General features: G+C 33.9%; 3 protein-coding genes and 1 long non-coding RNA gene across 4 annotated transcripts; 2 read left to right on the top strand and 2 right to left on the bottom strand.

Annotated features, from left to right (window-relative positions):
• The first annotated feature begins 57,979 nt into the window (after positions 1-57,979).
• On the top strand, positions 57,980-61,129 carry LOC129004650 (uncharacterized). The gene is made up of 4 exons (XR_008491744.1): positions 57,980-58,431; positions 59,100-59,359; positions 60,088-60,143; positions 60,893-61,129. It is a non-coding gene; the product is annotated as an uncharacterized LOC129004650 (long non-coding RNA).
• A 1,858-nt stretch (positions 61,130-62,987) lies between these two features.
• LOC129004649 (cyclin-D1-binding protein 1 homolog) lies at positions 62,988-89,584 on the bottom strand. Its single transcript, XM_054433201.1, has 9 exons — positions 89,335-89,584; positions 85,966-86,028; positions 83,465-83,622; positions 82,068-82,168; positions 80,367-80,514; positions 78,697-78,783; positions 76,023-76,196; positions 73,923-74,116; positions 62,988-63,317 (listed from the first exon to the last, which is right to left on the bottom strand). Exons 1-9 carry the CDS (start codon positions 89,399-89,401, stop codon positions 63,305-63,307), a joined length of 1,005 nt encoding a protein of 334 aa, XP_054289176.1. The 5' UTR covers positions 89,402-89,584; the 3' UTR covers positions 62,988-63,304.
• Positions 89,585-92,221: 2,637 nt separating this feature from the next.
• On the top strand, positions 92,222-127,145 carry LOC129004646 (uncharacterized). Its single transcript, XM_054433198.1, has 10 exons — positions 92,222-92,377; positions 92,987-93,256; positions 104,984-105,103; positions 108,287-108,451; positions 112,884-113,046; positions 114,674-114,792; positions 115,808-115,980; positions 116,424-116,576; positions 117,218-117,386; positions 123,985-127,145. Exons 2-10 carry the CDS (start codon positions 93,004-93,006, stop codon positions 124,188-124,190), a joined length of 1,521 nt encoding a protein of 506 aa, XP_054289173.1. The 5' UTR covers positions 92,222-92,377; positions 92,987-93,003; the 3' UTR covers positions 124,191-127,145.
• Positions 127,146-130,384: 3,239 nt separating this feature from the next.
• On the bottom strand, positions 130,385-138,834 carry LOC129004654 (2-oxoglutarate and iron-dependent oxygenase JMJD4-like). Its single transcript, XM_054433205.1, has 5 exons — positions 138,180-138,834; positions 134,610-134,758; positions 134,284-134,432; positions 132,930-133,197; positions 130,385-131,086 (listed from the first exon to the last, which is right to left on the bottom strand). Exons 1-5 carry the CDS (start codon positions 138,460-138,462, stop codon positions 130,664-130,666), a joined length of 1,272 nt encoding a protein of 423 aa, XP_054289180.1. The 5' UTR covers positions 138,463-138,834; the 3' UTR covers positions 130,385-130,663.
• Between the last annotated feature and the right edge of the window lie 5,345 nt (positions 138,835-144,179).

Here is a 144,179-nt window from a genome sequence, read left to right as displayed (position 1 = left end):
GAAATTACTTAAAATATTAATGAGTAACCTGTAATGTGTATGAGCCTAGGAATGGAACTAATTTATTTGAAACGCTACGTGAGACTGTACATCAAATTGCTCCCAGCCGGGTAGCCGAGTAGGTATATATATCACGTGCTAACCTGAAGGTTGCTGATTCCATTCCGAGCGGGAGAGATTATACACGTAGGTGCCATTTATCAGTGGGCTATCAAGCATTAGACTATCGATCAATTATTATGCTCTCACTCGAAATGGTAAAGTTTCAATTTACAAAGCTAGGGTTTAGACCTTTCTCCAAACAAAAAAAACCTAATTATTGGTGTAGAAACTCGCTAAATCACCATAAATATTATGAACATCACTATAAATTTACTACTTTTGTATAATTTTGCTATGATTGTCAGTAACTAAATTTGTATTTGTAATGCAATATTTGCGAAATAAAATGTGTAACGGTCAAAATATTGCAATGATAAATTTTAGTTTTGTGACGCCATGATGGATTACTTAAGTAAATAAACATAATCTCCTTCCATAGGCTCTCACAGCAGTTGTATTTCGCAGCCAGACGTTTCGCCCGAAGTGTCATCCTCAGCGGCTAGATATTTGGCAAAGCGTAATATGGAATTCTTTAGTTCAGCGATTTTTCACCTCTTAAACAAAAGTTATTTAAGCTGAAAAAGCTCTTTTACGGATACATTTATTGAATAGCATGGAAATAAAATATTTATGAATCTTTTGAATCAAATGGTCTAGACTATCTTATTTTATATGATTTCTATAAAGAATTGAGTATTTAAAAATGCAAAGTCGTTAAATGAAACTGTTTACATTTGTGTAGCCTTTTCTTATTACATTTATCTATTTATATGTCTATTAGCCTAGCATCTATTTCATAGATAACATTTTATGTTAATTGAAAATGTTAAGCATATAAACTAAACATAAATTTACCATATTATAAAGTAAACTAATCACTTATTTACTGGTCAAACTTCAGTTTTGTTTACTGGAAGAACGTTACATGTTTATTGACATTTATGTATATGCTAAATAGGTGTATACTGTCGCCTAACTTTTATAGTTTTTCTGTGTTAGCGCATTCTCTTATAGGGAAGTAGTTAGTATTCTTATAAAGTTAAAGATAACGGGAATTTTTAAGTCCTGTGTTATTCTTATGATTAAACTGTTGTAGTTTACTTGTTTAGTAATATATTTTTTAATTTTTTAATTCCAACTTAGCTATTAACGTTTGGTAAAAAAGCCCCTTTTTACCTTCCCCGTAGCAGCAAACCTAAACACTCGTTAAATGAAATGTTATTTAAATTGGGAATAAAAGTGTCTTGTTTAAAGAAATATTTTAGTAAAAAAAACAGACAAATTAAAGTTCACTCAGTACGTAGGTTTGCTGAGGCGGGGGTATTTTCATTACAATTTTTTACTGTTTATTTATCAAATTGTGATATTTCCTATCAAATTACTGTCAAAAATGTGATATCTAAATTAAAAAAAAAAAACTTCCTTTAAATAATGACTTGTGTACTTTTCCAGGGTTAAAATAAACGATTAACACAAAGATACAGGATATCGTAACTATAACGACAATGTTTTACAAAGTTCTGAGAATACAAGGATACAAGGAGTCCACGTGTACGCTGTCTTTTACCAGCTATTAAACAGCGTTAACAGCATTGTGACAACACTCTTTGCCTCTCTGGTATTGCAAGAAATATTTATAAAAAGATACACCAGTAACAAAACAGTAAACAAAGTTAAGGTGTTCCGTTATTGTTTTGTTTTATATTTATAATGTAATTTATTTTCGTTATAAGTAATAGAATAATAGAATTTAACCAGTACAACAAAAGTTTAACTAAAACATTTTGGTTAATCTGTCATTAAATACAAATATTGATCGTCATATATTCAATGAAGCAGGGCAATAAGTTATAAAAAGGTTAAATTCTAAATGACTACTTTCATTTACTCGAATAATTCAGAAATCACAATCAAATATATTTTTTAATGAGGCACTCAGCTATAGAAAAGGCATCATCAATTTTGCGGAAGCTGACAAAAGCAAGAAGTAATCAGCACAGTAAAAGGCCTCACGATGAGGCCTCGACAGGGTATTAAATATGAAAGAGGATTGAAATGGTTGTTTTCTTGATTTAGGCCACTGTTCAAGAATAGGCGTTTTTATGTGCTGTACTTAAATAAATCATAAAACAGTATATAATATACTAGGTTTACAATGCAGTTGTCTGCTTGCAATATTAAGCTGAACAAGCATATTAATCCAATACTTTTCATAGTCGGAATGTATTCTTGCAGTATCATAAATCAATGCTAAATCGATTTCACTTAAATTAGATTTCTTGTTACAATATATTCTAGATATTATATTCTCTACGGTATTTATATAACATTTATACCATTTTATTGATGTGCACAAAATAACTAGTGTGATTTCGTATTTTGCTCTGAAATTAAATCGTTAAAATAAATTACTCTTTATTAAATTGTAAATTCATGCTACACAAATTTTTAAAAATACTTGACTTGTAAAAATGATTACTTGAAACCAAAAGCATTTATAGTTAAAAAGTAATTAGAAGTACACCTAAAAATTCAAAGTGGATGCTAACTTGTGACTGTCCACATAATATCCTGTAAAATGGTACATCAGTTTATACGTCAAGTTTGATGGGGGGGGGGGTGTAAAAGCTAAAAAAATGTATAGTCTTGTTTTTATGTAATAGGTTGAAATATATGTTGTTTAGATCAAAAATGGTATTTACGAAATTAATATACGTCAACTTTAAATTAGAGCTGTTCTCTTCGATGCCTTGCTAAATTGATGACTTACAAGTTTCAAACTGGTAAAATTGGTCATTTTTCAAAAATTGTAAGAATCCAAAAACATATTTTTTACTATTGAAACTATTTGTTGTAGGATATACAGGATATATATTTCTTTAAAATCACCTAATTCTTTAGGATGTGAAAAAGAAAAACTCAGTTTAGGCTTTGTTTCATTAAAAATAGCACCAAATAAAAACGAACGAGGCCTGACCTCCTGGCTAGCGTGTCATTCCCATCGAGCACATAATTTTCCTTTAAGGACATATCACCAACATACACCGGCCACTAAACATCACAATCATCTTTCAAAACTAAACTATTGGGATCGGAGAATCCACCTACTGTTAGATTTGGAGGTGAGTACTTTAACCACTTGGCTACAAAAACAATAAACTATATAAATTTGATTTATATATATTTATATTGCATTTTTGAAATTCATATAACAAATGTGTTTATGAAAATCCGTTTGATAAAATCTCTATTATTATTACGTTAGTGGACCGTAATAGTTTCACGTTACAACATTTCCGTATAAACTAAAGAGCTTGTTACACATTTCTATCTACGTTAATGGTTAAATTCAATTATCAATCAACATTCTGAATTTGCGTTACTTCATGCAAGATATACGTGTTTGGAATAAAGAACCTCCCGAATATCAGTTGGTCATAATACACATCTCTCTTATTCCAGTGTAGAGTTGGTTAAATGCATTTCAGCTTTAGTTTTTATTTGCCCGCTTCTAAATTTTTTTCAGGTAAGAGTTTTAAATTACATATTTTACTAAATATAGTATTTTTAGTGTGATAAAACATGTTCATCGTCATGAACAATGTCTATGTTCATCGATTCAACTTTGTATTAGTTCAACATTAACTCAAAACCATAGTTAGGCAGTAACGTAGGCCTACACAAGTATTAAAAAATAAAAATAAGTTATTATAATGTGTGTTGCACCCGTTGCACCTTAACACATCCTACATATTAATAGGCAAGCATGTTTCTTGAAAACCATTTACCTGGCTTCAAGCCTCTTTGACAATATCACTACAGTACTACAATTACTCATGTTGTAGACCTGAGCTCTCGATTAGTTTAAGTTAGTTCATTAAAATTTTTTCCAATAAAATATTTTTAAATTAGAGTTGGAGGATGGAGTCTAAGACCGGGACAGTTTTGTTACTATAGTTATCGTATTTGCTGAACGTCCAAAGGCTAGACAGATTGTAAACGTTCCACGCACGGGCGCTTAGTCTATGTGGACGGGCAAATGCAAGGTAAAAGAGGCCGCCAACCTCTTAAAAAAAAAAAAAAAAAAAAAAAAAAAAATAGTAAAGTAGAGTAAAAAGTGAGTTATTACATATTGGAGACCACGTTTGAAGTGCGAGATTTATCGAGCACTTTAAATGGTCGAGATTTTAATGTATAGATTCACTTTCACTCTTGTTTTGAACGTTAGTTTTCGCTACACTGCAAAGACTAATTAGTTTCTGAATTAAAACAGACATTGGATATTTCTTTATTACAGTTAGGAACATAAAAAATCCCCGCATTTTTAGGTTATGCTTTCCATTTAAAGTTAATATTTACTTTGATTATATTAACTTTGGTTACTTTGGCCTACAGTTTTGGTTGTTTGAAATTTAAACAGTTGCCAAAACAATGACAAATGTTTGTTTGTTTACGTCGGCATAATCCAAAAAGATAGTGCATTACTTTAGCATTCTTTTTCCATAGTAAACAATTTAATGTTGCATTTTCCCAGGTGATAAACATGTAACGAAAACAGGCCATTTCACAGTAGTGTAGCGAAAACTGATCATTTCACAGCAGTGTAGCGAAAATATAATTGTTATTAAAGAGCAACAGCTGGTATACATTGTCTGTTGTCGTTAATCCAACTCCAACAACTACTTACAACAACACTGCTGATCTAGTAGCCATACTTCAAGTCTGGACCAAAGTAATGGTGAATTTGCATTGGCAAACGTTTCATTACATTAGCTTGTTGAAAATAAATTTCACTATCAATCGTCCGATCCTATAATAATCTGCATCTATTTTATTTTATGGATTTTAGCAGTAGATCAACTGCAGTTTCCAGATGAATTTCCTAAAAGCCTTGAATGAAGGGGACAGCAGACGCAAGACAAGAAAAGGTATAACCAATGAAACTTGAATGAAAGTCAAAAGACTATAAAAATAGTTTTAAGTTAAAAGGTTGTAAAGAGCTGAGTTAATGTCAGCCATTATTAGTTCCTAAATGAATACTGTCTACCGTCGCTATCTGTATTTCTAATACTAACAAGATACCTGTTGCCTGTCTTATACAATATACAATAAATTAAATTTACAAAATAGACACGGAAAACATTTACAAAAGTAACGCCAGAACATCCAAAAACCTGCGTTCAACAATTTCAAAGCTTCTTAATAGTTTGAAGCCGCAAGAATTGTTATAAAAGATCATGATAAACCTAACCAACAATGTTTTCAAAGTCATTTTTCTTTAATGTATTTTTTACACGCTAATGTACCCGGTCGGAGGCAGCAAATTTCAGTTTAAACATAAACATTAATTTTATTAGGCCTACTTATCTTATGTTGATTACTTTACTAGCTGAATGGATTCATTTTTACAAGACAGTTTAACCTTATTTCTTGCGATTTCGCACACGTATGGAAGTTAAGTAATGCATAAGTAGGCATAGTATTACTATTTATATGAAAGTAATTGCCATACATATATTTTTATGTTTTTTATTGATTTTAAGAGACAATTTTGTCAAAATTAAAAGAATAATGGTTTCCAAATATTTAAAGTTAAAAAGAAGATTGGAGTGGAAACACTAATGGCATTTTGTAAAAGAGGGTGAAGAATATTTGAGTGCATTCTTTTTAGAATTGTTTATAACGGTTTTAATTCATCCCGCAGCCGATGAATTTTCCCTAGGGTATAACATGTCAACAAAAAGCAATTTCTGTTATTTTTCAGTAATATTTTCGCTTATTCATACATTTCATATTGATTATTTATGTAATGGATAAAACCATATCATGAATAACACGTCTGCTGTATTTTGAATAGTTCCAGTCTTTAGTTAGTACTACGCTACCGGTATAATTATTTTTTAAATAACTGCATTTTTACTTTAAGTTACTATAAAACTGCGGTCAGAATGTATCGTAACAGTTACAAAAGTTAAAGTAGGCTATGTATATACGCCAACTGCAATATGCTTTAAAACCAATACAAAAACTGTAACTTCATTTAGATTAGCCATTGAAATGTTTGTTGTATTTCCGTTTATCACAACAATTAAACTGAGTGATAAATAATAAGTTTATCTAAGTTTGTAATAAAAGGCTGTTATCTCACTTAAAAAATATCTACATTGCTCTAGTTGTAATTAATTTACTTAAACAAACGTTTGCAGAAAAGAAACATAGGTACTAGAACTGCAAATGTATAGAGAAATGTTTCATTAGATGACAGAAATGTGTTATTCAATAGTGTTTCGACTAGAGTTCATCATGCACGGATACTTCTAAATTGTCTCCGCTTATGCTATGAATTTGAAATGTTGTTTATTAACTAAGAGTGAGTTAAAATTTTGGATATTACTTAATTTCAAGGTGCTTATTTCATATTAAGGCTTAGAACAATAAATAACCACAAAATGTTCTCAGCTTCTAATAGCACATTGTAAACATATTATAAACATTTGTAAACAAGTGTAAACATATTCCCAAACATATCAATAGCTTATGTGAACCTGAAACTTAAAATAAGTAGAATCTTTGGCTATAGATGAAGCTCAGGGTGCAAATCGTGACCCTAAATTATATTTTTGTTTCAGCAATAGTCAGTAGCAAGACTACAAAATCGCGTCTCTCATTCTACACTCATCTCCATAAGTGACTTAAAATATGTACATTCGTACGGTTGCCATTTCAAAATAAAGTATTATAGTTTGTTAATATTTTAATACAATTTTTCCTTAGATTATCACATTAAAATATGCTTTTACTATAAGGATGCTACTAAATTAGCATACAAGTACGTTTCAAATTAATTAAAATTGGGTTTGCGTGTAAATAAACAAGCCCATGTATATCACTTGAAAGAGTTGTCCTTAAAAAAGAAGTAGAAGTTTTATAATTAAAACTGTAGTGAAGTACCTTCTTTAACAAACATTCCTTTGAAAACGTGCAAATCTTAAAAAGTCATGTCAGGTATACAAGTACAAACTACATTTGTAAGAGCTCTTTAAGATCTTTCTTGTAAGATATTTGATATTAGATGTTGGGCTTAAAAAAATTACTGGCCTAACTACACCAGGACAATTCTTAGGAAAAGATGCGGGATGTTAAACGAGGATTATATTAAATGGTAACTGTAAATGCTTTTAATAGTGTTTGTGGTGCATTCATTATATGATCGTAAAGTAATGCTCTATATAATTAAATTGGTTAGAACACGAATGTTAACTTGAAATAGCCATAACGAGATACAATTCCTTTTGGTAAACAATAAAAGACAGTTATCAAAATATTAACCGACATTTGCTATATAAATACATTTAGATAATGCTTGTATTACACTCGACAAGGAAGAACATGATCTGTTGTAAACATTGATTACCAAACAAACGGTAACTTGGCTTACTTAGGTTGACATAAAGCAATTCCAAGACTGTGGTGTTTATTAGCTCACATTGATTGAGCACTTTGATGTAATACATTTTACTTTGATGAATTAATTTAAATGACTTCATCAACCCAGCAATTAAATCACACTGACAGACGTGTGAGTATTTCTAAGTTAGACTAAATGGAGATGAGCATGTATATCTGAGGTAAACGTTGTATATCTGTATCACTTTAATATTTAAACAAATAAATTCGAAAAACTGATCAGAAAAAAAAATTTATAATTTATGCGTATCTCAAGGTTCAATATTAGGTCCTGTTCTTTTTCTGTGTTATATAGATAAGATTACAAATTCACTGTTGCGTGTAGCGGTGTTTCTTGTGCTTATATGCTTATATGATGATGACATAAAATAAACATGCAAACTGTGTACAAAAGATCGAATTACATACCTTTATAGACATTGCAAATATTAAATACTACTTTACGCGGGTGCTAATAAATAGCGTTGTTCGAAAAGTGTAATAGTTTTTTTTCCTACCAACACATGAAAATAAGCTATTTTGCGTACTGTTTTAACGCAAAACAGAAAGCAATGACGTGCAATATGATCATTTCCATGCAGAGGTAGCAAACTATAAATTTAATTGTTAAAACAATGCCAGTTATTAGCTTATTTTTCTTAAATAGACAAATAACATCTAATGCACAATTCAACATAATAAAACGTTTTAAATATCTTATAGTTTGTTACAATAAAAATATTGTGTGATTAAAAAGTGTCATAGTTTTGTTGTTGTTTAAATGAATTCTGTTAATTAAAATTTATTCAGATTTGTTTTTAAATCATTTCTTTGTAAGTTTATTGTAGCGTAGTTTAACATGTCTGTACTAAATTTACAGATTCTAAGTTGAGGCAACAGTATAACGTAATTTGTAAAAAAAAAAAAAAAAAAAAAAAAAAAAAACACAAATTAGTAGGTAGACGGAAACTATATGAGACGCATGGTTATATTGCATCAGTTTGTTTCTATGAAAGGAACGTTGAATAGGAAAACCCTTACGTATGTACCCCTTTACCAAAGGCGAAAAGATTATTTAAGGTTTAGGTTATGTCACAGTATGGGGTCAAGTAAATATCATCTGTTTTCGCACACGGTAAATAACAAAAGATAAAGTATATTTATGTTTCATCAGCGAGAACAAGTCAGCATCGTAGGGGAACATTTTTCAGTTTATTGGCTGATACGGCACACACAAAGTTATTTTATGTTGTTGCAAAACTCGAGGAAAACTGCAATATATTACCAGGATATTGCCTCCACAAAGTTATCTTAGGAGTTCAGCAAAAACCTGATGGATTTTTAAACTGAATATTGTTTATTACATCACCATAATCATCTGAATCACTAATATTGATTATAGCGCCTGCCTTTAGCTTTCTTTTTGCTGATTTGATGCTCAGCTGATCGATTCTGATCTCAGATGCAATTTGTAGTTGGGCTATTGAAAAAGAGATGTATGTGGTTGAAAAAACTTATTTGGCTTAAAGGGTAATAAGGGTTTTAAAATACCATGCGATATATTACCGAACCCTACTTTAGCCTAATTGAGTTATTACATTTTAGAAAGTTAGTTTAATTATCTCATGAAACAGGTTTGCCTTTATTGTACTTTTAAAGAATCCTTTTACTAATTTACCTTTAAACCTATATCATTCCCTTTTAACGAACTTACCATACTTCCTACCTTTACCTTTTAATCCGTAACACTTAAAACATTTTTTAATCAATTTTTTTTTAAATTTTTTTCTCTTTATTGAGAATCAAGATTAAATTAAAGAAGTGATAGTTGAGTAAACATTTATGTAACTCGCAAAGCAAAACGCATCAAAATGTTCTATCCTACTTAACGTTTGAAAGTCTATATTACAAAAACGATACATTTTGTTACCAGTTTATATTCAATGATATTCCTGAAGGAAATCACGTTTAATTAGTCAAATTAAAATTGTATAAACTCTACAAATTTTTAAGGTATTTTTAATGAGTTCTTGATCCTAGAAAATAAACAATGTTTACTCTTCTCTTGGGACGGAATGTTTTGGGCGTGGGAGTGAAGTAATATTGCATCATTATAAAAGAGTTTCATGTCTTTTAGATAGCATATAAACATTTAGTTGATATAGCACATACATTTTTTTACTTGTAGGTAATTCGCTTTATGTTAGTTTACAATAATTTGAACTAATTTCTGAATGTTGACGTGAGCTTTGCCGATTTTGATTATAAAGATCAATGATAGTTTTTAAGTATTGCTTGCAAACTAAGCCTTAATAAATATTTATATAACTTTCCATTCTCTTTTTCCATGACATTATAATCTCCAAGACAATACTGTGCTCTTCCTATACGATTATAGTCCTATATATAGGATTACTTGGCGGTTTTAAAAATTAAAATGACCGGATGAATCATTTACCTTTTACATTGAGGGGACATTTTTATCAAGGAATGTGGTTAGTTAGATTACCTTCCTGTAATATAAAGCTATCCACAAATCTCAATTCTAATATTTAAAAAATCTGAATGAAATCTTGGATGCAGTTACCATTCCTATACAGTATAGGTTTAATTAACTGAACAGGTTAATTTGTTACATAGCATCTAGCATTGCTTTCCAAAACATAGTTGGTTGCAAGTCATGAACAAAACTTGTCATTTTCAGTAAAACTGAAAGAAATCATTTCAAAAACTTCTGAATAGAATTTTAGATAAATCTAGATGTGATATGTCGTTGTTTGATAAATGTTTGAGTTCTACATGTAGCTGAACATGTTGACAAATGAAGCAATTTGTTTGGCTGTTATCTATACAATTTCATCTCACACCCGATGAGGAATTCGTTACACATGTATTCGGGGTGAACAAAACTTAATTATATTTTGTAATCTTATATATTTGAAAGTTTAGTTTTTCTATTCTGAGTTCGTTTGCCTCTTCTACCAGACCGATTTGCATGATTGAAGTCCCAAATTGAAGGTATGCACGTACAGATTTCCTATCAAGCATCGGGATATATTTATCAACAGTCCCACTTGGCTTAAGTAAATTAAATTTGCGCCCTATGAATTTCTTAAGGGAGTTAAATTTGGTTTTTTTTTCTTTTCCAAGTTCGTTTATCTCTTCTAACCGACCGATTTTCATGATTGAGGTCTCAGATTGAAGGTATGCACACACCGATTTCACATCAAGCATCGGTATGTATTTATCTATGTTTATTATCTGTACAGGAATCCCAAAAAAAGTTGAGCCCTCAGGCTCTGTGTGTGTAGTAGTTACAGCCTGTCGATGTATAACATTTGAATTCCTTCAGTTGTGAATGATGATTAATTTTAGTCGGTTTACCTCATCACTCATCACAGATATACCAGACACTAAAGACTCATGCACCGGGATGTGCTTACTTTATACTCTCTATTACACTTCACAAAAAACATGACCTTGTATCCTGGAGTTCATCACATCACTGTTTAGAAGTTTTATTATATCAGTGCTTACAAAGAGATACACAAATGATAACCGCATATGGAAGTTAAAATACTCCTAATTAAGAACAAACAAATGAGCAATTATTTCAAAATGATTATTCAATAGGATTAACATAACAACTCTGAGGGTCACTGGGGCAAAGCCCTTACGACGAATTTAACTAATTTTAGGGATAACAAAGTTTCAGAGTGAGATCATTAAAATTACACAAAACACGTCAAAATACATTAAAAACTCTAGGAAGGGTTTGGTCAACAAAATAACCCCTTCCAAATTAATTATGTATGCAAGATTCTCACGAGCCTTGCGCTGTGGAGGAACTTATCAAGCTTTAAAGCCGGTATAGAACACAAGCAAACTGTTCTGATAAGTGTGAGGTTCGACACCGGGCGTAAACCGACGATATCGTTGGCATTAGTCAAAATTAGTAATGTTACCAAGTTTCAAGAACTTTTTAACTGAGTTACCTTTTTGTTTTGTCCATAACTCAAAGCATATACAAAACAAAAATGTAACTTATTAGTCAGTTTATCGTCTCAAACATCTGTTCAATCGAATGATTAAAAATTTAAAAACCCTCAAAATTTAAATTAATTAACATGAATTAATTTGCATTTAAATTCTTCATTAATGAGAGTTCTCCCAAGTCTACACGCATTATCCTTTAAGGAACAAGATGTGTTGTAAATTAACACTGTATCATAGTATAATTTTATGTATGACTATCTTTACAAAAAATAAAACCATCCTAATGATTCCTTATATTTAAAAAATTAATAATCGACAGTCTAATTAATAATATATGCAATAATGTTCAACAACCCGCCATTTATTAAAGACAATTTGCATAGTTTATTACAGTTTATTTAGTTGAAGACAATGGCACCAACTGTTTAGAATACTATTTCTGATGATTTAGTTGATATTTTTGTGATACATTTTTGTATAGTCACGTTGAATATGTTTAATTGTTAATTTTAAGAATTTTTAGGCTCGAGTACTAGGTTTAAATCACATTTTACACGTTGCTTGAGTAACTTAATGTTTTATCATACTTAAGAGTAGCATTATACAGATGTATTTACAAGACCTAAGCAAATACATATTCTTTTAAGTTAAAACAAACCAACCCTACACCATGGGTCACGTTAAAGTCTGCTGTAAACACAAATATTTTTATTTCAGTACTCTCACTTTTCATTACTCACTGTTGCTTGTTTAAATATTCTAATAAAAACCACTTTAATAAATCAAAATATGCCTTAAAACGGAAATTATGTAGACTATTCCATTATACAAAGCCCTTTGTAACAATATATAACATAATAATGTTGCTCATACTCACAAAGGATGGAGTAAAGTCAGATTTGTTTAGAATAAATTATAAAACATAATTATTTTGAGTCATCTGGTGAAAGATTTAAATAGGTTTTTCGTTTTCATGTATTACATTCTGATAAAAATAGTTACTTGGACAAATTTCCGGTTTCCATTGTAACTCAAAAGATGTTCAAAATTATTAACTGAAAAATATTTTATTTGTTATAAGTTTATATATCTTATATTTTAATTAACCTCGTTTTAAGTTAGTTACTCTTAATAGTGCTTTACAATTTGTTCTCATACCTTTATATTAAGTTAGCTAGTAATTAATAAAATAGTTTGTTTTTAATCACCAATTAAATAGCACGATAGCTTTAAGCATTTGCATGAGGACCAAGTTTGAATCATGGTGGGTGGGATTGGTTTTACGAAAACTTATTTACTTTTCTGACAGTTTATTATTATGAACCAATATCAAAGATTCAGTAACTGCGACATAAAGGCTCTTTACAAATCGTTTTCATAAATATAATCTTTCAAAGGTTTTTATATTGGATCGGATTATATTAAGGTTTAGATTTGATTTTCAAACAGCGCTTTGGAGGAAAATTTCGCAAACAGTTTTCCTATGTTTAATACAAGGTGTATATAATCTGTTAACAATCAGATTGAATAACCTTTGAACAGATTTAAAACAAACACGCCAAGCCTTTTGATTTTTTTTCATTGGATATAATAAGAATTTAGTAATATATCGCATTAGCTGAAGGATTTATTACTTTATATTCGGTATGCGGACAAAAACGTATCCAACGTCAAGGAAAATTCCGAAGAGTGTTGTGTGCAGAAGTTTTCTTGTTACATACAATTATGAGTATATTTTCATCTATATGTTAACTTACATGAATGTGAGTCCCTCGTGTTTTGATAGTAGAATGCTTGTTTACTTAATTTCGAAAAGAGCTTGACAGATATTATCACAACCAAAATAAAATAAACATAAATGTTTCCATCTCATTAAATCGTTGTTTCATTTCATCTTCAACGCTTTAAATTTTTCTTTAATAGATTTTGTTCTATGATCATTTAACTTTTTACAATATATCATTGATTTAATTTGTGTTGTTCACTACCATAAACTTTCACAACTCTCATAATAATACTCTCACATATGATATATTCATCATTTCTTATTTGTCAATTGAATCCAATAGCCATTTGAATATCCATTGGTTCATTGGAAGTTGTTTGGTTGGAAGGCGAATAAGGACTACTTTTGGCATTTCACATTAATACGATAGCCAATATTGTAATATTTTTTTTAAAAAATATTATAGTATGAATTGAATTTTATGGAAGCATTAAAAGTTTTAACATTAAGAGAGTTCCTGAGCTTTCAGTAAAAATTGATTTTTAAATTAAAAGGCTGAAGCCTTGGACAACTTTAATAAATTGCTTGTGATTATTCCTCGCTATAAATAACAATATTTTCTTTATATATTAGCATCACATTACGCTTTACAAAAATATATTTTCATCCTTATATAATAAGCTCATCGATCTCTATTATAGTAGAGATCGATGAATAAGCTTAAACAGTCTTTTGCATGACCAGATGTTATATTAATATTTGTTAAATTTAAATTACCAGATATTGAAATTACTTTTTTTACATTTGAGTTTAACTTGACTAAGGATAACATTGGTTAGATCACTTGCTTACAATTTCAAGTGAATAGTTAATTTCAATCCTAAGAAAAAAAAACAACCGTAAATCTATCTTGTGCACATTTACTACTGGGGCTATGATTCGTGATAGTAATAATTAGTTCATCATATTAATGTGACTCCCTAAAAAAGGGATTCCAGTTTCCAAAATCTAACTAGTCTATATAACAAATTGTTTTAGACACATCAGTAAAAATTTTTTAGATAAATCTGGATGCAACATTTCCTTGTTTGATTAATGGTTGATTCCTACAGGTAACTGAACACGTTGTCAAATGAAGCGATATATTTCACAGTAAACAGAGCAGTCTCATCTCACAGCAGATGAAACACATTGCATTCCATTTTGTGCTGAATAAACAAACAAACAATAACCAACCATTTTTTGTCATACTGCACCAAAACTTTTAATGCAAATTTTTTAATGCATGCACTTTTACTCTCTAGAGAGAAAAAAATCGTTTAGCCCAAGGGCCGTGTCATACCAGCTGTTGACAATTCAGTTGCAACCTTTTATTGTAATGTATCGAAGGTGCGTATCGATTGTTCAATCGGTTGTAGCACGATTACTAGAAAAATTGTTGCCTTATTGTAAATAGTTCAACATAATGTACACTAACAAAATCGTAATAGACGAAGCTACTGAATCACTCACTAAACAGCTATTTGTTTCTTATTTTGTTTTCTTTTTGTATTAGCTAATTAAATTGAAAACAAGTTAGAAGTAGTTTTGAGAGGTTATTTTTAAATGAAAACTATTTAAGTTTTGTAACATAGTTTGTTCAAATAATGTGGCAATATGACGCACATATAGTTTATCACATGGGCAAAAAGGTGTCTGTTAAACCCTAGCTCATTTTCCGTCCTCGGCTTCGCCTCGATCGTCAGACTTGTGCTCGGGTCGAAAAGAGTAACTTTAGGCCCTAGTGATGAAAAATATACTATTTTGTTGTTTTTAATGTTTACAATAGCTCTCATAACATGGTTGATATATTTTGAAAATATCCGAAACGCCCAACAAACCAAAATTGTACTAAAAGTTTGTAAAGATGTTCGAGGCCTCTTTTAACATGACATTTGCTCATCCACATGGTGTTCAAGCCTGTGTGTGCAATGTATCAATGAATGAAGTGTAATGAATTCCTATAGTAATAGGTGTGTTGGTAAAGTTGATGGCACCACCGGGACTTGAACCTACGACGTGGCTACCCACTACGTCCGTCGCCCTCAACAATATTTACCAATATCTATTAGTATATTACCACTGGACAAGAAGTTTCATGTTTCTTTGCATAGAACAAAACTATTAATAATTCGGCCATATTAAAAAAAAACTAGTTACCAATCAATGAGACTTGGAGATTTTGAAAAAAAATTAAAATCTCACTGTTTTTATAGAGCACTAAAACAGTAAACAGAATTGTTTCTATTGCGTTAAATAATTTAAAAATGCATAATTGGCCCTTTACTTTACAAATGGATAAGATGAGTACTAAAATCCATGTATTTGCTAATGCAAACTGCCAGGTTCTCAAAAATAAGAAATCACATTTTGGTGTAACATAACCCCGATTTAATAAGATAGAATATACTTTCAATTGAACTTTGTGTAGATAAAGCGTTGGCAACCAAACAGAGACACGACCGAACGGAAGAAACAACAAAATACAAAATATACATCCTTGGAAAATTAACATATAAAAATAACTTGTTATTTACAGTTCTACTTTATAACACAAATAACCTTAACCTTACCACAAAACTAATTTATAGAATATTCATAACTTATAATCAGCCTCATTGTAAAATAATGGAATAGCTTTATATTTTAATACAAATTTAAATGTCCAATTATATATTTTTTAATCACTTCGGGAAGTAAAGAGAACTATTAAGTGAGATAATAAACGTTATATGTTTATTGTGAAAATTATGTTTTACACCATTGAACATATAGATTAGATTATTTATTTTAGAGTGAGGAACGAAATGCTTGGAAATACTATGGTTTTAGTTGATAAGAATATAAATACAAGGGAGAAGAGCATCGTAGTCCCTGTAATGAAAGCTGGGCTGCAACACAATTACCTCATTCGAAACATTATAATATTCTTTTAGAAATTAACTTTTATTAATTTACAAAACCAATATTACCCACAAGTTAGATACCACAACGCATTGAAATGCATTAAAAAACAGACTATGAAGCAAATAGATGTTATGTTACGCGACCCCTGAATTACTGATATTCATAAGGAAAGTTTAAACAAACAAATCGTTCAAAGAGGTTATGTTACGATTCTACGAAAATTCTGAAATGTTTTCATTACATTACCCCCACAATAGATTCACTATTATATTGCTCTCCCTTGTAACAACAACTATATAATTAATAAAAATGTATGCGACGAAAGTACTGAAGAAACCTTATATTACACAAAGGACCAAATTTTCATAAAGAACTGTATTGGTTAGAATCAGTTTAGAAATAAATAATTCACCAATATTATAACATTTTTATGAGGAATTTTGCTAGTATGCCGTTTCACATAACATTATTTTTTTGCAAATAAATTAGTACTATGAGATATCTTTTAAATTGTTAAAACTGAAATTATTCTAAATTGAATAGATAATCAAAACAGTAATCCATCTTCATCTTTCTGTCTCCGATGACGGGCGTGAGTGGCCGAGATCGATCGCAATTTCAACATTTTACACATAAACACTTAAAGCAATGTATTTACATTTTTAGATATTCAACTTTATTTAATTGAAGAGTAGCCTAAATTGCTATCAAAATCAATAGTAAACTTCCATGATGCAGTACGTATAAGAATTTCTTCCTGGTTGGCATGAGTGTTTTATTTCGTTTTAATGTTTTATTTCTGATTAAAAATATTTTCATTTATAACTACGATTTTTGTTTTTAATATTTCTTCTGTTCGTCAAAATATGTAAAGTAAGCAAACAATCAAGTTAAAGTAAGTAAGTAGAGCTTTCAAAGTCATGATTGAATTATTGAGATAACTATTCATGTTAAGAGAACAAATTTGGCTTTTTGTGTTATAATGGAACAGTTAGGAAGACCAAGCTATGCAAAAACACACTTAATACAAACACCAAATCACCAGATAGTGTCTTCCCCCAGTAGTCCATTCATAGAATGATCCAAAAGTGGTTGTAGAGTGCGTGAGCAGGTAACTAAGCGATTCCTTCAGAACCTTGTTCAGGGGGCTTAGGGTGTTAACATAAAAGTCCTGACTCCTAGATGGTGAGCCAGGGGAAGGAGGGGGGAAAGGGGAGGGGTAAAGATACGCATTTTGGGTGTTTTGATTATATCTTGAAAACTATCAACTTTTTGTATACTATACTACTAAATTATAAAATGGAAGAAGATTAAATTTTCTACAAGAATAAGTATATAATGTATTTTTATTAAGCAGATTACAAGTTTTTACTTATTTATTTCATTAAAATACTCCTTGTTTAAGAAATACACGTAAATTAGTATGCGAAATAGGGTGAGTCCTATCCGCCCAAAGGAAATATTCAATTTCGTATCTCTTACCATTTGTTAGAAAACAATTAATAAGCGCAAAAACAAAATGGTGGCTGTGTGAGTAGCTAAGGACTTCCGGTCAATTTAAATATGATATTTGGATTTGTTTCTTACCCAGGAACAATACCCTAAAATATCCGATATGAATTCTGAAACACCCTGTATATGGTGTATCCTTGGGAGACTCCAGTAGGTTGGGGGGCCCAACCCCGCCAGTAGGCTCACCGGTGTGGTATGCACTCGAAGCGTGTTGATCCCGGCGCAGTTCGGAGGCGTGTTGAGCCCCGGCAACCCGCACTAGAGGCGTGTTGAGCCCGGTGCACCCCACACTAGAGGTGTTGAGCCCGGTGCACCCCACACTAGAGGTGTTGAGCCCGGTGCACCCCACACTAGAGGTGTTGAGCCCCGGCAACCCGCACTAGAGGCGTGTTGAGCCCGGTGCATCCCACACTAGAGGTGTTGAGCCCGGTGCACCCCACACTAGAGGTGTTGAGCCCCGGCAACCCGCACTAGAGGCGTGTTGAGCCCGGTGCATCCCACACTAGAGGTGTTGAGCCCGGTGCAACCCGCACTAGAGGTGTTGAGCCCGGTGCATCCCACACTAGAGGCGTGTTGAGCCCGGTGCACCCCACACTAGAGGTGTTGAGCCCGGTGCACCCCACACTAGAGGTGTTGAGCCCCGGCAACCCGCACTAGAGGCGTGTTGAGCCCGGTGCATCCCACACTAGAGGCGTGTTGAGCCCGGTGCATCCCACACTAGAGGCGTGTTGAGCCCGGTTCGCCCCACACTAGAGGCGTGTTGAGCCCGGTGCACCCCACACTAGAGGCGTGTTGAGCCCGGTGCACCCCGCACTAGAGGCGTGTTGAGCCCCGGTGCACCCCACACTAGAGGTGTGTTGAGCCCGGTGCACCCCACACTAGAGGTGTTGAGCCTGGTGCACCTCACACTAGAGGCGTGTTGAGCCCGGTGCACCCCGCACTAGAGGCGTGTTGAGCCCGGTGCACCCCACACTAGAGGCGTGTTGAGCTCGGTGCACCCCGCACTAGAGGCATATTGAGCCCAGGCAACCCACACTAGAGGCGTGTTGAGCCCGGTGCACCCCACACTAGAGGCGTGTTGAGCCCCGGCAACCCGCACTAGAGGCATGTTGAGCCCGGTGCACCCCGCACTAGAGGCGTGTTGAGCCCGGTGCACCCCGCACTAGAGGCGTGTTGAGCCCGGTGCACCCCGCACTAGAGGCGTGTTGAGCCCGGTGCACCCCACACTAGAGGCGTGTTGAGCTCGGTGCACTCCGCACTAGAGGCATGTTGAACCCAGGCAACCCACACTAGAGGCGTGTTGAGCCCGGTGCACCCCACACTAGAGGCGTGTTGAGCCCGGTGCACCCCACACTAGAGGCGTGGTGAGCCCGGTGCACCCCACACTAGAGGCGTGTTGAGCCCGGTGCACCCCGCACTAGAGGCATGTTGAGCCCGGTGCACCCCACACTAGAGGCGTGTTGAGCTCGGTGCACCCCGCACTAGAGGCGTGTTGAGCCCGGTACATTCGAGAGGCATGTTGAGCCCTGGTACACTGCACTACAGACGTGTTGAGCCCGGTGCAGCTGGTTAGCGTGTTGAGCTGGGGCACACATGTAAACATGTCTTCACGTATGCTTAAGTCCCCGGTGGCCAAAGAAGCTCCGAAGAGAACCCGGGACCATAAATACATGGGAGGGGATGCACAGTCCTGAAAACCCCGAAAAGTCGGAATGCAGGAATAAGGTAAAAGTCTAATCTTACAGAGCGGAGAAGATAAGTTTTCGAAAGCTGGGTTATTTTCGTCAATTTATATTTACGAACCAATATCAAAGACGCAGTGGCCACGCTATAAACAGTTTCTTGAAAACTCGTTTTCATAAATATAATATTGTCAAAGCTTTTCATATTGAAACGGATTACATTAGGTTTTGATTTGTTTTTCAAACAACGCTTTGAGATAAAATATAACAGTTTTCTTAGAATGTTTAATATCCATCGAATTACACTAACCAGGGTGGGAAAACATTGCTCGTAGAAAATTACCAACATTGCACCATTAAACAAATTAACAAATGTTTTATCATTTACCATCTATCTTCTAATGCTTCGTGAAACTAAGACGTATATTTTATGAATAGAGAATCAATTTATTTTTCAGTTTTAATACTCGTAATTCGTCAAATCCAAATCATACTATTTGAGAAAAAAGTTATCCTAAGAATATAAGTTTGCTTAGTTCTTTTCATTTAATTTATTTAAAGACACACTCAATTAGTTTGCATCGACCCCCCTCAGGACATTACAATTGTATTACATTATTATTAATGGTAAGTGTTGACATGATGAAAAATCAAAACTTTGTTGACCTATTAAATGTTTACTATCTTTATATAACTATTTATTTGTGACTTTGCAAAAATTTCCACGAATTGTTTTACAATCTCTTTACCACTTATCTTGAGGATCTTTAGAAATTAATACAACGCGTCTTAACATGTGGCCAATACTTCCAGTGACAATAATGTCTTTCCTATTATTTAGGTGTTACAGTGGCGTGATCGGTCAATATCTCTCACCATTGTAACAAATTTTGGATACATTTACAGTCTTTAAACCAACTCAAACTCATGCTTATGTACATCATAAGCATAAATACAAAACATAGTTGATGGAAGACTTTTTGTTTCAAGACATAACATAGTAAACGTATCCTACGTCAAGTAACATTTCAAAGACAAAGTGTTATGTGCGGCAGTTTCTTCCATACGTACAGATATGAGTAGTCATATTCTTGCGTTGCAATTGTGGTAATTTACATTAATAAATGCGAGTACCTAATAGTAACATTACATTTTCAGGTATAATAGTGGATAGGGTAATACTTTGTGTGTTCAGTTTCAGGAAGGATTTCTTTATGTCACATTGAAAATTAAATAGAATTATGTTTCCATTTCATTACTTTCTCGATTTATATCTAATCAAATCAAATACACCATATTTGCGCACGAAAATCCACATATTAGCGTCAATTTTTCTTCACCTAAAAAGATGATTCTGTAAAATGAAAAATACACTGATAGCCTTGTAAGATTACAGTGATTCAAGATATTTATTTCATTTTTTAAATTAACAGTTTTGTCAAAAGTCCTCACGTGGTCATAGTTTTTTTTCAGCAAACCTATTTTACTGCTCTCCAAAAACGCTCAGTATCCTGTTCCATCGTTCCATCGTGTAAAGTTCAGGAAACGCATTGTAGAGTTGTATCATGGATGAAGTATTATATTACTTCATCTATGGTTGTACTCTGTCGTACCCTAACGTTTTGCAAAAGATACACTGTTCTATCAGCTTTATTTTGTAGCTGGAATTCAAACTGTATTCGGACATTTTCACGGCACCACATAACATGGCAACAAGGTAAGAAGGATATGCAAGTAAATGCTAGTCCATAATATGCATTAAGGGTTACTTAAGAACTCAGTTAACTTTGACAAATGTTTTTTCATGATTATTCTAAAAATATTTGTTTACAACTAATTGTCATAGGGTCATTAAATTTGAGTTTTTTTATTGGGTTAGACCAAGAAATTCGGCAGAGCTCCCCATCCCCAAGCAGTTATACAATTGTATACAGTTATACAGTTGTACAAATAGGAACAAATATTTATAAATTGGCTGTAGTTCATGACTGGAAATGAAACTCTAAGTAAGGACAAATGGTGCTTAAAATAAAGCAACCACACTCGTCGATATTTTATTCCTGGGAGAAAACGCCTAGAATGTCGATTGAATAAACACCATACCAATAATTCCAATCATACCGATCTTTTAATGATAACTTTTCGCTATTATAAATGGCAAGGTAATTAAACTTAAAATTAAATAAAAGATAAGTTGGATGGGTTAAATGTATTTTGTAATGGATTACATTTCTTTATGTATATTTTCAGATTGATGGATTCAAATTTAATCCATCTAGATGTTTTACACAGCGGTTGTCTCGTGTCCTTAATGGTTGTCATTTCTAACTTAGTTACATTATAAACTTGTCAATTTCCCTTCCATTTAATTTCTTACTTAAAGAGATTTTCTGTGCAGTAATTAAAAAGGCGTCGTATTAAATTAATGGATCGATAATCTTAATATATAAAAGGCAAAGCCCTCACTGACTGACTGACTGACTCACTCACTCACTCACTCATCACTAATTCTCTTACTTCCCATTTACCTAGGAGGCTGAAATTTGGTACACTGATTCTTAAGGCATTAAATAGGAAAACTAAGCTGTTGTTATTGTGATCGGACTCTCGGGCTCCGCCCCAGTGGCTCTGGAGTTTCCCATGTTAACCTTATGAGTACTCATATTTAAATGGAATTAATGAATCTTAACAGCTGTTTCAATTAAACAAGTTGGTTCTGTTATATGATGCTCAATAGCATTAAAGTTACAAGGATTACCAACAGGGTGGAGCACTATTATTTTTTTTTATATTTATGACAACAGCTAATTTGCAACCAATAGGTGAGTGAGCGTAGCGAACGAACTTCAACCTGGAGGCGAGTTATCGTAGCGAACGAGCTAACCTGAAGGCAAGTGAGCACAGCGAACGAACTCCAACCTAAAGGTGAGTGAGCGTAGCGAACGAACTTCAAACAGGACCTGATTGAGCTATGCGAACGAGCTCACTTATGAAGTTAAACGGGGCAAAGCCCGCGGATACAGCTAGTGCAATATATTTCTGGCAAGCTAACCAAACGTTTGACAAAGTGTAACTTCGCTATCAGTTTTGTCCAGTCTTTGATGTACGGCCACTAGATCAGCTGATTTCCCACATGTTGTAAGTAGTTGGTGGAGTTGGATAAACGCCAGCAGACAATATAGACAAGCTGTTGCCAATATAGACAATATCGGTCAAACTTGTATTGTTTCAACGAACGTAAAACTGTGAGTTAGAGTTCCTTCTCTCACAAAGATTATAACACAACTGACACAAGTTCGCAGTTAATTCTTTTAATTTAGTTTATAGCATAAGCCAATATTTCGATCACTATTTTTCCACTCTTACTAGAATTATCTTCCGAAGAAACAAGTTTTTTGTTAATGTTTGATGGGTGCCTAAATATGGTGCTAGTTTTAGATTCAAAGTACACTAGTGGAAAATGTATAACAGTACTAATATTGGTTGGCTTCTGGAGGCTACAGCAGATATAATGGCCTAAAAAGGAAGGACAAAATAAAGTTACTCTGTACAATTTCTTCAGTACTGATGATCAAAGAAAAGTTTGATGTTTTCTGAGCCCTCTAATAACACGTGGGTTTATCAATGCAATATTTCGAAATACACCAAATTATCAGTTTTCTATAGGGCATGAATGGAAACATTTTACATTTTATTTTACAAACATGTAACTTTGTGTACGAACTTGAATATTTCTATGTAGAGGTTGAAAAACTTATATAGTAAAAACTATAATTTAGTATATTATTGGTGCGTTGTTAACATTAGTGGTTACGAAGAAATATAAAAAACCTGTGAAATTAAAATATTCAGTATGTAGTCATTTAAACTTTAAACAAAACAGAACAACTCCTATTTCTGTAAAAACTAAGATTCAAAATGAATTCCAACATTTTGTGACTTTCCTCGTAAATTATGATAGTTAATTACTCTCACCACTTACCCATAATAAGTTTTGAACGTTTTATGTTAATTGGAGAGAGTATGTGTCGTTTATTTATAAATTACGTTTTTAGTAATATAAAGCTTAGAAGAAAATGTGTCATCGCATAAAACAAAATTTGTTTAGTTTTGTATGAAATTTGTAATGGTCGTGACTATGTTTAATATAATGCCATGTCACATTTACTTATTATGTTTGCTGTAAACCAGAGTATTTTAAAACAACTGATGCAGTAAAATGGTGAATAAATTTAGTAAATGGATTATTAACGAGAGAAACACACTCAATGATACAATATCTAGCGTGTTTATTAAATGTGTACTATTAAAATAGGTTCTTTACAAAGAGTTTGTGATTAATTTTACATCCGATAAAATACCAGGCCGTTACTTGTCAACCTTTGTCGAACAGCATCTCAATCCTCTCCAGACAAGAGTGGTCAGAAGGGTCTATTCCTCATTAATCCGGGGACGCTCAGTCATAGTTTACCAAAATTGGTAGAGTATTTTCAGGTATTTTTTTTCTAGAGAACCTGTAACCGTTTCTTAGAGGAAAAAGACCAAGGTTTATATTGTTAGACACCCCATAGATATGGTAACATGTTTGTGTTTGGAGCTTCTTATGGATAATAGGCTAATAATGGTTAATAGGCCATAGTTATGAAAGACGCTACATTTTAAAATAAAGTACCATCCCTTTTACAGGAGGTGTATGAATATCAACTGATTGCCCAATCGATCTCATTTTTTGAGTATGTGGTTCAAAACACGTGCGATCTGGTCCATTACCAGTACTATTATGAATTATTTGTAATAAATACGTTTAACTTAAATCACGCCGCATTTATCGAGGGTTGCATTTTCTTTCTGCGTTTCCTTTCACACCATAACATAAAATTGTAAAAGGTCCTTAAGTTCGGTAGCTGTATCCCTGAACCTTTTAATCTTTGCTTAAACAGAAACCTCGAAACTAGTTCATCCAAATTATACCGTAACCCATGATTAGGATAAGCACTTGAAAATATTTATAAAATTGAAAGTCGTGTAATTTTTACAGGGAATGTCCATGGTGAATTAACGAAATGGAATGAAACGAGTTATAATAAAAAATAATTACCAAAAACAGAATGTGTAGTGATTGGTTTGCATTGACCTTGTTCACAACTATTCAAGCTTAAGTTATGTTACCAATACATCTTTGGAAATGCTATATGTAATACATGGCCAACATTGCTTGTCATACGCTAGTTAGGTGGATTGAATGTGGGGGTTTCAACACGGACACAAGCCAGATGATATTTGTCAACCTTCATGGATTTGAATACAAACCTTATTGATCGATGGGATTAGTCCGACACTCAAACAAATGTTTGATTTTCTGTGTATACTCGAACTGTTGACTTTACTCTCCCGTGTTAACTTTTGGGAATTTCGACACTGGAAATTCGTTGATATTTCTCAATAATTCTGTTATATGACTGGAAATGTGAAGGAATATCACATATATAGAAGTGTTTCTCTGTAAGATTGCCTTCATCTTAGAATCAATGAGACTTTAGGGTAGCACAAGGGCTAATCAAAGAAATATGTTAGATGAATGAAGTAGTTTTTTTTTTGTCCTAGGACGCTAGGCACGAACCTGGGATTGTCTTTCACATTACTTCAGCACCTAGACCTATACCTAGACCTAGGGGTTGCGACATTATCAGTTAGATAAAATCCTTTGGTGACTTGGCGGGGATCGAACCCGGGACCTCAGGAACTGAAGTCCCGCGCTCTAACCACTACGCCAGCTCGCTCCCCAGATGTAGTAGTTGGACCTAATCCCAATTATAATTTATTTTTCTACAATGTTAGCCTCCCGTAATTGCCTAAATTATCTAAGTAATTGGAAATAAGTTTTTTCAGTAAGAACCTAGTATCACCTGTGTTTTATTGTACGGTTTTATTCTTCTTATTACCAATATTAATTATATTATTTTCAGAAATTATATTACTTCAACTACTAATTGTGTACAATTCCAGGTATGTGTCCAACAGAGTAGAAGGGGGTTTTCAGTAATCTGATAATTTCAGGAGTCTCGCACTACAGGAGCTGTGCGTAAAAGCATTTTTCCTCCTCTCCCTAAAAAAATATGAATTTGGGTTTTAGAAGATTTTCCTTAATCTAAATACATTAATTGAATCTATTTAGTACCTATTTTTACTTAAGATTATAAGACCTTGATTTTTTTGTAAAAAAATAACAAGAAATTCGCCGATTTACACGCTCGTTTGACCTGTACTTCAAATTACCAATTCCTGCCTTACAAACTCTCGACCCTCTTGGCATTTTCAGCCAACACTGATCATAGTTTCCACAACAATCTAGGAAGTCTGGTCGCTTGGGTCAAATCAATACCTTTGTACCAATCTAGTCTACGTCAACATTGTTGGCTTTGTACAGCGACTCGATTTGTTCTCTAGCTTGTGCTTACATTTCGTCCAGAACTTTGATGGGTCAGTAAGATGTTTAGGGTACATTTCAATGTTTCTTGTAGCAGAGTTATTTGTATATTACATATATATTATTTATGACATAAAAAGACATTTTCTATGTACCGGTTACCATGTATTATGTATTGACTGTATTAAAGATTTTAGTGCCTAATTTTGTTCAAATATTTCTTTTGTTAAGAAAATCCGAAGCAGATGAATTATAGACACTTAATCCTACATTAGTGTTACTACTGGGCAAAGATATACAGTGATTCAGGGGATGATTTGTAAATAAAATCATACAACGATATCGTCGTTGTTAAAAAAAAACTTTAAATTTGTTAGAACCATAACATGTTGTTATATGTTGTAACAGTTGAATGAGTGTGTCAACAGTCCTTTTTTACACCATTAATTAACTATGCCAATATTTACGATGTCATGAAAGTATTTGCAGATCGTCACATATTAATGAGGCTACACTGCCAAACTGTCAAAGAGCTCAGAGACACTGACAGCTGCGTCCCGTATTGCATCCTTTGTTGAAATACATTTGAGAATAAAATATTTTGTAAAACTATTCGAACAGTTTATTTTGCATCCTTTGTTGATATTCATTCGAGAATAAAATATTTTTTAAAACCATTTGAACAGTTTATTAAAAATAACATAAATATATTACATAGCATTTTTTATGGGAATTCACCAGTGTACAGAAAGATGTCTTCGTGTGATATATCTGTCTTATTATGATTTATAGATTGGTGAATCTTCATCCAGGTAATGCATCGAGTCGCCACGATATTATTGCAGATGCACAGTCTCGCACACCCCCATCACCAATGAATATAAACCCTCTATTCAATGCCATCACAGAGCAGAAGAAATTAATTAAGTTGATCTTTTAAAAGGCTTTTTTAACCGCTCAAACGCTTAATTATTCTCTTTCACTGTCGGTTTCCATTATAATCTTTCTTCGTTATTAGGCTGAAGAGTTTCGCTCCATTTTGAACAGATTCAGATTGCATTGTGAGTTTAGATTTACTGTTATCAGACTTCTTAGGTCAACCAAAGTTTCATATTGCTGCTATGGTGGAGGTCTGCCGATATGGTTGTGCAAATACCACCTAAGGATCATTTATGAATTTATTAAACATTTCCCACATAGTGCTTTCGACAATATTGATGTGGCCCTCTTAAATAGTTGTCAAGTTAGGGAAGTTCTTAACAGCTGTAGGATCAAAAAGACTCCTAATCATAATTGAAATTTGATTCTTCCTAAATCTATTAAAATGGAGGTCATGTCTGGCATACAGGCTACGTAGTGTCTCATTAAATGGAAAAAAATGCTTGGTTGAATATTTTCACAATTGTTTCTAAGTACATTTTGAGATAGCATATTCGGTTATTATAAACATTTTTAAGATTTAATGTATTGTAAGATATTCTGGAAATAGCATGGTTTTTTCCTAGGACACTAGGCACGAGCCCGGAATTGTTTTCAAATTATTTCAGGCTTGACCTAGGGGTTGCAGCATTATCACATGGATAAAATCCATTTGTGATTTGGCGCAATTTGAACCCGGGACCTCTGCAACCGAAGTCCCGCACGCTAACCACTAGACCAGCTCGCTCCCCCGGACATTTCATAGTGGATTATATCACAAACGATTTTTCTTAGACGCTTTTGAAGTGTGAAATTCAATTAACAATGTTTCACGAATCTGTAATTATTGTTTTCTTGTTACTTTTATGAACTTTATATAGAGAAGAGAAATTCCGCATTCTGATTGCAAGAACAGAGCTGTGCACCTTTATTTTAGCTACAGTGGCCGCAGTGAGGGTAGTGGAAATTTCGTTGTTGAGTCTTTTGAAATATTTACTTATGAGAGGCTGACATTTCCTGTTTAACTTATATCATTAAAAAGGAATACTTGTAGATTTTGCTAATCCACTTAGGTTTTAGTTAAGAAATTCTACTTCCTTTTTCAAATCAAATCCTTCAGGCCACATTTCTGGGTTTCTTAAGTTATGCAAATGGCAAAAAACACTTTTTTTTAGTTTGATTTTAATTTCATCACGTTACCCGTTACACATCTTAGCTCTATAAAATTAATTTATTACACATATTGCTTAAACATGTTTAATGTGCTTAGTTGATAGAGTTCTTTTCTGTATGAGGTGAGCTCCAGCCAATCATTTACCACATTATCCCGCCAAAAACTTCCAGTTGTAGATGGATTTTAACACAGGTCTCAGGAAAAAGCTCCCGTGCTGTATCCACGGTTTTAGTAGAGTAAAATGTATATTTCAAATCCAAAAATGTTAATTTTACTGAAGTTAACTTGGAAATAAAAATGTATTATAAGCCCTACACTCTTCGTAAAGTCACTGTGTTTGAAATACTTCTTCTCTCTTGTGTGCAGAAAATACCTTAGAATATGTGAAGCCGAAGAATATGTATTTATGAGATGCTGACAGAGTTTGACAAGATTCGCTTTTAAACTTTAGCACTTTACAAAGGAATGTTATGGAGCATTTACTTAGCTTTAGTTCTTAATTGCATGACTTATACTCCTTTTCTCAGACTAAATCTTCAATTTCACAATAACACAATAAAACTGTCTTGATTTACACGACTTTTTCTTAATTGAACCACCAATTATTCCTTTGGTCCCATATGATGAACAAGTATTTTCATCATACATTGGAAATAACCTACTGATAATTACCAAATTAGACTACATAATTTGTGGTTATACCAAGTCGTCATAAATGTGTACATTTCTGTTGTTTACAAACATAACTTAAAATACCGTGTGATAAGCAGCATGTGCATATTTTTTTCAAATAGTAAACAACACAATAATGTGTCATAAACAAATTTTTCATCACTCCTTAACGAAAGTAACTATTTTCGATAACAGCTGATATCAATGAAAGTAGTCGTTTTCCAAGCTCTAATTTAGGGCGAGGGAAAATCGATCAGCTGATTTTCCCTCGCTCTAAATTTACTTTCCCTCGCTCTCAATTAGTTCTCCATTTATTCACTACGCGCGCCAGTGTTTTGTTACGGTTTAATTTAATGATTTTAATCAGCTGTATGTATTTTTAAAAGTTGTGTTATTCTTTTATTTTGATGTTTAAACAAAATTTATTGAGAAATATACGTAGGTTTCTTTTTAGAAGATTTTATTTTATTTTGATGTTCAATCAAATTAATTGAGAAATCAAATTGTTTTAATATACTGAGGTCTGCTATTCTGTGTTTGTGTATTTTTGCGTCGTGATGAAAAGTATCGTTCATAACTCGTACCGAAAGTTATTATCCGGCACTTGCTCCATTATTCCCGTCCTCGGCTTCGCCTCGTACGTGAAAATAGCTCTCACATACTCGGCTTCGCCTCGCACGTGAAATTGGGGTTCCCTGTGTTCGGCTTCGCCTCACACAAAAACTTGGGCGCGCGACGGAAAATGCCACTTTCGGTCCTAGTAATGAAATATACTATTCAGGTCAGCAAACCGAAAATGTAACATACGTTTTTTCTGTTCCCTATTTGGAGATACCTAAATGATTATTTTGCGTACGATTTAAAGAACTAAAAAGTGACTGTTTTCCGACCAGTATGATGAAAATGAAATTATTTCACAATTAACAAATAAAAATCTCAATAAAATTTCACAAACATAATAAATCAAACTCTGAGTGTAATTTTGTGTGTAATGTGTATGTTAACACTCAACAACAAGTTATAGGCTAAGTTAAGTCCAAAACTACAGATAAACACTGCACTAGTTGATCGATTTAGCAGTGTTGCCAATTTGTTTTTAAGCGTAAACTATAACACATGTTTGCAAGCGTACGTATTTAGTGCCTAATACATGCACACTATTTTGTGGTGTTTGGTTGAAATACCAGAGTGCGGGAATGTAAAATAAGTGCGAGAAAGTAAAATGAGGGTAGGAAAGTAGGTTTGAATAAATTTTAAAGTCAACTATTCTGCTTAGTATAATCAGTGCAAGAAAACCCAATTTATCAGGTAACTGTAGAAAAAAAAACATTTATTTTACTTTATTTTAGAAAGAAATTTTATCGCTGATGAAGAGGGACGACTTAGTGGAACTGATTGCAAGAAACGAACTCTTATTTGGACACAATTGAATCACTCGATTCCCTTCTCACAAGAAACAGTTCTTTATAAACTTTTGGTTTCGATTTTTTTCTTTTTTAATTACACTAACCGATCCTTTAACTCAAGTTGACAACAGTTTGCTACGATTACAAAAGTGATAACTGATGCTGTTTTCCTGTTTTGAGTTTTTAATCTAAGTTATATATGAAATAAAATATAGTTTTTACACTATTTTGAAAACACTTAATTACAAAATAAAAGATCACACGGCCAGGAATATTATGATAATCGTATCTAGGTTATTTTTATTATAAAATAGGGTAATAGGTTTTCCTAAAATAACATAGTTAAAAGTATTAAACTTTTAAATATTCATCTTTTTTTAAACATTAAGAGCGCTCTACCTCAGCTCGGGCTTCAGTACAGTAGCTATGTTGCACCATTGAACAGCGCCGAGAGAAGCGCTTGCTCGTCCTCTCAAATTACTCAGTTATCTGTAAAAATGTGTTTCATCTGAAGAAGGTTTCTTGCTCCTTACATTCAAATCTATGACTCTCAGGTTTAAATTTCCATCAAAAAACTAATTCTCATGAGTAAAATGCTTTAGAAAAAGTGTGTTTGAGGTATTTACCAATCACATCATACTTAAACTTCTACTATTAGCACAAAATTACAACCATATAAGCCTACAAAATTATTAAAAGAATAAATTAATATAAATATATTTTCAATTGGTTAAGAACGAAGCTGACAGTGACAGAGATCCTAAACCCTTACATTAGTGCGCTGTCAACAGGTAGCGCGACCCAAGCGCTATTTGCACCATATTTCATAGTAACAAAACAATTCACAGTATGTGTTTCTAATATAAATTTTATTCGTATACCTTTGTTATTTGTGTTACCTAATAAATACATTACGTAAATGTTACAATTAAAATAACGGAACACTAAATTATCAAGCATTGTTTATTATCTTAATTGCTGATTCACCACTTTTATGGGAAACGACATTGTTCTATGGAAAAGAACTATAGCGTAAAGATTGCGAGTGTAGTAGCTAAATGTTCTTGTATTTTACATAGTTTTCCTACATTTGTTTTATTTGTAAAGTAAGACTATATACTTTACCTATAGGCCCTAACGAACAGCATAATAAAACTACCATAACTGGTTGTGCCCCAAGAGAAATAGGACTATATTAGGCGTAAAGACGGTTTAGTTTTTAATCGCACACAATGTAGAATGTACCCGCATCAATGTTTGGTTATATGGCACCAGGCGACATAGCTTTGTACAGTGGCCTGCTTAGCATGGTCAACATCGGTGGTTTGTCTTTGCACAAGGTGAATGGATTGAAGTTTGGTATCCAATATCCACTCAATCCTAAATACTAGGTCAACAATTATTGACATACGACCTTCTACATAATCATACATTATTGATAAACGAAATATTTCTGAAACTCAAATTAATGTTTGAATTTATGTTCTAACTGAACTAAGTTGGAGTGGTAGGTTTATATCATTATTATCATCCTGTGGTCGGCTTATAACTCCTTGAGTCTTTGATTTTAGTGTACAGTATGTTTAAAAACAAAACATTCATAAGATAGGGGATTTTTAACGCAACCTGAATTACAAGTACCACAAGACACTATTTAACAACAAAACAAGCTCACAATTTGGTTTCCCTGTATTCTTTATTTCATTGCTTATCAGCAGATATAAATTGTTGCATCCATGCGTTTTAGGGTTATTGGGAATTTATTGTGAATAAGTCTCAACTTGGCGTATTCGTAAGCTCTGTTTGAACATGCGAAAACCCCGTATTACGTCTTATCATAGATAAAATATAATCCCTTAGTTCATCTGCCATCCCTATGGATCAGCTGAAGACAAATCATGAAATTAACTCTAAATAATATTTTAAAAATTTCGTCGATACTAGTGCCTAGTGTCAACTTGAACTAGTCACGAAACTGAGCTAGCCCATAAAGCCTAAGGAAATAACTCATAGGCAACTAAGGAACCTACAGTTTCTAGTGGAATCCGAACAACTTTTTTCCTTGTAATTAAAGAATTGGTTGGATTGTCCTGCGAATAGTCGTAGAACTCACTAGTAATTGGAACTATGTATTTTAACTTATCGGCAATGAAGTAAAGAAAACATTGAACTGGTTCATATGAGCTGATTTTGTTGTTGTTTAGTGTCTTAGGGCAGTTAAAAAACGCCCTGTAAATTACTTTGTTATGTGCACCTAATGCACTATTCTATGAACGAGGTAAACAGTGATTCAAGCGGCAAGGGGCGAGTACTTTTAGTACTAGCATGTAAAAACCCCCTTGCGTTCAAGCACAGCCACCTCTAGAGAGGTGGCTGTGGTTCAAGGCGCAAACTAGTATTATACTTCTCCTTCTTAAGTCCATTTTATCTTTTGGGTTGCTAAAATATTGACCGATAAATTTGTCAAACTGTTTGATATTTCTAAAATGTTAACTGTGAATAGCGGCCAGCCTAAAAGATATAAGGACTAGTGCTGCGTCCATCCAAACTAGGTAATTAATCTTCATTGTGGTCGTACCATGTTTTTCATTAATTTTCAAATAGTTTAAGGTCATTGAGGTAATTGTGAATTATAACCATAGGGAGTTTAATGGTTGTTGTGTTTCTCTAAGAACCGGTTCAGTCCTGACAAAGTTAAGAAGTAGTTATTTTAGTTTGAAATTGGACCCAACTGACCTTGATAACTGAGTTTTAAACTTTTAATAAATGGTTCTGGCTAAAGAGATATCTAAAAATTGGTCAGAAACAAACACGAGGCATCTCATTCACCCCACACTCAATTTCCATTCATTGGGTAATAGGTTTCAGTGGCGTCCTGATCCATAGTAAAAGCAGCAATGACTGTGTTATTGTTATACCACTTTCCAACAAACAACTTAAGCTATGAACACAATGCTCTAATGTACTTGAACATAATGGTAAAGCCATTGCTTTGGTTTCTGTGAACAATGCAGCTAAACAAGTTAGGGTCGTTGCTCCTAAAACGCCCCTCGACAAGTTAATTTTAGACAAACAATTGTGGCTACTTCAAAATTAAATACATATTTTAGTACAAATAATACTGTTTACTAGCTGTGTACCCGTTCTACGCACGGGGATCTTTTAGTATTCAGTTGAAACCTTCATATATAAAAACAACAGTTGGTTTGCATATTTTCAGATATGCTTGCCAAACTATTATACATAACTTCATTTTATGTTGTTTGTTGTTGTTCCGGATCGGTATGACAATCAATAAAAGGTTAAATTTCCTGTGTCCGCCGGTCGATCCTAATGTATCCTATTACAGCATTTCCTATTATGCATTTTAATGGCTAAAGACAATCTCGCCAATCCAGTGAATACATTAAAATGATTTGGAGCTTGACATGTACTCTCGTTTGTTAGGAGAAGGCCGCGTAAAATGGTTCTTGGGCCGTGACAGACAGGAAGACAGACAGACAGAAATTTAGATGAGACTTGTTTCGCTTTCTTTAATGTATAAAACGTAAAAATAACCTAAAAGTTTATGATTCTGAGCAATGTACAGACAAAACTCTAATTGTATTTATATAGATAATGTTAAGTTTAAAAATAGAGACCATTTAATGCTTTTAAACATTAAAATGTCCAACGATACCACACGGTTTGTCTAATCTTGTTTCATAAATAAAGAAGAAAACTCATTTTAGGAAACTGAGTATCAAACAATAAATGTGAGAAAATATCACTAATTGGGTAAAACAATCAGCTGTTTTAATTGTTAGTTACCATATGAGCGCAAATACGGGTTGTCCCAAAAAAACAGGGACAATTTTAATACTTTATTACTCAGCTGTTATAACAGCTAGAGTGTTCGTTGTTGTGGCAAATGAATGTTTATTTTATGCCTTTTGGTGTATTGTTACTATGGATCATCAATGGTTGCCGCAATATCGTGCCTTTGTCATACAGACTTTATTCTACAGTAATGTGTCTATCATTTCTACTCAACGTCAGTTTTGTGTTTACTTCAATGTTGGCCGTAATGGCGCAACCCCAAACCGAAAAAAACTACTCAAAGATGGGTAAGCTATGTCCTGAACACGACTTTTGTACTCAAAATTAAGCCTCTGCAAATTTAAATTTAAATGCAATTTTCTTCAAACGGATGGCTTAGGACGCTCGAGGCTTAGGACACGCAGCATACTCGTGCGAACAGTCCGAGGTCTCCCACTAGGTTTGATTTTGAGTGCAGAAGCCGTGTTCTGGAAATTACTTACCCAACTTTGAATAGTTTTTCGGTATGGGGTTGCACCATTACGGCCAATGTTGAAGTGAACACGAAATTGGCGTTGAGTAAAAATGATAGACAAATTATTCTTCAAAACTGTCTCTAGGACAAAGGCACGATGTTGCGGTAACCATTGATGATCCATAGTAACTATACACTAAATGGCACCAAATAGACTTTCATTTGCCGCATCAATGAACTCTCCAGCCTTTATAACAGCTGAGTAATAACATTTTTAATTGTCCCTGTTTTTTTGGACCACCCTATTATAGTACACAGTATCTTAAAAACGGGAATCCATTTTATTAAATTTAGTATCGTTTGAACTGTGACGACATTGTATAAAATAAACCATTTCCACAATAGTATTTTTACCGATCTAGTTTTTAGGCTATTTAGGTTTAAGAACCCTAAACCTACTTAAAACTGAACTTAAAAACTTTAAATTAAGAACTTTAAATGTTGATATTAAGCATTCAACAAATAATTTTGATATATGTACTAAATTTTAAACCACTAAAAAAATCCATTCGAAAATAGTTTTGTTAAGAAAACAAAATAGTGGCTGTACAGTAAACTTTTGACCTTTGGATTTTTAACGTGATATTTTATTTCTTTATTGTTGTCCAGGAATTATATCTTAAAAGGTAGAGAGTTTTGGGACAGCATGTGTATTGTGATAGTCTAAATATGTATTTGATACATTATAATTGGAATATTTCCGTAATAATTGTGTAATAATGAACAGGCATCTCTGATCTATCATTGTTTTACCAACAATCTAGATGGTCTGGTTGCTTGGAACACATCAGTATCTTTGTTACAGTCGGATCATTGTTGGCTTTGGACAGTGACGCTATTGTTGTCCCGCTTGTGGTACATTGCACTAGAACCTTTAATGGATTAGAAAGATATTTCTGGACCACATCACTGTCCCTTTGAATGTATTCAATCTTGTAGGCCAACTTTACTCAGCTTGATTTGCTTGAAACGTTCTACGCCTATGTGGATGGAGAAATTCACTGATTCAATTAGATAAATTATTTAAGATGAGGACGCAACTATTTCTCTTTGTGCTAAAGACAAGTTAACTTGTCAAGTTTTTGGTTGAACGGTTTCTAGTTCGAGGTAGAATTTGAAGTTCTAAATTATAAGTTGTGCTTCAGTAGCCATACAAACCAGAGATGCTATGAAACTTTAGTCTTTGAACTATACATCAAAGGTTGAAATGCCTCAACGACGAAAGCCTGTTATATGAGCTGAGAGACAGGTTGGTTACATCTCTTGCTTATTAGGTGAAGTTCAATCTAAATATATCTAAATTTGACACATAAAATGTATTAATCAAATTATAGTAACCTGTAAATATATTTCTCGATCGTATTTTTTATATTTTAACTAGCTGCTGTACCCGTGCTTTGCAACGGGAAGTAGACACAAAATAAAAACATTTCGATCTTTACATTTGTTGTATAAAATAGTACACATCCACCAACGCTTTTAGAAACAAAGTTTGGCTGCACTTTAGTATCTGTCCTATGTTCTATCTGTTCGAATGAAAAATATCGATGTAGGCTATATATTATTCTATATATTCATTCGAATGAGTGTAGAACAGATACTAAAGTGCAGCCTAAAATTAAACCTCTACATTGTAATTTTCATACTGTTTCTATGAAAATATATCAGTCACATTATTTTCATAACTTAAACACTTAAAAAAAACCTAAAGCGGAGCCTGAGTTGATACAGCAAAAGCTATAATTTTTTTTTATTATTTAACCATTGTCATAAATTAGAAAAACTATTCTACAAGGAAGTTTTATATTAAAATTAATAGTACTAGGTACACCCTGTTGGTAAACCTTGTAACTTGTTAATGCTATTTAATATCATAGAACCAACTTGTGCATTTGAAACAGATGATGAAATTATTTTATTCCTTTTAAATATGATTACTCATAAGGTTAACATGGGAAACTCCACAGCCACTGGAGCGGAGCCCGAAAGGACTTTTGAGATAAGAGTGCGTCTATATATTAATCGGGAATGTGAGCTATCATCACACCAAATTTCAGCCCAATCCGACCAGTATTTTTCGCGTTTACTTGTCACTAACAAACATACATACATACATCCAAACTGTCTAATTTATAATATTAGTAGGATAAAACAGCTTTTTATTATTGAGCGGAGCGAGCGAAGCGAGCGAAGCTCTTATACTACACTCCTGCTTTTTTATTACAAATACTCCTCCTGAACGGCTGAAGCGATCTTCACGAAATTTAACACAGTCATAGTACCCAACCATGGGAAGGTATAAATCTGAAATGGTACAAATCGGACCATAGGAATATTCCCTACATGAATGCAAACTTTTAGAAATTTAACATGAGCCTTATGGGTTAATTGGTTGCCATGACATTATTTGCGAGTAAACAATAAAAAGTAAACAAGAGCCTCGACATATGTTAGTCAACAAATCTACCACATTATAAATACAGTACAAAAGAAAAAATCTGATGAATACTAAAGAGCATATTAGTTAATTGCATGTAATACGAAGTGATTAACAATCAGTCATATATTGAGTGATTAAAATCATGACGTTTATATTTAATTGTATAATCGTTCTGTTCTTTTTAACAACAATGAATAGTCAACTAATTAGGCCTAGGCCTATGTAGCGTGGAGAAGGAGAAGTTAAAACGAGGGCATTAAAAAACACTATAACATAATTATACCGACAAAAATGACACTGCCCTTGATTTGCAAGTAAATTTGTAAAAAAATGTACCTGTAGCTAAAAATACAAAATAATTTTACGAAATGAAATCACAACCACTTGGTTTACAGATAAGGTTTACAACTAAATGGTGTAACTTAGACAATAAAATCCCAAAGGATTAACACTAATATTGCTGTGTGCACTTCGAAAAGAATTAATCATTAATTAAATTAGGACTATATGCTCCTCTGTCAAATTCATGAGAAGATGTAACAACGTCGTTTTAAACCAAATATGCCTACTGGTAGGCCTATTTTCTACCACCTCGCTTTACTCTGCGATACTAACTTACAAAATAGTTTTAAACATTGCCATGTAGTAGTCTAAAGTTAGGTTGGAAAAAATATATAGGTTCCAGCTACTAGGAATAATAAGGTTTCAAGTTAAGCAAACTGCTTATTTTGATGTCATTATAAATGTTATGTAACGTACCGGTAAACCAATTCCTAAAGTTTTCACTTATTCTTTGTAGTCTACATTATAGTCGTATTGATAAATTGTATTGCACCAAAGGGAAATTTTGAAAGTGGTTGACAATATATTTCTTACTTTTAACTGCTGAAATAAAACTAGACCTAATTATATTATCGATTAGCCTATCTCAATTATTCGCTGTTAGGAAATTATTACAAACAAAAAGTTAATGTATTTATATAAAAAATGCATTCTTATCACAAAATTAAATTATAAATGTCTCAGATAAAAAAACTGATTAGTGAAGTTAAGAGAAAATCATATTTTAACAAAATCAGAAGCAAAACTTTAAGGCCGCCGAGGAGATTCGAACCTGGGATCTCAAATAATGCACGTTATTGCCTTTTAATAATTCAGGTATCGCATAGGTTTACCATGATTCATTTGCAGGATATAGAAATTATTGAGCAGAGCGTAGCGAAGCTCTTATCATTGACTTTATAACTTCTCTTATACTACACTCCTACTTTTGATTAATAGCATTGAGCATAATTTACTACAAAATGAATAACCATAAGGGTTGCCAGAATTAGGCTAATGCACCATATTGCGTTTGGATACTGTAAATAACTTTTACAGTATTTTATGTGAGCAAGACGTGCCATTAATGTAGACTTTGAATATGTACTGCAATTCCTATTTGCAGTGTACAAATAGGAATTCCATTAAGGTGAACCAAATATAACACTCATAGTTTCGATACTGCAATTACACAATTCGTTGACATGAACCCGACGCATAATTGACTTTAAATACTGCACATAGACATCCCATATAAGTGAAGCAGAAGTAGGCCTAAGCCTACCATTGACTTCGGATACTGCAATTCGGCATTTTATTTAAGTGAACGAAATAAATGGACCATGATTTAGGATACTGCAAGTAGACTATTCATTTACATGTACCATTGAGTTTGGATACTACAAGTAAACAATCCGTCTACGTGAACCGGACGTACAATTGACTTTAGAATCCTTAAATTGGCATTACATTTATGCGAACCAAATGTATCATTGGCATTGGTTACTGAAAGTAGACATTTAACTTATGAGAACCAGATGAAACATAGAATATGGTTCCTGCAAGTAGACAATTCATTCACTTAATCCTGACTTATGATTGACTTTGGATACCTACTGCAATTAGGCATTCTATTTAAAATGCGAACCAAATATATCATTGACATTGAATTAATATGCTGGCTCCGCTCAATATTGCAAGCAGAAAACTGCATTGTACACCTAGTATACATTGGATTTCAATTTACAAATAAACAAATTTGTCTAGTTTTGAAAGTTAGCGTAATTTAAGAACAACTTAAGTGGATGTTTCAAAACTCGCATTATAGGATTTTTATTAATTTACCCCTAACGAACAATTTACTCATACATTGGTTCCACGAAATATTGTTATGGATCGCAGGTCGAGGTAGCTATGGATAACTTATGTTCGCGTTGGCATGGGTCTATTCAGAAATATAGAATTTGATGTTTATGTTCTTATCAAAATATTAAAACTAAACAAGGTTTTTAGAGACAACTAGTACAAAAATAATATCAAAGTTAGAAAAGTTACTACAAAGATGATGAATAGGTTAGGCTTAATACAATTGAAAAATAAACGTGTATTTATCTGTATTGCATTTTACTAGTTCCATGAAATAAATATCACGGGGAACACAGAGCAATAAAATAGAAATCCCTAAGCTTGGCCCATAATTGTTCATTAGGGCCTGCGAGCTACGAATTCAGTTTGTTAATAGGCTTTATGGTGCGACCTGATCGGGTATTGTTTTAACTGAGATCAGCAAGAGAATTTCTCTGACGGTTAGGACTTGGAAAGTGTACACGTCTAGAGTTATTAAGCTTTTCAGGACAGGTATCTTTATCAGGAGTAAAACATTGTGTTATTAACCATGATAATCAGGATATCTGGTCTCTTTTTAAGTGATTTTTAGTCAAGAATAAAGAATTGTTATTCATCGTAAAGCGCTATGTACATTACATGCAATGAATGAACGTCATTAAACTAACTGTAGCCTAAAAGTTTCCAGGCAACATAAGAGCAAACATAATACAAGTGCAGTGTAATACATGCAAATTATCACAGTCATCTTAAAAATAAAATACTGTAGGTTGGACAAACATGCAAAGACTTGAGCGAACATGTAAACAGGTGCACTGTGTATACATTACATGCAGTGTGTTTTATAATATTTAACTCTATGTACACCATTACCACTGCCACAAAGATGGTTGGTTAAAAGATATATCGAACGGACGGAGATACCGTCTGTTTGTAACATAATCTTATATGATGTTCACTTTGTTCAATTTAAGACCTAGGCTCGTCTCTCTCACTAACAATATGATTTTTACCAATTTGGTTTTTCAAGCAAATTTATATATGTACCTTATTTTTTTAAAAATAAAAAGAATACCCAGTTAGAATGAAAATAATACAGTGGAGTTGGGATTTTTATCTTTGCATGGTTACATTATCGAAAGTACCTGGGGACCAAGCCATGGCTCGGTGTAGTTCATTTCGATCGTAAAAGCAATATAAAGAAAAGTTTCAGTGTAATTTCAATTTATTATGATGGAAATTTTAACCTGACAATCCTCAAGACATTCATTTATTTTACAGTCGATTTTATTATTATTTTGTTAAGGTCGCTCTTTTATAATAACCTATACTTTCATAAATACTGTTTTGACATTTTGTTTAAAACAGCTGATTACTTTGAAATTACGTTTTGGTAGGAGAGAGCCAAGTTAAATAATCAGTATTTGATCGGAACTTGGAACTATTTTCACATATATCTAGTTATCTTCAGTGTAATCTTTGTTCTATAAAAACAACTGATGTTTTTCCTTTTGTACTGTATTTTGTAATTTACTAGTGTATAGTGGGTGAATGGTTTATTATGAACACATGTTACAGCTTACAAGTTTTTTGTTTACATTTTCCTAGCTATTTTGTTCAACCAACATGATTACTTAGCAACCCATAAGGCCAATGTTAAAAGTGTGACTTTGAATATCATTTTTTTACGTAATTAGATTTTTGTTGGCAGTTTTAACTGCATTAAACATGTTTTTTGGTCAGAAATTAATGTTCACAACATTTGAAGGAATTCGTCGGAGCCGTTTTCGATATCTTTGTGCAAGCAAGCATACAAGCATACATACATACAAGCAAACATTGCTCATATCTATAAGTATAAATAAATAAAATATAAATTATTGATCATTACCTATGTTTTAACAACAAATTAGTGATAAAATTACCTTTTATCATGTTGCATATTTTTACTGTTCCAAAAACATAGTAATAACTGAAAAGTTCAAACCTTTTACACACAAAAGCTGTTAAAACAGTAATGCCCGATTATAAATGCTGCTTTCTTTTAGAAGAATCTCTTAGACACTATTCTCTAAAAAAGATCGTACAAACTGTTGCGATTGGGTTCGCTAAGCACTAAGCTGAAAGTGGTCGAGCGGCTTTTAGTTTAACGAAACCGTCCTTATATAGCCGGACCAAGGGAAACTAAGCATTGAGTGCCTTTGAAAGCTGATACTCATTCACAAATTGCCACTAGTCCAAGGCTGAATGCATTCAGTAACTTGTTTACCAAACCACTGAACTCCCGTTGTGTTGTCTTAGCCAAAGCCAAATAAACTTATGCAATTTATTACTGTTTCTATGTGAAATGGTTTTTTTCATGAAAATTCTATTTGCTTGAGGGTAGAATAGTTCATTCTACGTTGATCAACGTTGATCATTTCACGTGCTTTTAGAGTTTACTCCTAGTGATATATTTACTTATAGCTAACAAACTAATGATTGATTGATCGATTGATGATTACGTATAGCGAAAAAAATTATCTTCCAAACTAAGATGTTAGTAAATCTCTATCGGTGAAATTTCTAAATGTGACTTAAATCTAAATAAGTGTGACTTAAATGTGTGATAAATATACAAGAGGACTGAGATTCACGTGTATGATTTCATTCAACAGTTGGGGAGGAGTATATCGATTCTAATTCTTATTCATCAAACCATGTTACACTGCGCCAAGCTACCTTGTGCTTGGTTGGTTTACTATAACGTTTTCTTCAAAGGTAAGTATATATTATTCTTTTTCTAAAAAAAATGTTAACAGTCGACACACTGGATATTACATATATGTTTCTCCCAACTAAAATTGAATTGTACACTTTCCTTGGCTGAAATTAGACAACGACGCCATTCTTTACCTTTCTTAAATAAACCTAAAGATAGCTTTGTGAAATCTGTCTGAAACTAATATAAAAGGAAACAGGCTACATTTAATAAAAGAGGTGGTGAAGAATGTGAAAAACCTCAGACGAATACTTAATAGCCTACATTCTGCTTACATTATGGAAGAACGTGCATTATTGTCGACTAAGTGTTTATGTATTTTACCTAGGGTGATTTTTAAAGAAGCCGTTTCATTTCAGTTCTTAGAATTGCAATGTTTCAGTTCAACAACACGGGTAATGGACCAATGAGGTTCAAGGATTGAGATAGAAGATGTAAAATTTTAATGCTTCGAACTTGGGAAAGAGAACACTGAATAGTTTAACAATAGATAATAAGTAATACTAAGTTAATTTGATTAGATAACAAAAAAGGTAAAAAATGACCTCTTCATACACCGGAAATAAGCATAACTCGAAAGTTTCTTCAGCTGAACCATTAGGGTTATATGTCATAATGGTTTGTGTAATGTTTGTTTGTCAAAATCACAGTTATTCTGTTAAAGTAACAATACAGTTGAGTGAAAGTTGGGCATGAGGCAACAGATGGTCTACATTGTCTGCTATCGTTTATTCAACTCCACAAAAAGTTTACAACAGCTGATTCAGTGACTATATATCAAAGACTGGACGAACCCGATAGCAAAGTTAAACACTAGTAAACATTTGGATAGCTGGACGAAAATAGATTGCATTATCCACGACTCTAATTTAACATTATACGTGACTATAGTGCTGATTATTGGGTGTTTAAACAGATTTTTTCTTCATTGGTAATTGTTGATGACAACAAAAAGTTTATACAAACTAAAATTTCACTCAGCGAGCTAACTTTAAATAGAGTGAAGTCACTGAAAGCTGCTCAAAGAACATTTAAATTGAGTTTTGACGAATCTATATATTAATAGGCAAGCATGTTTCTTTAAAACCTTTTTTCTCAGCTCGTGTGCATCGTAGGGAAAAACTACGCATACCGTTAGAAAGCTATTTTCCTGTAGGTGTGCAGAATCCCTTTATAAATTTAAATAGGCTCAAAGATAAGCACAAAAAATGAGTTTAAAGATTTGAAAAAATTAACATGGATCTTATGCGTTGCCATGCTGGTGACGAAATAACAACGAAATATAAACAGGAAATCAAAACAAATGGAAGAAACTCCAATCACATGTTTTATTTACAGTGTGGGGGGAAAATAGAGAAGTGAGTACATTACATATTTTTGGTCGAGTTTCGACCACTGGACGACCTCTCGTATACATTATAGTTTACTCACACTTATATAAACCTCTTTCAACTGGACATTGGTTGGATCGGACTACACTCAGCAGAAGTTTAAGTCTTTTGGACAATATTTATTATATCAGTTTAACTGGACTGGATCGGCAGGAAGTGGGTGGTACTGAAACGACTTTTCTCGTGGGGACGATTTAAGACCAGTGATCACGTGCCTAGTTTTACTATTTTAACGTAATAACCATTATTGGCTTGTCTAGTATGCTAAGACGTTCCTTTACGAGTTTTAGGGGACTTCGGTTTAACCGGAAACCCCGCTATCCAGACTGTCCTTGGTCCGAGGAGTCAAGTTAGAGAGAGTCCACTGAACGAATTTGCTTTTATTTTATGCTAGCATTCGTTGTGTACAACAAATTAACAAAAACATCCGTAAAACTCGTCTTACTTAATACACAGTACCTACAGTACCAATCAAAATCTCCGCCCTATTGAAGGCTGAAGAGGGGAAAAGTCCTAGATTAGGAGATTCTATAGTAGTCTAGAACAGCTCAATGATCATCTCCCGCTGAAATGTCACAAATGTGGCAAGCTATGCTCAAAGCACTTGTAAATAGACAAGATTTATGGTGAATTAAATATGTTATACGTATTTTTGGTTTACTAAAAGTATTTTAGTACAGAAAAAATCAGAGGTATTATTTAATTTGTTCTATAATAATATACTGAGGAATGACGCACGCTTTTTTAATCAATACCAAGAACGTTTTATATCAAAGTATTAGTATATATGTTTTTTTTTCTGTAATCCACCAATTGCATTTAACTACAACAGCAAATAAATTAAAAATACACTCGTATATTTAAAGTGAACACAGGTTTGAATTCATCCTGCATTCGTAATGTCTCGTTTATGAATACTATTGCCAAAATCCTTAGACGTTAATACTCTACCCAAAAGAAAAAAACTGTTTATAAAAGGTAAAAAAATTACATGAGTACTGCCAGGATCACTCAGGTAATTTTATACCTTTTATACTTTGTTCTGTGGTCCAGAGACAAAACAACTTAAATATGGAAACCCGTTTCATCACAATCAACAGAATCATTGTCTAAATCTATAAATGGGCAGTTTTTCTTAAGCACTAGCTATTACAATACAAATATTTTACTGTCATAGATTTCATTTATTACTATGCTACTACTTTGACAAGGGTTGAAGTTGCTTAGTATACACCATCTTTGCATATTTAATATGAATACTATTAAAAAGAAAATCTTAATTATTGATTGTAACTCAAACAAAAACTACGCCCAACATCAGGGGAATTTTCTATAAATAATATTTCAACAAAATTACGGAATTGGGTTTGAATTAAACTGGTTCAAATTTAAAATTTTTTTTTGTGTTATTTGTCGCAAGGGAGTAGGGGATTTAAGCCAAAAAGAAGTCAATAATTTATGAGAGGTTAATCTAATCAAGTTACCCAATAGAGGTTCGCTATTTAAAAACGTTTTTATTAGCTCGCTTTCTTGTCCGGTACAAATTTTGCAATCAATTTTATACTAAGTTCGCGATGAGTTAAAGGCTTGAAACTTGGAACATAGCTTACAAATGGAAGACAATGCAATATTATATAATTTAATGTTCGTATTTCTCTTGGGCTACGCCCCATGGGCTTGTTTTTATTGACTCACATTCTTGCAAATTTTGATACTTCCCGATGAGCTAGAGACTTGAAACTTGAAACATAGCTCACACATGGATGACAATGCAATATTATATCATTTAATTTTCATATTCCCCTTGGGCTACGCCCCATGGGCTTGTTTTTATTAGCTTGCTTTCCTACAAATTTTGATAACAATTTTAAACGAAGTCCTGATAAGCTAGAGAGGTGAAATTTTAAACGTAGCTCACAAATGGATGACAATGCAATATTATATAACTTAATTTTCATATTACCCTTGGGCTACGCCCAATGGGCATCCAAATTTTCCATGTTTACATTTCAAAAAAATGTAAATACTGTACTGTATATCAATTAAATTAAGTCAGCTGTAAATAATTAAATTTGGCAGTTCAAAGAGCAGAGGTTAAGAGGTACAGGTTAAGCCCCCAAGAGATTCTTTATACAAACAAAAACTTCAAAATAAAGATAAACAATCTAATTGCATAATATTATATAAAGTTGTTTGTTAATAATGTCAACTGTTATTTATTTAATATTCTATAAAGTAAACAATAAATTAAATAGATTGATATATTTAAAGTTAGTAGGTAAGGCCATACATTCAATCTAATACATAATTGTATGAAAAGAAACTCAAATAAACCTTGGATTTCTCACATGCCTCTGTCTTAATCTGATATAGATGCTTGTAATAGATTTAACATCCACACACATTAAAAACTAAAAAGTAAAAAATAAAAATGTAAATAAAAAACTTTTTAAAACAAAACGTTTTTAAATGCACTAAAAAGTATAAAAAAATTCATAAATATGTGGAGTATAAATACTTTTAAGGTTTAAAACGAAAAACGTGGGGTGCATGCAATTGATAATAATACACTAGTTCAATAGGTGAAGGTAATTGTAAATTACCTATTGCATGCACCCCAAGTTTTTCGTTTTAAATCTTAAAAGTATTTATACTCTTCACATATTTATAAATTATTTTATACTTTTTAGTGCGTTTAAAAAGTTTTGTTTTAAAAAGTTTTTTATTTATAATTTATTTAATTAATTTCAATGTGTTATTGGACTGTTTTTATTGAGCTAAAGAACCTAACTGCGTTTAAAAAATATATCAATACCCCCGCCGCAGCAAACCTGCAGACTAAGCGAATTTAAACTTGTCTGATTACATATTTACTAAAATACTTCCATAAATAAGACATATTTATTCGCAATTTAAATAACATTAGATATCACGAGTGCTTAGGTTTGCTGCTACGGGGAAGGTAAACAGTGTTTTTTGACCAAACGTCAATAGTATAGGATGAAATAAATAAGTTTGCCAAATTTGATCAACATATATCCATAAACAAGTAAACTACAACAGTTTTCATTTTCTCCATAAGAATAACATGGGAATTTTATATTTGCATTTTTTTGAATTTTCTCCGTGACCGTTAGGCATACAACAATGCTTCAATATACTAAATTATTTCTTTTTTTAAGCTCTACAAAATGGTTGGGAAAGAAATTCTAAAACTTTATGTTTTAGGGTCAAAAATGGGAAAACCCCATTTTTACCCCATAAAACTCCCCATAAACCCCTGTTCACATGGTCCGATTATGCTAGATCGCGAACTCGTTCGAATAAATGTAGGTTTACACGTTTGTACCAAATTTCATCAAAATCGGATCATTTTTATCGAAGTTAATCGAGTTTTTGGAAAATCGAGTTATCGCGCTAACGGACACACACATATATATATATATATATATATATATATATATATGAATTTGAACGGATGGTGTTTTTGGCCTCTAGGGACCTCAAAACGAAAAAAAATCGGTCCTGCGTCCAGGTCTTACCATGAGTACTACGGTAATAGCGTATTCCCTATATGGGAAATTCGCTAAAACCAAAACTAAACGAGTTTAGAGAACTCATTCACCAGATAAAATAACTGTGCAATTCATAAGATTTAAAGAGTTTCATTTAACCAAGTAACGAAGTTCCACAAGATCGTCTTTAATTTGTCGATGAAACAGAAATATTACATTTAAAATGACATGAAATTATTATGTTTTGGATACAAAGGTGTATTTTCACCTGTGTCAAAGTACTTTTAAGCATATGTTTTGCTAGTGGTTTGAAGTTCCCGAATATTACACACTGGAACTTAAAAGCATGGTGAAGTGTAACTTGATTTTATTAAGTTTCAAATTAGGTTAGATTGGTACAAGTGTATACAGAAACTCTGAAATGTGAACTAAAGGACTTTTTCATTGTAAAGAAGTAGAAGTGTTATAATTAAAAGTTTAAAATATGTTCTACTTTAAAATTCCTTCTGAACACAACAATAACAATAACAGCAGCAATTTCTTTCAACCTTAAATATCATTTTAAAAAGTGAAGCCCGTGGTTTGGAGTCAGTTCTACGTAGACTACTCTCATAGAGTCCTTGTGTAGTTAAGTCTTGGCCAGAAATGCCACGGCTCTCTAAACTTTATAATTGGGCAAGTTACAAACTTGTTTAAAAGCAATAATCAATGTGCCTATTGGAAAACTAAAAAATCTGTAATAATGTATGTCAATAAATAGTTTATCTTCGTAAAAGGTTTTTATTTGGTTAGGATTTATTATTCCAGTCGATTAGAATACCCAGAAACGTGTTAACAGCATTACTAAGAATTGGGATAAAAGTTTATAATTAAAAACTGAAGTGGAGTATTCATTACAAAAAGCATTCTTGCGAAAAGTTGTTAAGCTTTGAAGCAAATATTGTCAAACTATGTAAAACATCTAACAAAAAAGTATTTAAACATTTCTCGTCTTAATAAATACTTAATCACTCAATAATATTCTATTGTTATATCTTTTTCCTAAACATTGGTAGAGTAGCTACATTTATATGTATCCTAATCAGTCATTATTTATTTTATAATCTCCATATTGTTATGACAATATTATCTGTACATATACTTTGGACAGGTACAATATTTCGGGTGTAGTAAAGACCTGAAATTTTCATAAGCTTATTTTTAACTACTGAAATCCGTGTACCTACATGTTACTCATGAACTTTTGAGTGTAGTGTTGGTTTAAAATACCTCCTCAATTGGTATAAATACCTGCTTCTTTTTAATAAATTGTTTTTTATTGAGTTGCAACTAGTTTCGGCTTGCTAAAAAGGTGTTGAGGGATTTCATAATCACTTTATGTAGTTCCACGATTGGCATATAGTATATTTTAAACATAAGCAGACACAAGAACGTGGACATTAAAACGATAAAATTGCACATTTCTTTGTTTTTTGTTAAGTAACTTATATAATATTTAAAATTGTCCCACACTACCCTAATAGAGCCCAAAAAGATAGAATCACTTACTTAGGTTAATTTGAGGAAGTGCCTCTTGAGTCATAAGTTGATTGAACAACAAATACACTCTCGTCTTAATATCATGTTTAAATCAATGTTGATTGCACGAACTTCTTGTGAAGAGAGAACATCATCTGTAACTAACATTGATTACCAAAGCAGCGGTAACTTGGCATACTTAGGTTGACAGGGAGCAATTCCAAGATTGAGGTGTTTCAAGTGTTTAACTAACCCGCCGTTAAACTTCCCTATCCCAAGCGTGTTGTATACAACTTCTTTACTTCTCAAGTTATGTAAAGTTGAAAAAAACTCACTCGGTGAGGCAATGAAACCCATTTAAATAACATTGAGTGCTTAGCTCAAAAAATATACCTCTATGGAGCCAACGACGTTTAACGCTAGAAATCAACTGTGCGCTTGGATTTTATTGTTATGTTTTGAAGAATTTTCCTAACCTAGCTTTTGTTTGTAAATGAACGTTACTGTTAGAAGATGAGTGAAATGGGTAATGAAAAATATTGTTCGTAACCTCCTGTATATTGTTGGATCAGGTAAAATCTTGTATGTTACACGTTACGCAAGAGCGTGTTTACATCACTTAGGTAAATTATGCAACTCGCTTCCGCTCGTTGCACAACATTCACCTGCGTGATGTAAAAACGCTCTTACTACACTTGTAAGGTAAATAGCTATTACCCATTTACTGGAACTGTTTACTTCACTGTAATTAGACCCAGTTTATGATATTTAATGTTTTAAGTAGCAAAGGAATATAATGTGTTGGTAAAAGATTTTCTAATTTTGCCGAAGCAAGACTTTAAGCTTACTGATTTGATGCATAAGCCAATTTTCAATAATTGTCCAGTATCTCAATGTACGTTTTTATTTTTACATACGAGGCTATATAAATAGTTATTTCATAAAATTCATTTGTTTGGTTCCAGCAATTTGTAATGTCTAATATGTTGATATGCCTAAGCCAAGATTACATTTTAATTATTGGTAAAATTATGTATTTTGTTAATTGTTTTCATGGAAATGAAATTGAAGCCTGTTAAATATTGATAGATTACGAATAGTTTTCGTCAGCAATGTTATTACAACTTAACTATGTCAGGAAATTTATCGTCGTTGTATTGAACACTGTTGAATTAGAAGAAGACAGGCTTGATTAAGGAAAATTAAATTTAAAACGGTTATTCACTTAATATAAAAAAATCAACCTTTAGGCTAATAAAATTGAATAGAGCATAATACAAGCGGGTTATACAAGGTATGTTTAGAGTTTTATAATCACTTTGTATATTAGTTTGTTACATGAGTTTTGTATTTTAGATAATTTGGATAATGCTCTAAAAGCAGTATTGAAATGTAAATTTGTTGTTGATTATCAAGCTTTGTAAGTTTCGAGCTAATTTCAGGGTAACCACGAATACAGTGTATATTATGATAAATCCTTATTTTTTATTGATTGAAACCTGCATGCGAGGCAAAGGACTTCACCTGGCTGATATTGTTTTTCATAAGTTAATGGATATCTTACACGTGTAGCCAACTACCGTTTGTACTCGTAAGTATCGTACTTCTAAAATGGCAAGAGTTTGCATGTGTTAATGTAATAAATTAACAGTTATTATGTACACAAAGCCCAACAAGTAATGCTTATATAATGCAAAGGGAAACTGGTAAAACAACATAATTATTAAATTGTAATCGTGAAATAATAATTCATTATTCCAGTTTTTTATGTTATTTAGTAAATCGTTAGAACAGTCATCGTTCTTATAAAGAATTACAGGAAAGATGATGAAGATATAACAAAATTAGATGAATATAGTCCAAGTTAATCAAGCATTGCTTTTGAATATTGTTTTTGAGTAAAACACAAAATAATAGCAAAGAATATCTTGTAATGGGAAGACATAAAAATGAATCATGCATCTATATTACATCCATATACACAATGCTATTTCCCATTTCATCTTTACATGAATTTATTTTTCACATAACACTTATTGTTTTACTAGTAAAATACTTATTCAAGGAAAATTGGTTTACACTGCGAAGTTGGGTTAAACATAAAGTTTTGTCAGAGATGTTGTGGTAATCCATTCAATATGCGAGAGTGTTCATGAGGGATTCAGAGATAATTGAATTCGCGAACTATTTTCTTGAGTGGTTTCTTCAATAGAGAGGGAACTGGTTTGGAACCGTTTTACAGATTGATTATTTCAAGAGTTTAAAACAGGATCGTGCTTAAACGTTTAAGTCAGAGTTTTTAATCAATTCTCTTCACAATTCATTGTGTACCACACATTGTATAGATATTGGCCAATATTCATTTAATCCAGCCAATGTACTATTCATTTTGGAAAAAGATTATTGTAAAGATGTAATTGACTGATTACTGGAAAATTCTACTATGTTAAGTTTTAATCAACGGTTGAATTAAATTTCACACGCTATGCTTTTTAATTTTTAATACTTTTATAAGATTGCAAAGAGATTTCTACCTTGTCTCAGTATAGCTAGAATTCACAGCCTGGATTTTAAATATTTGGGCTGTTTGGTTTTTAATGTTCATAAAATTAAAACATTGTGTACAACTATTCAAATAGCGTTGGAAAATATATTATACCACCAGAGTTACTAGTCCGTTGTGTGCATATTAATTTGTAACGTCCTTATTGTAACATTGAATTTCTTCCTTCGCTGTACCTATGCTGTACATTTGCAATGATTGCAGTGTACATTTGCCATGTCCACGGCAGTGCGTGTAGTTAATATGCCTATCATTGTTGTTTTTATGTTTTGTGTAAAATGTGGGTTTTATTTATTTATTCTGACGACACATCAAGTGGACCCTTTTGTTTGCCTGACGATGGCGGAGATGTTTAAATAACCGCCGAAACATATGTAGCAAATTTGAAACTACACGTTAAGGATTGTCTGACGAGGTATGTTTAGCCATTATTTGTCATATTAACGCAATCCTAAAGAATCATTTTCAAAATGCCACTATTTTGTTTCTACAAGGGTTAGGGAGCTGAAACTTTTTCGGTATATTTGCAACCCCTACTTAATAAATTGTGTAGTTTCAGAACTGTTGGCCCATAAATGGGCAAGTAATATAAAATCAAAAGTGTAAACCTCTTCGTGGGACACCCTGTGTATAAATGACGATAATGCACTAAGATAAGGCTCTAACTATATGATTTAATTATTTTTTTTTTACTAAAAAGTGTATTTTTATTGGAAACCCTACCTGTGTTGAATTTTAATTCAATAGACACGACATTGGATGGAGATCATGATTCCAAAAATATTCACTACCTTACGTTGATGAAATATAAAATAACCACAGCAGTACAAAAATGTGATCAATAAAATCAAACATCAATTATCAACATACACAAAACACCTAGTTAGTACCAATATAGTAACCTGAACATTAAGAGCCACCGTTGACTTGTCACTAAAGTACATAGAAATCCTATATGGGCCAGCTGTGGTATTTTGTTAATTTAATAAGAACATCGTTGAATAAGCCACTCACAGAATGTGCTGCAATGTTTTTATTTACAGTTACTGAGTTATGTCATGTGGCTTAAAAGATGCTACAGATTACAATCAGTACCTATCACTTTCACTCTATAATTTTTTTTAATAGTCATTTAAGGTCCTAATTATACCGGGTGTCCAAAACCACCCGTACACCCCTTTTAAAACGATGGAAACCATTTCTTACGAACAACAAATAATACATAACTAGCTAAATTTGGCACGGTCTACCAAATGGTGATAACTTCAAGTCCAAAATCACACCGGAAGTGGCTTTTTCAGACCGGAAGTTGACTTTTTTAAATGTAAACTACCAATTTAGATTACAGAATAGAATTCTACGTTGAAAAATACATAACTTTTGCCTAAAACCATTTTTTGAAAACACCTTGTTTTCTACCTCTAATCCCCCATTAAAGTCAATAATTTTGGGTCATTCATCTGCCAAAGTTACTTGAAACAATAATAGAGAAAAATAAATACCGACTTCCCCACTACCAACAAAAGGAGGAGGTTCTCAATTTGTTTGTGGCGATGTTTTTTTTTTTTTTTTCTATGTATGTTCACCAATTTCTCTGCGATTCTTTCACCGATCAGTGTGGTTCCACCATCAAAATAACCAGAAGAGTTTCTATTTGGTACCTTATATATTATGTTTAAGTATAATATTTGTTTCGGTGAAAAATTCTGAAAACCTTAAATATTCAACATTTATTTTGTTTACATTTGTGCAGATTGTTTGCATTTGTGCAGAGAAGGCAATAAATAATAATAACATTCCCACAGCTGTTAGTTGAAACCATTTAAATGAAGCTACAGACAATTCTTCTTGAAACAGTTGCTTCATATTGATCAATAAACTATTTCTTGCCATGGAGCCTAAATGAATTACATTGAGAAAAATGCATTTTGTTTTGGTTACCATAAAAAATGTATTTTAACGTTTGACCTGATTTGTGTATACAGTAATTCTGTTTTTAGTATTGAATATTCTGACTTACAAAAACATATACGTTTCAGTGAATAGCTGCAGTGATATTGACAAATAAAGGTGTATTGTGAAAACCAAAGCATTCGTAAAACAGGTCTAAATATAAATCAAATGCAATTATTCCTTACACGACCTAAGAAGTGTGACAGTGCATAATCTCCAATTGTCTTAAAAGTGTTAAATATTTTAATTACTAAACATGCATTTGCAGATGTGGAATGTTTATTGATATTCTCTACCCAGTTACTATATCATATCAATACTATTATGCCTGCTTCGGAAAGTCCTAGAGGAAGAGGATTTGCAATTTCGACTAGGCTATATCTTGATCAAACAAAACCACCTACATGGCTTGCACCACTTTTAGCTGAACCAATCTTTCATATACATAATTCATTTGCAGATGTGGAATGTTTATTAATATTCTCTACCCAGTTACTATAACATATCAATACTATTATACACTTTTAGCTGAACCAATCTTTCATATAATATTTTCCAAAGGTACTATACGAAAGGTACTATGGTGTTAACGACCAATTTTCCACTTTTGAGAGATTTTTTAGTGCTGGGAGCTGAGGAATAACTTTCATATTGTTCCAAAAGGCTTGAGACGTTACTGTATTTCTTTTTATAATGTAGAAGTACACCGATTGCAGGAAACGATGATGTCTGACATTTCAATGTATCTAGAAAAGACAATTAGTTTTTCACTAGGCCTAATGTAATGGACAACTCTTTCTTTCTTAAGGAATATCTAAAGATGTTTATTTTCATACACATTGATTATGTGACCTGAACAGGTGACTCAAGCAGTTTTAAAATAATGATTGTTCTGTGGAACTTTTGATTGTTTCAAACAGTTTTGCTTATCAAAAATCCTCAAGTATATAATATATAAAAAATTATACAGTCACTAAAAATCATGAAAATAATTTATTTTTGTAAAAAAATACAACCGACTTCAAACGCTCTAAAAAGGATGAAATAATTTCAATAAAGTACACTTTTGTATTAGGCAAGCTCACGTATTTCAAGTCGGCGCGGCTCAAACTGCAAATATGATTGAAATTAAATATTGTGTGTGTATTTTGAAAATCAATAAATTGTAGCTGGATAACATCTAATATATAAAATTCTCGTGTCACAGTGTTTGTCTGCAAACTCCTCCGGAACGACTTCACCAATCGTTATGAAATTTGGTGTGTAAATTCTGTAGGTATGCGAATCGGACGTAAACTATTTCCCGTTTCGAAATTCTTAAAAGGGCTCCGCCCCCGTGGCTCTGGAGTTTCCCATGTTAACCTTATGAGAAATGGAATTAATGAATCTTAACAGCTGTTTCAATTAAACAAGTTGGTTCTGTTCTATGATGTGAGCGTAGCGAACGAGCTCCAACCCAAAGGTGAGTGAGCGTAGCGAACGAACTTCAACCAGGACGTGATTGAGCAAGGCAAGTGAGCGCAGCGAACGAGCTCCAACCTAAAGGTGAGTGAGCGTAGCGAACGAGCTCCAACCCAAAGGTGAGTGAGCGTAGCGAACGAACTTCAATCAGGACGTGATTGAGCGATGCGAACGAGATCATCTTGAAAATTAAACGTAACGGTACTTTCTTTCCATCGGTCTGTCTTAGGGGAAACCTATAACTTAGGCGATACGAAGTTCGCCGGGTCAGCTAGTAAATATATAAAAAAACATACTGAACTGTTTTGTTTATATATTAAAGGAAATATTTTCTTGTATTTTATGTTTACTTCAGAATAAATGCATTATGAAAATAACACACACAAATGTTCTATACGAATAGGAAAATAATTTAGTTTGATATTATGTAGGGAAAAGAAGCTAGTTTAGTATTAAAACGTTACTTTTCCAAGTTAGAAACATTTAAATGCGTTATAATCTTTTTAAAGATACTCGTTAATATAATGCCGATCTCTGATTACGGTAATAAAATAACACTTAACGCATAACTATGAAAAAGACATGCAGATTAACACCTTTAGTTATAGATAGTCACCTGCAATATGGACACCCTCTTTCAATTTTGTATCAAAAATCATCATAGAGCCGCGCCGACTTAAAATACGTGAGCTTGCCGAATACAAAAGTGTACTTTGTTGAAATTATTTCATTCTTTTTAGAGCGTTTGAAGTCGGTTGTATTTTTTTACAAAAATAAATTATTAAAATAAATCATTTGTTTTTACATTAAAGTGGTCAAATGTAAAAACAAAAGATAAAAAAATGTATTAAGCAATGTGTACAGTGTGGACCAGCTGTTACTCAATTACTGAGGTGTTTACAATAAACAGCTGATTCTATTCTTCATATATGTCTACATAAAGACATATGAAGAAAAAATATTACATAAAATCTTTGTTATTTGTTTTTCTCTATTATTGTTTCGAGAAACTTTGACAGATGAATGACCCAAAATTATTGACTTTAATGGGGGATTAGAGGTAGAAAACCAGTTTTTTTTTTCAAAAAATGTTTTAGACAAAAGTTAACGTAGAATCCGATTCTGTAATCGAAATTGGTAGTTTACATTTTAAAAAGTCAACTTCCGTTCTGAAAAAGCCACTTCTGGTGTGATTTTGGATTTGAAAATATCACCATTTAGTAGACCGTGCCCAATTTAGCTAGTTCTGTATTATTATTATTATTTTTTTTTTTTTTTTGTAAGAAAAAGAAAAGGTTTACATTGTTTTGAAAGGGGTGTACGGGTGGTTTTGGACACCCGGTACCTATATTGTCATGAAAACGTTTATAATTTTATAAAATCTGTAATACTGCTTTTATCATTGCAAAAAAAATTATGAAACAAAAATTGAGAAGAAACAAAGCCGAGTGACACAGCTGTCAGTTTCTGTAAGCTCTTTTGCAGTCAGCCTCATTAATGTTTGATGAGCTGCAATAGTAGTTGACATTACTGCAGAGTAATTAATTAATGGTGTAGCTTTCCAGTTAATGAACTAAACGCATTTAACTTTTGCATTTGATCAAACAATCAGCTGTCATTGATTGGTCCTTCCTTTACCGTGTTCTTATGTAAAGCGACAATGCATAGCTAATTGGTATAGGATTACCAGCAAATAGACAAAGACAGCTGATAACTGGTTTGATTGTTATTTCTAGCCTTAATTACTGCACTGCACACCAGGCATAGACTACTGCTAATTGAATATAGTGTTCCGGTTTGCGGTTTCCGCATACATATGAGGTTTTTAAATCACTAATTTGGATCATTTTTAATAATCATTAACAAAGAACCAGACCTAAAACTTTGATGATGTTTGAACACCGAATTTGAGAAGTAGGGTATAATGTTCCAACTCAACACATATTGTTAGCACTCAGTTGCAGATGTCCACTTGAATACCTGCTGCCAATACAGTTAATAGTGTACGGTAGTTCAATTTGAGCTGAATACACTACTTATAACGTAAAAACCTTTTACAATCAGCTTTTTTAAATATATCATCATAATTGAAGATTTGGTTTAAGACGTGAATTTGGTATTTACTTGTCAAACATTGTGTATGCTATATTAGAACCTCTATTTAAATGTTTTAAAGTAGTATATTCTCATAAATGTATAGTTTATTTTATATTTTAAGGGCACTTACATTTAATACTTCACTTTGAACACCATAAATAGGTCTAGACTTCTTTTAGCCTAGGCCGTATTGTAAAATCTTAAACCAGTTTTGTTTCTTATGGTATCAACATTTGAGTGCGCCGACGTTTACTAGATGTATTTCTGTTGTTTTAGGCTGCATTATTAACATTTTGCGATTTACTTTTATAGTGATAAGTTTATAAATGGATTGTTAAATTTGGTTTGAACAGTTCCAATAATTAACACGAAGAAACCGTAAAAAAATGTCATCTGCATAAAACAGACAAAAATGACCTTAAGATTATTTTTAGGTATACACACTTACAGGAATTTTAAATCTACAATGAAAAATGAATGAATTAAATTATCAAAAGTTAAGTCCTTCCGGGAATGTGTAGAAAATATATAGTTGTTGTCCTACTATTTTTTTTTTTGCTACACAGCAAATTTAATCTAATAGTTCAATTTTATTGGCCTATTTTAAACAAAAGTTTTGTAATCTGGTGTTCCATACAAAGTGTAAAACAAATTGTAAAATGTTGCATAAAATTAAATATGTATATCTAAACAGACATCAGCAAACTGAATCAAGGGCATACCCAGAATCGAAACTAGGGGGGAGGGCAAGAGCGTACTTGAAACCTAGTGGCATGAAACCCCTAGTGGAGTCACTAGGGGTGGCCCACCAGGGGGGGGGCCTGGGAGGCCCAGTTAGGAGGGGGGTCCGGGGGTTCCCAACCCCCTCACGGAAAATTGTTATAAACAATATGCTGATAATAGTGTTTTTACGCTATTTTGAGACATTAATATAAGAAACCTAGCTCGATAATTCAGTGATATAAAGTCATAGTTTATAAAGTGGCTTTATGTCTGTCAATGGGGACAGGTCAGGTTGCTTATCTTTACAATACACATTTAACTGTATTTTTTGTGTCCATGCCAACTTTTCACATCCATTTATAACCCCAGAAATGTAACTTACGCCGTAGAGCAATTTTCTTCGTTACATTATTGTTGAAGGCAGATGAAAAAAGAAAACAAAATAATGTCACAAAAATACTAAAAATAGGTTTATATGTGTTCATTATACTACACAAAGTTGTTAGCTTATACATATTGCAAGAAATTGGTCTGTATATTACTACTTTTGGAATTTTTATTTTATTAAAGAAATAACACAGAAACTAATGAAAAAATATTGTTAAAAAATCTGTGAACTATCTTACTCATCTTTTCTCGTACTAATAAAATTGTTCTTGAATCTCTATTTTTTATACCTTATCCTGGCTTCTGATCGTCTCTGGGTACGCCCATGAACTGAATCGCCTACGTGAAACGCACATAAAAACATATTTTCAATAGCATAAGAATCCTCACACTATAATAATAATCATATAAAATATTAGAAATAACTGGATTAAATTTTAATCTAGGTATTTAAAGTAATATATTTTTCTAATATATATTGTAAACAAAAACAATAACAAAAATATTGCAATAATGTTGGTTGACACATTTCAAAACTTTTACATCTACTACAGATGAACTATATTTTTCATGCGAGTAAACAAACAAAAGGCCAAGCAAGTGTTGTCAAAACCACCTGTGTCAATTAGTAATTCCACTTGTGTTGCTATCATATTGAAGTGGATCATGAAGGCTGTTCATATTGTTGTGTTTTTATGCTCACTGTATCTGATATTTTTGTTCTTCATTTTCAACAGGCCAGAAGCCTTGGTGTCATGTGGATTGTTGTGGCTTGTCTACTACTTGCTGATGTATCGGTGGGACAAAGATATTAGGAGATATTCAGGATTCCCAATCGAAATGTGAATATGAGCTCTTGTGCGGTGGTGGTAGTACCTCCTGATACTTTGTTGGAACAAGAGAAAAAAACTGCATCACCGTTAGAACTTTGAAAATTTACTGTTGTGTTGTGTTCTACCTCTTCATGTACGGTTAGTGCTGTATCAACTTCTCATGCAACGAAGGAAAAGAAGCTAACAAATGAATAAGAATTGTATTTGTACTTGTGCACTATTTTCTGATCATTTGCTGGAGTGGAAGTAATTGCCAATAAGCCATGGATATAAACTGTTGTGGGTTAGTGTAGTGTATCTATTTATTTATTATTTTTTTTTTTGCAAACAGAATCAGGTGTTTGTGAATGAGGTAATTAGGATACAGATCAGTGATTAAGTTCAGTAAATAATTACCTGTGATCATACCAAATAGCCTAAATGGTTTTGTAGTTTTTTTTCTCTTAGTTTAGCATTAAAAGAATTATGACTATTTTCTGTTTCTTGTTTTTAAATATTTCTAGTTCACCGGTTTTTTAAATATCCCCGTTGAAGAAAAGCTGCAGATTAAGGGAACATTTGTGTGGTTGGATTTTTACTCAAATACTTCCGGGAACTAGATTTATTTCCTACTGGCAGAACACGCGGGGCTTGGTTGACTTGTAAGCGAATAATGTGCTTACTGCAGTTAAACTTGTGCTTTGAGTTTATAACGAAGAAAATTTAGCTGAATGAAATAGTAAGGCATCTACCACTTATTTTATAAATCAAATTATATATATTGTAAAGTTTATTTTATTTTATAAATTGGGCTCTGTAGACAACAAAATGCAAAAGAAAATCATTAGTCAGGAATCTAGGTTGTGCGGTGCCATCTACGGTAATACCTTATTCACTATAAGGAAATTCGCTAAAAAGTGGTTTTTAAAATCAAATGTGATCTTATAATGACATTTATCTGTCTTGTTATAGAGAGAACTGGATTATTTTGTAGTATTTATTAAATTGATCTTCACTATTCTACATCAAAGTAATAATATCAAGAATAGCATCTTAGAAAGAGCCTTACATGAAATCAATAGAAGTGATAAACTTACAGACTACCGGTACTAGAAATATTAAAAAGCCATGGAAACTATGTCAATAACTTGAACAATAAAATAACGAAGAATAATCCAAATTATAGTTTTGGAGAGGAACAGCAAATCAGAATTTGTCATGTGAGTCAAAAGGTAGGTATACATATGCAGGTTTGCCTTTTTTATAAGTAGGGTCTATAGCCTAGATGTTACAGTAAAACTATTTGATTTTATCTCCAACCATTTTTTTTTATAAATCTAGATTTAATGTGAACATATTATTGTTTAAACAGCATGTATTTTGATCAGCGTGAAATGGCTTCCTGGTACCTCTTTCCAAACATATAAAATGAATTTTCTGATTAATTGTCATATAAACATTAACAAATTGTCAGCATTGTGAAATAGGTTCTTATTCATCAAATGATGTACAGGACTGCCTGGCAATCAGTCTTTAAACCCGCAAAACAATTTCCTTTATGGGTCATGGATCACTTCACTTTCTCAATAATTCATCAGATATTCTCTGCAGTGTTCATTGCTGAAACTTTTCAAATTGAATTGCTTTCTGTTGAAACTCAAAAAGTGTTTAAAATCTCAATCCACAGATCTTTCCAGCTTTTTTCATCCCTTAATTTTGCTAAGCATGTTCGTTAATATTTGGTATAAACCACAATACAATATTTTCATATTTTGTTACCTGAAATAAGGTATTTTCCAACCGACTGTTATTTTATTTTCTAAATTATTGGTCACTTTCATGTAATTTTTTCAACTACCTAATACTTCTTATGTGGGCCCATATGAATAGGTTGGAATCTATTTCTTAATTTGTTTCCAGTGTAATAGCAATTAGACAGTCAAGTTTTCTATTTTTTCAGCACTAAAAGTGAACAAGAAAACTGCTGTCCACCAGTATAATAATGTATCTATGATGGTAAGTTAGGTCATAACTTCTTGTTTTGATATAAAGCATATAAATTTAAAATTTAACTCATACACTAATTGTTTATGGTTTAACCGATTTACAATTGCTACTGTCCCAGCAATACTGGTACGAAATACTAAAACTTCTCCTTCCAAGCTCTAACCTCTGCTCATGAGTATAGATTGCCATGAAACCTCACCATGGTACTGGGGCTCCTTGATAGTGAGGACCGTGGGAGTTGCGTGAGAGTCATTACTTTGCAAAAATCTTCCATTCCAAGCATGTCAACGTAAACATTTTATTATTATTATTACTTTATTTGAAATTGAATCCATTTTGACAATAAAAGTCTAATAGAATTTTTTGTACAAAAACAAAATTAAATTATTGATCAATTATTTACTTTCTTGCATTACTTTCTTTATTTTACTTACTTACTACTGAAAACATTATCAACATATCTATATAAAGAATTCTGAAATGTCTGTGTAACAAATTGCCTATTCTTGCATTTTAAACACTGAAATATCAATTAAATTATCAATATTCTGGGATACCCCCGACCCCTCCCACTGGGTAAGTTTGTGGCATTTCATATTGGATAATCCATGCCCCTCAAATAATTGACCTATAACTTTACATGTGTATTTGGACAACGCCCTCACGAAAAAATGTAAGGCTAGGACCACTCTTGTACAACAAATACTTTAATCTTCCTTAAGTAAACTTATTATGTAAAACCCAAAAAACTGTTTCAGAAATTAATGTCAGGATCGAGGCCAGAATGAATGAAGCTGACGTTTTCTTGTTCATGCTGTTTATTTCATTCTTTGTCATGCTTCTGAATGGGAAAATCAACATGACACCAATTCTTATATTGCTTGTGATTACCATGGTATACATCCTGATTGCCAAACTTTAGTGAGAGATGACAAATTTTACTAGCGATTCGAAAGCTATACACAACATGTGAATAAAATCTTATTTTTACAGTAGATTGATCTTTTTATTTCAATAGTTAGAAAGAATTACCAATATAATTGACAAAAGGGCACTGCTCGGAAGCAAACCAGCAACCTTTAGATTTAAAAGCGAGCACTATTACCTCTTGGTTACCTAGACAATTTCCAGGTACTGAATGTGATTGCTGTATAAGTGAAAATATTTTGTACAGTATACGTATTATGGACTTGTAATTATATAAAACTAGCTGTACCCGCGGGCTTTGCCCCGTTTAACTTCTTAATTTTCAAGATGATCTCGTTCGCATGGCTCAATCACGTCCTGGTTGAAGTTCGTTCGCTACGCTCACTCACCTTTAGGTTGGAGCTCGTTCGCTGCGCTCACTTGCCTTCAGGTTAGCTCGTTCGCTACGCTAAGTCGTCTCCAGGTTGAAGTTCGTTCGCTACGCTCACTCACCTTTTGGTTGCAAATTAGCTGTTGTCATTAATTAAAATAAATAATAGTGCTGCACCCTGTTGGTAATCATTGTAACTTTAATGCAATTGAACATCATAGAACAGAACCAACTTGTTTAATTGAAACAGCTGTTAAGATTCATTAATTCCTTTTAAATATGAAAAATCATAAGGCTAACATGGGAAACTCCAGAGCCACTGGGGCGGAGCCCGAGAGTCCGATCAGAATAAAAACAACTTAGTTTTCCTATTTAATGCCTAAAGAATCAATGTACCAAATTTCAGCCTCCTAGGTAAATGGGAAGTGGGAGAATTAGTGATGAGTGTGTCAGTGAGGGCTTTGCCTTTTATAAGTATAGATATTCAATAAAGGATTTTCACCTAAATCCTGCTAGTGTACTGCTAAAGTGAAATTTGTTCTTTACAATATTTTTTCCTTTTTTTATTTTTTTCCATCATGTGTCTTTTTGTATCCCTTTATAGAGAGGGTGATTTTATCTTTCACAACACACCTTATAGACATGTTTTCTTATAGTGATATAGTGTATATTGTGCTGGGTTCATAAATGATTGAGTTTAATGTTAGGTATACATCTTTTATACTCTAGCATACTCTAGTTAGTGCTAGAGTATGCTCTTGTTATCTTAAACCTCTCTCTCACTTAATGATTTTCAAGGAGACTTGATGAGAAAACTCTTTGTAGGAATAAGTACATTTTATTGCAAGAACCAAAAATGGCATTTTCCAGTGTGAGCCCAAATTTCACATGCAAAGCGAAGCCAAGCTTGTCAGAGTATGTTTTACACATGAGGAAAAGCCGGGGACGAGAATAAGAAAATCACTTTCGGTGCAAGTTACGATAAACAACGCTTTTTTCATCACAACGCAAAAAAAATTAAAACTACAACTTAAAAAAATTAAAACTATTATCACTCTCAGTTTACATTATGATTATATACTAATATAAAAATAAAAGAAAAGGGGTTACAGCAAGCCTACTTAATAGCGTAAGAATTACAAGGGCAGTTTTTGTTAAACTAAGGGCTGGTTTCGTGTATAAATCCATAGTTTGCTTTTATGCCGCAATAAGGCTCATAACCATTTACTGCTGACACCATTTTTGAACAGAATGACACAAATTTCAGCTATGTAGCTGCTATGTATTTTCATTTAAGCTATTACAGTGGATAAGCATAAGAACCACTTAGTGCTTTCATGTACTAGAATTTTTAGGAACAAATAAATAGCTTGATCAACTCCACGCATTAAAGAGATTACACCTATTACACACATTGAAATTATAAAATCTTCCAATAAGCACACAAATAAGGAATTAAACCCCCAAATTTGAACAAATTAATGTAGAATGTGTGAGAGAATGTAGCTATATTACTAGCACCAGCTGACTCTTTTGCCAGGATTAATTAAACAACAAAACGTTAAAAGAGTGTATTTTCAAACATATTGACAGTCATGATAGTTTGTTTAGATATTCGACGAGGTCCATTGTTCCATAGACGGGAAGAGGCAGTCGTCGTCGAATAAATAACACATAGAGACACAGTAGTACACCGTTTATTACTATCAACAGCCAGTCTTTGATGAGAATGTAGAGCAGAAGGAATGTGGCGAGAACTGTAAGTACAATGATGTCTGAAGCCCTCGTGTGTTGGGCCCGCTGACTTTGAGGTTTATCTTTGGCAATTTCTTCGGCTGCTTCATCCTTTGCAGGCTCTTTTTCGGTTTTGATATCAGGCTTCATGTCTAAAATAATTTTTAGATTAATAACAGCAATAAATTTTTTTTTTACTTGTTCATCCAGTGGCATTTTGTATGATTTTAATTGTAAAGCAGTACCAGTACGGACCTTCAAACTTTTGTTGACATGCCAGGATCAAGCCCGGATCCTCCACCAAGATCCAAAACGCTAAAAAAAGCTAGCAAAGTATCCATAACAATTGGATCCATATTGTTGAATTAATTAAGGAACGAAGAAAAGTTGCATATTTAAATGTACCTATATATATGAGTGATGAATGGAGTGAGATGCCTTACCGATGATTGATGTTACCGACTAAGATCAGCTGTTTCTTTAGCCACGACTATTTATTAAAAGCCTTATGATAAAGGAAAGTTGTTTTAAATTATCAAAAAAACACTCACTATCTACTTTTCTCACAATCTCGATACAAATCGCAAATCTGAATATAAATGTTATAAAAGTTGACGCGTTAAAAAAAGGTATTGACATCTATACAAATTCACTCTATTGTTACCAACAGGATCAACAGGACCGCCGGCAATCTTTGATTTTCTGCCCATAACGGCAATGTTAATGGTTGAAGCGTATTACAAAAGTTTAAAAATATCTCATTTTTAAGCTATTGAAACCTTGGATATGATTTGCTATTTACTTTTTTATTTTAATTATTATTTTGACAAACTAAATAAATATATTGACTTAAATTGTGATTTTTTCAACCTTTAAAACAAAAGTTTTAAAATTCCAAAAAACAATTTACACAAAAAATATCCTTATATATAATACGTGAAGGCGATTTCTACAAAACACTACTCCTCCGTTAATAATGGACGGATTTTTACAAACAACGTGTCAAAATAAAGTATTTTTTGTGTAGACGCCCCCTTTCACCAATTCCTGTAATAAAAATCCTCGGGCTTTGCCCCACAGGCCATCAAAGTTGGATTTTCTCCCATAAGATTAACATGGGGGAATTGAAATATTTAATTGGAAACTTTGTCCCCACTAATTTGAGAGATCGGCTGGGCGTAGGAACTTGGTAGGGGTGTCCAAAGAAAGGTCTTGGTCTGTAGATGAGTTATCAAAAGAAAAACTAAGCAAAATCACTTAGGGCTCTGCCCCAGAAGCCTTTAAAGATCCCTCCACAGAGTTGTTTACATTTCGGCCATGTGAATAATACTTTTTAATAAAACAGCTGTTCCTTTTTAAATTTTATCTCAAACAACACATATATTTATTGGGAGTTACTGAATTCTACCAAATAAGTATTTGCAATGTTATTTTCTGATTTTAAAATTGATTTTCCTCTTTATCATGTCATGTCATGTTTTGCATTATAACGTTCCATTACGAAATCAGTGAAAAATCCTTATTTCACAGCAATTCTTAAATTGTTTCTTATTGAACTATCTTATATATATTGTACGGGTTGGTGTCTGCCTTTTTCACCACTTATGCCTACATTTTATCATATTATTATTCTACACATATCAAATATTTATGTAGAAATATCTGCTCTTATCGTGTCTAATAACATCCAAACATAGACACCTTGCCTAAAATGGTACCCATCTTGACAAATTATTTGCACCTGCCAGCTGCCTATATTAAGGACTTTGGCGCACTGGGTTGGTAACATTATTGAAAATAACACTACATTTGGGCTGTAAAATATGGTACAAAGAGAAAATACGATAAGCAGCTACTCTCATGACAGAAAGGTCATATTCCTTTTAAACTAGATCACATAATCCTTTATAAGATACGTTGATTAACATTATGTAAACGTCAATATATACGTAACAGCCAATTTACAGTATTTTTGCTTTTGGAAATGTCCCATTGCTATGTCATTTGCATTATTGGTTGCCAATGAAGCGGCCAACTTCACTTCAAGTATTCCACAACACCTAACATTCCGTAGAGAGATTATTTTGACAACTTTATGTTATTGATAAGGCTGAGACCCCATGTCAAGGAATTCCAGCTTTAACAGTAACCCCACAGTCAATTTCTCAAAACTATGCTAGAGGGTTCATTCATTGGCACAGAAGTACGATATGAACCGACGCCACGTGACGAAGGAAAAATCAATCTTACACTGTAACGGATATACCTCCCTTTGAAGTTAGAATATGTCTTCCCAAAAAATATTTTCTTTTCAAATAAAATCATATTACACTGATGAAATCACAGAAGTGTTTAACTACAAAAGACCCACCAATACGATTTTAATACTATTTAAATGTTCTTCCATAGGATAAGGAAGAGATGTCATATAACATACTAATAATAACTCCGATGACGTACGGTATGGGAAATATTTTAATCATTGAATGATCAACCAGAGTCGGAAACTAACGCAATTAATATCATTATTGTTTTTACACTTATTACTCTTTAAAGAATGCTAAATGCTTAAAAATGTATATTTCACCAAATTTAACGCAGTTAGACGAATTAACGTAAGCCTTGAAAGTAACCGTCGATTTCGACGGGTTTCCCCTAGTATTTAAAAATTGATTGAATCGAAATTGATGACTGATTTGACTTCAACCTAACTTCTAACCTAACCCAACCTAACCTAACCTCAGAATTTATGTTCCAAAACAAACCATTCTAAGTATTTGAGTCATTAAAAAAATATTAATGCACACTTTTGCCCTAATCATTATCAATTATTTGTTTGCTGCAGAACTGAAAGAACACAACAAAAATCTAAGAAAACATTAAAAGATGTTCTTCTTACATATAACCCCATGAAAGATATTGTAAGACAGTATAAAACCATCCAACGAGGCAAATATAAAATAATGTAGCACTATAAGTTTAAAACGCTTAGAGAGAATACTGGCACACTGGTGTGGATTGTGAATACTGACTTGAGATTGGGAAATAAGATTAATTTACATGATGGTCAAATGACATGCTTTGCACCTTAAGAGCGATAAATTGTTTTCTGTTGTAATGTAATTTTTATCCAAATATTTATGGGTCTCTAAAACCAAGAAACATATTTTCATGTAAGAATATTAGCAAACAATTTCAGTAAACACTGGGTGAAACCCGTAAAAATCAGCAGTTACTGTTGGGTTTCAAATCAAATCATTGAACTAACCCCCAACAAAAACCAATTAAAATTGTTTGTTATTGTTTTGTTAATCAATAACAAACAACTCCATTTTTAGAACAATTTGGGTTGTTTGTAAATTTAGTAGCGTGCTTAAGGTATGTCTGATCTATATAATCAATAAATCAAATGGAAGCTGGTATTTCACTAAAGGTTCTTGGATGAAAACATATAGGTTAACGCAATTAGAATTGAGTAAATATATCTAAAATGATTTCTATATCCGAGAAATAATCAAATGTATGTTTTGTTATGATTAAATCAATAAATTTGCCAAATTTTATCAGAATATTCATAAACGAGCAAACCACGACAGTTTACTTGTTCTCCATAAAAATATCATATATCGGAATCTTAATTTACTATTTATTTATTTGTTTAACTCTAATAAATAGTTTAGAAATGTAATATCATAGTTAAAACATACTCCTTAAGGATGGGAAATCTACTAAGGGAGTAAGTTTTATCTATGGTAATATTTTATGTTTTATAATTTGAGTTTTTGAGGGAAACCCATTTTTACTCCATAAAACTGATCCCATAGTCACATCACACTGGTTATCAAACTTTATCGTGCTAACTGACACACACATAAATATGTACATGTAAATTTGAACAGATGGTGTTTCCTGGCTATGGGGATATCAAAACAAAACAAAAATCGATCCGGGGCCAGGTCTTACTATGAGACCTACAGTATAAAAGCCAATTCCCTATATGGTAAATTTGCTAAAAATACTTGTATGAACATTTCTTTTCAGTTAAATTCAGTTCTAAACAACTAGAAAATTGTATGAATATTTCCTTACAATCTTGGTCATTCGGGGGCCATGCTTTTCCACAGAAATCACATATGTCCATATCTAAGACAACGTAAGAAGGAGGATTTGTGGTTGAACAGGAATCTAGATTTAGGGTCCTGAAACAAGGATCAGGTAATGTAGTAACCAACAGGATTAGGGGTAAGGAGGAAGATTACAAGATTTGAACCCATCAAGCTTAAGGATGAAATGACATTGTGGAAATTGTGTTGTCACGCCAAATCTTGTAAACTCACTGTGCTTTGTGCAAAAGATGATGTCAGTATGTATTACAATGAACAATTCGGTATATATAAATATTAGCTTTGAAAACTGTTGGGCTAAAGTTTATTTTGTGGAATACAAAATTTCTTCCAACAGAATTTTAACTAACGCATTCTATACCAGTTGAACTACTCCCAAGAACTTCTAAAGAATACAAAAGTGTTAGACTCAAGGAAATAATAAGGGTACTAAAATGACTTTGTTATATAAAATGTAGAGTTAAGCTTAACGACACTGCTTAATTGTGCTTTCTCTATGTGACATCACAAACATCACAATGTTTACGCAACAATAAAATTAAAATATATGTTTGAAACTCAACTTGTACTTGAATTCAAAGTTAAACTATAATTTTAGATTATAAACACTTTGAATTTTGATGGTACAGCTATGGCATGATTAACAGAAGTTCTAAGAAATTGTTTCCATAGGAATAAAACTAAATTTAAAAGTATAAAAACTATTAAGAATTTAGTAAGGGATACTGAGTTACTGTTGTCAATGGCAAAGATTGTGATCATTAGGTAAATAGTAATAGCAACATGTTCACCCTTAGCCTATTAAAATGTGTTTCATAGACCGTCTGAAAAATTAATTCCATTTAATTATGTCTAAACAACATATTTTGTTTCATATTTCAATCTCCAGGTAAACTTGAGTTAGTTCTATTAGGGTAGAGGACATTCTTATTTCTTGAGAAAAAACTGTTTAAGAAGTCATTTTTAATAAGAGAGACCTCAGTAAACTACCTTTTCCTACCACTGCATGGAAAAAAATTACATTGCCACAGATGTAAACAGTATGCAAAATAGCTCATTTTCGCTCTAGAGCAGGAATGTTCGCCAAATCAGCTGATTTCACAGTTGGCGTTTCTACACTAGCCACAGCCGCAGATCCAGTATGTTAACAACTTGTCTGTTGTACATGGCACATAGGTATCTTGTGTCATTTCTTAAGTTCAACGGAGAGTACAAAATTTCTCTTTTATACATATTAACCCAATATTCCGTTTTAGATCATCTACTGCCACCACAGCAACGTTGTAATAATCTCTCGCGATCCAATACATCGAGGTCATTTACCGCAAACGAGATTTACGTTAGTTACACGAAGACGTGTTAAGATAACAAAAGGTGGCTTGTGGTAGTTTGCATGAGAAACTTTAAATTTTCTGATTCCATACAAATTTACGATTTTGTAGTACAAAAAGTATGATTCCTAGCTTTTTTCGGGTCGTCAAACTTCAAGCTTAGTTCTTACTTTTCTCTGTTGGATGGACAACCTGGAAGTGTATATAGATCATAGATTTTTTTTTTCAAATGAGGGTTTTAGCAAATTTTCAATAAGCTAAAACTATTACCTTAGGTCTCATGGTAAGACCTGGAACCGGGACCAATTTTTTTGTTTTGAGGTCCCAAAAACACCATCTGTAACTCGAGCAAAATTTTGTAAACCTACATTTATTCGAGTTCCCGATCCAGCATGATCAGACTCGGATTCATATGTCATGGGAACGGGGTTTTATTTTATGGGGTAAAAATTGGGTTTTCCCATTTTTTTTTTTTCTTAAAATAAAGTTTTGCAATTTATTTCCCAACCATTTTGTAGAGCTAAAAAATAAATAATTTTGTATATGAACGTTTTTTTTATACCTAAAGGTTACGGAGAAAATTTAATAAAGTGTAAATTCAAAGTTCTTATGTTATTCTTATAGGAAATAAACTGTAGTAGTTTACTTGTTTTACGGATATATTTTAACAAATTTAGCAAATTTTTAATTCATACTAAGCTATCAATATTTTAATTAAATTATTTAAAGCACACCTTTTCCCAGCATTATCTGCTTAAAAGCATTACCTTCCTATAGCAGCAAACCTAAGTACTTATTAAATTAGTGTTTTAAAAAGGACATAAATCTGACAATTTTAAGGGGATATGTTAGTGAAATTCTAGCCAGGTTATAAAGTAATTTAATTATTAATTTATCTATATTCGAGCTGTTACATTAAAATTGTAAATAATTTGTGAGGAAAAAATACAAGAAGGAATGTTTATCTATTATTCATCTGTCTAACAAAAGGTCAAAGTTAAACTGCAGGGTTTTGGCAGGTCCCTCAGAAAAAATCCAAAGACTTTAAAACACCCAAATTAAAAAAAAAAACTAATAATTCACTTGTGCACTCCACAAAATTTGATTTTGATCTCCTCAAACTTATCCAACTAGGAAGGATGTTGGCTATTAAATTAATTTAACTTACTTAAACTATCAGAACTCCAAATCACCACTTGATTCCACTTCCTTGAATATTTATCTATGGAACAATCAAAATGCTCCACTGGAGGATATATCAGTATCATTCAATTTGTGAGTACTGAACTTGGGAACTATCTTTGACTATTTGAAATGTAGCCTAGATAAGATAAGATAACTCATCACTGTATGTAAGTAGAATTACTTAAGCAATGTGAGAGTTGTGTCATGATTTTATCAGTATTGTTAGTAAACAATAATTATGGTTGGTTATTCCAAACAGTAAGGTAATTTGAAATTTAAAATTGATTGAACCTGTGTCTATTACTTCACTACATTCAAAATGTCTTAATTTAGCTAGCACACATAATGTAGATGTTGAAGTAGTCTCTCAATGTGCTAGTCAACATTTTATTTTCCCCCTTGGTGTATGATGCTTTACTATTTTTCTTTGGACGTAATAATAATTTTAATTTTTTAAGACCTTAATAATTTTTGATACGTTGTAATTTTGTGCTTTAATAGACATGGAAGGTGCTAACAGTTAGTAGTTGTACCTTCTAGTAAGGTGTGGATAAAAGTCTGTGTATAATACAGAAATAGGGAAATGGCATGAGCACACTCTGTCAGTAAATCAACCATGCATGTTAATTTTCTTTCTAAAACTAGATATAAAACTACCTTAACACGTTCGCTACCACACTAGTACTAAATTGTTCATTCATGTGTGGTTTTCATTCATAACGGTCTATTTGAAGACCCTGAATTCTCCGCAGCGATCTTCAGGGATATCTGTTGCATATGTGCTTCACTTGGTCAGTGGAACTGATGATTTGATTACTAACGGATAGTTGGGCAAAACTGATTTTTACTTTGCTGCGTTACTGGCCCGGGGTCTGCGTGTACTGTTAACCAAGTGACACCCGGTCTATGTACCTCAGGCCGTGACAATTACTTAAGCGTCGCAAATATGTGGCGATCAGTAGTGAATGAATTCCAAGGAATGGAATGTTTACTTTTACTTCTATCAAAAATAAAAATATAATGTAAATAAATAAGGTAATTTTGATTGAAAATATAATTCTATAGCAATGTATGTTTATGTACTGAAAAGTGGAAATTTCTCAGTAAAAATATAACCATACTTGACATATGCTGTAGCTGTAGTCTCTATATAGAACTGTTTGGGATTTGCTTGACCAGTTTAGTGTGGTAGACTGATCAATGGCCAAGCAAGCTCAGATCAGGAGATGGCAACATTGATTGAGGGTTCTGATCCCTTGGTCAACTCACTAGTTTACCTGCCTCAGCTTGTGAAAATTACAGGCTGTGTATTTATAGTTACTCCTCTGGTTAGACATTTTACTAGTGTTAACTTATCCATACCAAAAAAATTTCTCACCAAAAAATTATTTTGCCAGAAACTGCATTTTAATGTGAAAAACATTATCAAAATAGGTGGACCAAGAATTAAATTAATTCATAATACCTTGTGTTTATAGTGTTTAAGATTGTTCAAGTATATTTTAGGAGTCTCTGAATAGGACTTAGGCCTACTTCCCCTTCCACACAAAAAAAAACATGGTGTGGTGGTGTTTTTTGCTACCACTCGATCGTGGTAACGATTTTGACGATGGTAAAAAAAAACACATTACAAATGGACATGTTGTGGTAAACAGACTCAACAGAACGGATAAATTATAGTATCCCACAGATGAGGGTGAGAAATGGCCTTAGAGCTTTAGCAACAAAACCAATGCCAAACATTAATTAGCCTGTTGAAAAATTATTAGCATTTGTTTAATTTCAGGTCTTACCATTACATCACTTCATATTTACTGTCAGTTTATATGTGATAGTTCAATGAATCATCTCTCTCATGCAGTGTACACAGAGAGTGATTATAATTTATAACTCAGTACAATAATTTACCTATATGTGTGAAACAGTAACTGACTTCAAAATCTACTGTACTTTTTCTACGCTTCTGCTTTCAAGATATGTATCTATTTTTAAGACCTCCAATATCAAACAAAGTAATTAATTAGGAAGCTAATAATGTAACATGAGGCATAGATATTTTAAGAACTTTTGTTTTTGTTTAAGCTCAAAAACCTTTCACAAAAATCACAATACTTAGATCACAATCGTAAACCACAATTTTTTTTTTTTTTCCCTAGGACGCTAGGCACGAGCCTGGGATTGTTTTTCACATTACTTCAGGCTAGACCTAGGGGTTGCGGCATTATCACTTAGATAAAATCCATTGGTGACTTGGCGGGGATCGAACCCGGGACCTCAGGGACTGAAGTCCCGCGCTCTAACCACTACGCCAGCTCGCTCCCCATCGTAAACCACAATACAACTGATAGAAATGTCAACCAAGAAAAATTTAAGTTAGGAATATAACAGAATGGATTCTTACCTTCAATAAAAGCTAGGTTAGTTTACTTGTTTTAAATGTCCTTACCCTGATTTCAAATGTTTTAGTTTTATTGTATCAGTAAAGTATATTTCAATAACAGAAAACATAATTGTGAAACAAAACTAAAAGTCCACCAAATTGGTTTTCGTTCCAACAAAACATGACCTCATAGTTAGATGTTAGATGTTGTTATAAAATAAAAGTCAACTTTTGCAAACGTATTAGCCTAACTAAAATGTAAAACAAGATAGATAAGATTTTTCACATTGTAAAATTTCAAGTCATAAAGTTTTGACCACTAACCTGTCATAGTTATAATCCAAGGGTTTCCAAGTTGTATGGCGTTGTCACAAAAACATTACCTTGTTCTTAGGTGGTGTGGAGACAACGTTACTGTTACTCGTATGTCATATATCACAGCAGGTGATACACTATCTTTCAATTTTCACACAGGGAACAAATTATCATTTCCCAGTTGTTTGATCAACTATAAGTATTTTTTTTTTTTTTTTGTACTTTCCTGTTAAAGGAAACATTCATTATAATCGATGATTTTTTTTTATGTATCGATATTTTTGTTTTCCGATCCATTACAAATTGACAACAACTAACTGATCTTGTTTAGGCTACAACAGTCTATTATATGGATTAAGAAATGAAACTGTTCTAAGCTAACCTAACATAACCAACCATACTTGCTGTACCATTTAAACATTCCGTTTGGGTTTGATAATAGAAAAGGAAAGTTAAACACGGAATTTTTAAATGTTACAGCAAGTTTGGTTAGTTATGTTAGGTTATTTTTTTAGAACAGTTTCATTTTATGATTGTTTTTTGATACTGGACAATATTTATCGTATTTGTCAGCTGATATGTATCAATTTGTTAATGTCGATATATCGAGAAAAACACCATCGATAATAATGAATATACCCTTTAACAGGAAAGTACCCTTTTTTTATTATTGGAATTGCTATTCAATCTGCATTATCAAATTTAAGTTCTGATCATCATTGCGTTATTGTTTTCTAACTTTTTTACGACTGAAATTTGGTTCCAATGTTCAATATAAACTTTTATATTTTACCATTAGTCCTTATCTTTTCCTTTGATGATGAAGAAACTGGTTTAAGATTCTAAAACTAATTTAGAACTGAAATTCAGTTCCAATGGTCATTATAAAATTCAACTTTGGTCACCCAATTGGTTTTTCCCCTTACTGGTAAGAGAAAATCTTTTCAACAAAAAGGCTTACAGTTACAACTAGTAGGCCTTAGTAAAATTACAATCATTGGTGACTCAAGTTAAATTTTACCCTTGACTTTTGACTACTGAAGTAAACTTTACATCCTATCTATACGGACCAGCTTTAGCCAATATATTATTTAAATAAGACATACAGTAGTTTAATGAGCTTGTTGATGCTGCCCTGTATTGTGTCTGGATAGTCCATATGCTATGGTTTTACACAATATCTGCTACCATTCTAATTTAAAACGCTTAAAAGTGTTTAGGAGAAATCAGTAATTTACATCAGCGCATTTTGTCGGGGGCTCAATTACACTACAAATGTAAAATAGGAACAAAATGTCTAGTTCTATAGCCAAAGCTTGCAGGACCGTTGTTAAAAAACTAATAAATCCCCAAAAAAGCTGTGATAAAATGGTTGAGTGCAGGTGAAATTACAAGCGTTTATACAAAATAGATTTTATTTACCCCTCGACATGGCTGGAGTTTAGACATAGACTAGCAAGTTGAGGTACTGCAGCAGCACTCGGGTCAACTTTCTGGTGATTGTGGCTGATGAATTGTTCCAACTTGCTTATGTTCTCTGAACTGAAGGCCACAGCAAAATGGGTCCCTTTCATTGTCGTCAATAAAGAACGCAAAACTTGCACTAGTTTTTCTGCCTGCAATAAAAAATATATTCTTACCAAAGTTTGTGTGAAACAATGAGGTTGACAATTATTGTAAATCAATCATAACCTAAATAGAAGGTTTTAAAGATTTTGTATATAATATGACTGCTTGATTACTAAATAAATCTTTTGAGGTGGATTCTTACTATTCTTAGTGACTCTCAAAAGTTTCGAGCTTATGTAGAAGTCAATTTGAAAATAAATTATTAATTGTAATGATTTAAAACAACAAAGCTGTTTTTCGATTCAAGAAACATCAGGGTATTGATTGACCTAAATCTATTTAAGTTTTAGTGGATTTTCAATTTATTATGATGAAAAATTTACCTGGCAATCACACTACATTATTTATTTTACAGTTGATGGTAAAAATCACTCGTTTATAATAGTCTATACTTACATAAACATTGTTTTGACAATTTGTTTAAACTAAAACAGCCAATTTAAATTTTTTGACTAAATTCTAATTTGCATCAAATAAATATATACTAATATTATTAAAAGTTCATTTCACTGTTAAACCAAAGTTTGCTATTGCCACATAACATTGGGGATTAAGTTTTCTTAGGAGAGAGCCAAGAAAAATAATCAGTGTTTGATCGGAACTATTTTCCTCTACATATAGTAATATTCAGTGTAATCTTTGCTCAATATAGTAACAACTAGAACTGATGTTTTGGTGTTTTTCCTTTGTACTGTATACTGTAACAATTTGCTGGAATACTGTCGATGGCTGGTTATAAAAACATCTTACAAGTCTTTTGTTTAATTTTTCCTTGTTATTTAGGTCACCCAACGTAGTTACTTGGCAACCCAAAAGGCCAATGATAGATTTTCCTGAGGTAGTGCCAGTTGTCAATCATGTTTTTAGGTCAGAAATAAATTATTTACAACATATGAAGAATATTGTCAAAGCCGTTTTAGAGATATTTGAGCATACATACAAGCAAACATTGCTCATCATAGAGTATAGGATAACACAAAAATATCTATCTACTGTAAATATTTAATACGCTATGCATATTTTTGTCATAATTTTTTTGGAGCGGTGGTGCTACCGATCACCATGTCCAAGGTGTCGTTAGAAAGGTCTTAGCATGTAGTTTTGCCATCAAACAAAAAAACTTTGGAATTCCATCAGGGCTCTGCTCCAGTGGCCTTCAAACTTCCCATGTGATTCTTATGGAGAATATGTTTGTTTACATTTGAACAGATGAATACTTTGAAATTGACACTAATATTTAAAACAGCTGGTTATACTAAAATTGGAGACATGTGCTTTAAGGATTTATTAGATTAGTTGAAAAGATTGATGTTTTACTGTTTTAAACCAGTTTTATTTGCACAAAATGAAAACGTAACAAAAAAAAACGTTTGACATAATGGAGACTATAAGACGTCGACCAGGACGGCCAACAGGAGGAGGCCGACGAACTTATACTGGTAGACGCGAACAAAATACAAATAATACTATTGTCGTTGATAGCCGAATACAGCAAGCACCCTTCTGTGTTAGGTTAAGGTGTGCTTTCCAACAGCCCCCTGAAGATATTGACAATACTTCGCAATTGCTCGAAATCGAGCAACATGTACACTAGTTATTATTATTATTCTAATATAAATCAGTGTGCTTAAAAATATATTAATTTAACAATAGAAAAAATTGCACTTCACACTTAGAACACAAAATTAAAACTTGAGCCATATAATATACCTTTTTATCCAGCCAAAAACATTTCATTAAAAATCTAATCTGAAAAATATTGACGTTTTTCCACACAACCAGTTGACCAAAGAATGTTTTTGACTTTCGGACCCAAGCTAAAATGTACATCAATCTAAAATAGCTTTCTATACTACATACAGATCCTAACCCCATTTTTGATAAAACCCTCACCATTTCATAAACTGTCGGGAAATCTACCGGATGGTAAAGTTCTGAGACAAAATTGTCCAAAGCTGGGCTCACTGTAGACCCGATGCTGGCCGCGACATCCAGGTCATCCGTGCTTGCTAATGATCCTTGCTTTCTTACTGCATCTCTTAACCATTTGACACAAACATGTGTTACCTGAAAATGATACACGTTTGTACAAGTTTGTAAATTCAACAGGTTTTAAAAAATCTTCTACACTTGGGTAGCTGAGGGGTTAGTACTCGTCTAGTAATGAAAAAGTAGTAAGTTGAATCCTGAAAATGTCAAAAACTGTTTGATAGATCAATACTGGACCCAGCTGTACGTAATAATTGGGCTTTAATATATTAGTCCTGGCTATAAAAATCAGCTTATCTTGGTAACAAAGCTGTCATCTCAATTCATTCAACACTCATTCTTCCCACATTAAATGCACACCCTTTTTATGTTCACATAATAAGAATATAAGCTCAGATGTCTTTTTCTATTTGTAACTATGTGGGTTTTTGTTGATATATCCTGCATTGTAATGTGTATTTGGCCAAAAATATAATTTTTAAACATAGGCCTAAAAAAAAACATAACCAAACAAAACAATTAAATCTATATAAATAAAATTAGAGTTTTGTCTGTACTTTGCTCAGAATTATATACTTTTAGGTTATTTTTACGTTTTATACATTAAAGAAGCAGAAACGAGTCTTATCTCTATTTCTGTCTGTCTGTCTGTCTGTCTTTCCCTTTGTCTGTAACACACAAGATGGCATTTTACGCAATCTTCTCCGTGAAAACCAGAGTACCTATCAAGATCCAAGTCATTTTAATGTATTCACTGGATTGGCGAGAGTGTCTTTAGTGATTTAAATATAGCCTCACTACTTTGTAAATAAAATTACGGACGTTCAAAAATGCAGTTTTGTGCGATTTTTGTCAAATTTTCGTTCAATTTTTATCACATAATCGTCTATAAAATAACGAACAGCTGTTCGGATCAAGATGATTTTTTCTAGCTGTCAATGATATGTTTACAAATGTTGTTTACAAATACCGCAACCATTTCGAATCACGTTTTGAAAGCAAATCCCAACCAAGTGAGATTAAAAACGTTTTTCTTACATAACGAATTTAATTAATCACAAGTGCAATAATATAGTCTAATAGTATAACCGTAAATGAAATTAAATAACTAGACATCGTCCAAATCGGAACCAGAAATTCTTTGAGTATAAAATGTTTCTTGAGTTTTGACAACCAGAAAGAAGACCTTGAATCAGTGTTGTATAGGGCTGGACACTGAAATGATCGTCGCCAATAGCTTACAAAAAAGGTTTCCACTCATTGACGGCGCTTCAATGGCGGTTGTGTAAAGTGTAAAGTAAAAAATCACAACTGCAGTGGGTGATTGTAACAGAGGTTTAACAGAGGAAGTGCTAAACTCGCTTTTCCAATGTGTCACTTTCTGTTTCTACTCACCGTGTGATGCAATCGCTGGACCATACAGCCAATAGGCCCATAGCTCATATCTTGGATACGTAAGCCTACATATTTATTCATAACAACCTTTTTGACGACGATCCTTGATACCGGTACTTTTCCATAGAATCTACCTACTTAAGAAATATAATTACAAATGACCAGAACCCCAACATTGTGTGATTTTCGTCACATTTCCTTCTAATGTTAATAGATATACTAATCATTGTTTAGAGAATGCGTAATCTATTAAATAACAAAAAGTTGTTTGGGTAAAGTTGTTTGTTTTTCAAACTGACACCGATAAGTTTACGCTATAACTTTTTAGGAGAAAATCCAAAAGCAAGAGATCAATAACCTCGGGACTAGATATTAATGTATTTAATTGGTCGGATGTACTATAGTTCTTAGGTAGGTTCTTACGTAGGTACTGGTTCTTTTCCTTAGAACCGTTGGTAGCTGCTGGAATCATTTTTACGTAGGTACCAACACATCACTGTAGTTTACAAATTAGTTATCGTTGGTGTTGCACCTTATTTATTAGAGCCGTCCGTATTCAATTTAAGTGATGTCTTAACTCTGTATAAGTTTTGCTTTTTCTGTTTGGATTCCAAATCTTAGCTTACCCGGTATGCTAAGAAAATGATAACCTACATTTGTTGGGCAAACCATCATGAATTGTTTACGCCTTTATATTGTTTATGTATCAATAGTTCGTGGCCTTTTTTGGATTGTTGTGTGTATGTCTGTTGGTAACGCATAATGTCCTTATTTCTCAGTGTTTCACGGAATGGACAAGAGCACCTTTGATACTGAAAATGTCAACCGGAATAAAGTGTTAAGTGGTGAGGTAGTACTTTAAATACGTTTAAGTTAACCGATCTATAAAACATTTTTTAGTTTAATCATTGGACATATGGACCATAACGATCCGGGTGACATTTAATTGTGAAGCATTTATTTTGGCTTGAACTGTCAGATACTGTATTTGCGAAGGTTTATATATAATAGTTTTGCCAGCATATCTGCAAATATGCAAACTAATTGCTGTTCTTAATCTTAATATAAGAAGGTTTCAACTGACTACTATAAGATCCCCGTGCGTAGGACGGGCACACAGCTAGTACTATTTAAATTAGTATACAGTACATAAATCATTTTGAAACAAGCACTATCTTGTTACCTTAGTTAGTCCTAATGCATTTTTTGCCAGCTCTCGCTCGGAGTCTGTCCATGACTCATCATTCCCCTCATCGTCTTCTTTTAATGTCTGAAAAAAATGTCAGTAGAATATGAATACCATATTACTGATGTAAGTTGAGCAACATAACAAGCAGCTATATGCATGTTGTCTCTGGAGGTGCTTTAAGAGTTTTGTACACTCGTACTCGTAATAGTATATTACATTAGAGCACCGATTATCCGAATGCCGGTCTTCCAAAACGTGGGTAAACCAAAACTGATGCCAAACACGGTAAATACAAATTTACCGCCACGCCATGTTAGGAAAGCAGCGCAACGCTTAGCACAAAACTCAGCAAAACAGTGCTCGTGCTGTCTTGTAGGTATCACAAATCTATACACATAACCTCACATTGTGATAGTAACATCAACCATAATTTTTATCAAGGAAGAGGCATTTTTTTCTAGCATTTTGATACAGTAGGCTATAGCAATGTCAGCAAAAAGGGGTTTTGTTCTTAGTATATCTGACAAACTTAAAATATTAGATTGACTAAAAAACTGTGCAAGTGGTTCAAGATTAGCTTGTGAGTTTGGTGTTGATAACTCGACAATAACTTATATTAAAATGAACAATGCATCTATTACAAAGTTTGTGTCTGTGCTGAACAATGAGGATGAAAGCCTGTACAGTATACTAGCATAGTATACTATGCTCAATACTGAGCTTATATGCAATGCTGAGTGTGCTATGGTTTATTGCTCTATGTACAGTAACTAAAGACGATCATTGAGATATGGTCAGATATGACGAAGATCTCGTTGATATCACCTGTGCTGACGATGACAGTTGCATTATAGTAAATTAAAGCTTCTACAATAATCGCTAATGTTAATGTTGTTTGTAGCTCAAATTGTAAACTTTATGCCAATATTGATGGATTCTAACTACGCTTAACAAATAAATAATGCCATTTTACACTAAGGTTTGACTATCCGAATGATTGATTATCCGAACACCACTCTGCCCCAATTGTATTGCATAATCCCCTACTGTACATTACTAGTCCGGAAATTATTTTGTGTTTACCGGATGAGTGTGGTTGTTCTCTGGGATTACTATACAGGTACAGTTTTTTTGTCAATTGTTATATTACCTTTACCTAAAAAAAAAGAATAATTGGAATTTGGAAATAATGATGTCACCGACATACACACTTAACAATCCCTACTAATAATCTGTCTGAGAGGTTATTTGTTGGTTAGTAACCAATCACTGTCACTAGAATATTAGACATATATTTAGTATTTATATAGGGATTTGTTTCTATAAAACTAAGTATATTGAAAATCTTGTTAGGTTAGTTATTTGTATTTCCGTGAGAGATTATGCTTTTGTTTATGTAACCACTCACTGTCATTAAAATATTAGACCATGTGCTTAATACAAAACAATAAGTAAAAATAAGTACAGTATAATATTAATAAGCTGGTGTCCGGCAAAATTCATAAATCTATACATTTAATAATATGTAAGTTATAAAAACCCATTTGACTAAGCAGGCAATTTTTTAGACAAAATCCAAGTGAGGCAAGTCAACTTCAACAGAGTAGTGTGACCAAAAAAAGTGTTGTAAAATATGTAAATTAGTGGAAACAGAATTGTCTTACAGTTTCCAACTCCTCCTTGGCGTCTGAGGCTAAGTTTACTTCATTGCCCAAAACTTGGAGAGTGGCTTGTAAGTTATCCTTGGGAAGGATGTCAACAGCACTGCAGGCGTCCCAGAACTGACCGGTCAAAGTCAGTCTGTCTTTCGCCCTAAAATTAAAATGGATGGATAGATCTTCTCTGCCTTATAGGCCTAACTGACAACAGATATTTACTTTTAAAAATAAAACCTCTCATTTACCTCCAGAAATACAGCTAAACCCTTTTAACTGCACAAAGTTTAACCTAAATTCAGCTTAACCGTACCCATTACAAAATTGAAATAAATTCAAAAACATTCAAATTCAAATTAGCTGGTCAATGTGGAGTGTCTGGTTTGGCACAGTTACTTGGTTCGGCTTGGCCAAGGGAGTAAAATGGAGCAGACGATACATGTCGCAAATATTTGGAGAGCGGTAGCGAAAGTGTTAGCAGAAAAATAGGTTATTCAAAACAGCTTCGCCCTCATTATTTTAATTAATCGGAATTTTACTGCAAGGATATAGAAATACTAACTAACTGATGTAACAAATATGAATTTTATAAATAAGGTAATCCTTATCATCCATTGCCTATATATTTATTCTAGGTACTTATAATGTTAAACTTGACTAAAAAACTTTAAAAATTAGAAGGTCTTTGTTAAGTTTGTACAGTTGGAACCACAGCCAATCTGCCATAATGAAAATCCGTACTAATCAGACTAATAGCAAAAAGCAAATAAAAATCATTAATACATTCACAATAATTTCCCCAACTCCGGAGAAAAACGATAAAAAGAAAAAGAAAAAATATTTACATACCACAATAAAAATATAAAAAACAATGTCAGATGAGTTTTTTTTGTTTTTTTGCAAGAGGTTGGCAGCCTCTTTTAATCTTGCTTTTCCCTGTCCAAAGCTATGGCTATGGCACATATCTAGCAAAGCAAGGGGTGAGCTGGTACAGTACAAGGGTGAACTGTACGTATAAAAAGTAGCGGCAAGACCAGGATCCGAACCCACGACATCACTGCCTTGGTCTCCTAAGTTCGTGGCGCTACCGACTGAACCACTGATTCACCATTTAGTCTCGTCAAACAAAATCGGTTGCGAAAAAATAGAAAAAGCACAATCAATGCTCACTCGTGCACTCATATCAGCAACCATTAAGCACCACCAAAATGCAAATCTTGTAATAATCTTTATGTGGATGTTAATCTATTGGAAATTGATCCTAAACCACAGATCCGACTTAAAGGGAGCCGACTTAACGACGTAGGCCTAGCACTGTATTCTGTTTTTAACAAATCCAGAGTGAAACTACAATTGATTGGTATCCCTACAAGAAACATATCAAAGAATAAAATAATGAAATAGGCTACCTTAATCATTTCATTTCACTGCGGCATCACATCACTGTGTACGAATTTTAAGCTGAATGAAGAGTGAGTGCATGATTGAGTGGATGACTTGTAGAGCTAATAGCAATGTAACTAAGATCAGCTGTTTCTCTAGCCCAGATCATTAATTTAAATAATTAAAGCTCAACAATCAAGTATAGGAATAAATAGATAATGGAGGTTGAAGAGCAAAGATTGTGATCATTTATTATCAGGTGTGTCAGCTGTATCATTATCAGGTTATTGTTATTGTACTCAAATACAAAAATAACACTGTACTCACCCTTTTTCTGTTAGATTGTGTAACGATTTTACAAAGTCAAACAAGGAAGACATAATGGAAACCAGAGACGATGTTACAGCTTTGTATAAAACAGCTCCCTCCTGAAATTACAAATTCGTATTGTAAAAAATGTCAAAGGTTTTTTATATACATATCTCTGAAAAGGCTAAGTTTTAGCTAGGTAAATAAACAAACTTCCCTGATTGCTTATTCTATTACTGTCCTAGATCAATCATCCAAAGATAGGCCTAACTAATCCACATTGAACATCAAAGCATTGACTTTTAATACAAAAGTATACAACTCACCTTTAAATTTATTCATCTTTAAAGACCAACTACATGACCAGCCAGGTTATTATTCAAAAAGAAATTGTTAAAAGAACCACACAAAAAAGTTCTGCTGCTAAAACTGTATTTTATCTCCTAATTTTTTATAACTGGTTTTTTATAAAAACACAAGCTAACAATTAGGTTTAGGTTTATTTAAGTTTATAGGTAAGTTTATTTTTTTTTGTTAACTAGTTTTTAGTTTGTTTCTACCACAGAAATCAGTTGTTTCAGTTTTTATTCTATAACTGGCTACAGACTGAACTTAGGAATGGTATGTAGCTTTTACCCATAGTCGAGGATCTTGTTTAGACAATAAGTTGAAGAATGCAGAGAATGATTTGTAGGAATGCTCAGTTTAACTTTAAATGGATAAACCTGTTCAGAGACACTTCTTCACTGTTCTTTTCTAGACACTGTAAAACATATTACATTCATGTTGAAGCGTATATTTTATTTGATTATGTGTTGTATTACTTGTATGACTGGGACGGGTGGCGTCGTCCTGTAATCCAGCTACTAGGAGGTCACGAATTGTGGATATTTATAGGCATGCACTGTGGATGTGATACTCCCTGGTATGGATGAACGTCCGCACGAGTGAGTACTACGACTATCCGCAGTACTATCCTGATAATTAGACCAATTTGTATATACCAAGGAAAAAATGTGGTTCGGATTCCACTATAAACTGTAGGTCTCTTAGTTGCCATTAGCTGTATGGGCTATTAATTAACAGCTGTGTCTAAAGAATGTCGGCCTTAGTCACTAACAAGACTACAAGATTGCGCCATTCATCCTACACTCATCTCCATTCATACTTGGCTTAAAATACCTACTATGTATGGTCGCCATTTCATCGAACAGTATTAACAGTATTAACTTACTGAAATAAAAAGCCTGAAATAAAAAAAAAAACTGTAATAAAAAAACATATGGCTATTTAAAGAGCAAAAAATTCTTTTGAAAAATACATAAAAATAACTCAAACTTTACAGACAATAAAGTGAAACCAAAATTAATAGCTGAAAATTAACTTTTGGCGTACTGACATCGCACTGAACTTACATCTGGTGGTAGCACCATGAAAAATTCTTTCACCATGTTGTAATGTTGGGACATTGTCTGCAGCATGGAGTCCAGATCAACCTTTGATGGGAACGGCTTTTTACCACATATGAAGCCTATTTTTGTAACTTGATTATTCAACGATTGTACTGCAGCTCCTGTTAAGAAAAACTTTCACTTAAACTAGGTTTAATTCTTCAAATGTTTAAAACCAACATTTAAGGAAGTTTTTTTTTAACCAACCGTTATCATTAAAACATGATAACTCACTTGTGTATGGACAAACTCTTTGTAACTAAAGTTGCAGAGAAGAAGAAACAGTTGTTTCAAAAGTCTGTAAATGGTACATTGCGTAAGAACCAAAAACATTTAAATGTTTGAATAGTAGCGGAAAAACCTGCCCAAAATTACAGGTTATTTCTCATTTTGTGTAGTTGAAAATCACCTGTCTTGTGTCCCTGAGGACTCGGTTGTTTTTAAATGTTAAATGTTCGTCAATCAGTGTGCGTGATCGTGTGTGTTTTATGTACTTATATTTTAAATGACAACCTTCATAAGCGACACCTTGTAAATAACGTATGGCCTGAAGATGGTTCCTAGCTGAAGCGAAACTATAGTTGCCACAAGCAGCAGTTTGGATTACTGAATGCAGGTATTTAAACCATTATAAATATTCAAACGTAATCCGGAGGCTAAAAACTCTTGAAAATAAAATCACAAATTATGCCAGAATCGCAAAAATAGTCACGGGTGTTGAGATGATCACGGATGTTGTCGCGATCCCAAGATATCATCACGTGTATGCCGTAATTGCAAAATTGCAATCACATGTAGTGCCGTGATTGCAACAAACTTTCACTTATTTTTCCTCAATCGTGTAAGGTACTCAGTACAATGCTTTAATTTTTGCGTTTTAGTGACCGCAAGTAATTATCACAACCGTGGCCGCGACCACGCTAAGATACATTCACGGATGTCCGACATCGTGAGAAATCATAACGGGTGTGTCCGCAATTGTGGGAAATCTTCATGGGTTTTTTCAAGGTTGCTGGAATTCACCACCGATGTTGCTCCAATTGTACGATATAATTTTTGCTATCACAAACAATTGTCATGTTTGCAGAAGGGGTTGTAATACACTAGAAGGGTTTAATAAGCGAGATTTCTTTTATGAGCGGCAAGTTTTGTTCTAGAAATTTAAAAGCCTAATGTTTAAGTTCAGCAGACTCTAGTTTGAGAAAATCAAAAAGCTAACAACTTTTCTGAGGGCTCATCTGGCAAGCTATTATTTATTACTGTGACTCAGCTTAAATCAATGTATGGTTAGTGTTTGTTTTAAACTCTTTGATTTTTTCATCAAGATAGTGACAATAGACCCTACGTATGTAGGCTATATTTCGTCTAGTAAAAAATCACAAGCACTAAGTATGTGGCTGTACTGGGGGTTGCGGCAATATCATTTAGATAAAGTCAATTGGTGATAGATAGGCGGGGTTTCAGGGACCTTGAGGACATACAGGGTGTTCATAAATGGGTGTCACAAACTTCAGGGGCTGATAGTACTCATCAATCTAAACAAAAAAGTTCACAGTCATAAACATAAGTAAAAAAATGGTTTAGCTGCTAGCTGCCATTTTGTATTTTTTACAAAACAATTTATATCTCAAGAATTATTTAAGCTACAGAAACCAAACGTTGCACATACATTTATTGTGTCAAGAGGCAATTACAAAAAAAAATTATCTAATTTCCTTTCAAACAAAATGGTAGCCATTTAAAATCGTTAAACTTAAATTACCTACTAAAGCGTGGCTGGTTTTATGAAAAAATGACAAGAACACTTTTATTTAGCATTTTCAAACGTGTTTTCTCCTATCAAATGAAACCAAGTAGAAAAATATCGAACAAGAAGAGCTGAAATATCAGGATTTTTAGTTTTAAAATAAGGCAAACCATTCTAGCTTAGCCTTATTCTACCCCATTTTTTACAACAAAAAATTGTAATATTGAGGTATTTAAATTGTTTTGTAAAAAATAAAAACCGCCTAGCTGCTAAATAAAATTTTTTTGTCCTATATTTAGGCCTATATGAACTTTTTTGATTAGATTGATGAAAACTATCAGCCCCTCAATTTTGTGACACCCCTTTATGAACACCCTGTACAGTCTTGTGCTCAAACAGTACTGTAGACCAGCTTGCTCCCAGAGCTTTAGTGTTACCGGTACGACAATAGATCTCAGAAATAGCTACGTTAAACTATGAATCTTTGTTAGCTAAACTAGGAGGGGTTATAAAGAACAGATTACTTGTAGGACAACAGGGCCAACTAATTTTAAGAGTTATAGAGTGAATTGCTATTTATAATCTTAATAAGTTTTCCAGTTTTTTCCCATCTTGTGGGGGTCAATTTGGATTTGTTGCCCATCCCTAATTTTGTAATTGTAGCCTACTTAAGGATTTACAAAAACCTCTAAAAAGATTTTGCAATAGCAGAACTTACCAAATTGTGACCAAAATTCAGACAGGCAGAAATTCTCTATTTCTATCCTCCCCAGTTCATTATCTGAAAGAATCACATGATTTTAAACCTAGTTTATATTAATTAAAATTATGATGAACAACTTAAAAATATATGTAAATACAGTAAGTAGAGTCCCGTTAGTCCGAAATGGTTGGAACCGGACCCATTTTGGAGTACCAAATAGGCCTATTATGAATTAAAGGTTTTTTTTAATTTAAAAAATTTTTTTGGATTTTGTTTCTTGGGACGCTAGGCACGAGCTCGGGGTTGTTTTTCACATTACTTTAGGCTAGACTTAGGGACTGCAGCATTATCACTTAAATAAAATCCATTTGTGATTTGGCAAGATTGGAACCCGAGTCAAAAATTAAAAAAAGTTATGGTAATTAAAAAAAGGGCGAAATATTTACTAAAAATACTCTATAAAAAAGTCTATCTCGCCCAGCCGCTACAGAATACTTTGACCAGGTACAGCTAACTGTGTTAAAAGTAAAAAAAAATAATTAAATAATTAAATTTAAATTTTTGGTTTTGGATTAAAGCGGACTTTTGGATTACCGAAGTTCGGATTATCGGGACTCCACTGTATTGACAAATTAATTTATGGCAGCCTATGAAATAATTCAACACAAGTTAAATCGTTAAACATCCCCCTAAATTAATCTAACCTGGACGGGACACATGTGCAAGTTGCACATGGAATACTCATTCCAAGGCAATACTCATTTACCTTTCAGATATTATGTTTGTTTGATTTGAGACGGAAGTTATTGTTAGGCTAGGTGAAAAAACTATTTATTTACTGTTAATTAAATTTGTCAATTGTATTATCTTGTCATGTAGCCTACAGAGTGAGTTACCTGTACCATCAATCTAACTTAATCAATCAACTATTACTAAAAGTAGCAGAGGCAATCAAAATCTATTTTCATAAACGGTTTCATCTCTTGTAACTTAGAATCTCACTATAGTCGGTTGGACAGTATAAGTATAAAAGTGTTTAAATAGGCTATCAGAAAATGCTCGACAAAGCAGATATAAAAGTACTCTTTGCAGGTTTTAGTATCCAGGCTATTTTATAATATCCAAGATTTTTGTATGTACTTTCATCCTAATTAAAATCAGTTTTCTGTTAAAATACTGTAGGCTAAAAGTGTTTCACATGTTTATCGTTTATTTCTAGTAATCTATTTGTTCTTATTTCCCTTATTTCTAGTATTTAAAGCTTAAGTACAGCTAGTATTTATAGCCCACTTAAATCTAGTCAATTTAAAAATGTCTATTCACCATGTAGCCTAGCTGTTTTATTGTGATATTTTTATATGTAGCCTTACTTAATGATCTGACATGGTCTATGATATTACTGTATTTCATGTTCAATGACCAAATAAAAAATCTTGAATCAATAGTACTAGGCGTACGCTCATTCTTCCCGTAAAGCGAAGATGGTAAATAAGGGGAATGAGGGACAGAATAAACAGTACAGAAGTACTCTAATAAATTACTGGATCTAGCAGGCATGGATCCGCATGCATGCTCAGACAGTGTTTTGCAGAGCAGATCATTTCGAGAATGCCAGATGTCTTGATGCTGATATGGTGAAGGTCTGGCCCAAACTCATAGTATAAAGGAACGTTTATATTAATTCTAGCTTGCATTTCATATAGCGAGCGAGTTACTATTCAAGTATCATATTACAGATCAAATTCCAGTAGCGTAATTACATTACTCTTGTTACCGTACTGGAATAAAAATGCTAGTCGCAAGTGATGTAGTTGTATGGCAAAAGTTAAGTATCAAAGTAGGCCTATCCATGTATAATCAGCAATCTTGTTGGTCTTATCCTTATGTAATCGCTGTGTATAATTTGTTTATATTTTAGTAGGTACTGTAGTTGTTTATGTTTATTAGGTAGGCTATGCATAATGAGTGAACTCATTCCAACTATGTAGGAAGAGATTTGAATATTGTTGAATTTTGCTTGCAAATTTTAGGCGTTTTTTGGGGGGAAGAAAAGAAATCTATCCCCTCCACTTAAACCAACCATAGCAGACCAAAAAACGGAGATGCTGAATACTACCCCCAAAAAACCATCCCCCCCCCCCCAGATGAAACGGGCGCACATGAAAAGAGCCCAAAAACTCAGGCAGACGCTTGAAAAGCGCCCGGACCTCCAAGGTCCCACCCAGGACGGTGCGAAAAGAGCCCGGTCTCTCTCTAGAACTTTCACAACGTGTCTTCAAAGGAGAAGAACCAATAACACAGTTGAAATACATGAAATTATTTACAATATTAAAAGATACACTGTTTAAAGATACATTAATACAAAATATATTATTCAAAGATATTTACATTAAGATATAGTCTGTTTACCTAACCTAACCTAACCTAACTTAACCTAACCTAACCTAACCCAACCAAACACAACACTATTTAGGGTACTAAAACACTACTATATATACAGTACACACAATTTATAGTCAGCGTCCTCCTCCTCAGGTACCTGTGGAGACCCGGGCTCTTTCCATGCTTAAGATTAGTGAACCTTTTTGGGGATTAAAATTTCGGGCTCTTTTCATGTGCTCCGGGTGAAACGATACCTACGTCACAAAATCTGCCAACTAACCAATATGAGGAGCCGTGTTCGGGACTGAAATACAAAATCAAATCTCAAAATCAAACAAGCATCGGAATAAAGTTAGTTACTTAGGCTAAGTTAATATTTCTTAAATTTTTTATCGTTGATTTACGTTTTGGTTATTTTTTTGTTAGTTTTCATATAAAACTTTATAAATAGGCCAACTTAAGTTAGTTGTAAATAATGTTTTTTGATTAGTACCATAACCGTGTTAAATGACGCTGTCAATTCCACTTTGTGGGTAAGAGACGAAGGAGGAGGTATAAGGTAATAAATTGTGTTTTTGTTTTTATAGTTATATATTTAAAATATAATATACAAATAAAAACGTAAACAAAACAATTTTAAAATCGATGTTTATAATAGAAAATTATAATTTACAGGTTAGTTAATCGATATATCTAACCGAACAAGTTTCGATATATATCGTTATTCATCAGATAATAAACCGTCAGTCGTCAGGGTCTCTATACGGAACTGCAGCTACAAAAGAGGACGTTAAACAGACAATTTATAATAATACAGTCAAATAACCATAAGTTAAGGCTTAAACTTACGATTTTTAGGTTATGAATGGACCATAATCATATAAAGGTTATTTTTTGTGTAAATGGTTTTCTAGGGATTCATTTAAACTTTAGAAAGAAGGTCCAAGTCAATTTTCAAATCAAGGTTTTAAAGTTATGTAGGCCTAGGTCTAGGTTACTTACGTTCAAGTTTTTCTTTGTCCAATTTTATACGATCGCAGACAGCATTAATCAGATTTACCCCGGACATTTTAAAGATTTTCTTATATCCACGGTATCATAAACGTGCACACCACGACCCTATGATTAAATTGATGTTAAAACAACCTAAAAGATTAGTTACTTCGGTACTTCCTACCTAACCTAACAACAAACAACAACTTGACATTTTGACATTCATTATAGAATACAGAGTCAGTGTGAGTGCAGTGCAGTACTACTGCAGAGTGCAGAGCCAGTTAAAGGCGGCCGTGGCAGAGCAGAGACCGTCGGTCGTTTTCATCCTCATCGGCGCTTTTTTTTCAAATTGTAATAGATACGGGTTGGTACGGTGGGGCACACGGGAGGGACTAAGGCTAACATATCTTGTAGTGTCAGCGTTCGCCGCTAGAACTGTTAAGTTGAAATAATTTAATTTTTTTTTAATTTTTAGTTATAAAATTAACTTTTTAACTATAAAATATTGTTTCAAATTATAAAATAATTTTTAATTTTTAAAATTAAACTGTCTTAACATAACCTAACCAACCAGACTTGCTGATAATTTAATAACTATATAAGATAAAAATCTAATTAATAATTACTTATAATTTTTAATTAATTATAAAATTAATTTTAAAATTTAGTATTATAAAATTAAACTGTCATAACCTAACCTAACCAACCAAACTTGCTGATATGAAAAATTTGTTGACAAAAAGTTATAGCTGCCAGAAGGATTCGAACCCGGGACCTCCTGAACACCAATCCGAATCGCTACCAACTATGCCACGAACGCCGCTGAAATCACATCGTTTCGTTACGGTAATCGTGTCGCCTCAAGAGAAGACATTAGCCACTAGATATATGACGTCACTACACCTTTAGCCTTAGTCCCTTCCGTGTGCCCATTCCCGGGTCGGTACGCCTGCGGACGCCCCAAACGCTTTTTGCGGGGGCATGATTTGTTTTTCAGGACTCATTTTGCCAACAGTGTCATTTGGAAGCTTCTGATTGACTATAATGAAGGTTTACTAATCGAAAAATTAGTTCTGTTCAATAAACAAAATTATAAATGCTTCAAATTAAATTTTATATTATTTTAATTATAAAATTAAACTGCCATAACCTAACCAAACTAACCATCGACTTGCTGATAATGAAAAATCGAAAGGCCTAATCGAAAAAAATAGTTCTGCTATTAAAATAAAACTAAAAATGGCTCAAATTCAATTTTATAATTAATTTTTTAATTATAAAATTAAAATGTCATAACCTAGCCAAACCAACCAAACTTGCTGTTAACGAAAAAATCCTAGTCAAAAATTTAGACTTATTGGAGGGATTCGAACCCGACCTTTCCGTTTATCAGCCCAGCACCATAGACTAACCAACACAAGTAGACTTCTCATCCCATTGCAAATTTTGAAGCACGTTTTTCGTGTCTAGTTCATGTACGTGACACAACGGCGCTAGTGTCGAAGAAACTTTGTTTCTATTATTTTAGGGTTAATTTCTTGATTTGTGCTTTACTGTTTGGTTATATAACTAGGGGACAAGTTATTGTTTATGATTAGATCGTGTTATTTGGTTAAACGAGGTTTTAAATGGCTGTAATAACGGGAAACAAATTGTAAACAAAACACGACCTCTTACATAAACCGTACAGAACTAACAATAAAATTGTCTTCAGCTGTTCCATAAGGATGAGAAATCTACTAAGGGAGTATGTTTTATCTATGCCAGCACTCTATCCAGTATCCACTATGCCACCGAGGCCGATGGCGATAAATTGTATCGTTCCGGTAAGGTGTTCCCTTAGCCAATCAGAAGCCTCCAAATGACACTGTTGGCAAAATTAATCCTGAAATAAAAATTCAGCTTTGCGGGGAAGTCGGAAAACCAATTCAATGACGATACGGCACGAAATAATGTTTTTACATGTATATAATGTCAATAATACCTTGATGAAACGTGTATACACATTTAAAATAATTAATTAATCTATTAACTAGCCATATTTAAGGCAGTATTGTACATCATACGTAGCTATGGCCATGGCTTAACAAAACGCGTTCAATTAAAACACTCCTAACATGATCTTTTTCCTAAGCCCATCACATCAACTTTGAACTATTCTAATGGTAATATACAATGTGCAGAATAATCAGTATAAATATGATCGAGGCAGTCCCGTAAATTACGAAGCTTTAAGGCCAAATCTATGGTTGATAGGAACTCGCGTCAGGAAAGAGTGCACAATCTTTTTCCTAAGCCCATCGCATCAACTTTGAGCTATTATAATGTTAATATACAGCGTGTAGAATATTCAGTATGAGTATGATTGAGGCAGTCCCGTAAATTACTAAGGTTTATGGCCAAATCTATATGATTGATCTTAAGTGGTATAAGCCAATGAGTGGTATAAGTCAAATATTTTGTTTATGAATGCATAGAGAAAACTCAAAGCATGATCTTCTCCTTGAACCCCGACTTAGTAGAATATTCTAGTCATAGTGTTAAGTTGCTTGCTTGGTATTCACTAACATATTCACTTAGACCATAGATAAAACATACTTCCTTAGCTTAGACCATCCACCATGATAGCTTCTTTATAGTTTTCATAGTTCTATAGTCAATCGCATAACTGATTTGTAATTGTTACTCTATGACTATTGATTTTCACTGTTTAACAGCTGTTTAGAATGTCACAGTCACAACAGAGAACAGAACAGACAACACCAACACAATCTCTGCTCTGACTGGACTGAACTGAAGTCTGAATGTCGTCTGTCAGTGTCAGTAAGATTTGGAATTCATGAAATGTATATGTTTATCTTTAAATTTGTTTTACTTATCCAATTATTATGTTGAATGACTTAATTTATGCCAATATTTCGATTTCAGAAAAAAATTTAATGCAACAAATTGGGCAGTTAAATAAAGTTATCATGGCGTAGGCCTAGTAGAACTAAATAATAATAAGCTACTGTATTATTTTGTAAACATTCGCAGATTTGTAAAGCTTGTAAGTAGTGCATCTTCCACCCTATTTTAGTTGTTTTACCAAGTAATATTTTATCAGTTGGGACTTCATAACTTCACCAAAAATGATGTGTAGACTAACTCCATAATAGACCCCTGTATGCTACCTGGTAGATATAACTAAAAGCCCCTACAGTACTGACTACTCACCATGCAAACAATAACAGCCAACTCAGAAGTTTGTCCTTTTCCCCTCATTTAACTTGTAAAATAAAACATGACTTAACTATCAGATGGTAAAGGTTCATGGGTATACTGCCATATCTGTTGGCACAAACAACCGAATGAGTACCTAATATTGATTATTCGATTGTTTAATTCGATATATTGTTTGGTTAGTTAGGTTAGGTTAACCTTACCTAACTAACCAAACGATATATTGAATAATCGATCTTACTCATTCGGTTGTTTGTGCCAACAGATATGGAGGTGTACCCAGGTTCATTACTTACCCTTAAGCACTATAAGTTTGGGCTTATAATCCCTTACTTGTTCAAACTTGACTAAGTCTAAACATGAACTTTTAATTTTGTCATAAAGAGTTGAACATATATCATAAAAAACAGTTGGTAGATTTGTAAATCTTTTTCAGATTCGCCTTTTCTTAAAATGGGAGACTATCAGCCGTTGAGATCTGACGATGGTCACGTCAACGCTAGTGCAACATCCCGAAACAAACCACCTGTCTACTACAAGAAACCTATGTCCCCATTGCGAAGAGCTGCGTTTGTCTTTTCCGTCTTACTGTGTATTACAGTCATCACAGTATTCCTGTGGGTCATCCCATGCGATTGGTCTAAATGTCCAGCGAGAGCCAAACATCAACCCATCATGTCATGGGAACGCTCCATTGAAGGATTGGGTGAGTTAGTCTTTATTATAGATTTTTTCCACTGTTAAATCAATCATTTAAGTTAGGTACTTAGCCAGAATTAACAAAACAAAAAATATACACAAAAATATACAAGGAAATTTTGTTGGAGCATGATTGTGATTATGCTTCAAGCCGACCTTGACCAAATATTATTGTGGTGCCTCAAGAATGAAATGGAGCTCAACATCTCCAAATGCACAGTGCCCTCCTTCTCACGACGGGAAAATACCAAGATGCATGGTTATACTCTTGGAGGAAAATCCCTTTCCAGATCATCTGTTGTTGTTAAAGACCTTGGTGTGACTTTAACATTGTCACTAAGTCCCGATGCTCACCTTGATGCCATTAGTAGAAGAGCAAACTCTGTTCTTGGTTTTATTATTAAGCCCCGTTCACACGGGGCGAGTTTACAAGCTACACGCCGGCTTTTTTACACGCAGCTAGTAAAATAGCTCAGTGTGAACGACGTACTCGCTCAAAAGCTGCTTGTAAAAAAGTTCTGGAAAAAGTTGACGCTGCCGCTACTTTACACGCCAACTCGCCAGCTTTTGAGCGAGTAGGCGTGTAAAGTAGCCCAGTGTGAACACAGTTGCTTGTGCTTGTGCGCTTGTTACTCAAAGATGTTGGAGGATTTGGTTCAAGCCAGCTACTGAGCGAGTGGAAAAAGCGTCGTGTGAACGACTACAAGCGCACTCGCCGACTCGCCGGCGTCTTTCTACACGTCTGCGAGTTGGCGAGTGGACAAGCTCCGTGTGAACGAATACAAGCGCACTCGCCAACTCGCCGGCTTCTTACACGCTGGCGTGTAGCTTGTAAACTCGCCCCGTGTGAACGGGCCTTTAGAGTGTCTAAGGACGGTTTCTCACCAGAAGCACTAAGGACTCTTAATGTTCAACTTATCCGCCCTATCCTTGAGTACTGTTCTCCAGTGTGGTCACCGTATCAGCTGGGCCACATAGAACTTCTTGAGGGAATTCAAATACGATTCATTCGAATTGTTGGACTGCAGCTGGGCTTTCGTTATGAAGATGTACCCTTGGACGAGCTAAGCCACCTCCTTCGTCTTCAACACTTGTCAATCAGGCGTAAAGTCTCCGATCTAATGTTTCTGAAGAAGATAATCTCAGCTTCAGTGGACTCACCTGAATTGTTGGGAAGAATCGACCTACGAGCGTTGAAATCGACAAGATCTAAACAACTGTTTGAGAGGAAATATTGCTCTACACAATATGCGTACCACAGCACTATGCCACGTCTCCATCACCTTGGAAACTGTCTTCCTGACCACCTGGACTTCTTCTCCATGTCTGATGAAGTTTTTAGAAATGGGCTGAAGAGTTTCTACGCTTAGCTGCTGTTGAGATTATTATACTGTTACCGTACTTGCTTTTTTTGTTTCTTTATCATTGTAGTTGTTGTTTAAGTGATTTAGTACCTGGGGACCGAGCTTTGCTCGGGAAAAATCATTAGTTCACTCTGAATGCACCTTAGTATTGGAGATACATAAATCCATTCCAAAACTCCACACGGCTCGCCTTTACTACGCCCTACACCATTTCCTACGTCATTTACCTGTTTCCATTCCCATTGCATCTAAAGATTGCAGATACCTTAATCTAATCGTCATAAACAGTTCCCACACTCCGGACTACTCGCCTTGACTACTTCCTTCACCACTTCCTACGTCGCGGACCTGTTTCCCTCCCTTCCTATAGCATTTTAGGATTGCAAATACCTTAATCTAATCGTCATAAACAGTTCCCACACTCCGGACAGCTCACCTTGACTACTTCCTTCATCACTTCCTACGTCGCGGACCTGTTTTCCTCCCTTCCCATAGCATTTTAGGTTTGCTGATACCTTAATATAATCGTCATAAACAGTTCCAACACTCCGGACAACTCGCCTAGACTACTTCCTTCACCACTTCCTACGTCGCGGACCTGTTTTCCTCCCTTTCCATAGCATTTTAGGATTGCAAATACCTTAATCTAATCATCATAAACAGTTCCCACGCTCCAGACAGCTCGCCTTGACTACTTCCATCACCACTTCCTACGTCACGGACCTGTTTCCCTCCCTTCCCATAGCATTTTAGGATTGGCCATACTCTTATCTAATCGCCATAAACAGTTCCCTCACTCCGGACAGCTCGCCTTGACTACTTCCTTCACCACTTCCTACGTCGCGGACCTGTTTCCCTCCCTTCCCATAGCATTTTAGGATTGCCCATACCCTTATATAATCGTCATAAACAGTTTCCACACTCCAACAGCTCGCCTTGACTACTTCCTTCACCACTTCCTATGTCGCGGACCTGTTTTCCTTCCTTCCCATATCATTTTAAGATTGCAGATACCTTAATGTAATCGTCATAAACAGTTCTCACACTCCGGACTACTCGCCTTGACTACTTCCTTCACCACTTCCTACGTCGCTGACCTGTATTCCTTCCTTCCCATAGCATTTTAGGATTGCAGATACCCTAATCTTATCGTCATAAACAGTCCCCACACTCCAAACTGCTCGCCTTTACTCCTTCCTTCATCACTTCCTATGTCACGGACCTGTTTCCCTCTATTCCCATAGCATTTTATGATTGCCTTTATTACTTCCTTCACCACTTCCTATGTCGCGGACCTGTTTCCTTCCCTTCCTATGGCATTTTAGGATTGCAGATACCTTAATCTAATCGTCATAAACAGATCCCAGACTTCGCACTGCTGCCCTTGACTACAATCATAGATAAAACATACTCCCTTAGTAGATTTCCCATCCTTATGGAACAGCTGAAGCCAATTTTATTGTTAGTTCTGTACGGTTTTCTGTAGAGGTCGTGTTTTGTTTACAATTTGTTTCCCGTTATTACAGCCATTTAAAACCTCGTTTAACCAAATAATACGGTCTAATCATAAACAATAACTTGTCCCTTAGTTATATAACCAAACAGTAAAGAACAAATCAAGAAATTAACCCTAAAATAATAGAAACAAAGTTTTGTCGACACTAGCGCCTTTGTGTCACGTACATGAACTAGACACGAAAAACGTGCTTCAAAATTTACAATGGGATGAGAAGTCTACTTGTGTTGGTTAGTCTATGCTACAATGTATCGAGTAATCAATCAATCAATCAATCAATCAAATCACTTTATTTGTCCTTGTACATGTCATTACAAGAAATGGCGTCAAATATAAAACTAAAAAAACAATACAATTATAAATTAAAAAAAAAAAAAAACTATCACTACTGCTTCATAATTTTGTTGTATTCATAAAATTCCTCTATTGAGTACATGGGTTTGTTGATCAAATATATTTTCAATTTACATTTTAGTTTGTTATTGTTTTTTTCTGATCTTAGTTCATTCGGAAGTGCTTTAAAGAATTTATTGCCAATGTATGTCGTCTTTTTTTTAAAAAATTCCAATCTATGTTTTTCAAAATGTTTTTCGGTCTGTCTTCTTGTATTATATTGATGAACTATTGGTTGTACATAAGTTTTTGTTATAAAAAATAAGATACATTCAAAAATATACAGACCATACACAGTTAAAATTTTAAGATTTTTGAAGTGTTCTCTTGCGGAGTCATCATCTTCAAGTTTGAGCATACATCTAATTGCTTTTTTCTGTAGGTTTAGAATTGTATTCAGATTATTTATTGTTGTTGCACCATACAAGCCAATTCCATAAGAAATATTAGAGTGAATCAGAGCAAAATATATTTGTTTTAGTACAGGCAATGAGCATAGGCTGGCCATACGCCTTAAGGCGAATAAACCGGAGTTAATTTTTCTTGATATATGTTCGACATGTTTGTCCCAGCATAGGTTTTCATCAATATATAGACCTAAAAATTTAGCCTCATTCACTTGTTCAATAATTTCATCTTCAATCATTATATTTGGAGATATTTTTTTACGATTTTGCTTTGTGGAAAATGTAATAAATTTAGTTTTATTTGGATTTAACAAAAGACTATTATTATTGAAGTATTGCTTTATATTAGCTAGTTCTATAAAACTTAAATATTCAATTTCATTTTGGTTCTTTGCTGAGATTTTTAAATTTGCGTCGTCTGCATATAAACATAAATTACTATGGGGAACAGTCTGTAGCACTTCAGGAAGTCCGGTTATGTAACATAAGAACAGCAAAGGACCCAGAATCGATCCCTGTGGGACGCCACATGAGACCAAACATAAGTCCGATGCTGCGCCCGTGATCCTATTTGAAATGGTTTGGTTAATTTCAACATACTGATATCGGTCGGAAAGGTATGACTTAAACCAATTGTATGCAACTCCCTTGACACCAAAGTTCAATAATTTATCAAGTAATAGATGATGATTTACGCTTTCAAAAGCTTTTGTTAAATCCATAAATATGCCCACTACGTTCTCCCCTTTATCTATGGACTCTATGATGGATTCAATAAAAGAAACGGCTGCAGTGAAAACCGATTTTCCGGGCCGAAAACCGTGCTGGGACATATCTAGAATGTTTGAATTTTCTAAGAATTGGGATAATCTTCTGTACACAACTTTTTCATAAATTTTTGAAAAGGATGGCAGAATCGAAATTGGACGATAATTGGACATGTCTTTTGTAGAATCTTTTTTATGTATAGGTACAACTTTGGATATTTTTAATTTTTTTGGAAAAATGCCAGATATTAAAGAAGAGTTAACCAGATGAACTAAGATTTTACATAGGTGTATTTTTGCAGATTTTATTATAGTTACAGGAATTTCATCAAACCCATATGATTGCTTATTTTTTAAAGAATCTAATATTTTAATAATTTCGTTTTCATCTGTGGGCTCACAGCGAAAAGTCTGATTATGAGGAGAGAAACTACTTGAAAGACTATTTTTCTGTACACTAGGTTCTATATCTGGTTTTGTTTGAAGATCTTTTATACAGTTTATAAAATAATTGTTTAACAAATTACTTATAACTAAAACATCAGATACATTCTTATTATCTACAGTCAATTCTAGATTTTGTTTGTTTTTGGGCAGAACTCCAACCTCAGTATTTACTATTTTCCAAGTTGTTTTAATGACATTTTCTGATTCATTTATCTGCTTATTATAAAAATTGGTTTTTGAATCTTTTAACATTTTCCTATATAACTTATTTTTCTCTTTAACACATTTCTTCAATTCTTTATTTTTTGTTACTCTAGCTTCTTTTTCTAAGTCAATAATATTGTTTCTTTGCTGTTTTATTTCTTCTGTGACCCAGGATTTTTGTTTATAATTTATCCTTTTAACTTTTTTAGGAAAAGCTAAGTTAAAATGATACATAAAAATATTGAGAAACTTATCATATTTGTCCTCCACACATGAAAAATAAACTTCATTCCAGTTTTCACTTTTAAGTGATTCAAGAAATAGGTTTACATTATCTTTTGAAAAGCATCTCTTATATTTTGTTTTATTTCCACCTTCCCAATGAGGTATATCAAATAAAAAATCTAAAATTTGACCATCGTGGTCAGAGAGATAAGTGATTACACCTTCTACTTTAGTTTGTGCTTTTGAAATAGATGTAAGGAAATTATCAATACATGTTTGACTTTTTTCACTTATTCTAGTGGGAAATGTAACTAAGTGAGACATACCATGACTACTCAACATATTGCATAGTGCTTTACAATCTTTTTCGTTATTAATAATATTTATATTTAGATCCCCAGCAATTATGAGATTACTACAAACAGGAAGTAGATTCATTATTAACTCGTTTAAAAGCTCTATAAATTCAAAAGGATTTGTGCTCGGGGAGCGATATATGCCTACTAGTACAAACATATTTTTATTAACTATGAATTTCACAGCACAAAACTCAAATTTTTTATCTACTCCTAGATTATGAATTTTGATTTCTACCACCTGCTTCCACTTAATAGATTTACTAGACAAAATAACGACACCTCCTTTTGTGGTGGTCTCTCTACAATAATAAGAATTGACACTAAAATTTTTTATATTAAGTCTGGCCATTTCATCATTTTTTAAATTATGTTCAGTTAATACTACGATATGGGGTTTTATTTCATCTAAAACTATTTCCAGCGAGTCAATCCGTGAAATTAAATTTTCAATATTCTGATGAAATATTCTTATATTTGAAATATTTTTACTTTTATTTTTTGAAGTTGATGGGAATTGACCTAAGTTGGAGTTTTTTCCATTTCTCCAAAACCGTTTAAAGAAGCAGGAGGTATGACATTATCGTTTTCCTTACAACTATCACTCTTTCCACTAATTTCTTCATCTTCCGTGTTATCACCTCTAGACACATTCAGCACTTCATCACTAGACACAGGGGTTGATCGGGTCGACAGCGGTGGATATTCCTCCATAGACATCAGGTTGGTTGTTATTGTGGAGTCAGGTTGATGAGGAGCTCCTATACTGGCTTCCATGGAGAGCTGTGAGGCTACACCAGAGTCACTGGAACCAAGGGATGTCGGAGTCATGCTGTCCTCTCTAGTCAGGGGTGTAGCTGTTGTTAGGCTACTTGTCGCATCTGCCAGTTGAACATTTAGCAATGGGTCTTTGTGTTCATGGAAACTACTTTTTGAGTAGTATTCACTATAAAGCTTATTTACCAAAATCCTGTTAATGTAATTAATAAATGTAGTGTGTGAAAGTCCATTACGGAGGTTTTTCTTGGAGGTATCATCATAGGTCACAACAAGAACATCTGCTCCAGTGTATGATTTAAACTTTAATATATTTTCTACGAATTGGATTGGATGCACTCGGTCCCTAAGGCAACCCATGGCGGGACAGACTAGCATTCCCAGATTACGAGCTTTAAAATCTTTCATCAGATTAGTGAAAGCCATATCGTATGTATCCTTATAGTCTGAGAAATTGTTAGCATTTAGGTAGTATAGAGGTTTAGTCACCAGGCCATATACACTTGCTCCAGATGTTGTTTTCTGATAGGTTAAATGATCACTGCAATAATCTGTGCTTTTTGGCTTCCCAAATTTATCTCTAAATCTTGTTGCTACTCCTTGGGACATTTGCTTACTACTGTCCAGGTCGGCTGAGATGCAGTGTGCAAAAGCCACCTGCGCATCATTGCGGTACTGCTCTATGACCTCACTCATGTCTGCCACCTCTATGATCTGCACTGTTTTATGTGCAGAGACAATGGTTCTTCGCTTGTTAAATTCAAGGTTCAAGACATAATCTGCAATTCTGCGACTTAAAACTTGTTTACCTAGTTTGTTCAGGTGTTGGCCGTGCAAAGTAAAAAACCCCCTTTTGAAATCGCTTATATTAATCATATTGATATTTTGCTGTTTCAATTTATAATTTAATCTGTATATTTTTTTGTTGATTATATTATCCCATGCAAGGTCATGGCGATGTACTTGGGACACAAAGACAACATTGGTGTGTTCATTTGCTGACTTGAGATTCTTGTATAATTCAGGTATACAATCTTCAGGGTCTTGTCCAGTGTGACTAGTTTTACTGATGTCATTGGCTCCTGCTATTACCACTACTGTGTCATCTTTGGAGAAACCGTTTATTGTTTTCTTAGCCTCATTTATAACGTGGTTGGCTGTAGCCCCAGGACTACAATACACGAAAGTGTCTGTATTCCTTGGTAATAGGGATTGTATCAGACTGCTCAGATCTTTGCCATGGCTATCGGCAAACACATAGACTTTATTTTTGGTGCTATTATCGGTTAGTTTGCTTGTTTCTTGATGAGGTCTACTTTGCCCCCTCACAGGATTTGGTTTGGTGAGTTTTCCAACAGACCCTTGCTTTTTACTTCCTTGTTGTTTACTTTGATGTTTTTTTGAAATATTTGCTGTACAGTGTTCTTCATTATATTTTGTTATTATTGTCTCAGATTCATGAGGGGTTAAAGGTTTGAAACGATTAGACAGAGCAATAGGAAAGTCATTTGGTCTATTTGAATCTTGCTTTCTCTGTTTGGGTTTGTTCGTTCCTGGTTCCTGTACAGTTTGCCAACAGGAGCTGGATGGACCGCAGGGTGGTATTGAGGTGAAGGGTGTTGTGCTGAGGGTGGTGTTGACAGTTGTCGGAGGTGGGTGGAACATCATGCTCTTTAGGGTGTCAGAACTGATAGAGATATGATTGTTGTTGTGGAGCAATAAAGCTAGTTGTGCACGTTTTGTCAATAAATCACTTTCTTTTATATTATTCTGGCAGAAAAATTCAGGGGTTTCAATGAGTTTGCTAAAATTACCCTGGACAATCATCTGGATGAGAAGGTCTGTAAAAATAAGTAAGTACACACCGCAATCGACAGAGTTGAATTGCTGGGGGGAGGCCACTTCAACCACAGATTCTTCCTCTGATAAGTCTAAATATTTTGACATTTTCTTCGTAACCAGCTGGGCATGCTTTAAGTTATATTTTGTGCTTGAGTCGAAGTAAACAAAATTCTTTATGGCCTTTACATAAACCATTAGACTCCAGTGACTACCGCCCACTTGGTCAATAACCAGAGCATCGTTGATTGGAAAAAATATATATGACTTATCACGCATTTGGAGTGGTTGAATGACATGGTCTGTATCCTGCAGGCACTTTACAGCCTGCACCATTACAGGGTTCAAAAGCAGTATGTTTTCATTGGTTACTTTAGCTGTGAGTACATCATAGTACATCTGGATCGAATCATCTGTCAACCATTTAGATTCTAATATATTCATACAAATGGATTGGCGGTAAGGAGTATTAGTTTCTGCCACTTTCATTACTGGTAATGGTTTAGAAACCTTTTTGGTCTGGGAAATCCCTTTTGTAGCCGATATTGGTGTGATTTCAGAACTTGATTTCAGTTTTGAGCACGGTTCAGTCAAAGCTAATCTAGTCTTAATTAAATTGGACTTATTATTGTTGACAATCTTCAGTATAATCTTTGCTAAATATTAACAAGTGATGTTTTTCCTTTTGTACTGTATTTGTAATTTGCTAGTATACTGTGGGTAGTTGGCTTATTATGAACACATGCTACAACTTCAAGTCTTTTGTTTACTTTATCCTTGTTATTTAATTCATCCAACATGGTTACCTAGCAACCCATAAGACTTATGTTAAAAAAATGTGATTTTCAGTTTCATTTTTCTACGTAATTAGATTTTTGTTGGCAGTTCTAACTGCAGTTAACTCGTTTTTAGACCAGAAATAAACTATTTACAACATTTGAAGAAAATCGTCAGAGCCGTTTTCGAGATCTTATTTGCAAGCAAGCAAGCAAGCATACATACAAGCAAACATTGCTCGTATAAGATTATAGGATTTTACTGTTACTTGTTTTTGGTTCTTTATCTTGTTGCTAATTACCAAATTTGTTGTTCCCCATGTTGATTGTTAATTATTGTTGTTATTTATTTTTATATATTGATATATTTTTGATACATTCCTATTTATTAGGGTTTTTTAGTCAGGTCATCTTCATGTTATATATGACATGTATTATGTAAGTTTGAATGTAATGTCTTGCCATCATTGTATGTATGAAAATGGAGTTTTCCGTCTGTAAATAAATAATAATAAAAAAAAAACAAGTTGCATTAGCTTAGTACATACATCATCTTATCATAGCTTAGAAGTTACATTTATTATCAAACATACCTTACATGAGACTTACAACAGAGATTTACAAATTGGCTTACATAATGCTTTTAAAATTTATAAATAATAGCAGTCTTATAAATTAATATTTTTACAATAGCTAGCTTTCTTAGAGCTGATGTGAGTAAGGAATTCCTGGATACTGTAAGAGGTAAAATTTATCAGAAGAGATTTTAATAGTTTTTTTTTTTATTTTAGGCAATTATTTTGCCCTATTATTTAATGATAGCTACAATGGTTAAAGTGTAATTTTGATTAGTCTGCTTACATTTTTTTTTTGCACGGTGAATCCAAAAATGCAATCAGTTTTTGTTGGAAAGGCTCCTATAAGTGGCTGTAAAAGGAAGTTATTTATGAAACTTCACATTAGGTGTAGGGTGAACTTCAGTTTCATACAGGAGGCTAAAATCACTATTTGATCTCTTTGATAAACAGAAGTTATTGAGTTGTTTTTGTTTGTGTTGATTACCCTGTACCGGTACTTGATTTTCAGTTAAGCTGGTTCAAATTAAACTGGGCTGTTAGCCTTGCAAGACACTTTGCTACCTAACCTAAACTCAGTAGTGAGTTTTGATCATAATTACTTGGACTAACTAGTCTACACAGTTGAAACCACATCTCAAAGTCAGGGCCGTCTTTATAAAATGTGAGGCCTGGGGCAATACATAATTGCGAGGCCTTGTTTAATAATGCCAACCGGGGGGTGGGATAAGGGATACCATTATATGCATGTAAAATCAAGTTGTCTAACCATTTACTCTTGTTATTGTTAAATATTTAAACTAGCAAGTTCATTGGACAAGACTATTGGTTTCCAGCAGAGATCGATCAAGCTTACTTATTTGACTTCTGCTGTGCCTCTGATACTCTACAACCTTCAATGAACTTACTTCACTATCAGAGGGCGGTTTACTCACTTTATCCTCTGAATCATCTTTAAGAGAAGCATTTTCTTTCTTCAATTTGTCAAGTCGGGATTCAAGGTCTATAACTTTACCATTAACTATTTCCAACTAGACGTTTCATTTTGTTCCACCACAGTATCTTAGAAATGAAAATACTCATTGAGCTCAAGATTTTTGCAGTAGCCTATAACTTATAAATTTTTTGGACAAGACTTATCATAGACTTCACCCAGAGTTACAAGAAAATCTGATATTTTGTTGATCAAACAAGTAAGATCAACACCAGGATGGTTTACTAAAAATAATTAACTTTAGCTGAGAGTTCAAGCAAAATTTCTTCAGCATGACTGTCAATATTTACTTTTTCTGATAGCTGAAAATTCATCTTAAAATTTCAATAATAAGTTGCAGTTTAAACTAACAAACTTAATTCACATTCAATATTACATCAAAAACATAAAAGACCATTTAAGAGAATACCTGTGCATTCAAAGCTCCAAAGAAGTTGATGGTGTTGGCCGTGGGCGCGGCAGCTAGATAGAATGAGATTATTGACAGCCCCTTCAGTTTTTTGGACGGAAAACAGTATGCTTGAAAGCAGTGCAAGTTGTGTCTACTATACAGCACAAGTGGCTTAGACGACAAGCCGGGTAGCCGTCAGCGCGTTCTGATCTTGGTCAATGAGCAGAGTTGCAATAAACAGGGTTACGTCTCAGCGGGGAAATCAACGTTTGTTAGGTTGGTAAATTATTCGAGCAGCCCAGCATGTTCAAATTATGCTGCGAAGTATCTGCCTTGGTATCATTTGATAAGTTAGGTTGTGTCTATAGACGTTCTATGTTGTAGAGTTAGTCACATCACAAGTCCACATTTATGTACAGTACTTACAACGTGTTTGGCCATTTTAGCTTCAACGATAAGTTCTTTAAAAACTCTTTGAGACACTTGTTTACACCCTTATTAACTTAGTCTGCAACGGATTATATTCAGTAATAAAGCTGGAGCGACGTACGAAACAACCCCCTCATGTGGCCCAGTGCTGCCAACGAAACTAAAATGTTTAACCTAATGAAGATTTAGCTAGTACAATTATAGTGTAAAGACAATGAGGTACTTTTTTCCATATAAGTTACTTGCAAACTTAAATATTCCTTATTTCTTTCAGAAATCAAAGGTCCACTGAAAATTGTGAGAGGCGCCCAAGGACTAAATATTGTAGCCATGTACAAGGCACCTGTCCAGAAATCCGATTTGGGCAGAGGTTATGACCAGTTCCCACCAAAAGGTACATAAATTGGTTTACACAATTTTTAACTAAATTAAGCACTTTTCTAGAATTTTTTTTATCAGTGCCAACATTAGACCTGACCTATTAACTATAATTAATTATGACAAGAGTGTAAATCATGATTGTGACAATAACTTAGTAAGACTTAGTAGCCTAAGTAATAAAGCCATATTCACCCCATAAAACCACATGAAAGCCAGTTCACATTCAGAATCTGTATTGGAAATTTTCTCTGTAAGGTAATCCTTTATTAAACAATAATAGACTGATAGAACGAGTATGATAAATTTAAAAACAACACAATAATAGATCTGACAAATTGTATTTGTTTTTTAGCTTTTTTAAAAAACTTAAGTAAGTATGTGGAATTTGGAAGTTTTCAGAGTAAAAAATACAACAAAACTCATATTTACGCCATAATCCTCTATGAAAGCCTGTTCTCATCATCTGACCAGAGGATGCTTTCACTTTTCATGCTAGATAAGTCTTCACTCTCTTACATCCAGTCATATCAAAAGTGAAGTTTCATCAACAGTTTAGTCGCTTTTGATTTCATCCCGGGATGATAATTTTACCTATAGCATCAAGGGTTAAAGACACAATATAATATTTTGTTTGTTTTTAAAGCTCTTTAACACATCCAATAAACCCATGGAATTTTTAGATTAAAACTCATACAACCCGCTGTGAAAGCATGTTCTCATGACCCAGCCAGGATGCTTTGTGTATATGACATATCCAATATAATTTTACGTAAGAGAGTATTGTATTGTAATATAATTTGTAATTGTATGTAAGACACAACTCCACATTGTGTTCAATCTCTTACATAAAGTCATATCAAAAGTGGGGTTTTATCAACAGTAGTCACTATAAATTTCACTATAGGCCTACTATTTTTACCTATAGACTACCACCATAACTCTTCACCGGGGAATAAAAGACATAATTTACTGCTTTAATTCTAAAGCTCTTTTGAACACATCCACTAAACCCAAGGAATTTTTAGGTTTTCAGAGTATATAATTACAAAACTCATATTTACCCCATACGATATGATGCTTTGCCAATGATGCTTTTTGAAAGTCATCATATTGGATAAGTATTTACTCTTGTATACCCAGTTTCATTCTAAGTAGAAGTAGAGCAATAAGTGTTGTTGCATTAAAATAACATGTGAACCCTTTTTTACAATTTTCTTCACAACCCTTCATTAGACAATAAATGACATGAAATACTAATTTGTTTGTATATCATCCACAAAACCCTATGGAATTTTGATGATTTTACAGTCAAAAGTGACAAAACCCATATTTACCCCATACGACCCCTTAGGCCGGCCGCATACTGGTCAGACAAAACGTTTTTTGAGAAAACGGTTTTTTCAAAAGACGTTTTGCCGTAAAACAAAAATGTTGCATCTGTGTGCGGTAGTCTCAGACAAAAGACAAAAACCTGGAGGGAAAACAAATTCGGTCCGTTCCTTTGTAGAAAAGTGAAAACGCACTAACATGTGTTTATAATGTGCGTGGGGGGTTTTTATAACAATGAACGAGGAAGTGGAGCTACCCACTCCCGACGTCTTTTGACAAAACGGCCGGCCGCACACTGATCAGACGTTTTGTCGAAAGACGTCGGAAGTGAGTGGGCTACCATGCAGTTAAATGGAAGCATCACACACTGATGAGACAGAGGTTTCAGACGCGTTGTTTTGTCTGAAGACGTTTTTGGGCGTTTTTATGATCGCCTCCAATATTTCGTCTGAAGCCAAAATATGGTCAGACAAACAGTTCTGCGCATGCGCGGAGGGCGGATACAGTACAACTTATCCATAGTGTATATTGTAATAATTTTTCTTACAGCTAGTAGAAGTTTATTTTTGATTTATGCTTAAAATAATAAAAATGTTAATTCAATTTCAAATATTTCAACTTATTCCATATATTGTAATCATTTTCTTTACGGTTAGTAGTAGTTCGTTTTCGAATTATGCAGAAAATAATAAAAATGTTAGTTCAATTTCAAATATTTCAACTTATTCTATATATTGTAATCATTTTCTTTGCAGTTAGTAGTAGTTCATTTTTGATTTACGCAGAAAATAATAAAAATGTTAGTTCAATTTCAAATATGGCAGCTTATGCTTCCTTCCTTCGTTTAGTTCTGCGTTGTATAAAGTTCAACAACATATGTCCACTTCCTCATCCATTTTATTAACACCATACAGTCTCTGGCTTTTCACAACACTGGTCTATGGGTGACTGAATTTAGTTTTCCCTCCAGTTTTTGTCTTTTGTCTTAGACCACCGCACACCGACATTTTTGTTTTCCGACAAGACGTCTTCCGAAACAACGTTTTGTCGAAAGACGTTTGTCTGATCAGTGTGCGGCCGGCCTCACAAAACATGATCAGAAACACACATTACATAGTCATGTGAACATGGTGGCAGGTGAACATGAAGACGGTAAAACTATTGAGAATACACGTTATATAGCGGACATGTGTTAGCTAACCTCAGACAATGTTTTTAATCTCAGCGGGTAATTTGTTGTAATTTTTTTGTAAAATTCATATATAGGTATATATATATGTCTGTTAGCGCGATAACTCAAGCAAAAATGATCTGATTTTGATGAAATTTTGTACAAATGTGTAAACCTACGTTTATCCGAAACCGGCATGATTGGACTATTGAAACAGGAGTTTATGGGGCGTTTTATGGGGTAAAATAGGGTTTTCCCTTTTTTGACTCTAAAAACATAACATTTTGCAATTTCTTTCAAAACCATTTTGTGGAGCTTAACAAAAATATTTTGTATATTGAAGTGTTTTAGTACGGTTATTGATTACACAGAAAATTCAAATAATTGTAAATTTAAAATTCCCAGGCGAGGGTATTTACTATTTAGTAATTTTTTATTGTTCTATGCTTACTGGATTTTTCACAATTTTCCCGAAGGAAACAGTTTTAGCACTTGTTACTATTTAATGTCGATTTGTGTTTAGAGAATGCCATTAATTAGCCTAGTGACAACTAACTGGCATGTAGGTTCAGAAAAGATCCTGTTGGGATTTAATTACCAACTTTCCAAGTATAATTCTAACATTTTACATTTTGTTTTTAAGATAGCTTACTACCTTGACATTTGTACGTAATTCTATCCATCACTGTCATCTAGGTCTGATATCTTTTATGGGAACGACGGGAATAATAGCTTGGTTCTTCGGAGCTCCTTCACCCACCCACCTGGATTGCCTGTCCCTCAAGATCAATGACAACTCTCTGCAGGATTGCTTAGTCCGAGGGTCCAGAGGCTATTTGGCTGCGGTCGACGCACTTTCTGGTAAACTATTTTTTTATATAAGACAAGCTGTTGGCCCGTCCTATGTACGGGAATTGAGTAGTCGACTAAAACTGAAGTTATATCAATATTTCCATTTCTAATCCAAGCCAAGTTCGTGCGGTTAAACATTTACTGTAAACAAAAAAATGCCAAGATGAATTAAAACATGTAAACATTGTTATTTTCCTATTCTTTCTTTCAAAAAGTTGAACAGAAAAATAATTTGCATAAGCTTTTGTATGAAGATTCGGGGGCAGAGCCTCGATTTGTATGTACATCAGTGGTTACTTATTTCCTATAATCCTATAATCTTACTTATTTCCTATAATCAATGGCAAAATCAGAGAATAATAAACTAACCTGATAGATCTAAAGAATATTTTTATATTCAACCAGCTGTTAGTTAAAACAAATTATATTGCACTAAAACAAACTTAAAATTTTATAGACTGCTATAAAAAATAAATTAGAACATCTAGCATTTTACCATGCATATTTATTTAAATAGTCTGTCATCCTCTAAACCAATAAATGAACGTATCAATGAGTAAAAGAATAAGAATATATTTATTGTCATAACAGTACATTCTTTAACAACTAGCAAAGCTAGAACAGAATAGATGACATTGTCAATGCAGTAAAGTTATCATAATTGAGTACACCTAGCAATAAGTATCCAGAAAAAAAATTTATCAAACCTCACAAAAATCATTTTAAGAACATGAACTATCCCTTTACAAGTTGTTTTCTAAAACTTATCATTTAAAAATGTGTCAACTAAATAATACATTTTTTTTATCAAAAAATCCTTTAACTTTTTTCTAAAGCCGTTCTCCTCTATTATTTCCTTCAACTCGCTGGGTAGTGCATTGTACAGTTTCCTCCCCATATATTGTGGTGTCTTTTCAGATAGTGTCAGACGGTGTCTTGGATACTGAAAATTTGCTTGAAATCTAGTTTCATGATGGTGCCTATGCTGAGTTTTACTTAAAATTTCAAAATTATTTTTAACAAACATAAGACATCTTAAAATATATAGGCAGGGAACAGTTAATATACCAAATTCTTTGAAAAATTGTTTACATGACTTTCTCTTTGAGGCGAATGTACTTTTTTTGGACCTTATAGCATTACATCTATCTATATAAATAAAATTACAATTTTTTATGTACATTGCTTAGAATCATGCAGTTTTTGGTTATTTTTACATTTCATAGCCTAAGAAAGCCGAAACGAGTCTTATCTCAATTTATCTGTATATCTGTTTGTCTGTCCATTCTGTGACTCCGTCAGTGACGCCAAATTGTCATTTTATGCGGCCTACTCCTAGAAAACTAGAGTACCAATCAAGGTTCTAATCATTTTTCTGTATTTACTGGATTGGTGAGAGTGTCTTGGGCTATAAAAACGTGGCCTCGCCTCTTTGAAAACAAAATAACGAACCATCAAAAACCCAATTTTGTTTGATTTTTGTCAAAATTTCTCCCAATGTTTCCTATTACATTTGATGAAATAACGATCAGCTGTTTGGATTAGTTCTCACTTCTAGCTGTCACTGATATGTTTACATTAAAAGTTGTTTACAAATACCACAACCATTTTTGATCAAGTTTTGTTAGCACATCCAAACCAAGTGAGATTAGAAACGTTGTGCCTTACTTAACCTGTTTAATTAATCGCAAGTGCAATGAGTGTTCTTGAGTTTTTATAACCGGGGAAAATACCGTGAATCAGTGTTGTATTAGTGCTGGGAAACTTACATTTTTTTAATCGTCGTCACCAATGCTTACAAAAAGGTTTCCGCACTCATTTATGGCCCTTCAAAGACAGTTGTGTAAAGTGCAAAGTAAAAAATCACAACTGCAGTGGGTGATCGTGGATGTTGCTGCAATCTTGGAAGAACTTTCTGATTTCACTGTGATCGTAACAGAGGTTTAACTTACAGATGTAGCTAAACTCGCTTTTCCAAAATCGATTAGAGATTACGTAATATTTTATAAGAAACCTTTGTTTGGATAAAGGTGGTTTCTTCAAACTGTCATTAATATGTTAACATTAAAAGTTAATTACAAATAATGCTATTAATGGGAAATAACTTTGATTTTCGAAAACTTAAAAAAAAAATAAAACCAAGTGAGATTATAATAACTACGGTACTGCACCACATCAAGTGAAAGTTTTTTTGAGGAAACCATAGGGAGTTTTTAAAGCTTTACGTTGTTAACATACATGTTACATGTTTTGTGGCCTGTGTATTTATTCATTTATATATTTGCCAACGGATTAACACAAATAATACAGGTTGATTACATAGAAAGTTTGAATTGTTCTTAAGTACTATAGTTCTTTTCATAAATGTAAACGTTGGTTTATGGTACTGCTACTTTTCCTTAGAACTGGTGGTAGCAGTAAGAATCATTTTTACGTACAAACACATCACTATTTACAACTATAGTTATCGTTAGTGCTGCACCTTATTTCTTATTAAATTTAATTGATGTCTTACTGTATAATTTTTGCGTTTCTGTCTGGACTCCAAAATGTTAGTTTATCCTATGAAAATGATCAAACATTAGTGAACGATTTTTTTAGAAAACCATCATGATTTTTTAAAGCTTGGCGTTGTTAACGTATAAATGTTTTGTAGACTGTGTATTTATTTACTTATTTATATATTTGCCAAAGGATTTACACAAATTTTACAGTTTGAAAAATCGACTATCATAAAATTTGATGACAATATCAAAACTTTCAAATAATTATTTTGTTTGTAGACTACTTTGCTTTGGTTAGGCCCCTATTACACGAGGTAGCCTGGCGACGTCGCCAGCGGCAGTAGCTGGCGACGCACTGGCCACCAAACCTATAACCAGTTGAGTAGCCAGTTGAGTAGCCAGAATTTTACCGCCGTGGCGCCGTTGTTGTGAGTGCTTGTCTTGCACTTGTACTTGTTATGAGCGGTGTTTACAGTGAATAATGAGTGATTATAAGTATCTTCTCCTTCTGTTACTTCTGAAGAAAAGGAGGCAAAGGAAGAGAAAAATGTACGTTCATCCAATGCTTAGTGCAAGAGAATCAAAATGGTTATATTACACCCTTTTTGATGAGCTCTGTGCGGACAATAAAAAATGTTTCAATTATTTTCGTATGTCACAATCCAGTTTCTTCGAGTCATAAAGGATGATATAGACATTTTATCAACTGAAGTGAACAATTCACACACTCACAACACAACAGAACGCAACACAACAGTGTGCAAGTACCCCCGTGATATGAACTAACCGAGTGGCGACGTAATACTGGCGACCTAGTGTAATAAGCTCCATATGCTACAACGCAGCGTCTCCAATATGGGTAGCCAGTGGCTACCACAGTGGCGACGGGGCTCGGTAGCCAGTCGGTCGCCAAAGTGTGGCTGCGTCGCTGGCTACCCTCGTGTAATAACATCCATAAGAATCAATGCCCCATGACAAGCTGAGTAGCCAGTTTGGTCGCTGGCGACGTCGCCAGGCTACCTCGTGTAATAGGGGCCTTAAAGAGTAGCAAATCCCTTAATTCAATTCTGTATTTGTGTGTGTATGTCTGTTGGTAACACATTAATGTCCTTATTTCTCAGTGTTTCGTGGAAAAGACAAGATCACCTTTGTCAATGAAAATTTCAACCCGAATAAAGTGTGCAGTAGTGAGGTTGAGGTGGTATTTTCAGTGTGAAAAGTAACTTTCAATTACAGGCCTACATTAGGGCTATGCGTCATATATCTATAAAGCAAGTCCTTTTATCATTAGATATAAAATATGGACTAACACGATCGGGTGACATTTAATTGCGAAGCATTCGTTTTGGCTTTGAAACTGTCAGATATTGTATTTGCAAAGGTTTATGTATTCCTATACAGTAGTAGTTTTGGCTGCATATCTGGGAAAATGCACACTAAATATGCAAACCAACTCCTGTTTTGAATATAAGCTTTCAACTTACTACAAGATTCCTGTACGTAGAACGGGCAAATAGTTAGTATACCGGTACTATAAATAAGTCAATCCTATGCATGTCATTATTATCCAAATGCTGAATTTGTGTCACACAAGCTTAATGTTTACAAAATGGTTTTATACCAAAAGCTAGTGTAGAATGTTAGCGTCGGCAAGACAGAATCTTTGTTACCCTTTATTTGTTGATTAGTCAAGGTTAAGGGATAAGGGTATCCATGTAAATTGATATGTAAATGGTATGACAAGGTTGATAGTCATATGACACATCAAAATAAAGCTCAGAGAGTGTAGAGAGTGTACAATTATTGGTATGAACAAAAATTCCTTAAGGGTTCTTGCCCACAAACCGATTTCCACATTTAACTTTTTTATTTTGGAATTTACATTCCATTTCTTTTACATGAAATATTCACTCCATAAACTTGTCTGTGTGTTAAAGGCATTTTTAAGTGGCGTGCAGGCGCGAATAAGTTCCGATTGGTGGATGTGTCATTCCCCGTAGTCACGCCAGACTTGAACTACGATGGATATCACGACTTGGCTGTTACGACGAGAAACAAGCAAAACAGCCAGTTCATCGCTATCATCTCCGGACAGACAGGGTTTGTATGGATTAGAGTTGGATAAGGTTAGGCCTCTTACTTAAACGACAATAAAACAGAGAGTGCATTTTAAGGCGAAGACTGGTAAAGGATGTGTCAGTGTTGAAAGGATGAGATGATAGCTTTGTTAAGCCCCGTTCACACGGGGCGAGTTTACAAGCTATACGCCGGCTTTTTTACACGCAGCTAGTAAAATAGCTCAGTGTGAACGACGTACTCGCTCAAAAGCTGCTTGTAAAAAAGCTCTGGAAAAAGTTGACGGTGCCGCTACTTTACACGCCAACTCGCCAGCTTTTGCGCGAGTAGGCGTGTAAAGTAGCCCAGTGTGAACACAGTTGCTTGTGCTTGTGCGCTTGTTACTCAAAGATGTTGGAGGATTTGGTTCAAGCCAGCTACTGAGCGAGTGGAAAAAGCATCGTGTGAACAACTACAAGCGCACTTGCCGGCATCTTTCTACACGTCTGCGAGTTGGCGAGTGGACAAGCTCCGTGTGAACAAATACAAAGCACACTCGCCAACTCGCTGGCTTCTTACACGCTGGCGTGTAGCTTGTAAACTCGCCCCGTGTGAACGGGCCTTTAGTGACTAAGATCAGCTGATTAAATGGCCAGGACTATATATTAGAAGCACAATGATCAAAGACAGCTGGGTCTGGGTTTAAACCATCAAAACCTACTGACTTTTCTCAGCATCGAACATCTGACTTGCTGACCTCCTGATTTCTCACCGAACACTTTATCCATTCTTCTATCCAGCTTTATAATACTGGTGGTTAGTTATTTACATTTGATCAGATAAATAGATTTGAATCTACATTATTAATAAAGACTATAGCTGGTTATATTTTGTAATTCTTAAAAACATGTATTGTTAACATTTTATTGAATTAGTTAAAATAAAATCAAAGTATTTGCTTTATTTTGCGGTTTAAAAGTTTTTGTTTTACTGAGTAGCACTTTTTGTAAGATTTAAATAAATTTAAACTCAAGATATTTACACTATTCGTAGCGGTTTTAAGATATATATTTCACTACGCAACTAAATAACAGTATATACGGTACTGTATTAGTCATATTGACTATTGTTTAATGTGATGGTAATATCATTGACTATACACATAATTGACTTCAAATGTAATGTAAAAATTGAAGCAAAAAAAGTGGTGCAATCTGTTGCTAATGACAATATTCTGTGTAAATTGATCATCAATCAACTGTTTCCTATGATACTGCATTGATTTTAATTAATATTTATATACCCCAATACACTAAGTACTAGTACCCTCTGACGAGCATTACGGCCTGTTTTTTCGTGTGGCCTTGCACCTGGCCTCTCCTATCACTTTATAATTTTTTATGATAGGTTCTCTGATAGGTTTATGATAGAATTGTGCTGTATGATAAAAATTTAATCCATCACATGAGAAAGAAAATTTAATGAGCATTTCTCAATTCCCAACCTTGGCGTCGCCTTGGTCTTTAGACTTGAGATTCTGTCAAAAAGAGTCACTTTAGGCCCTACTGATAAAATACACAAGGCCATACTGAACAATCATAAAGCTTAAAAAATACAGCTAACAGGTGTTGAGTTTTGTCAATGTTAACTAAAGTTAGTTAACTCGTTGCAGATCGGTATTGGGAAAGCCTATGGAAGTTAAAGGCTGTACTGACATCAACAATTTGACCTTAGACAGAGACTACACACTGTATTATAACTGCAGAAAAAACAACAACAGCACTGGAAAAAGTGAGTTAGTAGGTACTGTATTAAATATGTTTTATTTTTCTTGAGTTCAAGACTTGATTTACCCTGTTTAAAACACTGGGTGCAGGAGACTCCCAATCACTCCTTTCTCTTATGGCAGTCTCAGCTCAGCTGTCAGCTAAATTTAGTGAGTGATTACGAGTTATTTACGTTTACTGTTTAGGATCTTATATCTAAATGTGATAACGTGGTTTTCTTTTATTCTGTAGGCTATATTCTATTCAAAGTAGGTTTCGTTTGTGGTTTTGCATACCATTGCATTAATTTAATTTGCTCTATATTAATTAATAACATATATAGTGTACTTTTTATATGTTTTAATATTTGCTTACATTAATTGTATGGATTTGATTATCATCAATTAAAAAAGATATTCATCAAACATTTAAGTAATTTACCTGACTAGTATTTATTTAAGGTAATTCAATTTGTTTAGGTGTCTGTGGTTGGGCATTAAAACGCAGATAGCAACGCAACCCGCCACGCAAATTTGTATAACAAGCATCACTCATTTTGTGTGTTTGGAGGGGGGCGCCAGTAAACCACGCGACGGCCCTGTCGGACGATGAGTCATCTTCCTTGTGCCACTGTCTTCCATCGTTCAAATTCAAAATAAATTTTTCCAGAAATATCCAATTATAAAATAGACTTTAAAATGGAAAAACACCCTCGCTCGATTAATCTCGCTAAACCCATGTTCTCATACATTATACTTCCAAAATTTTATTGAGATAAGTTTAGTTATAAGTTTAGTATAAAAATAGAAAAACCATAATTTAAACAGATAACTATATTTAAAACGTAAGGTACATATGTCACAATGTTCTTAAACCTTTGTGGTCATACACCACAAGTGGATATTTGAATATTTGAAATATTTTGCTATTATTACTATTTCCCTAAAACAAAGCAGCTCTACCGCTAAGTACTCACCACTTCAATCAAATTACACCTTTATTGACATAAATCACTATAACTACTTGTTTGCTGACTACAGCGATGAGTGTGGGCCAGATTGCGCTTGTGTCAGCTGTTCAAGCTATGACCAACCACACAGTAGAGCCCCGTGGCAGTGTCTCACCCCCCGCCAAGCATCTCGGCAATGAGTGGACGGTGAACAACTACAGACTGAATCTTCAAAACTCCGGCTCATCTCCTGCAGACTATCAGGTCAGAAAAAGAAATCAAATACTAGATGTTTTGGACTTTGGTTTTTTAGTAAAGTGTGTAATTGGAACCTCAGCTCAACATATTTCAATGGCATTAGAAAATATTTTCTAATGCCTATATTTTGAATGGGATTGAGTAATTATTAAGTAGATGCCTAAACATTTTTACCATGAAGTAAATATTACATTGAGCATTATGGCGTTTTGAAGGGAATTAAGAAGAATTTTGACGCTTTATCAAGTTGATAGTTACATCAAGACTTTACAGGAAGGTTTCAATGTATTAGTAAATCTATTCAGGTAATTTTTTGGAACGTGGAGCCCCATGTCAGAGCCACCTATAGTGTTATATCTAAAACATGGAGTATCCGCGTTGAGAGTTAAACAACAGTGATGCTTTTAATAAATGAGATCTTAAAAGTAAACTGTTACCGATGTTTATAGGTGGTCATCTCAGTAGTAGACCATCACAACCAGAGTGTATGGAACCCCACATTGCAGCAGACATACGCCATGACTCCAGTAATATTGCATCTACAACATGCCATCTCTGGGTTCCTGCTAAAGTTCTGGTACTGGCACAATCCCACTGAACAGGTGAGCATTTCGATGACTTACAAGTTATTACTGTTATTTTACCCTTTAAGTTTCAAGTTCAATTAAACAAATTTAAATCCGATTTGTTATATAAAAAATTAATAATGCTTTAATACTTTAAAAAATATCAACACACGTTAAACATACAACCAAACTTCCAATTACAACTATCTATTGTAATTCATGGGAGTTACCCTTATGGCAGAGCTTCGTGGAAGAAGCCCACCTAAAATAGAAAGATGAACACCTCGTGCGGAAAAGTACAAAAACACTATACTGAATTGTTTGTTTTTTTTTTTTACTCTTTAAGAAAGTTTAGAAAGAAATTGGGAAATTTTATGTTTTGAGGGTCAAAAATGAGAAAAGTAGCTATTACCGTGCCACCTACGGTAATAGCTACTTCCCTATAGGGAAATTCGCTTCAAGTGAGTTAGTTATGATTTGAGCCATCAAAAAGCTACAGACCTTTCTCAGGATCAAACCAGTGACTAGCTAAACAATCACTAAAAACACTCAAATAACCAGTTAACAATTTGTTATTCTTTGAAGAAACCCAAATATATTAATCAAAATTGCTGTAAAATATATTTTAGTCTGTTTCTGTTATGATCTTAATTTACTTATGCCATTATTTTCCCCAGAGAAAAGACAAGAACGGTTACCTGGTGAACACCATAAGTGAGAGGGTGGTGTTGGTGACCTTCAATGCTACTGGTAGTGTCCACATCGTCAACGCCAGTCAAACAGAGATTATACAACTGTGCTCAAACAGCACATGTCAGCCACAGTTGGTGGATCAGATGGACTCACGTAAGTGACAGTACTAGCATGTTAAGTGTTATTGATACCATTCAATGCTACTGGTAGTGTCCACATCGTCAACGCCAGTCAAACCGAGATCATACAACTGTGCTCAAACAGCACATGTCAGCCACAGTTGGTGGATCAGATGGACTCACATAAGTGACAGTACTAGCATGTTAAGTGTTATTGGTACCATCCAATGCTACTGGTAGTGTCCACATCGTCAACGCCAGTCAAACAGAGATCATACAACTGTGCTCAAACAGCACATGTCAGCCACAGTTGGTAGATCAGATGGACTCACGTAAGTGACAGTACTAGCATGTTAAGTGTTATTGGTACCATTCAATGCTACTGGTAGTGTCCACATCGTCAACGCCAGTCAAACAGAGATCATACAACTGTGCTCAAACAGCACATGTCAGCCACAGTTGGTGGATCAGATGGACTCACGTAAGTGACAGTACTAGCATGTTAAGTGTTATTGGTACCATTCAATGCTACTGGTAGTGTCCACATCGTCAATGCCAGTCAAACAGAGATCATACAACTGTGCTCAAACAGCACATGTCAGCCACAGTTGGTGGATCAGATGGACTCACGTAAGTGACAGTACTAGCATGTTAAGTGTTATTGGTACCATTCAATGCTACTGGTAGTGTCCACATCGTCAATGCCAGTCAAACAGAGATCATACAACTGTGCTCAAACAGCACATGTCAGCCACAGTTGGTGGATCAGATGGACTCACGTAAGGGACAGTACTAGCATGTTAAGTGTTATTGGTACCATTCAATGCTACTGGTAGTGTCCACATCGTCAACGCCAGTCAAACAGAGATCATACAACTGTGCTCAAACAGCACATGTCAGCCACAGTTGGTGGATCAGATGGACTCACGTAAGTGACAGTACTAGCATGTTAAGTGTTATTGGTACCATTCAATGCTACTGGTAGTGTCCACATCGTCAACGCCAGTCAAACAGAGATCATACAACTGTGCTCAAACAGCACATGTCAGCCACAGTTGGTGGATCAGATGGACTCACGTAAGTGACAGTACTAGCATGTTAAGTGTTATTGGTACCATTCAATGCTACTGGTAGTGTCCACATCGTCAACACCAGTCAAACAGAGATCATACAACTGTGCTCAAACAGCACATGTCAGCCACAGTTGGTGGATCAGATGGACTCACGTAAGTGACAGTACTAGCATGTTAAGTGTTATTGGTACCATTCAATGCTACTGGTAGTGTCCACATCGTCAACGCCAGTCAAACGGTGTTGTTATTTCATTTGTAGATTTTAAGGGAAAATATATTAATATTAATATAGTATTTACACTTACAAGGCAATGAATATACATCAAAGTGGTAAAAAGAAGGGGTCTTTGGGTACCCAACCTAGACTTGAAAATTGGTTTATACAGGGTGCGGCAAAAAAAACTAATCCATTTTCTGCAGAGCACTGTTCAGCGACAGGTCGTCTGAGAGTGGTGGGAGTAGACTCATTGGAAAGCCTACACAATGCCATTTTTTGTAGTCATAGAGCAGTGGTCGCCTGAGCTACGTGCGGTTGTTTTGAAGTTGTTTTTAAAAAGTATTGAATTCATTCATTGCAACTCAGCGGCATTGGCAGTTTCATGCATTCTTTCAATTAAGGCGTTATGGAGAAGTTCTGTTGTGTATCACAATAATGTGGTGGGTTACTAACTTTAGAACAACGGCTTCTGCGTTGAAAAGGAGGCTGAAAGGCCATCCAAAGTCAGATCGGACGCCAGACAACTAACATTCGATAGAGTTCGTGCTGCTGTGGAAAACAGTCCACGTAGGCCCGCCCGAAAACAAGTGGCTGCTTTGAACATGTCTGACTGCTCAGTTACACGAATTTTGAGGTTAATTTTCATCCCTACAAATTAATTAGACTAATAATTTGTTTAATTGTGTTATCCATACAGATAATCACGACGGAACCTCTCCATGTCGACCTAATTAATCAAAGCACGGAACTGCCACTGAATTGCAATGACTGATTTACTACTTTTTTTAAATGACGATAACAACCGCACGTAGCTCATACAACCACTGCTCTATGATTACAAGAAATGGCATCGTATAGGCTATCCAACAAGCCTACTCCCACCACCCTCAGACCGCCTGTCGCTGAACAGTGTGCTGAAGAAATTAGATCGTTTTTTTGCCGCACCCTGTATTTCACTACTCCAAGGTTTAGCTGGGGAAAATTTAAGCTCTTGTTCTTTCAGGGATTATTTCCACTAACAACATTGGAATTTCCAATCATCTTCAGGGCCGAATGTTCTTAAATACATCATAGTATTTTACTTACATACTTTTTTGAAAAAAGTACCTAACCATTTTCAGACTTTGTTTAAGGCTCTTTGCCAAAAGTCCAAAAATAAGATTTTATACATATAATTTTTTTTACCATGATGTCCTATTTTCTTATTAATGTTTGAAAATAAAATTGTTAACAATCTTAGGCCACAATCGTAGCAGTGCAGCAAACAAAAGCTGGCCTTATGAGTACACAGTACACACCAATGGGTACAGGAAAAAGTAAATTTGGCATTTGATTCTACCTAATTGGCTCAACAACACTTTTACACAGTTTGCACTGCCCACAAACAGTCGCAGATTCCTATATCATCTAGCAATGATTTAAACAACTACTAACAAGATTTTTATTAATTTATTTCCAAAAGACATTTATGTATTTTAATGTATTGAGGTAAAACAAGGAATTATAGTAAACATTTCGTGTATTAACTCTTATAATATCTCATTCTAGTAATTTTAAATAGTTTGATTTGTAAGGTTTGAATAAGAATTGCATCATTTAATTTCATTTATGTAAATATTTAATTTATAAGTTATTAGGATAGGCACGGGCAGGAGGGCCTATGCGGGACGATGATTGGCAACACAGATGAAAATACACCTTTTGAATACGATTCTTGCTTGGAGCTGGATAATGTTTTTGAAAGCGAAAGATTTTTCAATGAAACCCCAATAAATAGTAGTCTTAAAATATTTCACACAAACATAAGAAGTTTCTCAAAAAATTTTGACGATTTATCAGTGTATTTACAGTCTTTGAATGCTAATCTAGATATCATCGTCTTATCAGAGTGTTGGTTGAGCGGGGGGGAGGTGGGTCACTTGGACGGGTTTGACTGTACAATGACAGATACACAAAACAACAAAAATGACGGAGTCATTGTTTTCATCAACAAACGTCTGTCTGCTACAGTAACTCAAGTTAACATCAACAGAGTTTTTGGTATTTCTTTGGAATTCAGTCTTTTTAATAAAATATTCAATCTGTTAGCTGTTTACAGGACGTTTGATAGTGAAATTGATCATTTTATAAATGGTTTGGAATGCTATTATAATCGCATAAGTAAAGATACTAACTGTATCTTTTTGGGTGATATAAACATCGACTTACACAAAACTGATGCAATAACGGATCTTTACTTAAACACTTTACTAGGTGCTGGACTAGTCCAGTGCATCGACAAGCCGACCAGAGTGACACACAACACATCTACTTGTATTGACCACATTTTTGTCCGTTTTCATGATATGAGACGAGTCAAATCTGCTGTCATACAATCTCACATCACTGACCATTACAGCACTGCTCTTAAAATCACTAACACCATTCAGTCGCCTACAGGAACTGGAACTGACACTCTGCCACAGAACCAATTTCGCACCTACATTGATCACGCTTCACTAACTGAACATATTACAAAAACTGACTGGAGTCCTATCATGAGTAATCACGAGGTTAATCAGTGCACAGCATGTTTTTGTTCGACATTGAGTAACTGTATCGAAGCCTCAACAAAAACAATTAAAAATCACTCAACAAGATTTAAAAAAATAAAGCCTTGGATTACCGTAGACCTCATTAAATTAATTCGAAAACGAGACAAGTTAAGTAAAAAGATCAAAACCCAACCTTTTAATATATTACTTCTAGATAGATTCAGGGCCCTGCGCCTATCTTTAAATCAAAACATCAAACTCGCAAAGAAAAATTATTATAGGGGTATAATTTCAGAATCTAACAGGGATCCAAAATTATTTTGGGGCATAGTTAGTGAAATATCGGGCAGGAATTGCTCTAAGGACCATTTTCCATTTGAAAAAGTTTTACCTGGTTCTTCGAATAATGCGAACATGAAGACTAAAATAGCTAATGATTTTAATAAGTTCTTTACATCAGTGGGTTCTAAATTGGCCAACTCAATCAATTCAGCTGGGGCTCCAGTCGTAAACGACGCTGACTTCTCACTCGACACGAATTTCACATTCAACACGGTCACACACGCTGACATAGAACGTTACGTCCAGGGTCTGCGCGGAGGGTCTGCACCTGGCCATGATGGTATCTCGGCCTTTGTTCTTAAAGAAAACATCCACTCTCTATGTGCTCCTCTTCTGCACATTGTCAATCTTAGCCTGACATCTGGTATATTCCCAAACGAGCTGAAATTGGCCAAGATCATTCCATTGCACAAATCCAATGATTTCACAGACATGAATAACTATCGTCCGATTTCTTTGTTAAGTGTAATCGCTAAGCTATTAGAGAAAATATCTAAAGACCAACTTGTTTTTTACCTCCACCAGTGCAATATATTAAGTGAAAATCAGTATGGTTTCAGGAGTGACAAAAACATATCTGATGCTTTATTCGATATTAATAAATGCATTAACGAGGCAATTTATGGCAACAAACGAAGTATGTTAATATTTTTAGACTTGAAAAAAGCTTTTGACTCAGTGGACAGAAGTCGATTGTTGCGTAAACTTGAGCTTGTAGGGGTGCGCGGCACCTCGCTCGCTTGGTTCAGCAGCTACCTCTCTGATAGGCTACAAACTGTCGCACTTGGTGAAGTGTCAAGCGATGTTTTGCCAGTGGAGTATGGTGTGGTCCAGGGTTCGACCCTTGGTCCTGTTTTGTTCCTCCTTTATATTAATAATATTTCTAAAATTCAAACAGAAGGAAAATTAACATTATTTGCTGATGATACTCTAATATTTGTAACCGGATCATCCTGGGAGGAGGTTAAAAACAAGGCTGAATCAGACCTCTGTTTGCTGAAAAAATGGCTTGACCAAAATGTATTGTCTCTTAATATATCTAAAACCAAATTCATGCCAATTTCATTACGTAAGATAACCGAATACAAACTTGAAAACCTATCTATTCATGTCTGTGGAAATCATTCCAATAACTCTTGTTCTTGTAGCAAAATTGAAAAAGTTGATTCATACAAATATCTTGGTATTGTTTTTGATTCAAAGATGAAGTGGTCGGAACATGTTGAATATCTAACAAATAAATTACGCAAATATATTTATGCATTTAGGCAACTTAGTGATATACTCGAAGAGCAAGAAATTAAAATAGCATACTATGCATATGTTCAATCTTTGTTATCTTTTGGAATTATTGCTTTTGGTGGTGCTTACAAAACTATCTTGCAACCTGTTTTTGTTGTACAGAAAACAATACTTAAAGTTGCTTTTAAAAAACACTTTAGATATTCAACTGACGACCTTTTTGTAGAAACGGGAGTTTTGACAGTCAGACAGTTATTTTTAAAATTTATTTTAGTTCACATGTACAAAAACTTTGATAATATTTTTATAAAAATTACTCATCCCCACAATACGCGCTTTTCTCGAAATGTTGGTATAAATGTTCCACAAACTTTAAAATCATTTTCACATACGAATTGCTTTCACTTAACCCAAATCATTTATCGTAACATGTGTAACAGATATCAAAATGTTAACATTTTAAATTCACCCTCTCTCTCTCTATTTAAGAAGCATGTAGTAGCGTGGCTTGTAGGATTGAGTGCAGAGGACACCGAGGCCGTTATCGCGTTGGGCGGACCTGACCGTTGACCCTACACAATCACTGATACAACACCTTCACTGACTGACCAACACACCACACTCCACCTCTCCTCTCCAATCTTCACCAGATTTTTATAAATTTTCTCAGTTTTGTACAAAGAGTTTTTTATCGTCAATTTAATTCACAGAAGAAAACTAAACATTCAGTTTCAAGCAAGAAAATTTTTTAAAATTTAGAATTATACGAATTATTTTTTGTTTTCCTATACATTTTTCTACCTCCCATCTAAATTAACCTTTTTCGCAACTCTAGTCTACGCACAGGCCCTGCCTATGTAGACTTTTTCCTTTGTTATAGAAGGTATTTTTTTTTGCACATTTTTCGTTTTATTTCTACAGAATATAATTTTTCTTTTGTTATCCAGTTAGTAATGTTTGCTGTATTATATTTAAGTAAAAAAAAATACAATGTAATTATATGTATATAATTTATGGGAAATAAAATATTATTTCATTTCATTTCATTAACAAAAACAGGATTTTGCAACTATAGTTGCTGATGGCCCTAGCAGGTTGTGCATGTGTAAGTACTATCATTATCTTTAGGTGCACGGTACTAAGGGTCATCTAGGGATGCCCTATGAAGTGACTTTGCCAACCTATGTTGGTCGACTGAATGACTAACCACTCTTGGTTTTTCAGTGCTTATAGTAGATCTGGACGAAGACGGATCACAAGAATTGATCTCCTACTTGGTAACTTACGTGGGAGACGACAAACCTGGCACTTGGCGGCTTCAGTCCCGAGTTCGCCTCATCCGACTGGAGGCCGAACTTCCCAAACTGTACGAGGCCATTGAAGGCCACAAAGCACAACTTCTCGTCTCTAAATCTGTGAACCGCCTGTAAACTAAGGCTTCACATTTCACTATGGATTTCTGTTGCATACCTGTTTAAAAGGCTGAATTTTTTGTTCCTGAGTTTTTTTTTACATCAATAACGATATATTGTGACTGTCTAATCATATATTTTCCTTAGATTTTATGTTAGGTTCTTAATTTTTTTTTTTATTAGTTAACATCTACTTCTTTATCTCTGTTTCACGCATACCTAGTTTACAATGTAAGCTGTTGGTTGAATGTTTATACAACCCTCCTAATAATGTATAAGTTCAATTTTATATTGAAAAAAGTTAGTAGCTTTTTGTGTGGTTTGAAACTAGAAAACTGGACCCAGCTTTCTTTAATAATTGGACTTTTTCTTAAGATCCTGGCTAAAGCAAGAGCTCATAAATATTCGGTTGAAAAGCTAAGCAAGGCATCACATTTTGTTAGAAACAGCCAATGTTGTTGTCTAGCAAAAAGCTTATTGATACCTTATGTGGTATTAATTAGTTATGTCCTTATCTTGAATGATTTGATTTGTGTTGTGTGATTATTATCTGATAATATTGTTTGTTGTTTATTTTTAAAGATATTTTTATTTTATTTTACCCTTTCTATACAGCCAAAACAATGTTCCTGTTAAAAAACATACACTTTGGAATGAATCTATTTTTCCTTTTTGGAAGTAGTATGTGTTTCTCAACCATGTTGTATGTCTTTGTAGAATTACCCTAGTTATATTATTATTTAGTTATAATCATAATTAAAATTGTTGTGACTATATTTAAGTTTAAAGTCTATTTGAATTGTTAAGTTTTGTCGCCTTTTACTATAATAAAAATGAGTTAAATACTTTTTGTTTGACCAATTTGATGACAGGCATATCAAATAATGTCTACTGTCTATTACCAATACTGTAAAATCTTCTCACCAATTTTATGATGTTTTCGATTCCACTTACATTGCCCTGGCATAGTGAAATTTATTTAAAATAATTTATTCTGGCATAAGTTGCACTAACTTATTACACAAAAAAAAACTTTTTAAATATTTCAGAACTTCCTATTCAAGAAAAATCTTAAGTGTCTTCACTTGACTAACCGACAGGCGAATCTTAAACTTCAAATATTGTTTGAAGGAGTAGGGCTCAAACACAGTTATCCAACCAAAAACAGCTTGGTCTTATCCTAGATTGATCTTTCAAATAGCGACCTAAAAAGATTATACGGTACAGTAGCTTTAGAAAGATCAAAGATGATCCGACTAAAGAAGTAACTAATTATACAAACTTTATTTTGTAGAAGACATGTTTACAATGTATTTGTACAGTAATTGCGTAGCTTACATTTATGATTACATTTTTTTTTTTTATTGTTAGCTGTGTTTTATAGCTTATTGTTACACATTTTTTGTTTGTTATAATTGTTCTGCTTTATTCCTTGCCTACACTTTAGGCGTTAAAAAAAGTTTTGTAATTTTTGGTTCCTTTAGTGTAATGTTTTTATAGTTGAAAATGTTAATAAATATTTGAAAGCACGGCAAATGTTAAATATACTTTCACCGATTACAAATTTAATTTTTATGTGTCTACTTACAGTTTTTTGCTCTCCACATAACTTCCTCCCCTAAGTGTAAGTTGGCGCAAAAACTTGGACTTACCCAAATTACCATCTGAACTGCTCAATGGACCTTAAATTTGTAATCTTTGATTTAGTTTTTCAAATACTTAGAACATAACTCTATGACAAAAATTTACTGCATTTTCGGATTTAACATAAAAAAACTGAGGTAGTATAAACAAACAGCATCAGCAATAGCAATCTGACACGTACTATCTCTTTCTCCCATTAGCTTGTCAACAACCCTTATCATGGCACATGGGTGAGAGTAACTTTGATAATTTAAGAGGAAAATCACAAAAGTTGTAATAACTTTATTTATAACGGTAATTTTTACAGTAATAGGGGTTGTACTGTTTCGTTTAGAGTTAAAAGGACTAACAAACTCAATTTCAATCAAAATGTGTAAATTTTTTATTTGATTTTTCTGTTATTTAATTTTTGTGGGGAGAATCACAAAAGTTGTCATAAATTTTGAACCATATTTTTTATACCAATGGGGGTTGTATCTTGTTTAGAGACAAAATGACTAATATATAGTAAATTAAGTTCAAAATCGTTAAGGCCATTTTTGAGCAAATGAGATGTTTCCATTATTTTATGGGTTTTTATGAGAAAACCACCGTTAAAATCAAAATTTCAAAAAATAAAAAAATAACTTCTAGACTTAGATTAGTACACACCACACCAAATTTCACCAAAAGCAGCTCTATACACAGACATCCCTTCGAAACCCACTTTTTTGGGTTTAGGGGTCCCAAAACGGATATCCACAAAAAACTCATACTCAAAAATGTTTGACAAAAACAATACTTTCTCCGTATACTATGGAATAAGGGGAGAAATAAAAAATTTAATTTGTAATCGGTGAAAGTATAATATACAACTTTTATCAAAAGCACATTCATTATGCTGACAAAAGTAATGTTCTAGGCTAACATATGCTTGTATTTATATTTTGTTTTATACTATCATTATCCAACCTTTATAAGCAGAATTATATAATATTTTTGGAGTTGGCTTTTTATTGTACTAGCATCATTACATTTCATGTTAGCTAGTATACAAGAGTTGACACTTAGCAGACGTCTTTTACGTTGCTTGCTGAAATAAAATGTTGATGCTTGCTAACACATAAAGTGGAAACTTGGGCTTCACGTCTATACTAAAAAATTTTGTTTTTATCTGCCGTTTTTATATTTGCATGATGTCTTACGGCGATTGATGTTGTCAAAATACATCTTTGAGCCAATAAGAGAAAAAGCCTATGGATATTTTGAATTATTTAGAAAAACTTTCTTTTTTTGTGTACGGCAATTTAAAAATTTTGATAATTAAATAACTTACGTCATCAATCCATAAATTGCTGTGGAGTACGCGTTTCAACCATCAGGTCATCCTCAGCTCCACTGTCACTAGGTTGAATTTGCTTCTATGTTGCATTATAGCAACAGCGTCGATATATTAAATAAATAGTCCAAACATATTTTACGTTTATCACACATACACGACACGTACGAAACATTTAGATAACAAATACTGTGTAACACCGTGCGCACGGCTGGACGGGCTCAGGTTTGCGGCTACACTGACGTGGTGGTCGGTATCCTAAGGATACCGACCACCAAGTCAGTGTAGCCGCAAACCTGAGCCCGTCCAGCCGTGCGCACGGTGTTACACAGTATTTGTTATCTAAATGTTTCGTACGTGTCGTGTATGTGTGATAAATGTAAAATATGTTTGGACTATTTATTTAATATATCGACGCTGTTGCTATAATGCAACATAGAAGCAAATTCAACCTAGTGACAGTGGAGCTGAGGATGACCTGATGGTTGAAACGCGTACTCCACAGCAATTTATGGATTGATGACGTAAGTTATTTAATTATTTGATAACTCAATCCGTTGTGCTACAATCTCAACATTATTAAACATTTTGCCTTGACAAACTAAGCAGTAGAAGATATTTAGGATTTAAATATAAAATTATTTACACTTAAAGCTATCTTAAGTTTGTCCTACTAGATAAGTCATAAGGAGATTAAAATTTGTGAATTTTATGTGAAACGGTCCAATACGAGACTAGTAACTCGCTGAAACTTAAAAGACTTGACTATTAGTCTCTTTAATGAATAAGTAATTTTTCAAACGTTTGTAGAATGAGTTTTACAATCTCAGTGAAAAGTAGTGTCTAGAATTATATTGTATTAAATATTATATTACTATAATTTTTAGGATAAATCTAGAATTTTTAACCCAAGTGGTAGGGTTACCAAAAAGACATTGTATATGACCATAAGGGCTTGTTGCATTAGAATGAGGTACGGTAGCTGTTAACGACCTAATTGTAAAAAAATGTTTGTTGTATTTCGGTTCAATTTTTTACTTGTTTCTTTGTAGTTGGTGGGTATTACCATTGTTTAGTCTGCCAACAAGGAAAGCAGCAACTTTCAAGCGGTAAAGGGCAAAAGTACTAATAAGTACCAGCCAAAGCCGCCCATTGAACATATCACCAATTGTTGTTTGTTGACTCATCTCTCTAAGTATTTAAGTTGATTTCAACATTTGAGGTGTCAAACATATTGTTCTTACACTTAATTTTTACAAAAATGTTTTCATTGGAAATATTTTTAGGATATAAATCCTCGTTTTAAAGGCTAGTGCTGCAATATAGCTATACTGATTTATGGATGTAATATTTTATAGCTAGCAGTCTAGTAAGTCAAAAATAATTAGCTTATTTTTGAAGGTACTAGTACAGTATCAGGGAGCAAGTGAAATCCATTATTTATATCACTTTTCTTTTATTACACACTGAATACTTGTAGTACCTCAAGTGTCTTTTATTTAGTTTAAATAAACATTGGTTGATTTTAAAAGTTAATAACAAGCCCTGAGTCTGATAATATTGTAATTAAACTATAGACATACACTACACACTTCTTCAATCAAGACTCTATTATCTTGATATATTTTGTATCATGTAGTATTACTTTTCTAGTCATATTTACTTTATTATACAATTGAATAAAACACCTCTTTCTATCCACAATATGGCTCATTTACTGTTTCCTAATCCTGTTTTCAAACTAAATGAAGCAATTCTGGTAGATCGCGAGGATATAGATTTTACGCTTTTTAATTGCCTTCTCAAATGAAATATAAATAAAAAATTTAATGTAAATACACTTAGACCAAGTGTGTTATAAGAGCAGAATGAGAGGAAACATTTTTAAAGAGTTAAAATTGCATTATCTTAATAGCCTACTGTACCACTAAAATACAGGGTGTTTATAAAAGAATGTCGGGATTTGAAACGGCCATTGCTTGGGGACTATTCAAGATAATTAAATTATTTAAATGTCAAATTGAAGGGAAGAGAACAAAGTTTTTTCTCATACTTTGCTACAATTTGGAATAATTTAATAAAGTTCTGATTTTCATCAATCTTATATGAGAGTAAAACTGGTTAAGTCTATACGCTTAGGCGGATCGGTGGGATTATCTGATGTCAACTGAATCTTTTTAGGCACAAAGACTCTATCTTTCACAGATAACATCAAAAAGTGTTGATTTAGGAATGTTTAACTTCATCGGGCAATCAATTTTTTAGGGCTTCTGATGCAAAATTGTCGGATTTGTTCGACTATGTCATCGCTTGTTTTTAGCCGGCCAGGTAAATGTCTTTTCAAAACACTATGGTGCCACGAAACTCATTAAACCAGCATCAAATTTCTTTATCATCAAGTAGATTTAAATTTAGTTTAATATAGCAATCGATATAAACTCTGTGAACCACAGATTAATCGGTGCCTTCTGTTGTGCGGTAAACATTGCACTGGCAACTGGCGTCATCAGGCGTGTGAGTCGCAATAGCGGCCTACCACCCCGCACCTGATTTGCGCATGCCAAGGCCAAAGTCTCCTCCCTTGCTACACGGGAAACAAAACTTAGTTATTTTAGCTTCAATTTGATGTATAAAACGTTTAGTTACCTTGAATAGTATCCAAGCAATTACCATTTTAAATCCCGGCATTCTTTTATAAACACCCTGTATGTGTGTCTGTTCTGTTCACATAATTCAGTTGAAAAGTTCACAAGACCAAAGTCTTGTCATTAGCTGGCTCATTTTGAAGGTGTAAGGTACCTATGTCTAACTACTAACATTTTCAACAAGACATTAGATTACCATGTTCAAGTTGAATCCAGTTTAAAAAAAACTAACCTACCTGTAGTTAAATTTATCCAGAGCTAGCCGTCGTCACTTGGAAGGGGTGCGACCGCACTGCGGGAAAAATTGTAAAAAGTGTGTATTGGTTTTTGGTGTTTTGGTTTTATGTTTATTTGGGTGGAGTGCGAAGGGACCAAAATAAATGTTCAATATATCAAGGGAGGATTTTGTTGAAACAATGTTCATTATATTGAGGTAAGATTTTGCTCAAATTTAAGTCGAGGTTCACAAACAGTAATGGACAATATACGTTGAGAAGTAGCATTAGCATAGCAGCATAGGCCACTGTATTGTAATGTTAGATATCAAAGAAAACTCCCATTTTTTTATACATAGCATAACTTTATTGTTATGTGTACGTACTTTACAGTATTCATAAAATCACAACTGGTACAGTACATTACAGAAGTAAAGCACCTAAAAACAATAAACACAGTCACAGTATAATAGTATTTCATCTCTAAATCAGCTGATTTTACTCCTGTGTGCTGCGGCCACTGCTACAAGTCTGTCTTGTTCTAAAGCATTTGAATATAACGTTGGAATAGAAATAATGTGGTATAAATTTGTATAAGGTATATTTATTCATGGAATTTGTATGCCAATCGTTTACGATAATAAATCTGTAACAAGACAATTTGTCTCATCAATCACCTAAAATTTTATCGATTCTTTCAATAGCCATTGTGATTTCATTCTCTTCAGGAAGCTTCAATTTTACAAAATCTGTGTCACACAGAATTTTAGCAAGAATATTTTTTGCTTGGAATATATCTAATTTCATATGATAATAGTCCAGTGTAAAACCATTGAAGAGTGTTAATTGCTCGTTATTTTCTAAGTGTTGAACTCGTATGTTGACTATGTATAGTAAAAACTGACAAAATTGTTTTAAATCAAGTCCATAGGAAGCGTTCAGCATCACTTGACAATGTTGCTCCCACCCTTCCATATCATGACAGTCGGATATTTCTTTCTTTACAGCGTCTAAGTTCGCTCGTAGAGAAGCCCACATTTTGTCAATATTACATCCGTTGACCCAGTTGTGGTTGATCGAAATTGTGTCTTCCTGGAAAAAGGTAATAATTAAGTCCTACAAGCAGTTAAGTTAGATATCAATCCAATGGATGCATACACAAAATATATCGCAAAAAGTGTAGTATGGGGTTTAGTGAAATCTTCAAAGTGTGGTAAAATCTTAACAACTCAGCAATAATATCCTGTATCCTTTCATTTCAGGTGAAGTATTAACTTTTGGATTTTGAAGTAGACTAGACATCCGTGTTGCCGTTTTGCGCGTAATTACGCTTTTTGCACGGATTTTGGGGGGCTGCGCGGATTTTTGTGCGGATTAGGCTTGTGAGCGGATTTTGCGCGGATTTCACCCAATTGTAAAGTATTTTTAAAAAATGGGAATTTTAACGGCAAATCGGGAGACTTTTGTACTTAATGACTCAAGAGAAGCACTTTATGAGTACCTATATGAAATAAGGATTATATTATAGTGCATTCAAGAATGATCGATGATGTTTTTTTGTGTACATTTATTGTTCTCTTCACTCCCTTTACTTCTCTAAGTTCTACGTCTACGTCTCTAGGTTGTCACTTGTAGAGATTTAATCGTTTTCTAGGGATATTTTACTACCCGTTCTACTGATTTTCCTCTAGACGTTGGTTTGTGGCCACACTACTAACCTAACCAAACACTAAACAGGCAAACAAAACAAAGTACCAACCAACAGAAACAAAACAAACTAACCAACTTTTTAATATTTAATACTATTACAATTTATGTATTAGGTTAGTTTTGAAAAGAATAATTGACATACAATAATGCACTTTCATTCTCAAAGGTAACATCTTCCATCAGGCTAAGGCTAGTTTGAAAACAAAAAGTAATATTTTTTTTATTTGTGGTTTTTTGTACATTTTTTTCCAACTTCGTTTGTTTGTATAGTTCAAAAATAAGAGAAAAACCAACAACTCCTGTCTTAATTTATTGATACCTCTAACCCCATATTTTAGGAGATATAATATTGCATTTTATTGATTTCTAAAACTTTTAACTGATTGGAAAAGTTTGTTCAGAACAATAAGTTTAGTTTATAAGTTTAGTTTAATTGAATTGAATATGTTATTTTTAAATTTTCGTCTGATGCAATAGCATTGTTTTTTTTTCACTGAATATTTTTTTTTGTATCTGATCAATCAATATTAAAATATTTTGAGTGTTACATTTCGTTATAGGTGAAAAAATTAATGGAAAACTGGTTTTCTAGCACTATATTATTAGAATCAGGTTAATTTACAGAGTGCACAGATTGTGCACGTATTTTTAACATATTGTGCGCGGATTAGAGAGGAAAAAGCGGGATTTTTATGCTTGTGAGGACGGATATCTTCCGGAGCTGTGTGGCAACACTGCTAGACGTTCTATCTAGATATGGATCACATGTCGCCAATTTTTTTATCCAAAAAGAATATAGATCTATTTGACTTGGTTCAACACCATCCCTTCAAATTCATATACATATGTCTGTTAGCATAATAACTTGAGTAAAAATCATCCCATTTTGATGAAGTTTGGTACAAACGTAGTTTATAGGTTATGAGCCTACTCAAATGAATTCACAAACCACCATGATCAGGCTACTGCATTGGGACAGGGTTTTATGAAGTTAAAATGAGTTTTTCCCATTTTGGATCCCCCAAATATAAAATTTTGCAATTTCTTTCCAAACCATTGTTAAATGTAAAAAAAATCTAATAGTTACCATAACAGTGTGTTAGTATCCACCAAAAACGTGTTTAAAAGTATTTTGGGAATTTTGTGTTCATGACATGAAGTAAAACTGATAAAACTAGACATAATCAAATCACTGAATCTTAAGAGGTTAATGCAACCAACTCACCATATTCCACACCTGATGATGCCATCCAGATGGGACAAAAATTGCATCGCCCGCTTCTTGTATAATTTCATATTTGCGAGATAACTTATGATAATCTTTGTATTTTGACGAATCTTGCAATGAAGGAGAATCAATATCATATACTAAACTCGCAAAGTTATCCATTAGGCATTTTTCTTGGCCGGGTGGAAAAAGAACCCAACGCTTCTTACCACAAATGTTCACAGACCAACTGAAGGACGAAAATACATCTGCGTGAAATGGTGTCCTGGAAGAAATTAACCAAAGTCAAAATTAATATTATTAATCAGACGGTTTCTTTTAGGGTCAAGGGCTACTAAATAATCCTTGAACAAGGATACTGAAGTAGACATTCTATTTATATGGAACGACTGTAGCCAATTTTTTCTCAAAGGAACATATAGTGAATGAAACTTTCATAGTAGTGTGTCGCTACTGAAGTTATTTTCTTTAGGTTTTTGATACTTAATATAGCGTTATCATGGTTTAAAATCTGTTTGCATACATTTTTATTGGGTTCACTATTCAGTTGATGTAGTAGGTAAAATCTGTTAACAGTCACTGTAGTTGAATATTTTTCGTGCGGTTAGTGCAGTATAATCATCGTGTTTTTTCGTCAAGTGTTGTTTATTGTGTTGTACACTCTTGTTCAGTGAAAAAATGAGTGTGTCAAAAAGCCAACGTAATGTGGTGACAGAGGAACAAAAATTGAACACGATCGGACGAATTGAAAAAGATGAATCTGAGACCAAAATATGTCATGAATTAAACGTGGGGAAAAGCATGGTTAGTGACTGGTGTCGTAATCAAAAACTTTTATAGACTCTAGAACTCAAATCGAGACTGAAAAGGATTTATCTGAACTGGGTTACTTGCGAAAACATTCAAATGAGATGGTTGATGATGCTTTGTGGCTATGGTTCTTAGAAAAGAGAAGGATTCCTATTTCAGGACTATATTTTAAAAGAGAATTGTATTTTATCGGGTTCACTGTCAGTTTATTGGACTGTGTTGTGGAGTTGAGTAGTGCAGTTAAGTAATTATTGAGTGATTGTTAAGCCGTGGATTAAAAAAGTGTTAGACATAGATTAATATCATGGCAACCGCCTGTAAAAAGAAAAAAGAGCAAACCATCCACAGTAAAGCGAGGGAAATTGTAAGACCAACAGGCGCCGTGTGTAGGTATTACACATCTACTGGGAGGAGAAGTAGTATAGACAACATTTTTAGGGCGACTAGTAGCAGATCGCCATAGGCTGTGGTGGGGGCTCCTCCTGGCTGCAGAGGGGCCATGCGCAAACAAGTCGTTCGCTTACTATAGGTAACTACTCACCAAGATCCTTTTGGGCCCATGTAAACAAATCTGTAATCATCGTGTACATCTTGTCTCTGCAAGAAATACTCGTTTAGCCAGTCGGATGCAAAAAAAGAAGGAACCTGGTATATTTTTTCATCAGGAAACTCTCTCATGAAATGCCAGTCCTACAAATGGATTGTGAATTAGTTCATTCCAAAATATAACAGAAATTTCAATGAACTTTTGTGCAAGAAGATTTAAATTAAGAAAATATCGTTCAATTGATAATATGGATAGTCAAACCTTAGCATGCTACGACTTTAATAAAAACACCTGCAAAAAATGAACAATTGTAAACGTACTTTTAAATAATAGCAAGGCAGTTCAGGAGAATAATTATTACAAACATAAGATTTCCAATATTCTAAAAAAGTATTCAATACTTGTTCTTCCTTCTTTTGAGAATTGTAATATTTGTCACTACAATCAGCAACTGGCACTTGTGCATCACCTAAAACAAAATAATGCGATCAATGTCACTGGCAATTTTACGGTGTTTACAGACCAGTAATTGACAAATAAAGAAGGTTAAATTAAGTTACCTGATTTTACTGTATGGTCAGTTTCATCCTGACTGGATTAGCCTATGCGCTTTTTGGCAACGTCAGGTCCTTCTTATGTAAGTGCCAAAATGTTGATAATCCAGTCAGAATGAATGAAGGGCCATAATTATTTAACAACATGTAATTTAACCTTTTTGATAATCATAAAATTACACTACTTACAAAGCCCATGAAGGAGTCATTCCACCATCCCACGATGTTATAGAGTTAAGATAGCACGAGTAGTTTATAAGCTACAGTATACTTAATGTAAGAGTAGTTTCATAACTTACTGGAGTGAAAAATATTCAAAAAATCACAAAACATAAATGGAAATAAATCACTCCATTAAACAAACACAGCGTGAACTGGAACGAACGAAAACATGTTTCCATTGGTCCCCGCTTGGCAGCAGCACTATGCCACTATGCAGACCTAGATCCTAGATAAGATAGGCGTTATTAGGAATCTGGGCGATATTCGGGCCATATACCTTACACTGCTTACAAAGTCAATAAAGGAGTTAAAATCATTTTATCGATGATCTTAATCTGTATGAATTATCCTAGATTTTCCATATGTGAGGAATAAGTGCAGGATGGATATGATGCCCTGTGTAGTTTGTTACTGCCTAGGACAAATTGATGTATTTTTATCAAGTTCCGTTGAATCTAGAGCCATTAAATTTAAAATCAAAATGTTCTTTAACAGCTTGATCTACTTTAAATACAGACTCCATGGATTAGATATACAGGATGTTGTTTTTTTAATGCAATCCAAATTACAAGCGCATGTAAGAAACTTTGTAACTACAAAACAAACTCGTATGTTGGTAGGTATCTCTGTTTTTTCTACTTCATTGCAAATCAGCTAGAATGCATTGTTGCATAGTTATCTATGAGGTTTTTAGTGTTATTGGGAATTTATTGAGTTTATGGTTAATACCTACTCTTAACTCAACATGGGTTTTTTCAAGCTCAGAATAGCCTACATAAAAATTAAATCATTGGTTCGAAGCCAAGATAGGTTTGAAATTAAGTTTCCATAAGTGATTCCTCCTAAATTTAGGCCTAAACTTACCTAAGAAATCAACTATTCCACAGTGAAGTAAGATACAGAGGATACAATCTAATGGGACAACCGTGCGCTTTTAAGGCCCGTTTTGCCAGAAGCGTCTGGTGCGTCCGACGCTCAGCGATGATCGCTAGAGCGATAATCGCTCAGCGTCTATCGCTCGGGCCCATTTTGCCAGAAGCGTCTGTTCCTTGCGATTTTTTGATCAGTAAGTGGTTTACTTTGGTGGAAAAAGGAGTGTTTCTGAAAATGACCTGTAAAAAGCAAATAGTAAAGTATTTGTTAGCTGAGGAATTAGACGATGATGAGATATTAGAAATGTTGTGCAAACCTAGGGAAGAAGTGCGTACTATGTTTTTAAAGAGGCCTGATGAGGGATATTTTAAATTGTTAATTGAAAATCAATTAACAATTGACTTAACAGTCGTGTGCTGAAATGGCCTCAATCGGGTTTTCATCTTCTTCACTATTGAAGAAGATAGTGAAGAAGATGGCATCAATAAGATGGCATTAACAAAGTTGGGACACTTTGTTAATGCCATGTAACTAAACTTGAAAACACAACTTATTTAAGGAAACAAAAGTTAAGTCAACAACTCACGTGCTTATTCCAGTAATAATCGCTAGCGACTGCGTCTCCGTCTGCTCCAGGAGCAGTGGTCCGCGTCAGACGCTAGCGTCTCAGTTACAGACGCTGGCGGCTGTAGCGATAGACGCTTCTGGCAAAATAGACTAACCTAAAACAATGCAAAGCAGTGGGCAGCGATAGACGCGGAGCGATAGACGCTGAGCGTCAGACGCACGGGACGCTTCTGGCAAAACGGGCCTTTAGCCCTGGTATGTTGGGGCGGAAATCTACTAGTATCGGGCAAGGAAGAGCCCGATCGGCAATGGCCACATAGCATTGTTGTTGCCACTACTTAGTACTTTATGGTGATGGGGGAAAGGAGAGTGAAAGAGGACGTCGAATAGAATTTGCTCAAGACACCAGCGACTGGTGCTAGTCACCACTTAAGTGTACCAATGAATGTATCATCCGTATCATAAGTACCCTACTTCTCTGTGACTATTCATATAATTGTCAAATGTTAAGGATCTGTATAAAACCTTTTTAAGGTACTTTCCTGTTTTAAAAGGAACATTCATTTTTATCGATGAAATTTTTCGATATATCAATATTTTTGTTTTCCGTTACGATCTATATTCCTGACTGTTTTAATATCTTCAAATGCTAAATTACATATTGACAACCAGGGCCGGCCTAAGTAAAAAATTGCAAGTGTGCAAGACTCACATAGCAAGCCACCAACCGGGATGGGTTACCGCCAGGTCAAAGAAGGGCCGGGGGTCCGCGCCCGGAAAAATGTAGAAATTTAAGGTCTAAAATCACAGTTTTTTTGCACTTTTGAGCCTCTTTTAGAACATAAAATCTTTGTCACTCAATTTGATTTAATATTGATTAACTTTAGGTTATATCATTTTTCAAAAAACTATATTATGATATTAAGCTTCGTAGTCACTTTTCAATCTGAGTTTTACACTTATATTGCAAGTACTCTCAGAATAAATAGCAAATGCTGGAGCTGGATTCACTGTACGCCAGACTGATAAGTTGCATATCTCATGGGTGAAATAAAAACGTCTTTGAATAAAATGGGTAAAATTGAAATGAAATGAAAATCGTTTATTTTTTCAGGCAAAGTTAGGGGGCTACATGGCCCTTTCTTACACTTAACCTGACATTCAAAAATATAACAAAATAATATTAGGCTACATTGGGATAAGTTAACTTATTCTAATTTAACATAAAAATATTTAACAATTCAAGTACCTACATTTCTCAGAAAAGAAGAAGAAAAAGCATACAAATTTAACAATTTAATCTATGCTTAATATTTTCTATTAGGCTATCTATTATCTTTTATCTATTTAATCTATGTATTTAATTTAGCAATTTAATGTATGCTCTGAGACAGATATAAAATACATCAAAAGATATCCTAATAAAATTGTTCTTGGATTACCCTCAATTTTTTTATACCGTATCTGGCTTCTAATTTAGGGGTCAGCTGCCCCCCCCCCTGCCCCTATCTGGGTACGCCCATGTCTTAAGACACATTTAAAAACAATTTTGCACAATAAACAGATAAAAAACACAGATATTTATAGAACAGAATACATGCATAAGTGAAACAAAAGGCTATTAGGTCCTAATTCTATTTGTTCTTTTATTTTTGTTGGCGACACACTACTTACCATATTTCTCAAGAATGTAGTGAAAATTTGGTTTGTTATCTTTAACCCAATAGTATCTACATTCCCACTCTGAGGAAACATTTTTAATAATGCATGGAATATTTAATTGCATGTGCTGTTTTAGGAAATTGTCATAGAATAGTTCTTCATGACTGTATATTTCTATAAAAGGTATGTTGTATGCTTCTTCATTTTTCGAGTTGTCATGAAAATAAGGAAATCCAAAATTCACTGAGAGGATGTTAAAACCAGAATTTGACTGCGAGTTTTCACCATGAAACATTTTAATAGGCCTAGGCCTAAGATCAAAATGTATTTATTTATTTATTGCTCTTGAAAATTTTTACATTGTGTAGCATATACACAATAAATACACAAAAATAAATCAATAAACAGCAGTTAAATTGTAGGCTAGTCCATCGAAATGAAAACAAAGCTAGACATATTTGTTTTAACTAAACTATTATCACTGTATACAAGATTACAAGGTTCTTCATTGGGAATATTCAAAAATGATTGAGGGGCTTGGAGGTTAGGTTACTACAGTAACTGGGATCGAGAACTGAGATGATCAAAGATCAAGAGCAATGAATACAAAAAGGGTTTGTATTCATTGAAGAGAGATTCAAAAATCAAGATAAGAAAGAACAACAAACTAAGTTAACTAAACTAAATGAGGTTATGCAAGCAAAGAATCTTCGATTTTTCTTGGTAAACAGAACAGAAGTTTACGTTTAGGTTTACATTTTTTTGTCTGCATTCTGCATTGCGCAAACAGCTGTTTTGGCTGGAAGGCTGGCGGCTGGCTGCAGACTAAAATGAAATTGTTTTAAACTTTTATTGCGATTAATATTGACAATGTTTGATCAACATCATAGATTACATATACATGGGAGCGTATTTAGTATTCTACTTGCTGTGTGCCCGTTCTACGCACGGGGATAGTGTAGTCAATTGAAGTCACTAGTTAAAATACTCAACTCAATACTCACCATTGAACACTTTATTCTGGTTGACATTTTCATTATCAAAGGTGCTCTTGTTTTTTCTTCGTGAAACACCGAGTAATAAAGACATTTATGCGTCACCAATTAACACACACACAAAAATACAGCATTTAGTTAAGTAAGGAATTGTCTACAGTTTAACCATAGCAAAGTACATATAATTTTTGAAAGCTACTGGCGACAATGATTAAAAGTGCCTCAGCCACAGCAAAGAGAAAACCTCCCGACTAAGCGAATTTCCATTTTTCTGGATTGATTTCCAATTAAATCTATTTAAATAACATTATAACTAAGTTAACGAGTATCTAGGTTTGCTGCTAGTGAACTAATAAAGTATATTTTTCGTAACATATTAATAGCTTAGTATAAGATAAATAAATTTGCCAAATTTGATCAAAATAATATATCCATAAACAAGCAAACGGCTGCACTTTACTTGACGTCCTACACTCATTCGATTGTTTCATTCGATATATCGTTTGGTTAGTTAGGTTAGGTTAACCTTACCTAACCCATGTAGCACAGATGGTTGGGCCAACGTTGGTAAATTGTGGAGCCACACAGTTGGCCAACGGTAGAAATGTCACCTCTTTAAACTGTTTTCCAGCCAACCATTGTCCAACCGTTTTATTTCACACAAAATAATAAAGATTTAGTACGAAAAGCATAATTATTAGTTGAGTAAATTGATTAAATAGTTCATAAAAACAAATTTTGAAAAAAAACTAGAACAAAATTTTTTTGGCCCAGACGGGTCTCGAACCCGGGTCCTTCGACTTATGAGCCTCTTACTTTACCACTGAGCTATCTGTGATTGCTGATATAGAGAGTTTTCAAGTGGTGAAAGAGTAGCCGACAGTTGCAATGGTCGCAATACTTCAAACATTTTTGATACTACACAGTATAATATGATTCTGTTAATCTGTTAAGGCATCATAAGTAGTTTTTTTTTTTTTTTTTTTTTTTTTTTTTGGAGTTAGAGAGGATACTGGTATTTGAATGATTAATTAATTACCGTTAGATTGTTAATGCTATTAATTGCCTGTTATATGATTAATTACTCTTTCCCCTTAAATTGTTGCAAATAAGTTAAAGAATATTAATTTAAAAAATATTTGCATTATTAAAATTATTAAAATTCATTGTTGTAGCGCCGGAACTGTAATATATAAAATATCTGGTTTTACAATACCTTTATCAGTTCCAAAAACTTTTGGAAACTTTTGGAACTGATAAAGGTATTGTAAAACCAGATATTTTATTATAATTATGTTGTGAAAGCTAGACCCAGAGAATGAAAGTCGTGTAAACTCAACTATGGACCATTGTTGGTCCAACAAAAGTATCTTTTGTTGGTCCAACGGAGTGAAAAACGGTTGGACAACGGTTGGCTTGATGTATGATACCCAGCAATGCATATTAATGTATTTCATTAACAATGAACCAATGTTGGTCCACAGTTGTAAATATTGGTTGGCCCAACTACGAGATATACAGTTGGACAACGGTTGGTTGGTTGTGGAAGCTCCAACCAACCATCGACCAACTGTCCCACAGTTGGCCAACGTTGGCCCAACCATCTGTGCTACATGGGAACTAACCAAACGATATATCGAATGAAGCAATCGATTAATCGATATATCGATCGATATTTTCAATCGAATGAGTGTAGGACGTCAAGTAAAGTGCAGCCAAGCAAACTACAAAATTTTAATATTCTCCATAAGAATAACATGGGAATTTTAAATTTACATTTTTTTTTAATTTGCTCCATTACCAACCGTACAAAAACACTTTGATGTACTAAATTGTTTGTTTTTTAAGCTCTTTTAAATAGCCTAGAGAGAAATTGGGAAATTTTGTGTTTTGAGGGTCAAAAATGGGAAAACCCATGTTTTACTTTTACCCCATAAATAAACCCCCCGTAAAACCCCGTTCCCATGGTCCGATCATGCTGGTTCGCGAACTCATTCAAGTTTAGATTAGTTTACACCTTTAAAATAAATTTCATCATTAATTTTTTATATATAAATAATGTACATATATAAAAAATTTAAAGCCGGGTTTTCCTAGACGTGGAAGAGGAGCACGGATAGTGGAAAAGAGATTAACATGGTGTTCCGCTTCGCTTCTAGGAAAACAGTAACATTAAATTGCCTAAGACAAGTGGAGTCCACTCTCCGCGTTCCTCTCTCCGCTTCCGCGCCTATGAAAACCCAAAGTAACGAATGGTGTTTTTGGCACGGCCACCTTTAGATCCAGGCCACGGCCTTCGAAGTGGCAACGTCGCAAGTGGTGTTATAGCCATGGCCGCCTTTAACTGCAGGCCGCGGCCTTTGAAGTGGCAACGTCGCAAGTGGTGTTGTAACCGCTGTTTCGTTTGAAAGCAGCTAATGGTATTTTGTGTATTTACGAGAGATTGGTTACTTGACTATGACAATATTGACTCCGCTTTTAATGTACAGATATAGATTTTTTATTCATATTGTTTCCGTTTTCAATTCGGTATGTTTTATTTTCAATATGTTTTTATGTTCTTAAATTTAAATCAACAAAGTGCGAATTAATGAGCTGATGTTACCTATCTGCCATGTTATCTTCACATAACGGCGGGTGGACGTCTGTCACTTGGGACAACAGCACCACTTGCGACGTTGCCAATTCTACCTGGCCGCGGCCTGGTTGTAACAGCTATTTTGTTTGGAAGCAGCTAATGGTATTTGTGTATTTACGAAAGATTGGTTACTGGACTACAACAATATTGAATCCGCTTAAAAATGTACAGATATAGAATTTTAGTTCATGTTTCGGATTTCAATTCTGTATGTTTTATTTTCAATATTTTAATAAATTTAAATCAATAAAGTGCGAATGGATGTGCTGATGTCTGCCATAGTGCCAGTGCCATGTAATCTTATGGGACGTGTCACTAAGGCCCCCCATAAACGTAAGGCCCCCCATACACGTAACGATCGGCCGGCCGGCCCGGCCTGAACAGTCCACGCCGGCCGGCCAATCGTTACGTGTATGGGGTCGTCTTCCGGCCGCCGGACGACCAAATTGGCCGGACGACGACTGATGGGATTCCCATCAGTCGTCGTCCGGCCAAACCCCGCCTTCAAGCCGATCGTTACGTGTATGGGGTCGCCGGAAGGCCGACAGTACAGTAGTAGCATTATTTTTTTATTTATGTTCATTTTTAAGGTCAGGCACGGTCATTGACATAACCTAACTTTATTTTCTGTTCAGTCTTTGTACTAATCAGCATGTGCTAGCCTTTATAGAAGAATACAGAAAGCATGAATGTCGGCGGAGGGTCAAAACAAAGGCATACCACAACAGGGACTTAAAAGATCCAGCTTATAGCAAGTTAACAAAAACGTTTTTGCCGTACGAAAACTGACTGCACACTTGCCACTAGGCGGAGAAATTTCAGTCCGGCCGGCAGGCGAATCGTTGCGTGTATGGGGACCCTCCTTTCACAGGCCAAACTGTTCAGTTTGGCCTTCCGGCCCTCGCCGGCTGGCCGATCGTTAACCACATTGCGACGTTGCCAATTCTACCAGGCCACGGCCTGTAGTTAAAAGTTGCCGTGTTTTTTGGCCTCTGGGGACATCAAAATGAAAAAGTAAATTATTAGTCCCTGGACCTACGGTAATAGCTACTTTCCTACAGGGAAATTCGCTAAAATTTAAGTTTCCCAGCCTTAAACGATACTGATTCAAGTATTTTCCCAGTTATCAAAACTCAAGAACAATTTTATACGCAAAGAATCTCCGGTTCCTGACCTGGATGATGTCTATATAGTTATTTAATTTCATTTACGGTTACACATTATTGCACTTGCGATTAATTAATATCCGTGATGTTAAGGAAAAACCTTTTTAATCTACTTGGTTTGGATTTTCTTTAAAAACACGATCGGAAATGGTTGCGGAATTTGTAAACAACATAATGTAAACAGATCAGTGACAGCTATAAAAAATAACCTCTTTGATCCAAAACAGCTGTTCGTTTTTCCGTTATTTCATAGATGACGTACTATGTGAAAAACATTAGGGAAACTGGGGAAAAAACGCACAACATTGGGTTTTTGAACGTCCGTCATTTTATTACCATACCAAGTAGTGAAGTCATGTTTTAATGGCTAAAGACACTCGCCAATCCCGTGAATACATTAAAACGATTTGAATCACTCTAGGTTTTCAGAAGGCCGCGTAAAATGCCTTCTGGGCCGTGACGGACAAACAGAAATTGAGATAAGACCTGTTTTGGCTTCTTTAATGTTTATAACGTAAAACAACAAAAAATATATAATTCTGAGAAATGTACGGACAAAACTCAATTTTATTTATATAGAAGATGTATAATTTTCCGATTTAAAAGTTCTAATTCCCACTTGTAAGATAGTATAAGCTAATTTTAAACATATACCACATCAAGATATCTTTATTTTATATCAAGATACTAGTTAAACCATGTCTTTGAAAAGTATTTGAGTTATCAATGGTCAAATGCAATTATTATATCCAATAATTGTTACTTGTATATTATTTGAATAATTATGTTTAGTCAATGTCAAATTAAAATTAATTGACCACCTGTTAGCTGAGTGGCTGGATACATAATAGTGCTCATCTACTACTTAACACCATAAGACTTCTGGTTCAACCCTATTAGCAGGCCTATTATGAGGCTCTCTACAGTGAATGCTCAGATTCCACTCTCCTTATAGCGAGCGAGCAAGCCTCGTTATCATATGGAGCTTATTAAGGGCCGGCGCACACTATCCGACCACGATCACGACCAAACGCCCGACCGATCACCATGCGACTAGAGCACGACCCGACCGAGGCAACGAATGTTTTACCAACTTCAGTGTCAAGATGTATGTTGAAGAAGTAGCTTCTGTATCGTAGGTACGTTAAGCGGAAGAAGAAACTATACTGGGTACATCCAATGTTAACTGAGAATTTTCCTTCTGAGTAGCGTC

This window comes from Macrosteles quadrilineatus, unplaced genomic scaffold (genome assembly GCF_028750875.1).
Source record: "Macrosteles quadrilineatus isolate MER2022 unplaced genomic scaffold, UCM_ALF_1.0 Scaffold_10__1_contigs__length_6754688, whole genome shotgun sequence".
In the NCBI taxonomy this organism is placed as follows: Eukaryota; Metazoa; Arthropoda; class Insecta; order Hemiptera; family Cicadellidae; genus Macrosteles; species Macrosteles quadrilineatus.
The sequence above is the reverse complement of the archived record's forward strand: the minus strand, read 5'-3'. Positions and strand labels throughout refer to the sequence as shown.

What these genes read in the sequence shown, in the direction of transcription:
- LOC129004649 (XM_054433201.1), bottom strand. Translation starts at nt 89,401, where the DNA reads ATGTCCGGGGTAAATCTGATTAATGCTGTCTGCGATCGTATAAAATTG. An exon ending in GGACAAAGAAAAACTTGAAC is followed by an intron (nt 86,029 to 89,334) that starts GTAAGTAACCTA and finishes TGATTCTTTCAG; the next exon opens with ATAATGAACTGGGGAGGATA. An exon ending in ATGCATTAGGACTAACTAAG is followed by an intron (nt 76,197 to 78,696) that starts GTAACAAGATAG and finishes TATCATTTTCAG; the next exon opens with GTAACACATGTTTGTGTCAA.
- LOC129004646 (XM_054433198.1), top strand. Translation starts at nt 93,004, where the DNA reads ATGGGAGACTATCAGCCGTTGAGATCTGACGATGGTCACGTCAACGCT. An exon ending in CAACAACAGCACTGGAAAAA is followed by an intron (nt 114,793 to 115,807) that starts GTGAGTTAGTAG and finishes TGCTGACTACAG; the next exon opens with CGATGAGTGTGGGCCAGATT. An exon ending in CATCTCCTGCAGACTATCAG is followed by an intron (nt 115,981 to 116,423) that starts GTCAGAAAAAGA and finishes CGATGTTTATAG; the next exon opens with GTGGTCATCTCAGTAGTAGA.
- LOC129004654 (XM_054433205.1), bottom strand. Translation starts at nt 138,462, where the DNA reads ATGTTTCATGGTGAAAACTCGCAGTCAAATTCTGGTTTTAACATCCTC. An exon ending in TGCCTTGCTATTATTTAAAA is followed by an intron (nt 134,433 to 134,609) that starts GTACGTTTACAA and finishes ATCCATTTGTAG; the next exon opens with GACTGGCATTTCATGAGAGA. An exon ending in ATCATCAGGTGTGGAATATG is followed by an intron (nt 131,087 to 132,929) that starts GTGAGTTGGTTG and finishes ACCTTTTTCCAG; the next exon opens with GAAGACACAATTTCGATCAA.